The sequence below is a fragment of the Dreissena polymorpha genome, chromosome 8, assembly GCF_020536995.1.
Source record: "Dreissena polymorpha isolate Duluth1 chromosome 8, UMN_Dpol_1.0, whole genome shotgun sequence".
Lineage (NCBI taxonomy): Eukaryota > Metazoa > Mollusca > Bivalvia > Myida > Dreissenidae > Dreissena > Dreissena polymorpha.
In genome coordinates this window covers 62,016,270-62,118,485 of record NC_068362.1, presented here as the reverse complement: position 1 = coordinate 62,118,485, position 102,216 = coordinate 62,016,270, and the positions used below count along the sequence as shown (strand labels likewise).

At 35.1% G+C, this 102,216-nt stretch overlaps 3 protein-coding genes and 2 long non-coding RNA genes across 7 annotated transcripts; 3 read left to right on the top strand and 2 right to left on the bottom strand.

Moving 5' to 3' along the window:
- Positions 1 to 36,505: 36,505 nt before the first annotated feature.
- On the top strand, positions 36,506 to 56,427 carry LOC127842403 (nuclear transcription factor Y subunit alpha-like). Of its 3 annotated transcripts, none has more exons than XM_052371893.1 (7): positions 36,506 to 36,558; positions 46,005 to 46,164; positions 46,668 to 46,760; positions 47,859 to 47,994; positions 50,154 to 50,206; positions 53,989 to 54,108; positions 55,112 to 56,427. In XM_052371893.1, the coding sequence occupies exons 2-7, from the start codon at positions 46,009 to 46,011 to the stop codon at positions 55,304 to 55,306; spliced, it is 753 nt and encodes a 250-aa protein (XP_052227853.1). In that variant the 5' UTR covers positions 36,506 to 36,558; positions 46,005 to 46,008; the 3' UTR covers positions 55,307 to 56,427. The 3 variants fall into 3 exon arrangements, with proteins under 3 accessions (XP_052227853.1, XP_052227851.1, XP_052227854.1); XM_052371891.1 differs by having other exon boundaries at positions 36,514 to 36,558; positions 46,000 to 46,164; XM_052371894.1 differs by lacking the exons at positions 36,506 to 36,558; positions 46,668 to 46,760 and having other exon boundaries at positions 46,000 to 46,164.
- A 3,807-nt stretch (positions 56,428 to 60,234) lies between these two features.
- On the top strand, positions 60,235 to 70,442 carry LOC127840577 (dual specificity protein phosphatase 4-like). The gene is made up of 3 exons (XM_052368987.1): positions 60,235 to 60,501; positions 64,964 to 65,183; positions 66,480 to 70,442. Exons 1-3 carry the CDS (start codon positions 60,235 to 60,237, stop codon positions 66,806 to 66,808), a joined length of 816 nt encoding a protein of 271 aa, XP_052224947.1. The 3' UTR covers positions 66,809 to 70,442.
- Positions 70,443 to 80,096: 9,654 nt separating this feature from the next.
- LOC127840576 (uncharacterized) lies at positions 80,097 to 80,726 on the bottom strand. Its single transcript, XM_052368985.1, has 2 exons — positions 80,601 to 80,726; positions 80,097 to 80,426 (listed from the first exon to the last, which is right to left on the bottom strand). Exons 1-2 carry the CDS (start codon positions 80,724 to 80,726, stop codon positions 80,097 to 80,099), a joined length of 456 nt encoding a protein of 151 aa, XP_052224945.1.
- Positions 80,727 to 85,193: 4,467 nt separating this feature from the next.
- On the top strand, positions 85,194 to 90,894 carry LOC127841435 (uncharacterized). Its single transcript, XR_008030978.1, has 4 exons — positions 85,194 to 85,331; positions 85,908 to 86,017; positions 88,674 to 88,754; positions 90,317 to 90,894. It is a non-coding gene; the product is annotated as an uncharacterized LOC127841435 (long non-coding RNA).
- A 1,576-nt stretch (positions 90,895 to 92,470) lies between these two features.
- On the bottom strand, positions 92,471 to 95,328 carry LOC127841437 (uncharacterized). The gene is made up of 2 exons (XR_008030980.1): positions 94,865 to 95,328; positions 92,471 to 93,156 (listed from the first exon to the last, which is right to left on the bottom strand). It is a non-coding gene; the product is annotated as an uncharacterized LOC127841437 (long non-coding RNA).
- Positions 95,329 to 102,216: the final 6,888 nt, after the last annotated feature.

Below are 102,216 nucleotides of genomic sequence, written 5' to 3'. Positions count from 1 at the left end.
TTTACATTAATTTTAATATTGGATACGCATAATCAACATTTCACAATGAAACGCTAAAAGATGTATTGGTGGAGAATTCAATATGATAAAGATAATTTTTCAGCCAGTTAACGATATAATACATAATAATTACACTTGAATATTTGGGCAAAAAATGAATCAGCTTATTTGCATCGCCAGAATTACACTGTTGATAGAAAAACAACATGTGTATATCGTGTATTGAAGGGCGATTTAATAAGTTCACGGTGACCAAATGAATAAATAGATTAATGGCAGCATTCATACGACATATATCGATGTCACAGACAGGCATTCCCCCCCGAAAAGTGACCGCCGCGGTAACAGCCTAGATTCAGAACCTTTGTTCAATGCAAACACCGCACTTTGTAAGATTCCGATTAAGAGGAGATAATCTATGTAACATATAGTCTACTTCTTTTATGTTCTTCGTAATCATTATAATGTACTGTATTTTAACCACTAATTTTGTCAGATCAGACCACTACCCCTATTACTTTAGAATTAAATTTTAGCAAAATAGAACCTGTAAAAGTGCTGTTGAAATTCAATAATCCTTACTTTATGACCGAAAATATATTCAATGTATAAAACAAATAATTGACGAAATTAAGCACCAATATATCTAACCTGGCTATAATATTAAATATTTTAATTCCATAAAAAATGACTTCATGCAGGTTGCTATTAATGATCAATTATTCTTAGAAACTTATAAATGGAAATCAAAGTTAAAACCATATCGTATCCACGCTTCAAATCCACAAAGAACAAAGATAATATTTTGAAAGCAATAAAGAACTTCTAACATCTCGAACATGAAACTGAAAGGGGCGTCCACAAGGGCTAAGGCAAAATGGACTGAAAAAGGCGAAAACCCTTAAATGTGTTTGTAAATTTCATCCTTATGCCCCTAGTATAAATATACCTTTCATTTCAGCCGATGATGGTCAGCGGCTTTCTTGACAACTGCGGTGTTTAAAGAAGCTGTCCAAGTTTACACAATAAAATGTATGCAAAGTCTGTTTTCATTGCCACATGATGACTCTTGCTAACAAATTTAAAATTACTATGTATATCATTAAGTGAGAATACAAGACCTATTACATGACATTATGTAATATAAAAGATAGCAATCACACTGGACTCGAGTTTAAAAAGGCCTTAAATACCTTGATTTGTCTTTATATAAACAAAACGTTTTCCTGCCCAGTAACTGGACACCAATCCAAAACGATGGGTTTGTATTAGGGTTTATTTTAAAAGAAAGTGGTTGCCGTCAAGTAAACCCAATAAATTCCTATTTTTTATTCTCTGTGCTGAAATTATGAAGTTAATGATATAAAATTGAATAAAAATATTTTCTCAGTTTTGCTGTTTATACCTCTCGTACTCAAAGTTTCCCTCAACGGTAGTCTAAGCCTTTGTCTTTATAATAACTTTGCCTCATGTTCTGGGTTAAAATATAAATATGATTTATATTGATTTACTCAAAACATTCAGCACACAATCAATAACACCTAAGTATGAACTAGTCTGAGGCACAACAAAACTACGGTTTTATGATATATATAATTTAATGTTGATTTGAATAATATTATTTGCACAAACTTCTTCAATAAACTGGAAAAGCTGAACTATGTCATAAACGTTTAGAACAGAAAAACCTGAACATCCCTTTACTCATATGTTTGTAGCTCTTACCAATCCAGAAGACAGAGTATTTAAACATATTAACAGCCTGTTTTCTAATTGTGTAGTATGATATGGACCAGCAAATACTTTTCTATTAAAGCATATGATTATGGACCAATAACCATCACTATTATATATGCGTTTGAACTAACAATGAAAATTACATGGTTAAGGGAAAATGTATCTTTAATAAAAACTGTTTCCAAACGTTATGTTCTATGTTTGATGATATGAAAATGTTGAATTAAAAAATTGCACACATTTAAAAAACATATGAAAAATGTCAAAACTGGGTTTGCATAGATGTCCTTAGATTTTATATTGATTAAATTATTAAAAAATGTCAGTAAGATTGAAGATACCATTTATTTTATGACCACAATTTAAGATCGAATTATGTATGATATGGGGATTTGATATGAAAGAGGCTTTGTTTGCTTTTATGGAGGGTGTTTTTTTCAATTTATAGTCGACATTTTTATTGGTGTTAACATTATTTTCATGTTTTATGAAGGTTTAATCAGAACCGTACGGCATTAATCAGCTTGTCTGGAATCTCAGTTACGAAAATAAACAAAATATTAAATGCACATGATATAATTTTACTTGAGTAACATAGTATTGGGGTATCAAACCAAACTTGTTTATAATTGTTTAAATTATAATACCGATAAAAGCACTTGCTATTCAAAATGGAAAATACTTTTTGATAACACGGAATGGACAATAGTAGAAACACTTGATTTTAATATAACTAGAGATACATACACTAAGTGGCTCCAGAAAAGATTTTTTTACAGAATCTTAGGAACCAAATATGTGTTATATAAAATGAACATTGTTAATGAAAATTTATGTTCCATTTGTAATAAAAATCAAGAAACTATATTAATTGATTTTTTGTTTGCAAGATAATTGTAAACTTTGTGATTGAATATTGAAGATTACAAATAATGCGCTTATATTTGCCATTTCCTGTAAAACAATGTTATTATGGAAAAGCAGAATAAATAATATGAATCATATTAATATTCTTATTGTAGAAATTAAGTATATATGTGTATGCAAGTGAATGGATTTATTACGTTCAATAAGCGAGATGAAGAAAAGTATTTGCTTAGCAAGGAAAATGCATGTTAATACAAAATGTAAAATAATACTCAACTGTTCAATTGTAAAACTGTTTGTAGATCAATCTTATAATCTTATTGTAAATTGTGTTGTTTACTCTATTCAATATTATGATCATTTAAGCTGTCAATTATTGTTTTAAAGTTGCTGTTTTTTATCGGAAGTCGAAACTGTTGTTTCTATCATGACATTTCAATTGTTTTTAGATGGTCGCATAGCGACCGTCTTAGGTGGTTAGTCTAAAATTCAGGTCGATACGCCTAAGCTACTAGGAGCCCAATACCCGCTTTCTACGCGTATCCGCGCGAGAAAGAGTTGTATAATTTATGCAAGAGGTTTGAGTTCTCCAATTATATTCATTCACAAATGGAAACATGATATTAATATCGTGTTAAATGCAATAGTTTCGAACGGTTTTTTATAGAAAAGAATCAATAAACAATGATCGTATTGTACGTGTCGCGGAGGAGATTGTTTATGAATGAATAAAATAGTCCACTTTCTGCAGCATCTTCATGACGTAGTATTTTTGCTCAGTCCATTCATAATATTAGGCTATTAATAAATGCGTCTGCCGATAAACAAAGGAAAGTCCACGGGCGATAACAACGCAATAGGTTACGCTCTCACATACACCTCAATGACGTAGTACAGGTCGTAAATGGAGGCTAGTAATAGGGTCGGGAAAAAATTAATGCTTATTTATATTCTCAATGTATAAAACGTTGAATATAAGTTCAACAATTACTTCAGCGATACGATAGACAAAAACAAAAAAAAATGTTTTCATAATCGCTAAACCCGAATATAACAAACAATTTATAATAATAATACGAATTACCTGTTTCGTAACCTCGTTCATGCTACTACAGCGGGTATTTCTGGAAAACGTTCTTTGGTTTTCAACAAATAGCGGCGATATTTTGTATTTACGGGTGCGAGCAACGCAAAAGTAAAAGGTTAATAGAATGTTTAGCTTGTTTATATTCACAGTTCTCAATACATAGAAAGTTGGATATGAGTTCATCAATTACTACAGGCATACTTTAGGCAACCTCGAAAATGCTTTATAATCGCTAAAACCGAAAACAACTAAATATATTATATTAAATATATTTATAACAATAAATATCTTTTAAAAATGTAGTCGGCGTATACGTTGACTTTTAAATAAAGTTTGCAATTTACTTTCCTAAATAAATAAATACAATTAAACAAAATTTTAAGTATTGTGTTGTGTTTTTCACTTGTAAGTTGCATATTCACCGCATGAAATGTGTGTTAGCATTGTCTAAGTAGATAAAGAACTATACTACGGAAGAGCACTACATATGTGTCCTCATATGCCTTGTTATGAGTATCTTTCTCCACTATCGAAATATATCGTATGTTGATATTTGATTTATACGCAGTTTTCTTTCGACACATTTAAATCACACGTCAATAGCGCCGTCATGCGTAATGGGTCTTATGCGTTTCGGCAAGCGTTTGTTAAACCAAACATGTGCATTTGCGCAGTCATGCCATAGGCGATGCTGTTCGCTATAAAATCACTCCAATATGTTATGTTTCTCCTTACCAGAAGGAGAGATAGCTGAGTGGGCTATTTATATGATGGGCGCATATGGAATAAGACCCATTTTCGCATGACGAGGGTCATTACAAATCTCATTGCGAATGGAAAATGCCACATTTAAGAACAATGCTTTTTGATACAAAATTGAATTCAAAATAGCAAACTTGTTAATAATGGCAGCCTATCCACACATTAAGGAATGATTTCCAGACGTACTGACCAAGTACGGCAAACATTGTGGTATGATAATTAAACGATTTTCTCTTATCGTGAAACTATACTATTTCGCTAATGATTGTTTTCTCATCTTGGAGGCGAAAGTGAAATTCTGCGAGATGGATTGTAACGCGTAATTGTAACAGGGCCACAATTTGTGTCGTTCGAGCATCCAGAGAGTAGTCCGGAATTCCTTACACCGAACAGTGCTACCATCCTTTGAATTGAGCACATACGCAGTGATGTAGCAAAAATTCAGAGGTTGTATCTCGAATCAGCTTATTAAATATTCGAAAATATTCATGCGTGTCTGTTGGCATTAAAAGTCACTAAGATGAAAACTGAGTAAAACAGCTACGCCTAAAAGCGCATTAGTGCTCAATACCTATGTTTATGTCAACGTTGTTGACACCGTGTGAACTGCTCGGGTAACACGTAAAGCATAAACAGCAATGTTTATATACTTTTATTCCTCCATATACAAGATACGAAGATTATTGTATATATTGAATTTGTATATGGTGTCAAAAATCAAAAGTTTTGTACACGAAACTTTCATTATGAATTTATATTCTTGGTGAGATAGTTATTTGATATTAGAAAAAATATTCCTTTAATATGATGGTGACTGCAAATTTTCTTTATATTAAACTCTCATTACCATTTTCATCATACTGTCTATGCTTTCAGAACGTCCAAAAAGCATGTTGTTTTTATTTTGTCTAAGTTATTTCTATGAAATAATAAGGATGCTAAAAAGTGCACACAAAACTCGACCCGTGCGCTAGGACACACACTTTATAAAGTTGAATGGCGTGTGTTCATTTCAAACTTTCGATTGATTTTGAAAAATGAATTGCGTGTTAAATCATGCAAAAGCGAACATCTTCAGTGCCTTCAGTGCTTTGATTGTGTTTGTGTGTGTGTGTGTGTGTGTGTGTGTGTGTGTGTGTGTGTGTGTGTGTGTGTGTGTGTGTGTGTGGTGTGTGTGTGTGGTGTGTGTGTGTGTGTGTGTGTGTGTGTGTGTGTGTGTGTGTGTGTGTGTGTGGTGTGTGTGTGTGTGTGTGTGGTGTGTGGTGTGGTGTGATGTGTGTGTGTGTGTGTGTGTGTGTGTGTGTGTGTGTGTGTGTGTGTGGGTGGGTGGGTGGGTGGGTGGGTGGGTGTGGTGTGTGTGTGTGTGTGTGTGTGTGTGTGTGTGTGTGTGGTGTGTGTGTGTGTGTGTGTGTGTGTGTGTGTGTGTGTGTGTGTGTGTGTGTGTGTGGTGTGTGTGTGTGTGTGTGTCTGTGTGTGTGTGTGTGTGTGTGTGTGTGTGTGTGTGTGTGTGTGTGTGTGTGTGTGTGTGTGTGTGTGTGTGTGTGTGTGTGTGTGTGTTGTGTGTGTGTGTGTGTGTTTGAAATGTCTAATTGTGACGGTATTATGACATGCATAGATTTTATGTACCTCTTCGATAGCGAAACCTAAGCTGAACGATATGTTCAAGGGACTTTATTACATACTAGTCAATAAACATGTATACCATTTATAATATATGGATATGAAGCTACGTAACAAACAAATAAAAGGTAAATACAAAATACAAATTATCTACTGTTGTATGAATCAGTTACATATTGTTCACTGAGCTCATGTTAAACTCTGAAGTTCATTGGGACAAGTTCTGCAAAGTAGGATTATGTGGTGGTGGCAAAACGCGTTTTCTTCAGAACGTACCGCTCTATAGAGCTCCATAGAGCGATCCCTTTTTCCCTGACCACACCCCATGACTCCAATTCTTCTTGGATGGTTGGTTCAGGTTTATACCAAAGATCTATGATGATCTTAACAAGATGATACAGTTTGAAATAAAACGTTCATATTGAGTATGTAGACACAAGGTATGAAATACACTTAATGTCCATTGCTAAAAGATCACCTGTCTTTTTGTCTATTTTTCACACAAGCTCGTGGATATCACCATGAATACGTGACTTACCGAGAAAAACAACCTTAAAACAAAGATTCGGCACATGTTCCGCTTCATTTAATACACATAACGACAATATAATTTTGTTTTGTGTATATGTGTCGTCTACTGTGTTTATGTTTGAAACCCATTATCTGATTGCCACTGTATCTGTGGATTTGGTGTAGTACAGTGGCCTTCCCGATGATATTGCGTTTTATAAACAGTCAGTTCGAAATTAAAATGTTTGTTTACGAAAGTCTTTGTGCAATTCATAAGAGAAACATGACACGTGGAATTCGTCGGATTTTGTGTAGTTGCGATGTTCTTTTGTGAGATAAGTAACGTTTTATGACTTACACCCATGAGTTTGTTAGTTAAATCGAGAGAGAAAACAAACAAGTTATTTCGATGGTCTACATTCGTTCAGCAATAAGCATATGGTCCGTTTAATACTATGTGCATATATTATCAATTTTAACGGGTATTTCTTTTTAAAACAATGAGAAAGAGTCTTTAACAAGTCAATGAACTTTAAAAATAGTGACATTTGTGACTGTAAACTAGAAGATTAATAGTTTTCTGTATTTACATCTATATTATTATTCTATATCTTAAAGGGGCCTTTTCACAGATTTTGGCATGTTTTGAAGTCTGTCATAAAATGCTTTATTTTGATAAAAGTAAACATTTGATCTAAAAAGCTCCAGTAAAAAATCAAGAATACAATTTAACGAAGAAAATAAGGTAACCCTCAGCAGGGCTCGAACCACTGACCCCTGAGTCCTGGAGTAAAACGTCTCCCACTTAGAACACTCGACCATCCTTCCAGATACAATGTCAGTGGTATTTTATGCCTTATATAAGCAATCATCGTAGTTTCACAAAATATAACGACAACAGAACTCTCCAAATTATTAATTTGTTTTGCGTTGCAACGATTTATAATTTTCAGGTTTCTAAATCGTAAAAAAATGCATATAATTGCTTTTTAGAGCATGATTAATGTTCAGTATTACTATTTCCTCACAAATTTCATAACTAAAACGAAAATTTGAAACAACTTCTTTCAATTTTGTCAATTTACCCAACCGTGAAAAGGCCCCTTTAATTAGTTTTAAGATGTTGGGATATGAAATATTTTAGTTTTATATAATTCTTATTATAATTATTAAATTCTAGTAACTTTATTATTTTTTCATTTATATAGTTTTATTTATATAGATTATGTACAAAGCCATTGAATATGATTAAATGTAGAAATAGGCTTTTTAGCACATAAACAAGTTTCAGTTTCAAAACGGGTATTTCGTGCTTATAAATAATGTTTCTTTGTGAAGACTATCATAGAATATTCAGTTTGGTACCAACAATCAGAGGGCCAGATAAGATGCGTATTTTCGCAAAATACGCATAAAAAATAGAAAGTACGCATGAGTTAAAATTTTGTTGAGTAAAAAAACTCCTGGCTAAATTCGGATTACGCATCCAATCGAGAACCCTCGGACAATTCCGCCATAACGGCGATCGTCTCTCGGGTGTATTTGGTAGAAGGATATGTCTAACGCCTCTAGGCGGAAGAAATTACACCGAAAATATAGTTTGGGTTACACACCACTAAATTTGCACTAAATTAACGATAATATAGTTATAAAAGGACCAATATCTCTGAGGAGTAGTATAGTAGAATATTTATTTCTGTTATTATTAAACACTAGTTGTCATTACATACAAAATATTCAAATGTTAATTAAATCTTTTAGAAAGCTAAATAGTTGTTTCTTGAAGTGAAAACAACAACATTATTCAAACTTAGAAGAACCAGTATTTTTTTTAATTACATTAATTACAACATGGCGGATGTTCTGCGACAGTGTAACCATGTTCAGTTTGGTAATATTAATTTATTAAGGCATAACTTTGCCCTTGGAGATTCAGAATGGCCTCTCAAAATAAGACATACTGTATTGGAAATGTTAAAACTTAGCAGTGGTGTTGTTTAAATATATATTATTTTTCTTTTAAGAAAATTTAAGATACATATCACAGACATGCCCATGGTTTTGGGCCGGTACTCTTTAGCTGGAAAACCAAAACACTAAATATTGTCGACCGTGCAGGGAACAATTGTAAAAAGTAAGTTTGCCACCCTGACTGCCATTACTGATATGAAGTAATTTTACTGTAATATGTCTGGCAACATACTGTTCTTTAGAAACATAACTAAAAAAAAACACTAATATCTATGTCAGTGTTAAAGGCATTGCATAATGGATATGGTTGTGACAAGTAACAAGAACCATACACATTTACATCACAGAGCATCTGAGATCTACAATAACTGGATATATATGTTGAAAGTTAATATAAAGAGAGCAATACAAAAGAATATACAAATGTAGCAATAAAGACAAAACAAGAGCTTTCAGAGGACAGCGCGCTCGACTATTCGAGAGCTTGACAGTATAACGTAAGCCATCATGGAAAGAGGGGTATAATGTGTGTGTGTGGTCATTTAATAGATGATCTTTCAAATAAAAGAAAAAAAATGGGGGGGAGGGAGATTCTGGGGTGGGGCGTGGGGGATAGTTTGGGTGGAGTCCATTGTGGTATGTCAGGTATGTGTAGTTTTGTCAAAGTATGAATTAAATTTGATCTTAAATAAAGAAGTTATGGCAATTTAAGCAAAATTTTATTAATTTGACCTTGAGGGTCAAGGTCATTCAAAGGTCAAGGTCAAATTCAACTTTCCAGGTACAGTAACATCATGATAGTAAGAAAGTTTTTGAAGTTTGAAAGCAATAGCCTTAATACTTACGAAGTAAAGTGGATCTAAACATAAAATTTAACAAATATTCAAAGTTACAAAGACAAAAAAGGGCCATAATTCCTACAAAATGCTTGATATAGTTGTCTGCTCTTGTGAATAGGTTGCGGTCATGTTGGTAAAGAAGTATGCAAAATATAAAAGCAATATATGAAGGGACACAGAAATATTTGAGGTGGTACGTAAACTTAAACATAGAAAATCTAAGTGAAAAAAGTCCATAATTCTTACAAAATGCTTGATACAGTTGTCTGCTCTTGTTTATAGGTTGGGGTCATGTTGGTTAAGAAGTATGCATAATATAAAAGCAATATGTCAAGGGACATTGAAAATATTTAAGGTGGTACGCAAACTTTAACATAGAGTTATCAATAATATGCATATTGTAAGTCGAAAAAGGGTCATAATTCTTACAAAATGCTTGATGCAGTTGTCTGCTCTTGTTTATAGGTTGGAGTCATGTTGGTAAAGAAGTATGCAAAATATGAAAGCAATATGTCAAGGGACATAGAAAATATCTGGGGTGGTACGCAAACTTTAAAATTTGCACGCTCACGCTAACGCCGACGCCGGGTTGAGTAGGATAGCTCCACTATATATATATTTCATATATAATCGTCGAGCTAACAACCAGTTTACAATGTTAAGATCTATGCAGTTGTTGGCAATGAGAGAATTACCATTCTAAACTTTGATTTTTTAAAGTGTTAATACATGTATGTAAATCAGAACATAAGAAAAATGTTCCAGGTCACTTTGAGCTATATAGTTGCCCAAAGTTGACACTCAGTAAAATTTGTAAAACAAACTTATATGTGCTAACAAAAATGACATATCAAAAATCCTTTCAAGATCACATATCACCAGTAAGTATTTGAATGAACCTGTTGGTGGATATAATGGATCAGCCCTGTTTTAGCCTTACATGTAAATTGGTTATTCCAATACTGTGGAGACACCAATAACACCTATAAACAAATTACGAATACAGTTTTTTATGCTCCCGGTAGGGTGGCATATAGTTTTTAAACTGTCCGTCAGTCCGTCTCTCTGTCAGTCTGTCCTTCCGTCCGAAAACTTCAACCTTGCTGATAACTTTTGCAACATTAAAGATAGCAACTTGATATTTGGCATGCATGTGTATCTCATGGAGCTGCATATTTTGAGTGGTGAAAGGTCATCCTACAAGGTCAGTTTGGCATATTGACCGGTCCATTGAGTATTGAGTATTGAGCGGGCCGGCAGTCAATACCGAATAGGATGTGCCTTAAAAGAACTATGTTCTGCATTCAAGTTATGGGCAGAAGCAGGAAAACCAAGAGACCTTGAAAACAATCTATTTACAGAAATGAAGAAACTTAAAAGACAATATCGCAGTTCAATCAGACGTGAACATGCACGACGAATCACACAAGACCGAGAGAATATTATGAATGCACATAGCGGCGATAAATTACCACTTTTATAGGCTAATTAATAGACAACGCAAAACAAAATCATTTTACATTGATGATCTAAATGTCAATAGGGTGCAGCACACTGGTATAAATGAAATTCTGCGCGGTTTCAGACGCATTTTTCCTCTCTTGCAACAAAAACGGAGAATACACAGTTCGACAGCATATATCATGAACCTGTTCATAATAAACTATTACATATCAAGGACTTAGTGAAGGATCGAGATGTTATTATAATAACAGAAGAAGAACTTAAAAAAGCGATGAAAAGCATTAATAAGGGTAAATCTGCCGACTTCTAAGGGCTGACAATCGAAAGTATCGTAAAAGGGGGTAAAAACTACACAATGTACTGTTACACTTACTGAACTCTATTCTGAAACTAGGGGCAATCCCAACGTGCCTTATGATTGGATTATTAACACCTGCTTTCAAAAACAAGGAAGATTGCTCTGATGTATGTAATTTCCGGGGAATCACAGTCCTACCAGTTACACGGAAGATACTAGAACTGGTGATCAGAAACCGAATTGCACCTACTCTCAGCGAACAACAGAGCCCATACCAGCGAGGCTTCACACCGAACACCTCGCCGCTGCACGCCGCTCTGATGGTGGAGGAAGTAACAAGAGAAGGCAAGGATGGCGGTGAGCCTCTAAACCTAATCTTACTTGATGCAAAAGCCGCCTTCGATGTTGTTGATCATAGCCACCTACTTCGAAGGGTATATCATGCTGGAATAACTGATAGGCACTGGTCAATCATACAGAGTATCCATACAGATGCAAGAAGTGTAGTCAAATGGAACGGGGAGTTGTCAGAGCCTCCCAACATAAATCAAGGAGTGCGTCAGGGAAGGGTACTCAGTACAGAACTATATAAAGTCTATATAGACCCCCTTTTACAGCGCTTTGAATCCGCAGATCTCGGGTGCTCGAAAGGAACTATTAAGTGCAATGCAAGTGCGTGTGCAGATATGATATTACTATTACTGCCAAATCCCCATCAGATGTCGAAATTCTTATAAGCATGGCGGAGGACTTTTCAAAATGCGAATATATGTTCTGCAGCCAAAGAAACCTGAAGCTCTTTTAGCACTCCCATCTGGGAAAACAAAACATGAAGATAATGACTTTTCAATATATGACAATATAATCACAAAGTCTTCATGTAGTGCACATCTGGGACTGTTGCGAGCAACCATACTGAAAGAAACCGCCGAACATAATGTTAAAAATAACATCCAAAAGGCAAGACGGGCTGTTAATAGCTTCATGTCAAGTGGACCATGGCGTAGGAGGCCTAGATGCACGATCAGCACTGCACGCTATTTAAAATGTTTGTCAGTCCCATCTTGATGTATGGGTTGGAAATCGTACTGCCAAATCGAGGCATTCTGTACAAGTTAGAGATGGCGCAAAAACGGTTTATTAAGCAACTGTTTATGCTTCACATAAACACCCCTTATGTAGCCATTTACTTGTTGAGTGGACTTCTTCCAATTGGGGCTATGATCCATAAAAGTGCCATTGTTACCTTCAACTCAGTGTGTCTACAGAAAGATGATGCGGTTGAAAGGCGTTTAGCCCTACGCAAAGTTAGTGTAAAATCTGCAAAAAGTGCATGTTGGTTTAAAGAAGTACACAAACTGTTTGGAAAATATGATCTACGGAATCCAGAAGAAAAATTAGAAACCCCTGTGGAAAAACCAATCTTGAAAAAGAAAGTTAAAACTGCTATCTATAGACATTGGCAAGACCTGATACTTACCAAAGCATTGAACACGAGTAAACTACGACATCTAAATTTGCAACACGTAGCCATAGGAAGACCCAACCCTCTGCTACAGATACCTGCAAGATCATCTTGGGATGCCAATAGAGCCCTAGTAAAGCTAAACTTGATGACAGGAACATACGATCTTCAGAGCACCAGAGCGCGTTTCAACAAAACGTTCGGTTGACCCAACTTGTCGCATATGCAACTGTGCAGAGAAGACGATGTTACACTTCCTGCTCGAGTGCACTGTCCTAGATATAGTGCAAAAACCAATCCTGAGTGATATTAAATATGAATTTAACCTCCTTTCATGTAAAGCTACAAAGCTATATGATGATCACTCTTTAGAAGAACGGGTTAACATAATCATCGACTGTACTTCACTCTACAAATGTGATCGAATGTAGGCAGAGAGGCTAGAAGGTGTTGAGTTTCAATGTAAAAGACCCATATTCTCCCTACGTAATGGACGGTATAAACATTTAAAGTTGTCTGATAAAACCCCTAAAACTAAACCCCCATGTTAACAAAACTGCATCCAAGACCCTCCCTAACATAATAATAATAAGAAGAGTATGAAGAAAAGTGTTAAGAATATATGTGAAAACTGGTGGAGTTGGAAAAGATACACTTGACTTGACGAGCTATCGTGACGGTTCACCTATACTGGTGGAGAAAACAAAAAGATAACAGATAACAGTTCCAAATCCAATATGACGGCCGCCTTCGTACATCAGAGAGACGGTTTGGTGTAGCCCACTGTCCGAAGCGTTCAGATTGATAACGCATCGTGTGCTTTCAATGCGTATAAGCCGTTTATTTATACATGCATTTAAATTCGTGTAAACATTACTGGTTCCCGTCATTGTGTCCACACCGGAAAAAAACAGAATGACATCACCATCTATGTATTAAATGTGGTTCCCGACCTAGTTTACTCCTCAGTCAGAACGGTATCAATTCATTTTGGCCCACGATCAAGACCAATTGTGACACAACGGACTCCCTGCTGCATTGTTGAGAATAGATATACGCTTATGGTGAAAACATTTGACATCAAATTCGATAAAACCCAAATCGCCCTACTTCAAGCATATAATTTTTGCTATTAGTTCATCTCTTGTGAGGCACTATGGAAAAACTTTTTCCTTCAAGCACATTTTAAATGGCAGCCGAAATACACATATAATAAACAAGTTGCACGTATACCACCCGCTTACCATTCTGATAACATGACTAGGCACATGTTTAGTCTGTTAGATATATTGAAATCCGGTTTGCAATCAATGAATCCACTTGAATCATAATGTAATGCGAAAACTTGCTGCTTGCTTGTTTTTCATATGACCATCACAATCTGTGCCGTCCTGACCGGCAGTCTCTATCCCGAAAGCGCGTTTCTTTTTGTTACGTATGCCGCACAATCTGAACACTTCGGACAGTGGGCTACACCACACCGTCTCTCTGATGTACTAAGGCGGCCGTCATATTGGATTTCAATCTGAACACTTCGGATAGTGGGCTACACCACACCGTCTCTCTGATGTACGAAGGCGGCCGTCATATTGGATTTGGAACTACTTTAGAAAACAAGATGGCGGCCCCCTCGTAAAGAGGAAAAATTAAAATGTGTGTTTTTAGCTCGTCTTTTTCAAGATAACATTCTTTAAGTAATATTTTAATGTAGATCTGTGAATTTCCACAACGTACTTAAAAACTTGTTAAAATTTAAAGATTCCATTATTGACATAGAAGTACTTATAGTATTGACATCGAGTAAATTTAAAAATTAAATCGACTGTTTTCGTTATATTTTGAGACACTACGAGGATTGCGGGAAAACCGAGGATTGCTTACATACACTTGATAAAGTATAAAACACATCACTCATTGTATGAGCATGGATGGCCGAGTGATCTAAACGGTCGACTTTTATCAGGGGTCAATGGTTCCAGCCCATTTGAGGGTTACTTTTGTATTTTAGCTCACCTGAGCACAACGTGCTCATGGTGAGCTTTTGTGATCGCCTTTTGTCCGTCGTGCGTTGTCCGTTGTGCGACGTCAACATTTGCCTTGTTCACTCTCCAGAGGCCACATTTATTGTTCAATCTTCATGAAATTCGGTCAGAAGATTGGTTTCAATGATATCTTAGATGAGTTCGAAAATGGTTACGTTCGCTTGAAAAACATGGCTGCCAAGGGGAGGGGCATTTTTCCTTATATTGTTATATATGGCTATAGTAAAATCTTGTTAACACTCTAGAGGCCACATTTATTGTCTGATCTTCATGAAACTTGGTCAGAAAATTCATCCCAATAATATCTTGGACGAGTTTGGACCTGATGCCGGTTGGTTGAAAAACATGGCCGCCAGGGGGCGGGGCATTTTTCCTTATATGGCTATAGTAAATCTTGTTAACACTCTAGAGGCCACATTTATTTCCAGATTTTTATTAAATTTGGTCAGTAGGTTGGTTTTAATGATATCTTGAATGATTTCGAAAATGGTTACGTTTGCTTGTAAAACATTGCTGCCAAGGGGCGTGGCATTTTTCCTTATATGGCTATAGTAATATCTTGTTAACACTCTAGAGGCCACATTTATTTTTGATCTTCATGAAACTTGGTCAGAAGATTCATCCTAATAATATCTTGGACGAGTTCGAAAATGATGCCGGTTGGTTGAAAAACATGGCCGCCAGGGGGTGGGGCATTTTTCTTTTATGGCTATAGTAAAACCTTGTTAACACTCTAGAGGCCACATTTATTTTCCAATCTTGATGAAATATGGTCAGAAGATTTGTCTTAATGATATCTTGGATGACTTCGAAAATGGTTACGTTTGCTTGAATAACATGGCCGACAAGGGGCGGGGCATTTTTCCTGATATGGCTATTTAAGGCTATAGTAAAATATAGTTAACACTCTAGAGGCCACTTTTATAGTCCGGTCTTTATGAAACTCGGTCAGAAGATTCATCCCAATAATATCTTGGACGAGTTCAAAAATGATGCCAGTTGGTTGAAAACATGGCCACCATAGTGGCGGGGCTATTTTCCTAATATGGCTATAGTAAAACCTTGTTAACACTCTAGAGGTCACATTTATTTTCCGATCATCATGAAACTTGGTTAGAAGATTTGTCCCAATGATATCTTGGATGAGTTCGAAAATGGTTTTGGTTGCTTTAAAAACATGGCCATCAGGGGCGGGGCATTTTTCCTAATATGGCTTTAGTAAAACCTTGTTAACACTCTAGAGGCCACATGTATTGTCCAATCTTCATGAAATTTGGTCAGAAGATTGGTCTCAATAATATGTTGGATGAGTTTGAAAATAATTATGTTTGCTTACAAAAAAGGGCTTCCAAGGGGCGGGGCATTTTTCCTTATATGGCTATAGTAAAATCTCGTTAACACTCTAGAGGCCACATTTACTGTCATAAGATTTGTCCCAAAAATATCTTGTTATGAACATATCTCAGATAAGCGACTTTGGGCCTTTCAAGCCCTCTTGTTATTTAATTTTATTCTTGTATTTTTATTGCAGCTTTTTATATCCAATGTTTTCCTTTATCAATATAGCATAGAGTCTATAATGAAAAACATAATTTGGAGAGTTCTTATGTTATAGTTAGATTTTGTGACATTACAAGGATTGCTTATATAAAGTATAAAATAAACCACTGACTATATGGGAGCACTGATTGACCATTGGTTTAAGCACTTGGCTTTTACTCCAAGGGTCAGGGGATCGAGCCATGTTAAGGAAGACTTCCTTTCTTTTTTTTAATTTTATTGTTTTTTTTATTGAGGTATTTTGTTCAAATGTTTACTTATCAATTTAAAGTATTTAATAAAAAAACTTCAATACATGTATTACATGTGAAAACGTCCCTTTGAAATTGCTAGTTTTCCTCTTACATGCCCTTGTATTTTAAGATAGAATACTTTCCTCTCCAGAGGAAAGAGGTATGGGTTTGAATCCCATCAGGGGCTTCAGAGGATGATTCATTTTGAGACAAATGTTAATATTTGCTTTAGTGTATCCCAAAATTAACCTAATATTAAATAAATAACTGTGAAAGATAATTCCAAATAATGTTTGTTTCTATATACAATGTGATCCATGGACATGAACATTCAATTATGCAAGAAACATGTATGATTTGAGGGAAGAATACTACTGCAAACTTAGAATGGACATTCATTTTACCGGTAGATTGTTAAGTAACTAAAACTATAAATGTTGTAAAGCTTGTGTATGACGTTCTTGCTTCTGGACAGCAGAACAGTTAAGGCATAAATGGTTACTCTTTTTCTTTAGAATCAACATTGATGCATTATTACTTAAGCAAAGTTGAACTTTTTAAAAACTCGATGAATTGGGAACTGAATTTTTTATGTTTGTTGCTTGCAATTTACTGAACATAATGTTACTGGTGAACAAATGCCTTCTCTCTTTACAGGGAGATGGTGTTATTCATAAATATCCAGGTTAATTTGTATAAATACCGGGTAAGACCTCGTTACATATTTATATACATGTAAGCTATACATTTATGATGATGACATTATGTGTTCCGCTGTAAATTTACAGAGAAAATATACTACAGCCGCATGTCAACAGAGTTGTTAAAAGGACGTTTAGACAGTATTGTCCCTGACTTTTGCCCATTTTGACATATTCTTATAAACAAGAGGGCCACGATGGCCCTGTATCGCTCCAATTCTGAAAAAAAGGCTGAAACAAATATTCTGGGCATGTGCAAATACTTAAATATAGGCCCTATTTAAGCACATGTACACTTTTTGTGACGCCCTGGGCTGGGCCAAATTTAACCCCAGGGGCATAATTTGAGCAAACTTTGTAGAGGACTACTATACCTCACTACATACAAAATGTTATAGCCCTAGGCCCTAGAGTTAAGGACAAGAATATGTTAAAAGTTTTCACAAAATAAGCAAGATATAAGCATATATAATGTTCAATTTTGTGACCCGCGGGTCAGGGTCAAATTTGACCCAAAGGGCATAAGTTGAACAAACTTGGTAGAGGACAATAAGATGTTACAGCATACCAAATTTTGTAGCCATAGTCCGAATGGTTTTCGACAAGAAGATTTTTAAGGATTTCACAAAATAGGCACTTTATAAGCGTTTATTCAATTTTGTGACCCCCTGGGGCAGAGTCAAAGTTGACCCCAGAGGCATTATTTGAACAAATTTGGTAGAGGTTTATTAGATGTCACTACATACCAAATTTGGTATCCCTAGGCCCAATGGTTATGGACAGGAAGATTTTTAAAGTTTTCACAAAATAGGCCCCATATAAGCGTATGTTCAGTTTTGTGACCCCCGGGCAGGGTCAAATTTGAGCCAAGGGGCATAATTTGAACAAACTTGGTACAAATCTATTAGATGTCACTACATACCAAATTTGGTAGCTCTATGCCTTATGGTTAAGGACAAGAGATTTTTAAAGTGTTCACAAAATAGGCACTATATAAGTATAAAATCGATTTTGTGGTCCCCAGGGCAGGGTCAAATTTGACCCCTGAGGCATAATTTGAACAAACTAAGTAGAGGACTATACAATGTCACTACATACCAAATTGTGTAGCTTTAGGCCTAATGGTTATGGACAATAATTGTTTTTAAGTTTTCACAAAATGGGCATTATATAAGCATATGTTCAATTTTGTGACCCCCGGGGCAGGGTCAAATTTGACCCCAGGGAGAAAAGTTGAACAAATTTGGTAGAGGACTATAAGATGCCACTACATACCAAATTTGATAGCCCTAGGCCGGATGGTTATGGACAAGAAGATTTTTGAAGTTTTCACAAAATAGGCCTTATATAAGCATATGTTCAATTTTGTGACCCTCGGGGAAGGGGCATAATTTGAACAAACTTGGCAGAGGACTATAAGATGTCACTACATACCAAATTTGGTAGCCCTAGGCCCAATGGATATGGACAAGGAGATTTTTTAAGTTTTCACAAAATAAGCACTTTATAAGCATATATTCAATTTTGTGACCCTCGGGGCAGGGTCAAATTTAACGCCAGGAGCATAATTTGAACAAATTTGGTAGAAGATTATAAGATGTTTCTACATACCAAATTTGATAGTCCTTGGCCCAATGGTTATGGACGAGAAGATTTTTAAAGTTTTCACAAAATAGGCCTTATATAAGCAATTTTCAAGATTGTTACCCCCGGGGCAGGGTCAAATATGACCCCAAGGGCATAATTTGAACAAATTTGAAAGAGGTTCACCCCAGGAACATTCCTGAGAAATTTCATCAGAATTGGACCAGTAGTTTAGGAGAAGAAGATGTGTAAAGGATAAGTTAACGCACGGACGCACGCACGACTGACACAGGACCATAACATAAGCCCCGCTGGCCTTTGGCCAGTGGAGCTAAAAACTGATTATTTGTTTAGCGTGCAAAGGGGATGGAGGAACATTTGTTGGTGCCTTTTTAAAAAGTTGTTTCATTGTGTGGAAAATTGAGTTTAAAAATGTATTCACAATGCCTAATATGTGGCAAATTCCAACAATGTCTGTGGTTTTTTATGTAAAAACAAGAGATGTGTTTGTCAGAAACATAATGCTCCCTATTGCGCCGCGTTGGAGCCGTATATTTGACCTTTAAGGATACCCTTGACCTTTCAGTACTCAAAATGTGCAGCTCCATGAGATACACATGTATGCCAAATATCCAGTTGCTATCTTCAAAATTGCAAAAGTTATAGGAAATGTTAAAGTTTTCGGACAGACAGACTGACAGACAGACAGACTGACGGACAGTTAAAAAGCTATATGCCACCCTACCGGGGGCATAACAAAAACTGTATTCTTAATTGGTTTATGGGTGTTATGGGTGTCTCCACAGAATTGGAATAACCAATTTACACTTAAGGCTAAAACAGGGCTGATCCATTACCTTTCCACCACCAGGTTCATTAAATACTTACTGGTGATATGTGATCTTGAAAGGATTTTTAATACAGTATGTCATTTTTGTTAGCACATATAAGTTGGTTTTACAAATTCACTGAGTGTAAACATTGGGCACTTATATAGCTCAAAGTGACCGGGAAACAAATTATTGTGCTCTGATTTACATACATGTATTTACACTTGCAAAATTCAAAGTTTAGAATGGTAATTGTTCTCTTACTTCCAACAACTGCATAGATCTTAACATTGTAAACTGGTTGTTTTGTCTTTATTACTACTTTTGCACATTGTTTTGTATTGCCCTCTTTATATTAACTTTCAACATACATATTATATCCAGTAATTGTAGATACCAGATGTTCTGTGATGTAAATATGTAGGGTTCTTGTTACTTGTCACACCCATTTCCATTTCATAATGTCTTAACACTGATATAGGATATTAGTGATTTTTGATTATTGTATTTATGTAAACTTATTCTTTATGCTGATGAAAGTGTCATCCTTTATTCTCACAAAGATCCTTGTATCATCAGTAGTGTTTTTTGTAAAGAACTTGAAAATTGTATTAAATGGTTAGTGGATAACAAATTGTCTTTACACCTTGGAAAAACTGAATGTATAGTGTTTGGTTCCAAAAGGAAATTATCTAAACTTCATAATTTTAATCTAAAATGTAATGATCACACTATTGTTTCTCAATCATCTGTTGAACACCTTGGTTCAATATTCGACACTGATTTTTCTGCTACATCTATTGTTAATAATATTATTAAAAAGGTAAACTCAAGAATAAGATTCGTGTATAGACAAAGCCACTGTTTAAATATGGAATTAAGAAAATTGTTATGTAACTCATTGGTTCAATGCCATTTTGACTATGCTAGCTCTTCATGGTACAAGGGTATAAGTAAACAGTTAAAACATAGATTAAAAGTTGTACAGAATAAATTTAGCCATGGATATGACTCTAGAACATCTTTGAAAGTTCAAGATTTCAGTAGTATTGGTTGGTTAAATGTTCAAAAGAGAGATAAGCAATTAACACTCAACCATGTTTATAAAATTGTTAACAAGAAATGTCCTTCTTACATGACTTCTTTTGTATAATAATTTTAGTTTAGTATCTGATATACATAGTGATAACAGTAGACATAGTAAAGGTAACTTTAATTTACCTCAACGTCCTCAAGTGAATGGTTTTACCAGCACTACTTTTTATTATAAAGCGATCAAAGACTGGAACTGTCTACCTGTTAATGAATTCGAAAAGAAAGTGAAAACTTCTTGCACAGACATTGAAAGTAAATGCTGATTTTATTTTTTTTAACTAGTATTATTGTTTAAATTAATGTTTTATGTGATTGGTTTTTGCCTAGAGGCGTTAGACATATCCTTCCACCAAATACACCCGAGAGACGATCGCCCTAATGGCGATATTGGTCCTTATATATCTATATTATCGTTTATATATATATATATATATATATATATATATATATATATATATATATATATATATATATATATATATATATATATTACTGTTGTTCAAATAAGTCATCAATACAGTACTTGTACGTACATTTAAATGTGATGACAAGATAGTAGTATACATTGTGTAACTAGTGCTCTCTAATAATATATGCTTATTACTATTTGATCTCAAGACTATATAGTCTCAAGTTTAAATGAATGATATTTTTATGCATAGTAATGCCACCATGTTTGTACATTTTCCACCCATCTATAGGGCCCCATTGGAAATAAGTTGCAAAACTTTCATGGGACATCCTGTGGTATATATATCATGTCTTGATTTCAACATCTTGTAACTACTTGTTATTTCAGATCTCTGCCAAAAACACTGACTAGTTACTTGTGACTGAATTTAAATGATTAACTTTGACTGTGATATTCAAAATGTGATCTATCAATGCATTGTGATCCAAAACCTGTGATAATTGTTTTCCAATTGTTAAATGTTGTAAATTGACTGTATTGTATGATCTGTACTTGTATGGCATACATATATATATATATGCATGAATAAATCAATATTAAGAAAAGTGTGACTGACACTGTTTCCAGACATATTACAGTTAAATTACTTCATGTCAGTAATGGCAGTCAGGGATGGAAACTATCGTTTTACAATTGTTGCCTCCACTGTCGACCATATTTAGTGTTTTTGTTTTCCAGCTAAAGAGTACCGACCCAAAACCATGGGCATGTCTGTGAGATGTATCTTAAAGCTTCTTAAAAGATAAATGGTATAAATTTTAACAACACCACAGCTCAGTTTTAACATTTCAAATACACTGTATGTCTTATTTTGAGAGGCCATTCTGAATTGAGTTCATTTCCAAGGGCAAAGTTTTGCCTTAATATATGAATATTACCAAACTGAACATTGTTACACTGTTCCTAATTTTAATGGCACTGGATTGTTTAAGGCTTTAAAAAGCTAGTTGCCTGGCCGGGATAACAACATCTGGAATTAGAATGACTAGGATAAAATATAAACAATATCTGTCAGTAGTACTGTATGGTTGCCATCATCAAATGTACAGAAAAAATCGTTTTTCAAATTCAATCGAGCTCCCCACACATTCCATTCCATTAAACCTTTCAGGTGTCTCAATACTGATAATAGCCCCACTGAGGGCCGTATGGCTATGGTCCGTATATACTATAATGCCATTGGGACCAACGTGGAGTTTACTATTTCTTATATTACACTGAAGAGTTTCCTCTGTACCACTGTACAGTGTTGTACGATTGTTTATGGTATAAAGTATAAACATATTGATTAAATCTCAAAGATTGTCGCCCGCAGCCGAACATCAGCAATGTTGCAATGAATATAATTTAAGAAATACTGATTCTTTTAAGTTTGAATAATGTTGTTGTTTTCACTTCAATTAACAACTTATTGGCTTTCATAACATTTTATTAAAATGTGAATATTGTGCATGCAATAATATCTAATTTTAAATAATAACATGAATAAATATTCTATTATAGTACTCCTTAGAGATATTGGTCGTTATATATCTATATTATAGTTTAATTTAGTGCAAACATAGTGGTGTGTAACCCGAACTATATTTTCGGTGTAATATCTTCCGCATAGAGGCGTTAGACATATCCTTCCACCATTTACACCCGAGAGACGATCGCCCTTATGGCGGAATTGTCCGAGGATTCCCGATTTGTATGCCGCAGCGTCTTCATGTGTTTGTGTTTTATTGTCATGTAAATAAAACAAAAGTAATGGCGAGCCAGTTAAAAATGGTCGATTTTATAAAATCAGTGCAGAGAAAGAAACACGACGGAAGTAAGGTCACATACAAGACTATTTCTAACTGAAAAGTAAGTTTCTCGTGTCTCAAAACTGAGGCAGTGTGTGCTAAACAGTGGCTTGCAAACTTTCTTTTGCACCCTTATAAATAATTCTAAACAGATACGCCGTTTGCATCGTGTATGCATTTTCTGATTTTTTTCCAAAATAATGTACTATACCTTAACAAAGATTAATAATTAAAAGAAACAAAAAATAACACAAGAAAATATTATTTACTTTTATTGATCGATTAAAAATAAATGCCCTAGTATACGAGTTGCTGTTGTAAATTTTATTTACTGTAACAACATTTCATTTATGTAACCATTGAAAGATGGTTAGCTGATTTATTTGGGATAAAACACACATGATAAGAACAAAACGTTCGAAAAAAATGTCAATTCCGCTGATAAGCTATGTAACAGTGGAGTAATAGTATTATAACGTATGTATATATATATATATAATCTATATATATATATATATATACTATAGTGCCCTCACACTACTTTGGGGGAAGGGGTCCGCAGCCCTTAGGAGGGGGAATTTTCGCGGCGTTTCCCTTTTTGGGGAATTTTTTTACTTACTCTCTCATTGATTAAATTGAAATAGAATCGAGATATAATAATCATGAGACACATCTTTCTATTAAAAAAAAGTTTTTTAGGGGAAATTTATCTCCCCCCCCCCCCAGGGGAAAAAAGTATACTTTTCAAGTGGGGGACTGCCGCCGAATTTCGGCGGCAGATTCTCTCTCTCTCTCTCTCTCTCTCTCTCTCTCTCTCTCTCTCTCTCTCTCTCTCTCTCTCTCTCTCTCTCTCTCTCTCTCTCTCTCTCTATATATATATATATATATATATATATATATATATATATATATATATATATAACCAAATCTGCATAATACTCAGAACAGCTGCTCTCATAATATAGCAGCCGAGTGCAGAAGTGGTTGCGGTCCGTTGAAAAAAAACACATGGCCGCAAGTGGGGCGGTCCAGTCATTCCTATATGGCTTTAGTGAAAATTTGTTATATAAGTCACATTTTTGTGTAATCATTTCATTATCAAAATACCTAAGAAAATTTGTTCAAATGATATATGGGCAGAATTTAATAATAATTCCGGTCTGTTAAAAACCAAGGCCACAAGGGGGGGCGAGGACATTCTCTATGTATGGCTATTATGAAGCCTTGTGGACACTCTAAAAGGCTGTTATTGGTAAGTAACTAAGAGCATATATCCTGCATGTATTTGCACGGATGGTATATACATACAAGGCATATGCATGTTGCTTATTCTTTTGAATCAAGTAAAGTTTAATATATCAGACTTTACAAAAAGATCAGTTTTTGCATGATTGATGCATTGTATTTGTATGTCAGGGTTTTGAGTATTTGGTTGTGTAATACTTTATTTCACACTATTTTGAAGAAATATTACATTGTGAGAAGCCAGTTTTGGCATTTAAGGTAAATGTACAGAAGTTCCTTGAAAGGGGCTGGGATGGGTTTTTTCACGAGGCTTTATTGTAACGTTGTCAATAATTGCTGTCATTAAAAAAATACAATCTACATGAACTTAGCTCAGAATATTTGACCAATCAGCATTACACTTGATCAGAACATCTGTTCTTATAACATCTCAGAAAAGTAAAATGGTTTGGGGTACAATGCAAGGTCAGAAGCCACATTCATGAAACCTGCATCACAATTACTGACCAAACTGTTTAATACTTTCGAGTCTGAAGTGAGCGACTTTTGGCCCTCTTTTTCATTCATTTAAAATGATATGAGTGTTGCCAGCTTCATAATCGCGGTTTTGCTGCAATCGTGGCACAGCTTACAACTTAACTGCAAGTTGTTGATCTAGGCGCTTATCACCGTGAAGACCAACAATCGCTTCAGTAGGATGCGTGTTTTAGTCACAGAACTGTTTAAAATACCTTCTAATGTCCTTACTCCGTTTTCTCTGTAAACTTGTGGAAAGTAGCAATCAAATGACATTTATAATTTCCAACAAGCACAATCAATATTTTCATCAGTATTTATTTAATGCGTTTCTACTAAAAACTATATTTTGATATTCTGAAGCCACTGGGCAACGGCAAGGCGGTCAAGGATGGGGCCGTGACCTACAATTCAAGCCATAGTAATGGGTCGCTTAAATGCAAGAAATGGGTGGTTACGTCTTCGTATTTCTGTCCGTAGCGCCTGGATGTAGGCATGGATGAAATGAATCTTCGGGAAAGCCTCATATCTTGCTGACCTCATAATTTTCTCAGTCGACTTCTTGTCTTATCTTACGCGTCTAATGTTCTAATTAGAACGTATGTGAAAACGCAATATTAAAATAAAATCGTTGAAATGGGATTTTCTTTAAAATAATTCACACAAACCCATGTTCCTCTAGAAAAAGGTCATGGATTGTTTAGCCACTTTGGCCATTTCAAATGGGAAGTATCCGGATTAGGTCAGTTCAAAGTAAATCTACGATAATTTTAAAAAGAGATCTTGAAACTCGAAAAATCAACCCTTAGATGATTTTGCATTTTCGGGTTTAAATTACTCAAATCGCGTGCTTGCTGTTAAATTCAAGCATAGTCTTGTAAGTGACATATCAATAAAACTTTGACTTAAATCGTAATATCTGGTGACCAGTAATACGTAGTACTATTGCCTCTTGTTACTCACAAAGTATTGATTATTGCATTTTTGTTCTTCTTCGTTATCTTAACTACTATCAACACTACTCGATGTGATAAAATTTGTCATCATTATGAATAGTTTTTACAAAGATGAAACTTATCAACTACGTAAATTATCAATGTCAAATAGTGAGAGCGTCATACAACCGTCAATTTACTATGTTCACAACTTATCAAATGAACTTTTAAGACCACATTGCCAGTGGGATGTTAACATTACTGTTAAATTTATATATTTTCCTAACATAATGCTTGAAAAACCGTAGACATCTTATTTGAAGCTCAGAAATCTCCAAGTATCTAACTGGTAGAAGTTTGAAACAATTTTACCACTCCTCGGTGTTTTTTTTTAAGCCAATTGGGGCGAGTTGCTCACGGTAATACCAATTTCTTGCAAAATGGATATCTTGCCAATATAAGTCTCAATCATCGATTTTTTCGTCTTGATCATGAAGCAGAAACATAATGACTAGTAGATTGCATTATGAATAAATATTGCTCTATTCACTAGTTGGATGACCAAATAATTCAGTACACGAATGGCAGCCGACAATCTTGCCTGGTCGACCCAGGATTGAATGGGCTTTTTCTTGTGTTAACAAACAATTCATGTGTTTGATGAGCGAGTATATAGTCTACCTTATTTTTCAATATGACTAGCAGTTTCTGCATCACAACTGTGAGAACCAGACTTCTTGAATTCAAAACTTATTGTCTATGTGGACATAGACAATGCCCAGATCATATTTTGACAGTTGAAGTTGAATTTTAGTCCGCCCATGAGTTGTTCTTTTTTTCGAAAGATGTCTTAAAATAGATGTTATATCCTGAGTGTTAAATAAATGAATAACTATTAAAAGTATAGAAAATATTCCACTGGACGAAGATAAGTAAGTATACATTCCACAGGTTCAGCAACAATTGTGGCAATTAAGATATTTTCGGAGATTATCATTCTCTGGTATATCAATAGAAGGAATTCTAAGTGGAACTGTGTGTTTAATTAATTTAAGCCTGTATGTAAGTATTGTGAGAAATGCAGCATATAACTACCAATACAGCATATAGGATTAAAACAATTCGTTGTTTTTCTTATTTAAATGTACAAATTAAGTTCTGTTAAACACGAGTTGGAGTGCCGTTTTTGTCGTCATATATTTGCCTTGTAAATGATATGCCGAAAGATCCGAGTGAGATTGTGTACTTCTTGTATGTTTATCATGTACTGTAACTTAGTGAAATGTAGTAAGTAATGATCTTAGTCAGTAAGAAGGCGCTTGTCATATCAATCGCCAGTTGAGTATTGTCCGGGTATGATCCCGTGTATACGTGTCTGTCGTCACAGTTGTTGATAGTAATGGAACCTACTTTACTTCCAATGACAATTGTGTAGATTCGATCTAGAGGAGGTTATATATGTCTATTGCACCCGGTCTGACGCATCGCAGTTTTTCCAACATTTCACTTGGGTGGTTGTGTAGTAGCTTAACCACACTCACAGCAATATCATGAAATGATCAAATTAAATTCCAGATTTTATCCTTAATAAGTTGCTCGTGTGATAAAACGTCACGCGCATTATTATAATTAAAAAATATTCCAGATATAATTTATTTTTATTTTATATTTGTGTAAGTAAATAGTAAAAAATACTTGTTTAAAAAAAGACAAAAATCTGTAAACGATTCCCTATAAAATATGTGAACAGTCCTAAACATTCTAGATTTCCGCCACTGCGCGCCAAGACCCTTTCACGGTATAACGTTAAACTTTATGGTAATAAGACACTTCTGTCAGTTAAACAGGTATATAAAAGTTAAGGGTGTTTTTTCAGTTAGTTTACTACAAAACAACGTGAAGCGATACAAGTAATTTCAAAATATGTCCATGTTCGTATGTGCGAAAACGCATGCTCTACCGTCAATACACAACCGTATCATTATTTTATTCTCTTGGCTGAGCAGTTAAAAATGAATGCACGCTTGCAGTCAAACCAACATTTTCTAAGCTTACTACCCGTAGGCAACGTTGCATTCACCTATAATCAAGGTGATGCGGACTCGTGTAATTCTGTTATAGCAACTGTTAGATTAATGATTGACTAACTTGCTGTTCCTAATAAGGACCATCGTTCGGTATAATTATTGCTCGATTATTCTTGGGGGAAAAATGAAATAAGCGTATGCAATGTCACCGCAGAAATGTCCGTGTACCTCGCGGGTACGGATATCATCGTGTACCAAATCGTGTATGAAACACGAGGTTATGTTCTCAACATATATAGGTACGGATGTATTGCTCTCACTGCCACGAACAAATTGAATTTTGACATTACAGTTTTTGTCAGTTTTGTTCAGTATTGATCAAATTTGTAATTTCTGTGTAACCAATAATATTGTAATGTATAACTATTTTTCCCTGAATAGTCGAATCAATATATGAATAAAAACTATCACCCCCCCCCCAAAAAAAAATAATAATAAAATAATAAAATTGACACAAACAGTATTTTAACTGATCTTGGTAGGGTTGGAGGTCCTTTATATCAAAAGTGAACCAAAATGAGACCACCGGAATGTTGTTGTTTTTTCAAGATGGCGTCCAAAATGGCCCCAAAACCTATTGATGAAGATTACTATGTAAATATCACTCAAATTTGATGCTTTTGGTGTATAAACTTAGGTTTCTGGGGGGGGGGGAGAGAGAACACAATAAGATAATTCAACAATGCGTCCTATTGGTCGCTAACACAATAGCCTTAAATGCAAAACTACTGACTCAACGTGATGATTAAGAACGTTAGCCTTATTGAGACCAGCATTTCAAAGTAACTCTATAAAACCGAATGTTGCACTTATACAAAATCACATCTTTCCCTTGAATACTTTCTATCTATATATAGTAATATATACATATTAAATGAGACCCCATCCTCCTTCTATATTTTAAGCCAAAACATACTTCTTAAAGCAGACAAGCTTCAAATCGCTTCATCAATTTGCGATCATGCTGCAGACGCACCAAGTGAGGCTGTGATGAACTGTATTCCTGAAACAAAATGTTATGTGCTTGACGGTGGCTCTTGTTTCCATCGTTTGCCATGGAAAATGGGCAACATACATAACGCAATAGCCGAGTCTTATGCCGACTACACTGTAAGGAATTACGGAAAAGTGTTTGACGGTTGCGAGGGCGGTCCTTCTATCAAAGACAACATACAACATTGTGAGTTTTACCAAAGAAATATAATGCTCATGCAAAAATGATACCTCTCTGTCTTGTTGAAAAAAAACAAGGCATGCATGATTACTCTGATTAGCACAGCTCTGACTAAAAAGGGATGCAATGTCCGTCTATCACCACGGGATGCAGACGTTCATATTGTTAAAGCAACAGTGAAACGATCCCGTCATATCACAACAACCTTGGCGAGTGAGGATACATATTTGCTCATTTTACTTCTGCATTACCCCGAAGGGGACAATAAGATCATCTACTTCCTATCTGGCTTACATAAACAGTCAAAGAAACTCAAAGAGTATAATTTTAACCTTTGGCAATAACTTAAAAGTATGCAATGAGTTGCTGTTCATGTTTGCTCCGGCAATGATTCTGCTGTAAAAAATTTCGGCATAGAAAAAAATGTCTGTCTTTCGGAAATTAATAAAACATGTCCCTATCATGTGGTCATGTGCAGTTCATTCCTCTTTCAAAGCAAGTCTCTAGAGTAAATATTAAATCTCGACAACTGTTTGATGGTGGATCTGTTTGATGGCGTACCCAATTATTCCGTAGAATCACTGCGCCGTAACATCTTCACAAAGAAAGTTGCTACTGCCAAAAATTTCGTAACTCCTGAGCGACTGCCACAATCATCGCATGCAACAGTATTCCATAACCAACGCGTATATTATCAAATCATTGTATGGGTGGGGATGACACATAATATGAAACCGACAAAATGGGATAGAAACAGGACAACGACCAGTTAATTCCAATCATGACTCAAAACAACGCTGCACCTAAACATCATCCATTGTTACTGTTCTCGGTGCAGCTTCGTATGCTATGGACTCCCCTGCAATGCTGCATGTGGCCCATGCAAAACTGAAAATTTGGATTACTGAGGAGGAAGAGGGCGACATCGACAATTTAACGCTCTTAGGAATTGGCGATAGCGGAAAGTTGAATGTCATAAATTGTATTTCATGATTTTTAAATTCTTAGTTTTATCTAAATATTCAATTATCTCCGAAACTAATGTGTTTGACACAACAATCATTTCGTTTCAGTCAAATGTTATGGACTTATTGTCAGTCGTATTGTGTCGATGGCCATTGTGGGCAAAATGTTGGATTTCTTTGCAGTACAATAAAACTATACCATGTCTGTTGATCTTAAAGTGTTCTTTGTTCCCTAAAACCTAGGTATATACACCAAACTCATCAAATTTGAGTGCATACTCTACAAACTTATGATCATAAATAGGTTTTTGCGGTCATCTTAGCGGCCGTCTTGAAAAAAAAAACATCTTGATATCCGATTTCGGTAAACTTTTAATATGTTGTAAAGAACCCTCTACCCTGCCATGATCAGATAAAATACCTTGTGTAGCATTTATTAGAGTTTAAAGTGTATATTGACCCTTATATAAAATAACAAAGTATGAAAAATAAGCTTTGGATCACTTGTTCGGTAATAGACTGACTAATGTGATTTTTATACGGCATCAATCAGTTCTTTAATATATAAGAAATACATGTATGATAGGTCATTTAATTCTATGTATTATATCTATGTTCCTAAATAGCAAATACCTGTGTTTATGTCCCTTTTCATGTTTGTACCAAGTTATTTCTTTTGTGAGATTCAAGCCCTTGTTATGTGAGCGTCCACCCGTGTACTTTGATGTCATATATGTTTTGTCCAGTCATAATGAGAGATGTGCAATCAATAAAATTTCTATTGTTCAGCACTTAATAACCTGTGATCAAGGTTTTTAATTCCTGACCATGTTAGCCTTCGGACTGTCGTAACACATCTTCTTTAACTTAAAGTTTTATATTTTAATTGGTGCAATTATTGTCAGTTTTTGACGAGTATTATGAAATCATTATAATATTATTGCATAAACTATATCTATAATGCCCTCTGGCGGGGTGCAGAGACTTGGCAAAAGCAGGGCTTGAACGGGAGAAATCGTGTATTAACAAGACGATTCACGCGCTGTTCAAGCCCTGTTATGTGTTTTTCATATCCATAATCTGGTCCACGCGCAGTTACTTCCCTTCTCCAGCCTTCGACGACTTTCCAAGCATAAATGGGGAACTTAATAAGCACCAGTTTCCTCATGCATGAAGGGATAATGGCAATGACTATTTCAATCCACTTTTCAAATTATACCATCTGATGATCTGCACTCTCTTGACAACAGCTTTATTTTATTGGCAACATCAATGACGTTAAGGTTCATGTTAAATCCCAAAATGACCCCATATAGATGAAATTTTAAAATATAAAAATGATCAGTAATACCCAAAATAAGTTAATGAAATTTACATATGGTTGCAATAATCACATTTTTATTCCATATATGTATACAATTAAAAAAAAAACACTCACAAATGTTAGTAATAATGTAATTATTAGCAAAAATATTGCAATGTATGGCAAATTCTCAATTTCATAAAAAAAAACACAAATGCACCAAATAAAAAAACCAACAGTATATGCAAGTTATATGTAAGGTACTACGAGCATTGAATTGCGTCAATACAGCCCCACAAAGACACTATGCGTATTTCAAAATGAACATGTCAATGCCATGAGTCGCTATTTATAGATTTTGGAAAAATACTAACTTTCCGCGCGCATAGCATGCGATCAATAAGAGTTATAATCTTATAAAATAAAATTAATGAAAATATATCATTTTCATAATATCTCCATAACAATGACACTTACTTGAAACGCACTATTTGAATCTTGATATAATTGACTCTCCTCCCGATTTAATTTCATCGGTCGTCCATCTTGGTCAGAAATGTGTATTGATTCGTATTTGCGAATTTGTTAAATATTGCTTATATTAATATTTACTTTATAACATTACTTGAAATTACCTCATAAACAAATTATACAAATTTTAGAACAAACGGATCGTGAGTAATTTATAAATGATCGATTTTGAAACGAAATATTTTTCGAATATACTTCCGGCAAATAATGGCTACCTGAACAAGTAAACATGACAAGACAATAACAAATGCATTTTTTTATCGATGACAAGGTTTTTATAGAAATGTAAGTGTTCAGTTGGTTTAATATGTACGTGTGTCCAACATTTGTATAATTCATTTTTCCGATCCCACAAATATTATGCCTAGATCGTTAATTGAAATATTGTTATGTCGACTTCCTTGAAACCGGATGTTTTATGCCCCACATGTTTAACTAACGTGTATGGAGTTCGAGATGTGACATAAACATGTTGTAATTTGTTTTAAGGTAGCCAATTAGTCGTCTTTCCGAGTCCTATATATTTCAAATGAACAATCAAAGTGTTTGCCTTTTGGTAATATAGTTTATTTTTTGTAATTGTGTCATTTTGTGACTATAATGAGTACTGTATTGCGAGTAAATAAGTAATTTTGAAAATAAATGTTCACTGGTAAGTCCACCATACTTAAAGTAGTTCCCAATTGTTTTAACTTTTGACATTTTTTATGTTTTTCTTTTGCTTATTTTAGGATTGTTGGTGTGTGTTGAGTGGACTTTTCATTTGAAGTACCTAACATTAAGTGTATACAATAGTTTGACCAAAGGAATTTGTTCAATTTAACTCCGTTTGTTATTTTGATAATTTCATGCATGCGCTGTATATTTCTTCAAAAGCAACATTTTGCATCATATTTTTTATTAGCATTTTCTTATATGTTCTACAAGTGTTTACGAGGCTATTGACTTATAAATTGAATTTATTGCCATAATATTTATTGAAGTATTCCTATGTGAAGAATACGCCATTTTACACTTTACATGAACCTTAAGGTTATTTACTCAACACTTTCAAACTCAAAGACTATGCTGTAAATGTAAGTGTTTATGTACCATTAACGTTCCTGTTTTAAATTCCAAAATAATTCCTCATTTCTTACTTTGCGCGGCTGCATTTCAACTTTTCATTAATCCACTGGTAAAACACATTTTAAATCGAAAACTGCCTATCCGAAGCTAAAGCCTCGTCATTTCGGATGATGACTGAGTAAGGCATATGTAAAACACAACCTTGAACTGTATTGAAATAATCGAATTATTTTGTCGATGTCGAATGAACAAGAGATATTGTTTTCAATGTTATTTTAATTTATTTTGGTATGTGTGGTTTGTTTATGCAATAATAGCGAAAATACACATTATCTCGGACATGATCGTCTGCAGGCGCTCTCAAAATACGGATTTTTCGAGCGCCCGCAGATGATCATGCCCTCGAAAACTCGTATTATCCCTATATTAATTTCAAAGCTGTTTTTTGTTTAAGTTTGTACCTTTATATCAATAATGGTCTCTGAAATAGCGCTCGTTTTGTGCATTTTTCAGGAGTCGCGTTTTTCTGAACTACGTATTTAGTGGTATGCATTTGTTGTCCCATACCGGTGAAACGGAGGGGACTTATGGTTTGCGCTCTGTCCGTCAGTCCGTCAGTCCGTCACACTTTTATGGATCCTGCGATAATTTAAAAGTTCTTCATATTTTTTTCGTGAAACTTGAAACATGGATAGATGGCAATATGGTGATTATGCACGTCATTTCATTTTGTTCCTACGTCAAGAATTATGGTTGCTATGGCAACAATTTTTTTTTTTAATCTGATGGTGGAGATTCACCGGTTTGGGACCATATTGCTTGGCAATCTCTTGTTGCACTTGACTTTACAAACCTTTTAAGCATTATTTTTCTGCTGATTCACCAAAGATGTCACGTGATCGTCGCAATAACAGACCCTAGGGAAAAAATGCTGAATGTAATAAGAAGTACCGTTAATAACTTTGGGCGGAGTTGTTGAAGAATGTATTCAATGTCAGAGACCTATTTACAACGTTATTTACACGGAAAGAGATTCGTGTTAGTCAGACGTTGTTATTGCAAGAGCTAGGTATAACTTTGCTGTAAAAAAGTAAAACCTTCTCACCAACTATTGCAATGAGTTCGCTCGTCAGATTAAATATAAAACCTGTTAAACGTATATGACATTAACAGTCATGTATGAAAGCTTAACTGTTAATTAATAGATAATATACTTGTAGAAAAAATATTTTAAGAAATTAAATAAGTATTTTTATGCTTATTTGTATGCACATTTATATGTGTATCTGCATTAATAGTATTATTATCTATGTATATACCACCCTATATACTTTCGGGTTTACTCACTGAAACTCGAACCTCGGACAGTTGTTAGTTCAGTCCAAACCCCCATCCTCATTTGATACACATCTGATTCATTTAAATCACCAATCGAACGGTAAATACTGCAGAACATTATTTAAGATATTGAGCAAAATCCTATGTATACAAGCTATAATGCGCCACATGCCTTAGGCTTCAAGAGACGAGTGTGGGGACTTTTTCTGGGTGGAATCAAAACGTGCTTCCATATAGAGTGATCAACTTCAAGAATTGTGATGGAACAATGTAACTCTAGCGCTCAAAAATGACAACATTGTTATATATGTAGTAAAATTAAACTCCAGAGACACTATCGGGACAGTCATTCTTATTAATGTCAACGCATGTTGCCATTAAAATACATGACAATGCAGACATCACAGCGTCCACTTAAAAAATGGTTATAGGGGTCATCGCTCTGGATCGCACACGACAGTTTAGGACTAACAGTTATATGGTGATTACATTAAAACGGAATTTAGTTTAATGCACTTCGATTTCAATTGAGATGCTATGATGTTAAATGCTTTTTCCATGTACATGTTTTATGAGTATTTCTGAGCAAAGTGCGAGGGTGATGTACCCTTGGTTTTAAAACCCCAATGTTATGCTTTGCACTTACCATTCCAAGGCGGTGATCCATGTTTTATTCATTGGTATTTGTGTTCGTTATGTGGTTTTGTTCTGGGTCTAAATGTATTTCAATTGTTGACATTAACGCCGATTGTAGTTTTATCAGAATGATATCTAGCTTGCGCACTTAGAGTTTCACTTTGTTTATATTTTTATCGCATAACGCGCAAGTCTTAATTACCACCTTGTACCATAAAATACTAGCAGTCATTCAAATTTTAAATAAAATGCCGGAATAAACTTATAACGTGTTCCATAAGTATTACATTGAAATGCAAACTATGAACTATTATAACATTTAATATTCCGTGCATTACAAAATATACATTCATACAACTGCAGAAAACTCCAATTACGGTATTGTAGTAAATATTACTTAAATCACAATAAATATCTCATCACAAGAAGTTTATATTTAAAATAGTCACACGTTCATTAATTTATGATTACAAATACTGTTTTATTGCAATTTGTAGCTAATGTTTTACTGTTTTGTATTTTTCAAAGCATCTTGTAACATGTTTACGCGACTAAACAGTATCAGTTGTAAAAATAACAAAAAGTAATAAAAAACTGTAAACATGGTATGAATTCACAAAATAACTGCAATGAACTTTTATCCAATTTTCAATTTTACCAGGTACCTTTTAAAGCATTAAAATGTTCATATATTCTACAAAACAATGTATGCACAATGATTTTCTTTACTGTCTTTTATATAAATTCAGTATTAATACTTATATTGATGCACATTACAGTAAGCAAATACAAGTTATGAATATCTGGAATGCAAAAAAGAACTTTTTTCAAAATATGTGAGTTTTGAAAGTTGTATTACGGACATCATTATTCTGCGGCCACTGCGGCCACATCTGCGGCGCTAAATGCGGCCATTCTGCGGGCAAAATCGAGTGCAGTATCATTGATTTGATGATTGATAAGATGATAAGATCTACCAAAAGGAACAATATACACTGTCCCTGCTACCACTTTCCATGCTACCACATACTGTTTTTGTTTTTTAGTGATTTTTTTTTAATATTTTGTATAATGGCTGTATCAACTAACAAAGTATACGGTTTTGTTATTTCCCATACGGTAAAACGGATAAATGAGGACACATTTCTCAAATTTTGCCGTTATCATCTCGTTTTCTCCAGAATTATAATTATATTTGGGTTCACAGATTTTGGCATGTTTTGAAGTTTGTCATTAAATGCTTTCTATTGATAAATGTAAACATTTGCTCTAAAAAGCTCGTAGAAAAAAAATCAAGAATAGAATTTAAAAAGAAAAAGAAAAAAAGTAGCCCTCAACAGGGCTCGAAACACTGACCCCTGGAGTCCTGGAGTAAAAAGTCCTATAATTTGGAGAATGTCAATCTCATAACGTTTGGCTTTTTAAAAAAAAATAATAAAAAAATCAGCTTTTATATCATCCTTATTATTATAATCATCCCCATATTGCACTATAGCCTGGTTGCGCCGATGATAATCGTTGTTATGTTTAAATGATCAACAGTGTCACCTGATAAATGATGTACAAATTAAATAACATCTACTGGCCAAGTTCATAGAAAAGTTCAAATTAATCCGTATTTTATAGCTTGCCGTCCAGAAACTGTAATAATAAAAATAAAATAAAAATAAAAATAAAATAAATAATAATAATAATAATAATAATAATAATAATAATAACAATAATAATAATAATCACTAAAAAGTAAAAATATCACTGTTTAAGTGTAATGTAACCTTCTGGATTTACTGTAGGGTATACATTTCGAACAAGCGCCATTACGTGAAAATAAAGGTTAAGTTTTTCTCAGTTTTGTTGTCTTTTATGGATTATAAGTGGTCGTTTAATGGTTTTTGCAGTAAAAATATTTATGTATAGTGCGTGGAAAGTTTGAGTTAACTTATTTTACACATAAATAATTAAATTTAATTTATTCCAAAAGATTGAATATATTTCGATATATAATTTTCGGACACATCCTTGGCTTGCCTCCTTCCATTGGGATAAACATTTTGGGAATACAGGGTTCTCAATAACTTTTGAGCCAACATGCCCAAATGTGAAACCAACAGGCCTTCTAGGGGGGTCGGGGGGGGGGCATGCTCCCCCTTAGTCCTAGTCCAAATAATTAGACGTAAGCTACCCCGCTTACGTCTAAACGGCAACCGTCGTTTTCATATAGCAAATTGAGTTCAACTTAAACTTCAGTTTTTCTCGTTAAATCTTTGCTATGCATAAAATTATCATTAATTAGACATAAATGTGAGCGATTACCTCTTAAATGTGTAAAAATTGTGCTTTTAAACCACTTATGTACATTTTTAAAAATAAACATACACAACACACGAAGTGTGTTTGTCGTTTATAGAATTACATTGAATTATCTTGAACGAAATTATTTTTTTGAATAGGTTACACATAACCAATTGTTGTTGTACAACAAACCACATCACTTTTAGCTTTCTGTACTCTTTAATTAAATGAAACCTATGTGTGTGTGTTAAAACTACCAGTTGTATCACGGAGTGTATATTAATAGGAGATGAATCGAGTATTTGACCCTTACTGTAGTAAATTCAATCTTATGATAAAACTATTCATCCGATTTTATTGGTTTATACGTTATCTTGTTGCTTATTAATTCCTCTTTCAAAAAATATACGTTTTAGTATATTCCCGTTGTTATTAATGGATTTATAGCGAGATAAACACAAGAAATACACATTTTATGTTTTACCAACGCGCGTTTTACCGTGTTGTGGCTATCGATCTTGTACAATTAGCGTACAGCGAAGCGCCGAGGTTATACATTTTGATGTACCCACTCACGTTTTTTGTTGAATTATAGTTTCATTTCTCGGCCGATTTTGACAAATTATATATCATTAGAAAGCTAACGTTACGTAGTAAACAGATATATAAATATATATTAAGTTTTTCTTCTGATTTCGACAGCCGGGCGAGATATAACTTTAACTTTTGCAAATATCATACCGTTTTGGAGTTTTAGAATCTAGATTTACTTTTGACATGTTTGTACTTAATACCAATTTGTAGCGTTCTTCTGATTTCGACAGCCTGGCGAGTTATAACTTAAACTTTTGCAAATATTATACCGTTTTGGAGTTTTAGAATCTAGATTTACGGTTGACATGTTCGTACTTAATACCAATGTGTAGCGTTTATATTTGGAGTTCAGTTTTAAAAATTACATCTTGCTTAGGAGAATAGAATTATGTATACGATAGAAAAAAATTGTTTAAAAACGAAAGTAATTAAGGAATGAAGGCGGAAGAAAGTAGCGCGCGTTCCTAACGCACTGAACTGATGCTACGGTCTTGGCGATTATGCTTTTGTTTAGAAACCGGCCATTGAATTTCCTTTGCCATGATTATTATATTTTTTATGGAATATATTGTAGTATTTTGTTCACGAAACATATCAATAAAGCTTATTATAAATAAATCTTAATAATTTAACGATTTCAGCTCGTTTTTATAACACAGAAAGGGTGTTAAATTTATGATGAAACAGCGTATATAGCGGACCCTCTCGATTTTATTCGGCTTTGCATGCATACTTGAAATAAAAAGGGTGTCAAAAACATTCATCGTTTGCTGTTAATTATCAACGCGGGAATTATGTATAATTATATGAAATGTTATTTACCTTAAATTATCAATTTATTAAAGATTCTTGAAAATCACAGTTGCGCTGGTCATTTCGTATTTTGACATCAGGGCATCATGTCCAACTATTCAAAATCAGATTTTTTTTCACTGGGACGATGACGGCTTAGATTTAGAGAGGCAGACAGATAGTTTATTCAGACTTATACAACAGTACATCGTCTTCAACTCATATATATAAATTATTTTTAGACGAATTGTTAGGTGATTACACATATAGCAGTGATGATTCTGAGAATGTTGCCACGTTTCTTATCCGTGTAATCTGGAGTCCGTGGTTTGAGCATTTTTATCGCGGTGTTCAATAAAAGATATCTCAATAATCTTGTTTATTGATAGATCTGTGGTTTTATTGCCCCTGTGTTCAGCACAAACCAATTATCTCGTTATGATCAGATACTGTGCCGCCCAATACTAAATAACACTATGGTGTCATACGCCACAGCAGGGACCTATACTTGTGATCATGGAGTCTAAGTGCAAGACTTAAAAAAGTATGTTGTTTCGCTTGCGGTTGTTAAAGCCAAAACGGGGCTTCCCAGCTGGCACAGCTGCTGATATTCGGATCTGAATACCTAAACTTATTCAGACCTTATTCTTAACCGTTGCGCGCTTTACGATATCGGATTTTAGGCGGGAATACAACTCAGTGAAACTATTCAATTTCTTATACAGCATTAAGCATATTAACAGTTATTGAAATTACATGTAACAATATCAGCGACAACTTTTTAAAGACTAAACACCTTTTCAAGTATCGAATTTAACATGTCAATAAAATATATTAATACCAAAAAAGGTTTCATATAATATTGTTCACATTAAACCTTTAAATGAAAGTGTCGCTTTAACTATTTTCCGTGTCTTATTAAGCCGCGAATCGTTTGCTAAAAACAGTTAACAAAAAGGGCTACACGTTCTAATTCTTAATGAAATACAAAAATAAGTATAACATAATTAATAACGTCCATAAACACACACGGCAAGATCAAAGTTTTAATGGAAAACTAATATGCCATTCCACGTAAATTATTATTTTCGTCTAAATCGAATACTATATATAGAGAAACAATGTATTTATAACCGACCAATGAGGTAACATTATGCAACTTTCAATTTACACATTGCTATATGGCAACAATATGGAATTTGAACAGTGGTAGTGTTTAAAGGTCTGGACTATCATTACTTGTAAGTTTGTATAAACATTTTTCTAATGCAATTAGTAAAATAATGTTTATATTTTATGTTTAATAATTTATTGCATGATTATTCTGTGCTGTTGTATGAATTTGATGCCGTTAAAGCTTCCGACATGAATTCACGTCGGAACGATGCTATTGCAAAATAACGTTTAAACGATATGAGGTCGATGTAAATCGACCTCATATTTATAGGAGTACCTTAGTCCATATAAACGGACTCCAAGAGCCTTTGATAATTTTTGCTATGGCGGCTCTGGCAGTCCATACGCACCCCTTCATAAACATGGGTGCAGTTCAGCGCAGCGTGCGCTTCACTAAACAGACGTCGTTCAAGACAAATTGAGGAAAATAATGAATAAACTTCATAAACATGTAAAATTTACCTGAATGGCAACCTACGGATGTTATCCTTTGCATGCACCCTATAAAAACACGACGATGTTTCAACACACTTTTCTCGCTGATATGTTTATGTTAAAATTTGAAACAGTGTATTCTGTATCGAATACCACATCGTTATCGACTTTACAGGCTGAAGCACATAACCCGACGTGCAAAATATTGGTGTACTGCGACCTAACCAATATTGGGTCAATTTTCCAATATGGCGGATAAAGCGTACAAAACAAAACCTAAGTCAATAAAATCAATTATTTCTTGCTTTAATAATACCTTTGGATGAGTTTGTGGTTTAGATAGGTAAACTTTAATAAGTTCTTGCAGTTTCAGTGTTCCTTAACCCTTTCATTGTTGATAACATTTTGCACCCATGGACAAGAGAGAGCGCATTGCAACTATAAGCAGCCCATTGGACTATAAAGCTTAGAGTTGAATTATTGCAACTAGCTCCCCCTAAAAAAAAAAATTGAGCACTTGATTTCCTGCATTTTGGACCTGCAATTTGGACCATTTTATGGCTACCGTATTTTAGTGGTCAACCACGCACTTAAATTTGAGCATTTGACGGTTAAATTTGTGTGTGCATTTTTGAATTTTAGCTTTTTTAACTAACAAAAGATAAATGGAAAAAGCTCTTTATTACTTATGTTAAATTTTAACTCAACATGTGATGAACAGAACATCAAAATATTTTACTGCTTTTTTGACCGATTCCAATATAAGCCTTTTCATTGTTGTTGTTGTAATGCGTTAAGGGAGATAATGAAGCGACGTCTTTGCTAAATAGCAAATATTAGTCAAATTACCAAAAAGACACTCAAATTTCGAAAAGTCAATTGCCGATTTTCCAAATCTTAGCGATTTTCAACCAGGCCAAAATCTCATTTCAAACGGCCGATTTGGCCGGCAGCCGGCTCTTATTGAGAACCCTGGAATAAGACTTTATGCTGTGCACACGAACAAAACAAAATATCTTTTACTTTATAATTTATTCGCTTTTATCAAGTAAGTGTATTAACTATTTACAGGGCTCTTAGAAACAAAAGTGTATTTATACACACAAATTTGACATAGGACGCTTATAGCAAACCAATCCACAGTTCCAGTGATGCACGCTTTTATTTCATGACCGCATGGCACAAAAAGCATAGCTTAACCAATCTAAATTTAAATTCACATGTCCATTGGTTGTTATAATTTAATATTTATGCCCCCCTTCGAAGAAGAGCGGGTATATTGTTTTGCACATGTTGGTCGGTCTGTCGGTCCATCCACCAGATGGTTTTCGGATGATAACTCGATAACGCTTAGGCCTAGGATCATGAAACTTCATAGGTACATTGATTATTACTTTCAGATGACACCTATTGATTACTAGGTCAAAGGTCAAGGTCACAGTGACTCGAAACAGTACAGGTTTTTTTTTGGCCCGATTTTATAGCCGAAATTCGGCTATGTTTCCAATCCCAAAAAGTATACTGTTTTCCCAAAGTGTGTCTAATGCGTATTTTAACTCAATTTTAATTCAATTACATCTAACAAAGTATTATATGATTTTGTTCTTTTAATATGAATGATTATAAAGAGTTATAATATAATATATATCAAATTTGGTATTTCCCTAATCTGTGGACTTTTCGTGTGGAAAAAAAGGCTAATGAATTTATTTTCCCAATTTCGTGAAAATGCCGATACAATTCCCAATTCCAAAGCCATGGGCTATCTTCCCAAAAAGTGGGGAAAAAAACCTGCATTACATGTAAAATGGTTTCCGGATGATAACTCAAGAATCCTTACGCCTAGGATCATAAAACTTCGTAGGTACATTGATCATGACTGGCAGATGACCCCTATTGATTTTCAGGTCACTAGGTCAAGGTCACAGTGACTCAAAACACAGTGCTTTCCACAGGATTTTTGTCAGGCGCCCCGGGGCTGATAGGGGTGGTCCGGAAGGGGGGTCCCCTCCCGACGCTGACTTTTTTTAAATTTAACGTGTCAATTAACGCTCTGAGGTGCGTTTTAACTCAAAGAAAAACAGCGTCGAAAGACGTCATTTGGTGCGCTATGACTCTTCAAAAAAAAGCCTGTCATTTAAAAATATATATACTTTTTTATATTGTTTAATTGTTTTAAAACTTTCCCATACTGACAGTAAAATCCTGACTCGAACGATTCTCCAATACATCCGTTTCAACTCGACTCTATTACTGCATACAAGATACATACTACTATTCAAGTTTTTATTTATTATCCGATAATCCCGTTTATTCCGTTTTTATAAATCATTTTCTGGTAAATATTTACGATAAAAGCTCTCAATTATTTCTTGTAAACAAACCTTGCCATTTTTCAATAGTATCAAATAAATTTTAAATGACTATTTATAGATTTGATGAAATATTGCCTCTGAACATGCGTCAATCCTCTGACGTGTTGTAGGGTCCCCCCGTATTGTATGCTTGTTAAAACAATACACGCGACGTTGTACATGCTGCATAATTTTCGCGCTCTTATTAATTGAGAAAAAGATTCAACACAAAATAAATTTGCACTACTAATTTGAAGCAAGAATATTTTAACGTTGCGGTAACATTTACATTCGGAAGTGTGTTTCGGATTAAAAACGCGTTAACGTCGACATACGGGAAAGGGTATCGGATGACAAATTTAATTATTCCCATTTGAGATTTTAATAAATATTAACAGTTGCATTATGAATTTAACGATAATTTGTTTAAACACTTAAGTCAAATAAATGTTTTGACGGAATTATGCATGAAATTCACGAGGATTACGGCTGGTTGCCATCATCAGTCTTCTAAGTATTGATTATTGAAAATTTACCAGTGTGCGTAATTAATTCAACGAAAATTTGTTAACACATTAGGTGTCGAATAAATGCCAGCAAAACGTTATAAATGGACATGATGAAAAATACATGTACTGGAATTAAATTGTTATCGCATAGTTGTAACTGGGAGTTATTTGCACAACTTACTAGCTATAAGTAATTATTTCTTTACCTCTTTCAGTAAATTTCTTGTTTTAATTACAAGAGTCATAGGTAACACTTGTTTACAGTAAAAAGGTGTGATGATGATGCCCGAAACCGTCTTAAATGTACTTTTTTATTACGTAAATGGTACAAATTCTTGCTAATCAAGCTGCGATAAACTTTTACATCGTGCCTGACGTCAATCAAAAATAATGGTCGATAGTTAACCCCGCCCTCATAAGCATTCGCGTAACCGATTGGATGATGAACATAACAGTTTGACGACTGGAAAGTTACCTGATACATCCTTGTCAGCATTTAAATGACTGTGTAATTTGGCTAGAATAATCTATACGCGCGTCATGCTATTCTCTTATCAGTGGATTATCCATTACCCATGTGGTGTTTATGGCGATTACTTGTGAAAGTAGGTACCGTGTGCTCTTTTAAAACAGGGAATATTGATACACTGATAGACAAACCTTTGTTTTTTTTTTACAATCTCCACTTTCTTTCACTGAAAAACACACAGGTCGGAAAATTTCAAGTGCCCCGGGGACTGGGATTTCGAAATTCAAGGGCCCTGGCAAGGGGCGCTTAAATGGCCTGGGGAAAACCCTGAAACAGTAAAATGGTTTCCAGATGATAACTCAAGAATCCTTACGCCTAGGATCATGAAACTTCATAGGTACATTGATCATGACTGGCAGATGACCCCTATTGATTTTCAGGTCACTAGGTCAAAGGTCTAGGTCACAGTGACTCGAAATAGTAAAATGGTTTCCGGATGATAACTCAAGAACGCTTACACCTAGGATCATGAAACTTCATAGGTACATTGATCATGACTGGCAGATGACCCCTATTAATTTTCAGGTCACTATGTCGAAGGTCAAGGTCACAGTGACTCTAAACAGTAAAATGGTTTCCTGATGATTACTCAAGAATAATTAGGCCTAGGGTGATGAAACTTCATAGGTACATTGATCATGACTGGCAGATAACCCCCTATTGATTTTCAGGTCACTAGGTCAAAGGTCAAGGTCACAGTGACAAAAAACATATTCACACATTGGCTGCCACTACAACTGACAGCCCATATGGGGGGCATGCATGTTTTACAAACAGCCCTTGTTTAATTAAACAGTGCCGCATGCACGCACTTTGTGTTACCTGTTTTGCGCATGTTCAATTTAAAAACCCTTGTGCCATAATTCACTGCACACGTCACTTTGTTAAATATGGCGTATGTTTTCCATATTATCTATGAAATTCTTAAGCATATTCATCGTTGATATTGGCCAGAATTATCATTTTTTACATTGAATTCATTGTTATATTGAATTAATCAGAGATGTATGATAATGTATTTATTCTACAAAAGCAGTACAATGTATTTATCCAGGTTTTTATATGGTAGCAAGGCTTTTCATCAGGAAATTAGGAAAAGGCCCTAGCCTTTCATATTGGGAATTTCATGCGTGATAACTGCTCCTTTTGGGAAGGCCGTGTTTTTAAACATTTTTGAAACAAGGTCTTTTTCATTGTGCAGACGCATTAAAAGACACATTGTGGTGCATTCTTAATCATACATGTATTAGAGCTTATTGCTTTTCAATTTGGGAGATGCCCAACATGTCTAATTAAAAAAATAAATATATTTATGTTTACAATTTTGGAAATTCCTCTATCAATTGTGGGAAAAAATGATCTTTATTTTCAATTGGGAAGGGGCAGAATTTCGGCCCCTGTTTTATAAGGGTGAAAAGCCCTGGGTAGAGTTTATATGCATGTCCATGATTTAGCAAATGACATGGGTTTGTAGCTGATATTGAAGTTACAGTGTATGTTTATGGTATCATGACCACATATTTAAACTGGACATACCAGTATGGACTATTGAATTATGGGTTTATAATAATAATACAAAGAATGAAAGCATTGTATACTCATTAAATACTTTAATAAATTAATGGGTTTAAAATGGCTCTTATTTTAAGAAATTAGGGACAACATTTTTCAAATAGCAAATATGGATGTCAAAGAAAATTTTAACCCAGCCAGAGCCATTTTACATGTTTAACCAAATGTCTTAGAAGATTCCAATTCATCATTTTTTTTTGTTCAAAAGCACAAACATAAAAATGAAAACTTTCAATGCATTAATTTTCCTTGCCTGAGAAAAGTTCAACACAAAGTGTCACAAAATACAGGTCAAATTGTAAATAAATTATATTTGGTTATCACGTTCTTTTTTAGTGATTTTTATGAAGGTAATGCTCCCTTATTAGTAGAGTTTTTCTAACCTTGCTCCTTTCAAAAGTACAGTGTACATGTACTTTTGATTTCAGCATATCAGAACCACGAATCAGTGTCCCATGTTTAAATTGGATAGCTAGAGTTTTAATAAAAAACATTGCATTTTAGAAAAATGTAAACTTTTTAATCAGCTTTGTAAGTTACAAAATATGACATTGGTTTTCATACATGATCTTTTATATTTATGTAAACAGCCCCATTCCCAATATCAATAAGTATGTTTTTTCCTGTATGACTGCCTAAAACAAGTAAAAGTCCCAATTGAAGGTTTGCAAAAAAAAGTGTCTATTTAGTAAAATTCTCTTTCCATCGCTGTAAGTTGAACCTTAGTTAAAATATTATCGAAAACACTTTCAGGGCTCGAATTTCTTTTCTTGCCACTTGTAAAACTTATTGTAGTTTAAAGTTCTTACTTTCAACATTGTTTAAAAGCAAAATTAATAATAATGATTTTAAAACTGTTTTGTTTTATAAATATTTTTTTATTGCATACAGAAACCATGTTATGATTTATGATCATATGTGGCCTACATGTAAACGAATACAAGTTTCTACAGCAGCCACTAGTTAGGACAACCCAACAAAAAAATCACCGGTTAAAAAATTTGAATGTTTTTCTCTGTAGTACAGCACCATGAGTGATGGTCCAGAGTACGCCATCTACGACTCGGATGGGCATCAGTTGACCTTGAATGAGAATGGAGAGCCCATTCAGCAGATACAGTACGTCACGGCCGACGGACAGGTGGTGTCTGCAGAGCAGCTCATGGCTGGCAACAATGTTATACAGGTAGGCCTGGGAAATGTGAGTCATTATCAGGGAAAAATGGGCTTAATGCTTGTGCATAAAGTGTAATCCCAGATAAGCCTGTGCAGTCCGCTTGGCTTTCCGTTGAGACATCATGTCAACAAAAAATTCCATAAAAACTGAAAGTGTTCTTCCTGAGCCTGTGCAGACTTTGTTTTGGTCATTTGTGGAGACTGCTTGAAGAGGTGAACAAAAGCTCTGACCACAGTTCAGTATGGATACTTAACCGTTTCCCAGTCATATACACATAAGGACGTATTTGTAGTCCCTTAAATTAAGTAACACCAGTCCTCTTATGAGGATAAAGTTTAAAAGGCTTCATTTCCAAACCTATGACACTTATGAGCAGCATACAGCATAAAACCAGAACAGACTGCGAGTTACTCACAGGCTGTTTTGGTTATATGCTGGTTGCATATAACCATTTTCACTTTGCTTCTAAGCAGGAAGGGGTAAATACCATTTTGCTATCACAAATATTTCAGGTGAGTAACTCCCAGGCCAGTCTGCTGCAGCAGGCTGGTCAGCAAGTGCTTGTACAGAACACTCAGCCTCAGACTGCACAGCAGCAGCAAGCCGTAAGTAGACATGGGCAGGAGGAGGGCTTTAATTTCACTCTCATTTTGCCACTTGAAACTCAGATTTGAGGAAATATTGAATTGTAACCAGTTGACTGTCCGATTTTAAGAAATATTTCATTTTGACCGATTGACCATCAGATTTAAAGAATATTACATTTTTACTCTTCAATTTTCCTATGAAAAAGATAAAAATGTAAGCAATCAATAACAAATTACAACATTTGACTGACTCTCAGTCATGCTAGCCTAGAGACCAACCTACAGATCAGTTTTAAGTCTTGATTTTTCTACAGATCAGTTCTAATTCTTGACTTTTTGAATCTAAGGAAGGCAATAATGATTATTATTTTTTGAGGTATGAATGACAGAAGCATAATAGTTCTTGTACAACTGTGTTTGATTGCTAGAATAATTGCTGTTCTCTGGGAAATCCAGGGTTTTTGCATTTGCATAAATATCATCCAAGATTAGCCTGTGCAGTGTGTACAGTTCAATCAGGGGCAACACTTTTCGCTTTGATGGAATTTCTTGTCTTTAGTTAACAAAAATCCAGTTTAAGCGAAGAGTCATTTAAGATTAGCTTGTGTGGACTAAACACACATTAAGCCCTATTGTACACTTGTTAGTCAATATGTGCAGTTAATGAAAGTGTTAGTGTTATACGTCTTGTTAATCCTGATAAATGTTGTCTTTAGGGTTCTCTAAAATTTATTTTACATGTATTTGTTTACAAATTTAGAAAATTAAATAAGGTATTTAATAATTACACTGTACTTCCTCTGTTGCATTTACAAAATCTTGTACAAAATGCAAAAAAATGACTTTTTTCCTACAAATACAATTGTACTTGAAAATTGAGAATTAAAGTGTTTTCAATTCTGCATTTACTAAGGTTTACATTTCAGCTGGATAGGGAAATTAACTAAATATTAAATTGTATTTATTGTTTGTTTAGCCTTTAAGTTGGAATGCTAGGCAGTAATTTAGAAAATAGATGACCATGTACATTTGAGTTTAGGAATGCAGGGCTGAATTTTTACCACCCCAAAAAAAAAAAAAGATATAATAAAATAAAAGGCCTTTATTTCTTTTCAGACAATGTTGGGCGGGTCAGGAGTTCCCAACACGATGGGTATCCCCCAGATGCTGTTCCTCAATCAGATCACGGTGGGCGGACAGACCTCATTCGTCCTCGTGGATGCCAACAACAAGCCCGTCCAGTTACCACAAGGTTACCTGTGCTCATATTACCCAAAGTTACCTGTGTTAACCCTTTCCCCCATAAGAAGCAAAGTGAAAATGGCTTTTGCAACCAGCATAAAACAGGAACAGCCTGCGAGTAAACCACAGTCTGTTTAGGTCTTATGCTGTGTGCTGACATCAGTAACTAAGGGTTGGAAATGAGGCCTTTAAAACTTGAATTTAATAAGAAAGGTCTTTAATTAATTTAACTTTCGAAGGGACTACAAATGCATCAAAATATGTATTCAAGTGGTAAAGGGTTTACAATATCCTAAGTTTACCTGTGTTCACATAATCCCAAAGTTACTTGTGAATTTCCGGATTCGCTATCCAAACATTTACGAGCAAACGTGAGATTGGTTTTGGGCAGTTTGGAATCAGGACATAGTTCTCATGAATACATCATTCTTCTGGAGCTGCATGAAGCCAGTCTCGCGTTCACTCTTAAATGATCAGATATCGTGACGGCATATATTGTCGCACACAAAAAAGTCATTTTGTATCTAGATTAATCTATGTCACTATACAACATCTAGCGTTGAAATTCTGGCTTTTGCTATAAGGAACAATGATTTGTTATGGATTAACTTTATTTTAAGAAATACTTTACTTTAACTAAAAGTGTATAATTATACAAGAGTGTGACACCAACTGATTAAAAAATCAACATTGCACAGCTGACGACATTTCAGTTTGAATGTTATTACCTACATATTTACCACCATACATGATCAGTCATAGATACTCATGTTAGTTATACTGCGCATAAGTGCCCTTTTTAGAGCATTTTACCCTGCCCTATTTTGAAATCTTGGCTGGAGCACTGAAAAACAACGTACGTCAACATATTTAACCATTTTTACACGTTTGTTGTACATTAAAAAATCAAGTTTAATTTAAGAACTTTCTTAATAGATGCAAGTTTTAAAGGCTTCATTTCCAACCCTAAAATACTGAATGAGAAGCTAGCATGGCTTAATGCTGGTACTGAAATCCTCCCTATGATTTCAGTAGTATATGGCAATACATTTTTACCCTTACAATATAGCCATATTACATGTTTCATTTATTGGTATAAAATGTTTAAACAATTAAAATAAGATTATCCAAAATATTGGTCAGTCAAGAACAGTAATGCAGTTAGCTACTTTAATGTAATGTGATGTCTCAAAAGTTGCAACAACTTATTTTGTGTCATTACTCTGTGATGTTCATACGTTCACTAATCATATACTTTGTACTAAAAGATAACAGATTAGTCTTTGTTGCCTTAGTTTAAAGCCACACACCTTGAAATGAAATACATGGCTTAGTAAATTTAAGTATAAATAAGAAACATATTTTATCTATGCCAATGAGAATATATATGGTGGTAACAAGTTAGAAATCCATCTTTTTTGCGCTTTAAAACTTAAAAATAATCGCATTTGTTGAAATGGACGTATACGTCTAGAAATCCTACTTTCGGTTTTTAAAGCGCTACCGTTTGAAAAATAATAAATTACTTGCTAACAAGGCTATAGATTAAATTTTATCTATGCCACTAAGAATATATCTGGTGGTAATAAGGAAGAAATCCGTCATTTTTACGCTTTAAAACTTAAAAATAATCGCGTTTGTCAAAATGCACGTATACATATAGAAATCCCACTTTCGATTTTAAAATTAAAAAAATAATAAATAACTTGCTAACTAGGCTATAGATTTAATGACAATTTTGAACACTTTCAAATTGCATTTATATGTATAGATTAACATGTATTTCATTTCAAGGTGTGTGGCTTTAAGTAAATATATTTGTGCCTCACTTTAGGAAAACTGGACCTAATTTATTAAAAGTGTCCTCCGCACATGCAGATCTGGGACGACACTTACTGCTTATATGGTTATTTTTCCTTTATAGGAAGGAAAGGAACATGTCGTCTCTGAATAGTCGGTGGGGAATGCACAGGCTGATTTGGGACTTCATTTTAGGCACATGCATTAAGCCCAATTTTCCCAGAGCAAGGCTTATTTAATATATTGTTTTCAATATCATGTATGTTATAAGGTTTCCAAGTGTAAAAAGCGTTTCCATTCAATGTTGTATTGTGACATACATGTCATTGAAATATCAGCTAGATGAATGATATTGTTGCTCTTTTGCAGGTATACAGGTGATTAATCTTCCATCACAGCAGCAAGGGGCGCCGATAGCCATGGTAACTACTTTGGTAGCATATTTGAATAATTCAAGAGTATATATTACAGGTACTTTGTAAAAAAGTTTATTATATGTCCAGATAACTGGATAGATGGAAGCAAAAAACAATATGCACCTGTACCAAACGGTACACAATTGCAATTTGTCAGACAATAGTGAGAAACAGGGGTCTGCCCAGGGTTTAATTTTAGGGACAAGTCACTTCTCTCTTGACTGACGTTTAAGGAGAAGTGAGGAGAAATCAAGAAGTTTTTTGGGGGGTTTATCGTTTATTTCTTGAAATGAGTTGCATTATTTTACCATTTACTGAATACAAAATGTGTGAATCCTACTCCTGAAATTCTCTTTATTGTAAATTAAATCGATGATCAAGTAAAAAATAAAATAAATAAACAACTCACTAAAAGCATTAAATTTGCATAAAAGTGCTTATTATATAATTACGTACACATTCCACTAACCCCCCCCCCCCACACACACAATTTTTTTTGGGGGGGGGGTATATATTGATATTATACATTAAATATTTAAATTATTTTTTCTTCTAAAAAAACATTATAATTACTTTGCAATCATATTTCCTGTTGAAACAACAATAAAACCAGATACATAAACAAGTCTTTAACAGTCACAACAGTGTTACTGAATGACATCAATTAAACATATGGCTTAAAAAACTTCTGAAGTCATGAGTGAGTTGGGCCAGCTCAAGGCCTTACCTAAAGGTCAATGTTTGAGCCTTGTTTGTCATCTACCACTCTATTTCTCCTATACCCTTCGAAGCATTTTCATAAACCTTTTATCAAATGTTACGAGCATTGAGATGATGGGCAGTTCTTAATTTCTAACGCATGAGCCTGTCATGGTGAAGTAAGGTCAAGGTTTGAGCCTACATTGTCTTGTTGGCTTAATATCTCCAAAACCCTATGAAGGATCTTCATTATGCTTGCCTCAAATATTAAGTGCATTGAGATGATGTGTAGAAGGCTTTAATCCGTCATGCAGGGTCAAGGTTGTCCTAAACGGTCATGGTTAGGGCTTCAATTGTTGTGTTTGCTCCCTGCCTTCCATACACTTGGTCTTTCCCCCTGCATTTTGATAAGGCACAGGGTTAAAGACGTGCACGTAGGGATGGGTTTGATTTTTTTAAACTGCTATTACCAGAAAAAAAAACAGGTATTGTCATAGTCAGCTGGTTTGCGTTGTGCTAAACCTTAACATTGGCTCTAATTCAAAATGCTTCCACCTACAACATTGAAACTTCATATGTAGCTGCACCTTGACGAGTTCTACACGCCACACCCATTTTTGGGTCACTAGGTCACAGGTCAGGGTCACTGTGACCTCTAATATTCTTCTGACAAGCTTTCATTTATTCATAACTGCACCCACAGCCGAGCGTTTGTTGAAATTCTATTATGGTCTTCTTTTTATGCCCCCTTTCAAAGAAAAGGGGGCATATAGTGATCGGACTGTCCGTCTGTCAGTTATGCTCATAACTTCTATGTCCCTTGAGATATAACCTTCATATTTGGTATGCCTGTGTATATGGACAAGGCCTTTCCATATGCACACAAATTTTTACCCCTGTGACCTTGACCTTGAACTTAGGGTCCGCGTTTAGGTTTCAAATCTGCGTTTAGGTTTCAAAAAATGCTCATAACTTCTATGTCCCTTGAGATATAACCTTCATATTTGGTATGCATGTGTATTTGGACAAGGCCTTTCCATACGCTCAAACATATTGACCCCTGTGACCTTGACCTTGAATTTAGGGTCCGCGTTTAGGTTTTGAAATCTGCGTTTAGGTTTCGAAAAATGCTCATAACTTCTATGTCCCTTGAGATTTAACCTTCATATTTGGTATGCATGTGTATATGGACAAGGCCTTTCCATACGCACACAAATTTTGACCCCTGTGACCTTGACCTTGAACTTAGGGTCCGCGTTTAGGTTTCAAAATCTGCGTTTAGGTTTTGAAAAAAGCTCATAACTTCTATCAAGCGTTTATAGAGGGCATAAGTCATCCTATTGTGACAGCTCTTGTTTATTTTTGGCATTTACTGAATGCTAAAACAAGCACAAAAGATAAAAATTAGAATCCAGTCTCGGGGATAACCCTGATTTTTTAGCTCATCTATTTTTTGAAGAAAAAAAAAAGAGCTATTGTCATCACCTTGGCGTCTGCGTCGGCGTCCGGTTAAGTTTTGTGTTTAGGTCCACTTTTCTCATAAAGTATCAAAGCTATTGCATTCAAACTTGGTACACTTACTTACTATCATGTGGGGACTGGGCAGGCAAAGTTAGATAACTCTGGCGTGCATTTTGACAGAATTATGTGCCCTTTTTATACTTAGAAAATTGAAAATTTGGTTAAGTTTTGTGTTTAGGTAAACTTTATTCCCAAAGTATCAAAGCTATTGCTTTCATACTTGCGACACTTACTAACTATCATAAGGGGACTGTGCAGGCAAAGGTATGTAACTCTGACTGACATTTTGACAGAATTATGGCCTCTTTATACTTAGAAAAGTTTTGTGTTTTGTTCCACTTTACTCCTAAAGTATCATAGCTATTGCTTTCAGACTTGGAACACTCGCAAACTATCATAAGGGGGCTGTAAAGGACAAGTTGCATAACTCTGGTTGTCATTTTGACGGAATTATGGCCATTTTTTGACTTAATAACTTTGAATATATGGTTAAATTTTGTGTTTACATCCACTTTACTTCTAAAGTATCAAGGCTATTGCTTTCAAACTTCATGAGGGTACTGTACCTGGCAAGTTGAATTTTACCTTGACCTTTGAATGACCTTGACTCTCAAGGTCAAATAATTAACTTTTGCTAAAATTGCCATGACTTCGTTATTTATGATCATATTTGATTGATACTTTGACAACACAACTCTTACCTGACATACTACAATAGACTCCACCAAAACCATCCTCCATGCCCCCCCCTCCTCAGAATCCCCCTTTTTAAAGATCTTATAAATGACCACATCCTCACACTATACCCCCCCCCCCCCCGACCCCCCCCCAACAAGAAAAAAACATTTTTTTTTAAACATGGTTAAAAAACAAAAATATTTATTTTTATTATTTTATTTATGAAAGACCATCCAACTATCCCACCCAAGAATCCCCCCCCCCCCCCAATTTTTTTTTTATTTTAATTTTTTGTTTTGTATTTTTATTTCTTATTTTTGGAAGATAATGTAATAAATGACCAATACTATACACCCCTCTCCACCCCACCCCTCCATCTTTTTTGATTGAAGTATTGAGATAGGTCCCTTCACCTTTAAAAAGAAAAAGTAGATAGGCGGTCTGCACCCGCAAGGCGGTGCTCTTGTTTATTGGCACGGGGGCTCCCTATGCTTAATGGCCCTGGGAAACGCCTGTTCTTTGAAGGGTTTTGAAAGAAAATACTAAAAATTAATAGACATGAGTTCTTTGCCATCTTTTCTTTGAAAAATCCAATCAGAAGATTAAAGAAATATTCTTTACTGCACTGAATTCAAGTTTTGATGTATTAAACTAATCTTTTCATTATGTTTGTTTAATGAGTAATGTATATACCGGGTAATATAGATTAATATAACATTAGTAAGGTTCCATACATTCAAAACAAGTCTCCTCTTAGTGTCATCCAATTTAGGTTGACTGTCTGATTGTTACTCACTTTTGTGAATGCACAGGCTAACAATACCCACATGCATTATGCCCTATTTTCGCAGAGCCAGGCTCTATCTTAAATACTCCTTGTCCTATTTCAGCCCGGCGAGACTGGAGAAGAACCTCTCTATGTGAACGCTAAGCAATACAACCGTATACTGAAACGGCGCCAGGCGCGAGCTAAACTGGAGTCCCTTGGCAGAATACCCAAAGAAAGACAGGTAAATCTTACAATATCTAGGCCCAGTTTTAATATGGGTCACCTGCGTCCAATAAATAGTCAACAGGGTAAATCTTTAGAAACTTTGTTACTACCCTGGTCTCCACATGTAGGACTCAGTCTTGACAAAACTTGGTCAAAATCTTAATCTTTAATATCTAGGTGCTAGGTGGAGTTCAAATCTGGGTCACATGTGTTCAAAAGTTAGGTCACCAGATCAAATCTTTCAAGAATCTTGTTACTACTAGGAAGGCCACATTTAAGACTCAATCATGACAAAACTCGGTTTGTATTTTTATGTCCCCCTGTCTATACTATTGTTTTTGCCCCGTCTGTTTTTTGGTTTGTTTGCGTCAAACTTTACCATTTGCCATAACTTTTGCAATATTGAAGATAGCAAATTGATAATTGGCATGCATGTGTATCTAATGGAGCTGCACATTTTGAGTGGTGAAAGGTCAAGGTCATCCTTCAAGGTCAAAGATCAAATAATGGGGGGGGGGGACATAGTGTTTCACAAACACATCTTGTTTTTAATTATATCTAGGCCAAGTCTTGTGCGTCCAAAAACTTAGTCATCAGGTCAAGTTTAGACTATTGGTTCACATCAAACTAAGGTTGGGGCTTCAGGGCCATCATCGCCCTCTTGTTTAAGCAAATATGTATATCCCTTATTTTCCCTCTGCACCCAGTTGTTAAAACGAGTACCAGTGAGTAAAATTATGCAATAAACCTTAGCTTAACCCTTTCCCTTTAGAAGCAAAGTAAAAAATGGTTATATGCAACTACCATTAAGCCAGAACAGTCTGTGAGTATACTTTAATGCATCTAGTCTTGTTTTATGCTGTTTGCTTCTCATCAGTAACTTACGGTTGGCAATAAAGTGTTTAAAACTTAAATCTATTACGAAAGGTTTTTAACTTAAATTTATTTTCTTTGGGACTACAAATGCCTCAAAGTGTGTATCTGAGTGGAAGTGAAGGGTTAACTTGTTTATGTTTCAGCGTTATCTGTACGAGTCCAGACACAAGCATGCCTTAAAACGACAGAGAGGCTCGGGGGGAATATTTATCAATAACGCTAAGAAAGACGAACAAACAAACGGTTCAATGAAACAGGAACACAGTGATCTTGATGGAGATTTCCAACTCCCTGTTGTCACTCAGTCCTCGGATTTAGTCCTGGGACTGAATACATAGAGAGGGCGTAGTGGATATAAAACTGTGACAGTGTATATAAGTTGTGACGGCTAAAGGGCCCAGTCTTGACTATGTGAGCTTCGTTCAGGGAAAACATGTCTAAATGCTTATGAGTTAAGTGTCAACCCAGATTATTAGGGCTGACACTTTCTGCCTAGACTGGATTTAAGTTCTGAAGAGACTTCATTAACACGAAAAATTCCACGAAAGCTGAAGCTGTCATCTGATTTGTGGATTTCACGTGAAGATCTGGGACAATATTTGATGCCCATGCATTAAGCACCATTTTCTCAGAACGTGTCTTATTCAATGATCTGTCCACCTATATATGTTTTGCTACTAAGGAATGTAAAACAATGTAAAACAAATAGCCATATTGTTCTGTTCTCCCAGGGAAATATTGTGCCACTAAAACATGGAAACCTACTCTAGTAACTTAAGTCAGAATTTAGTCGCATCTTGCAAAAATGTGTCTTATGCCATATGTAACATAGTGTTGACTGGGGACAAATTTGAACCACGCAATTAAAAAATGTTGTCTGATGCCATATGTGGCCAGCGTAGCTCCAGACCAGCCTGCGCATTTGTTGATTTTGGTCGGTAAGCTACCATGTTGATTATTCACACAAGGTTTGGTAGACAGCCTAGCTACTGAGCAGTCTGCACTTGTGCCAGTTTTCACTTCAAACAGCTGAAAAAAAGCTATGAGCTGTTGAGGCTACTGACACTTCTACTGGTAGTAGTTCCATCACTTTATTTATGATTGTATTTAGTATGTAAGAATATATTCTGAACAGGGTCAGTATTCAACGTTTTAATGGTAATTTAAATGAAAGTAAATGAATGGAGCTTGTAATAAGTAATGTATTATGTATTATAAGCAATATATATTGGACAGTTGTTATGTAAAGTTAAAGTTGACTAAACTGTACAAATGCTTTTCATATCTAAGGTAAGTGCTTTAAAATTGATGTGATGTCTGTGTTGATCATGCCTTCATCCTTGTTACACTTCCTTGTACATTATTGACATTTCCATTTCATGTATCATTGTATGCATCCATACAGTTAATGTGTGTTATTTATGTCAGTAAGTCGATTAAAATAAATTTATAACAGTTACTGTGTTTGAGTTTGATCTGGTTCAACATAATGTAAAAGAACAGTTTTCGATTCTTTATTTAATTATGACCAAATTGGTTACTTAAACTGTTAGAAATTCTGATTTTATGGCATCAACGAGGATATTAGCCTAACCTCAGAAATGCAAACAAACAGTTGTTAATGGGCTTTTAAGCAGCAATAATTATTTTAATGTTTAACATGTCTACAACTCATGCTGATTATTAATCTATTCGGAATTTAATTTAAAAAACGATACATTTTAACTATTAACAGATTTAAAAGACAACTCGCCATAAGTCTGTAAATAGCATCCAGATACAGTATTAAAAATGCGCATACACCTGCCTGCAACTGTCACTTTGGTCATTTCCCTTGTTTTTTATGAACGCTGTTCTCTGATTTGATTGTATATCATGTCCTTACGATATCCATATGTTGCCGTAAAATGAAAGTGCATGAATACAAAATGTATGTATTTTCCTGTGATCGTAACAAAAGTGTTTGCAAATACTTTACTTTGCTTCACACATGCACGTATGGATTTGATTTTTCAAAGTACAAAGTTTGCAGCTCAAGTCGTTTTATAAAGAGGATGGCATGACTCCAAAACGGACAAAAACTGCACCAACGTAGGCAAGTAGACAAGTTCCCATGTTGATGAAAGTTGTACCATTAAGCAGAAACACTTTGAGCCTCGTTCTGGGAAACTGTACTCATGCCAGTTACGGACTACTGTCCTATTTGAACGAAAGGTAGTCGGACGATGACCGTAAAAAGGATTTTATGGCTAATTCCCACTCATGTTTTGTGGCCGGGCTTGGAACGAAACCTTTAAAAAGATTGCAGGTGGTAAGTTCATGGACTTGCTTGCAGGTGGTAAGTTCATGACGTGCTTGCAGGTGGTTAGTTCATGACGTGCAACCTCCGTGCAAAATTTTGACAAAGTCGGGTCATACCTCTTTAAAGGGATCTTTTCACGCTTTGGTAAATTGACAAAATTGAAAAAAGTTGTTTCAGATTCGCAAATTTTCGTTTTAGTTATGATATTTGTGAGGAAACAGTAATACTGAACATTTACCATGGTCTAATATAGCCATTATATGCATCTTTTAACGATTTTAAAACCTAAAAATTATAAAGCGTTGCAACGCGAAACGATTGAATAATTTGGAGAGTTCTGTTTTTGTCGTTAAATTTTGTGAAACTACGAAGATTGCTTATATAAGGTATAAAATACTTTGTGTATATGTACTCGGCGGAATAGCTCAGTAGGCTAAAGCGTTTTTACTTCAGGACTCTGGCAAAACTCCAGGGGTCAGTGGTTCGAAACCTGGTCCGGGCAATGTTCTTTTCCTTTTTTTAATTTTATTCTTGATTTTTTACTGGAGCTTTTACGATCCAATGTTTACATTTATCGATATAAAGCATTTAATGAATAAGTTAAAAAATGCCAAAATCTGTGAAAAGGCCCCTTTAAAATCCTCACCTTTGTAAAAAAACATTTTGATGAATACCGGTCATTCAAATATTCGTATTTTTATTATTTAATAATCTATCAGTTATTTTCTGTTAACTTGTAACATGTTGACAGCAAACCAGAAATACTGAAATAACACTTATATTTATTAAATCAGGTAACGCAATCGACTAGAAATTCCATTGAACGTAAACTTAACGAATTGTACCAGAAACGTCACTTGGAACTGGAGGGAGTTAACTTGTGACGGACAGAGGTGACCGTTAACCTATAGAAGAGGTTACTGCTGCTGGGAATGGGCATGATGTCGTTTGCACGTCGCCACGATTACATATCAGCCATGTCATGCGAAAATAGCTATTATGATATATGCTCATAAGCGCTGTCTGGTCAGGAGCTAACTTGTCCGCTATTGACCCCGAGACCACGACACCTTGCATGGCTTTTTGGTGGAGTTGTTTGCTTATGACCAGAATGCGTTATTGCACATGCTGATATGGAGCTACGCTGGTCGCATATGACATTAGACCCATTTTCGCGTAAGGCGGCTCATATCGCTTTACCGACTGTGAAAGTCAATAACAATAAAACTGGGCAAGCCTGTGAACCATTCTTCTAACTCTGGACACATTTGCCGACCCTTGTCATATGATTTGTCTCTCTTGATTCCTTTAATGGCGTCGGTATAATAAGTGTTTGGTTTCGCCACCTCAATATTTACTTCTATTTTTTGTTATAACACCTTCATTGACAATTTCCTAATAAACCAACATTTTGTAACCAAAATGTCGATCCTCTATTTGATTTATTAAAACAAACACTTATTGGTGTACGCCATTTTTGTATTCTGTTACGTACACAGCACACGATGTCTTTCGTTAATAGAACAAACTTTGTCAGTCGAATAAACGCTAAGAAACCAATAACCATGCACATTACACTATATATTATTTCGGGGACTATTTCAGTTATCACATTAGAATTAGCACTTAAGACGTACACAAAGAAGAATCGAGTAACTACATGATAATATAAAATATGCGGTGTTAAATACAAGAATATAACTAAATTACGTGAAGACTTAAAATACTATTATTCAATATTATGATGATTGACTTGTAAACGTCACGACGATAAAAGACGTTTTAAATGACCAATACAGCTTTGATTTGTTAGACCATTTGTGTCTTGTTCTGAGAAAACTGGGCTTAATTCATGTGCGTAAAGTGTCGTCCCAGATTAGCCTGTGCAGTCCGCACGGGCTGATCAGGGACGACACTTTCCGCTTTTATGGTAATTTTAGTTTCAAGGAAGTCCCTCCTTACCGAAAATCAAGTTTAGGCGGAAAGTGTCGTCCCTGATTAGCCTGTGCGGACTGCACAGGCTAATCTGGGACGACACTTTACGCACATGTATTATGCCCAGTTTTATCAGAACACGACATATTTAATGGTTTTGTATTTGCTGTTTTTCTGTCGAAAGCATACATTACCGCTTGGACATTACATGTACTGTTTATTTTTCTATATACCATTAAATGCCGCTATTGACATTTGATAATAATTTACTTATTCCCCGAAGGATCTCCCGGTACAGAACTAAACCCGGTGTGTAACACAAAATATTCATGTGCATTTAGTTTACTTATGTTAATATTGCAATATGGTTTAGTATGTAGATATGCATGCAAATGTTCCACTTGTTAATGCATGACTTATTTATTCATAATTAATATCCCCGATTCTCAAGAAACAATGAATTTCATTTGCATTTATAGCAGGGACCAAATCCTCCGCTAAGGCTTTCTTCGCTTTTCGTCGTTAAAACATCGTTGACCCCTCGTTCATCGCTCTAGAGCATTTCAGCGAGAAATACGGAGCCGACCAGCCTTTCAAGTCAAATCCTACTTTACTGTCATTCTTAAAGACAAACGAGAAGCCTGTGAATGAGCCGGTATTGATCTTCCTAACGCCCTCGCTTCTTTCTCCCATCATGCGATCGATTATATTAGCTGCTTACCAAAGAATGGCTAGCTCATGATCGTAACTTCTGTGAGAGAAAACTCATTCACATATCGAACGAGCGGGATCTCTGTGCGCATGCTCAAAGGGATGGTCAGCGTCGACTGGCTTTAACGTATGTGTTTATATTCCTTATTATGTCTGTCGGAAGACGTTTGAGATTTAGGTTTACTTACATATTGGTACACGGTCGTTCCCAATGGCTTTATTATGCATCGCAGAGTAGTAAAGTCGTGTAGAACGAAGTTGTATTTTAACTAAACAACAGTGCTTCATTAAAGATAGTGAAGGAGAAAATATTTTCAAATGGAAGTTGAGAGGATATCAGCATCTCGCTTTGTTCAATATGTCGAAGAATCGTCAACGAAAACACTCATTCTTGATTGTAGACCGTTTTTGGCCTTCAACAAGGGACATATAAGAGGTGCCGTCCACTCTTTTTGTCCATCCATCTTGAAACGACGTTTTGCCAAAAAAGGGCTCCTTATTTTGGAACACCTTCTTCCTCAGGAAGTTCGGAAGCGTTTAAAGTGCGGAGAATTCTCAAGGGCGGCCCTGTATGACAACGGGGAAGTCATGCACGAGTCCTCCTGATGTTGACTTAATAATTCAAGGGATCCGGAAACACCCATACGGATTGAAAAGCGTTGCAATTTTAAAAGGTATGTTGTTATTGACACAATATGTCATTTTTCTTGAAGGAGTTAGATGGGTTTATATTACTGATGGTTGTATATATGCTTTTTGCGTATCTAAAAATTAGATAAAATAAAAATACGTGTCAAAACTTTAAGGCAAATATAATCATATTATCTTTCTGGTATACGATTTCGCAAGCTACTCTCTAATTTTATTGTAGCCAAATGCCAAGTAAAATGCGCAATGCAAAAACTAGTCCTATATCCGAGCACAACGCAATAAATTTTGTTCCTTTCACTCAAGTACAGGGTTCCTTATCTTTGTGTAGCAACATTTTCGCTCAAGGTCTGTAGTCACAAAGCGTCAAAGGGAAATCCTTACTTAAGTCTCTTATAAATTAAAAATTAATAACACATTTCGCATTAAAAATCCACTGTTTTCTTTTCATAAAATGCAAAACTCATTTTAGAAATATTTACTCGTTTAAATATTAAATGTGAAAATGTATAAAAGCACACTTCCAGAAACGTCAGAACTATTATGAAGGAAAACAATTTCCGTAAGCCTTTCTTAAGTTTCTTTGTAAATACGGACCCTGATGCGTGGTTTTAACTACAAAGGGCTAACTCTAAACCGTTGTTTATTAGCAGACCAACAAAGTTTATTCGAAAATTATTTATTTATTCAAGAACACAATGAAATAGCTATTATTCTCTCGTATATGTTCCATAACACAATCCGTCCGTTTAATAGTTTCACAATTCTAAAAATATCTTAAAATAATGGTAGTGTGATACTTAAGCCGTCATTTTACTGAATTGTGCGCATTAAATGGGAAACTTCATCTGTATTTAGTTCGTTGTTTTACATTATTATTTTCCTGAAGCTAATAAAGTCGAATACTAAGATGAAATAATACAACACGGTTCAAACTTCCATTTGTGTTTAATACACGCGTAAATACTCCTACTTACAAAGAAAACCCTGATGTAGTTACACAACTACACACTGACTACGCAACACGATTATTAATAGTTTCGAGAACAACAAAGTTATTTAAATTTATGTGCGTTAAGTTCATATTTTACTATTGATTAAAGGGAGCTTTCAATCTAACTAATATTTCAACTCATGCACGTTAAAGATGTCGCTAATTCGTTATCATAAATTTCTTAACTGTTGTATCTTTAACGAGAAACAGTTATAGATCGATTATCGTCTCTTAATGTATGTATATAAAAATTAATAATATTAATAATGTTTTCAAAAATCTTTTAAAAAACAAGAATATATAATATAATATAATATAATGTAAGATAATATAATATAATATAATATAATATAATAATATAATATAATATAATATAATATAATATAATATAATATAATATAATATAATATAATATAACGTAATATAATATAATATAATCCTAGTAAGATACCTTTTTCTTACCAAATGGGTGACACTACATTGAATCTTTTCCCAGGTGGCTACACAGCGTTCAAGGCCATGTACCCGCGACTGTGCGAGGGCAAAATACACGAGCTACACATGCAAACCGCAGGAGCGTGCAACGTGTCGCCAATAAATATGCATCTTACAACATCATCCAGTGATGACCTTCAGGTGAGTCTTCTGATCAAAGTCATGGCATTGCATTCACATGTTTATTTCAATAAAGTTTATTCACTAATTATGTGCCAGGTTCAGGCACATGTTTTCAGTCAATGATTAGTATATCCTTTTTTATATCCTTCTTTCCTATTGTTTCATCCATTCCTATAGATTAATCCATCCCCTTATTTTGGTAATTATGACATATTTCTGATTCAAACTTAAGTTAGTTATGCTTAATTAAAAAAATCTATAACATAAGATGTTGTATTTTGGTTAAAAACATGTGATTTTTTAATGTTTTTAGGGAAAAATTAAATTTAGGTAAGTATTAAGTCAAATCGGCTACCCATGCCTGTGTAAATACCAATAATTCTGAAAAATATTCTCGTTTTAACAGTATTTTTGTGTTTATTAGTCTATAAGAATATTTATTTACTGTTTTATATCCAAATTACTTACAAGTTTCATGTTTTCCTATAAAAAATGTTGACTGAACAGATTGATAGGAAAGATACCAACAAATCAGGACTGCTAGGGTGCCCACCTAGAATTGGCCTGTTACTAAGGAAATATCTGCGTTGTTAATTATTTTGCCATACATTTTTGGGGAAGATATCAAATGTTTAATTAAATGTCTCACTTGTGCTGAAAATCTTTTCATTGAGTAGAAAACGTCAATTTCACTCTTAAGTGGCCGAATATACAGGAAAAGAGGCTAGTAACAAGAGGATGTTATTTTATGCAAATGTTTATGTTAAAGGCAATTATTTTCCTTTAAAAATGCCGTTTTAAGGTAATACTCTTTTAGGTCATTGATTTCCAGTCACACCTCATGCGCATTTAAAGTGTTGTTTTTATGTACTCACACTACGGTAATTTGACATATCGTTCAAATGTAACCAATTCAAAAAAAAAAGTATTTCAGTAGCATGTTGTATGAAATTCAAAGGTTATTATATTTAACATATATTTACAATGCATATTACATTTTAATACACTTCACGTGACTTGCCCATTTTACAATTTCATATTCCCATCGCGCAACAATTTTTAATGTCGCTATAATATCACCCTCTCGTCCAGCTACATATAGAACAACGGAAAACCATATTTGAACAAATATGCAAAAACTTAACATTTATTTTAAGTGTCTAAAGATGCTTACGTCCATCCACTGTTTTAATAAATTATATCCAGCACGAATTATTGCAATGCTATTTGCACTGTGTAATTAGCAGTATGTTGTGATTCTTGTTAATCGTGCAAACTGAAAATACGATTTGTTTTAGAAATCGCAGTTATTGTCAGAACGTATCTTTCGATATGTATTTGTTCTTCAAACATGTTTCTGAATATAAATATTTCTTAGTTATCATTATAAATAGTTATTGAAATACATTTGCAAAAAATATTTAGTATATAGAAAGCATCAATCTTTGAATACGTCTGAAATCGTTGACAAAATGTCACGTTCCGTGAAACATAACCGCGTAGTACAAATCGAATTTTGAACAAGAACATAGGCTAATTAAATAAAGTAATTCTGATGTATTTCACATTGCCATTTGCAGCATCAAAATCTGTTTTTATGCACTAGTTGAAATTCTTAAGAAAAATTGTTTAAAAAAGTTATTTAAAATAAAGCGACACTAGCCGTCGTGTTTAAATCCATTAAAGTTAAAAAGTGGAACCCCACAAAGTCACTTGATCCTGCACCCTGGTTTAGGTTAACATATTTATAACACCACATTGTGTTATCATGACACTTAAAAAAATAGCTGTAGACGTCATGTCAGTATTGAAAAGTGTATAAGGCTTGTTCTACCGTTTTACAATTATTGTTATAAGAAGTTCCAGTTTGTTTGTTGGTTCGGTATAAGAACATAAATATTAAATCCCATAGTCTAGAGGATGATACAACGTACAGTCAAACTTTGAAAATTTAATGTCGACCAAGGCATTATTAAGATCTTCGGGTAGACAATACATCATTTCGCCCTTTATAAGTTGTGGATATTTATCTATTATATAACTTTATCCGAATTATTTGTGTTCGTGCTCGTTTATCATTTCTCTGTAATGCATGGTCATATGGTTCTTTATTCTTAAAGATATACAACGTAATCAAAATAAATTGTAATTTTCGTCTTCTATTCTTGTATGTTTTACAAAGTATGTTTTTACAAAACTATTCACGTCCTGTAAAACTATTTATATTCACCGGCATGAAATGTCAAAGATGTTCAAAACATGGCTATTCGTGGACACGTATATTCGTGGATTTCTGATTTTGGAAAAATACTATCTTAGGATGACGCATCATTTCCCGATGTATTTATAAAATGTGTAAATCGCGATGTGAAGAGGGAGTCACTTGCAAGAGGTGTGCGCTGTTTATCACCTGCTTGTCCCATGCCAATTAACAACTGCATTGTCATGTGATGATAATAGCCGGTCCTGTTTATTGCAAGCAAAACTTGGGATATTGGGAATGTGCCTGAGTAATTTTTCGATGTGTGTTGTAAAACGTGACCACGATAACTTGCGGCGAGGAGAGGGAGTCAGTTGCGGGAGAATTTTTAGATTGCCTTTGTTGCCTTCAATCTGCCGTGTATAAGCTGTTAAAAATACAAAATACCTAATAAATACAGAGGCTTTTTCCTGATTAAAAAATATATGCAAAGCAATCTTAGGAAGGTTTTCACATCTGTATTTTTTAACAACATTGTTGGGTATTATTTCCATAACAACACTTTAATATCACTTTATTTTATTCAGGTTTTACCAACAGAACTTCTTTCACACCTCTATATCGGTGACGAGCGCCATTCAACGAATGCAGTCAGCTTGAATCGTGTCGGAATTACCGCAATCTTGAGCGTTTCCACTTCCGGTGCAGATAAACAATTTCCCGAATTCGTTTATAAATGGATTCCAATTCATGACAACGTGTCCGAAAACATATCAGCTTGGTTCCAGGAAGCATTATTATTTATCGGTGAGTTTTTATAACGCGTTTGTGTTTTGTTTGTATATTGAAGTTGAAATAAAAGACTTGAACAAGTCAGTCAATTTAAAATTCAATTAAGTAAAGTACATTTAGATTTTATACTTGAACCACTTTTTGTACAGTTTTTGTCTCGTTAGTGAAAACAACCGCCCATTCTGAGTTTTTGAAAAAAAGTGTGCATTTTTCTGACAGGAAGTTCTTTAGTTCCGATGACTGCCCATACAGTTATTAATTCTTAACACTGATGTTTTATAATTAAAGGGGCCTTTTTACAGATTTTAGCATATATTGAAGCTTGTATGAATGCTATATATTGATAAATTTAAACATTGGACCTATACATTTCCAGTAAAAAAATAACAATAATACAATTAAAAAAAGGAAACAAAAGTAACACGCAACTGGGCTCGAACCACTGATGCCTGGAGTCCTGGTGTAAAAAGTATTCCGCTTAGACCACTCGACCATCCATGCTCATGCTATCAGTGTGTGTATTTTTTACTTATATATGCAATCCTCGTAGTTTCCCAAAATATAACGACAACAACAGAACTTTCCAAATTATTCAATCGTTTCGCGTTGCAACGCTTTATAATTTTCAGGTTTTCAAATCGTCAAAAGTTGCATATAATGGATATTATAGAGCATGGAAAATGTTCAGCATTACTATTTCCTCACAAATATCATAACAAAAACGAAAATTTGCGAATCTGAAACATTTTTTATTAATTTTGTCAATTTACAAAAACGTCAAAAAGGCACCTTTAAATACGTGAATTCAGTTGTTGATTTCGAGAGGTTGCAAATCGATTGTGTTTAGTATAAAGAAGTATATTTAAAAACAACGCGTCGGCTTCGTCGTGCATCCAACGTTTATTCTGAACTGAGTAGAAATCTACGTGTGTTTTTTTTTTTAAACCTACGCTTTCATGCATCAGACAATTTTAATTTTACTTCTAAAATCCCGAAAGCACAGCTCTGATTGGCTGACTGCAATGTTGTCAAAAAGGTTGTCTACTTTAGGTCAGATATAAATGCATAGTAAATTTCAGGTTTTTATTTGTTTGTCAAACTGAAAACTTCCTTTCTAACAATATACGGATTTTTTTTAAATATGTACGAAATATAACTATGTGTTCAATTTTAATCAACCACATTGGATTAAAAAAAAGTTCAACCTCAAATTCTCCATCAGGCGGCGACTTACATTAGACCTAAAGAAAATAAATCATAAATGCTGACATGTGTACATTTATCCAAGTATGTTTACTTTTGTCATTACAGATTTTATTCGTGAAAACGGCGGCAAAACCCTCGTTCACTGCAAAGCGGGAGTAAGTAGGTCAGCCACCATTTGCATTGCGTACCTCATGGTCTACAAATCTTTCTCACTAGACCAAGCGTTCGATTTCGTCCAATCAAAACGTTCCATTGTCGCGCCGAATTTGAGCTTTATGCAACAACTCTCTGAGTTTGAGCGGCTATTGCTTGCCACGAATACGCGTTCATCGTACATGACGTCATCACCGTCTATGACGCCACTGTTGACATGCGCGAAGACGTCAGAGGTATCTGGGCAACAGGGAACGCTTGGCAACTGTTTTGTATTTTGAGTGTATGAACTGTGTCTCGGGTTTGCGTAAGACAGCGTGTTTAAGAGACATATTTTGTCTTTGCCGGACGGTCAAGTGTTATAGATTTGATTGAATTGTACTTCAAGAGTAGTATTTCTTGCAACCATTCCTGCGAAAGGCTTTTGGCTATGGAAACAATAAATTGTGTGCGTTATTTGGACTGTTTTATCGACATGTTAAACGTTAAAGATGTGATTCGCCCATTACCATGTATATTATATTATCAACAAGCGTCGAAAGGATTGATACTGATGTTATTATTCACCGTAAATGTCAAAAGGGATGATACCATAAACATTATGATCCAACGAATTCCTAAGAATGATTAAACATGTATTAAAGGTTGTCGATCAAGATTTTCCCTTACATCAATCGCTGACCTTCCTTTAACCTACGGCATGAGCGTGTTAAATAAAAGGCGGATTCAAAACTTTTGTGTGTGGGGTTGTTAAACAAAATATACCATCAACTATATTTTCCGTATAGTTTTACTAGCTATTTTCATTTTCCAAATATATTAACAGAAACCTTTAAATTATTTTATCGATATTTTAATTGTCACAAATAAGGGTGACTGAAGTCTAATTATGTTCCATATGAATTTCAATAAATACTTCCTTCGTAAGAATTCAAAATACAATTTTATATCAGACAGACGGACTTATAAAGATTCTTTAATCAGTGTTTTTACATGTGAATAAAATGAGAAAGCAAATGCATTTACTATGATAGTTATGACATGTCTTATTACCTAAATAAGTCATCTCAAATATGTGTGACATTGTTAATCAACAGAGGGATTTCCTTTCGTCTGTAAATATATATTGAAATGACAAATACATGTGCAGTTTAAAATAGTTAAATATACACTGTTTTTAATAATTATTTTGTTTGTTAGAAGGTAGCAATTAATACAAAGGTCCCCAATGAATGCAACTAATATATACTTACAATAGTTCTAGGTCCACAATATTTAAGTACTTAGTCAAAAGCAGAGCCTTTATATATGGGCCATGCTTTGTTGAAAGAGGGTTTAATGCATGTGCATAAAGTGTCGTCACAGATTAGCCTGTGCAGTCCACACAGGCTAATCAGGAACGACACTTAAAGCTCAAACTGGACTTTTTTTCTAAGAAGAGACTTTCTTTAAACGAAAAATATCATACAAGCGGAAAGTGTCGTCTCTGACTAGCCTGTGTGGACAGCACAGGCTAATCTGGGACGAAACTTTGCGCACATGCATTTGCACAATATTTTAGTACTTAGTCAGAAGCAGAGCGTTTATATATGGACCATGCTGTGTTGAAAGAGGGTTTAATGCATGTGCGAAAAATGTCGTCACAGATTAGCCTGTGCAGTCCGCACAGGCTAATCAGGGACGACACTTTAAGCTTAAACTGGACTTTTTTGTAAGAAGAGACTTTCTTTAAACGAAAAATATCATACAGGCGGAAAGTGTCGTCACTGATTAGCCTGTGCGGACAGCACATGCTAATCTGGGACGAAACTTTGCGCACATGCATTTTCCAGAGTGATGTAAGCCGAATTTGACTTCATGTACAGTTAAAGATCAATTGTTTATGTGAAAACTAAGGATTGGCGTGTACAGCTGAATAAAAATGCTTTTTTGTATTATTTCCTGTGAATAATCATATTGAATAGCATTTGTCTATATTCGCTGTAAACATTGTAAACTTACAGTGCACATTATCGATATACAAGGTTGTGGACGTTTGGACTTCGTTGTGTAGTGTTAGCTTTACTGTATATGAAACGTTATATTATTATACTAGTATGCATACATGTTGAATTCGTACTCCAAGTTATCGAATGTAATAGTTTAGTTGCATATTTATTACAATCGCTTTAATGCACCGACCCTGAATGTCAGGCCTTTATATGTAATTATGTAATATCATTTCCAGCTTAAACTTACTTTTATCTATGTAACACATGATGATAACGGTTTATTAAAGTGGTTAAATAGACGTCTAATTATTCGTTTTTAATTTTTATAGTGCTAGATACGCATATCTAATATATTTTAATATGATTGTACAGCTATTCTCTTATTTGAAGGTAACATGTCAAGTAAATCTGAAATCTTCGAAATGAACAAATGTCCGATGCATTTCATTTATACTAGTATGATTTTATATGGTGGTTCAACATAAGAAAAATAACAAATTCGGCATCGTCGTTTATGTTTTCTGTTATTGTTTTGCGTTGTTTATACAATATAAGACAAACCATAGATTTGCAACGCACGTGAAGAACGTAATCAAATGAAAAATGCATTATACTTTATTTTTGTAAATTTTCATTAAATAAAGTATACAATTTATAATATTTATTATTGCAAAATTCGATGGGCATCATAACTCAAACGTTGTTATTGTGCGTATTAACACTAATGTACAACTATGCTGGACAAAAGCTATCAAAGACCTTATTGACAAATTAGGCTTTAGTTATTTATTTCATGAACATGTTAACATAACAGACCATTATCCAAAACTTATACAACGTCTTCGAGATCAATACGTTCAATCATGGTATAATATGATAAATTCGCAAAGTAAATTATAATTATTATGTAAAATTTTAAAAGGATTAAACATTTGAAAAATATATTGAATGTGTTGATAATGATTGTCATAGAAAAGCTCTAACAAGATTTAACTAAGCGCTCATTATTTAGAAATTGAAACTGGTAGATACAATAACATTCCTAGAGAAAACAGGAAATGCAAACTGCGAAACAGTAACATGGTTGAAACAGAATATCACTTCTTATGTATATGTACACTTTATCAAGATTTAAGAATTAAGTATAATGTTAACCAGTCGTTTTATACTGTCAACAAGTTCACATCTATGATGTACAGTACTAACTGTAGAAAATTTAGAAATATTTCCCATTTTTTTTTACAATACTATGTTAAAACGAAATGATTACTTTACTAGCTACTCTGTTGCTTCTTGTTAACGTTGAAAACCAATGATGTATTCACGTATTCATTTAATTATCCATTTATGTGAAATGCTTTTTCTTTAGTATTTCATGTGTGTGGTCATCTTTATGTATATTTGTTTAGTATGTGACCAAAGGCATGTATTTGCTGATTTTGCCAATAAACTGAAACTGAAACTGTTATTGTGCAAACAAGCGAATGGGATTCGTTGTTCAAATGCGCTATTTATGATTTATAATACGCCCACACTCCAGCTATACAAAATATGTCAAGAATAAACTTGCAAAACGCCAAACAATTCTGATTTACGTTAACAAAGTTTTTTTTGCGAACTCTGGTCATATTGTATGTAGATATGTTTTATGCCATCATTAATATCTGATTTAACATGACATTTCGTAGATATAGTATTTTGTGATAGCGTTAGGTATATTGTGTAAGTTTGATATGTTAATGTATATGTAAATGTGTTCACTATGATAGCGTTCTAGGTATATTGTGTAAGTTTTATACGTAAATGTGTTCATGTTTGCTTTACGTACAGGAATCATTATATTATACTAGTATATGTTATACAATAACATAAAATGGCACGTTATGCATAATTTATATTGAATTCAATAAAACATGAACATTTATATTTATGCTTTTTCTTTTGTTCACGTTATAAAGAAAAAGTTGTCATCTTTAGCTATGGTGTATAAAAAAGGAAACATGCATTGCTATTGACAAAGGGTGAACGTTAACAATGTATCATTATTGATTACGCGAGATTTCCATTTATATGTAATTCAAAAAGTACATACATATACATACATTTTTCATTCATTTATACTAGTATAATGATTCATCTCGGCAAAACAATATGTTTGTTAACTGCGCCATCCGCTGATAATTATACGATAATGCTTATTGGTAACTGAAACTGGGAAAACCTGTTGGATTTCTATTTTGATATACACGTTATCAGAAAAACTCTCCCATCAACCAATGACAGTTTCATCCACTTCAGTCACCACTGATAACCAAATGAGTCGTGTTCTGAGAAAACTGGGCATAATGCATGTGCGTAAAGTGTCCTCCCAGATTAGCCTGTGCAGTCCGCACAGGCTTATCAGGGACGACACTTTCCGCTTGTATGACGTTTTTTGTTTAAATGAAGTCTCTTCTTAGCAAAAATCCAATTTAAGCTGAAAGTGTCGCCCCTGATTAGCCAGTGCGAACTGCACAGGCTAATCTGGGACGACACTTTACGCACATGCATTATGCCCAGTTTTCTCAGAACACGACTCAAATTATCTGAAAGATTTGTTGGTATCTACCACTTCGTCAGCAGTCCAGACATTGAATATAGAAAAAGGTGTAGATGTTTTATACGAGCACCGGAAGGCTCACATACGATACAGGAAACCACGACGGCGTTTGACTTGGACTAACGATTATGATTATTATTAGTATAAATAACAATATTTCTGAATGTTCCTATACTACTTATATAATACTGACTTTTGGTCATCAGTTTTGGGGTTCTCAATCAAATATCGAACTGACATGATTATTATTCGCATGCAGTATTAGGGAATAAAATAAAACAATATAAGTATGAAAGTCAATTGAACAAGATATGTTCGAACAAAAACAATATTTTGTCAGCTTGTTTGATTGCTTGCCATATTTTTACAACGTTATATTAGAATTTTCGTCTAGTTTTCGCTTTCAAAAACGGACATGATGTCCTGATTTTTTCCACACAAAAATACATTTAATGTGGATATTTTGTTATAAAATGAGAAGCAGCAAAGAATATGGTTACAATGTAATTATCAAACATACAAATTCATTTAACAGAATCTCCCTTATCCGTTTAGATATCAATTCAAGTTACAGAAAGCTCACACACCCCAGTCTAAATTGGTAATTATCGAAGGATAAGTATGTTTTCTTAAAGGTCACTCAACAACTTCCAATACAGTTTTCTTTTTGTATTGAAAGATTAAATTATGTTTCTGTCAGTATGAGCGTTGCATACAGAAACTTTGTACATGCTGTTGATATGGGAAAAGAAAAAAGGAGAACATAATTCGGAAAACGTGGAAACAGTAGATTGTATGGTACTAAAGCCATTCCATTAAACTCAGTTATAATGGCTTAACCGATACACGCGCACATAATTTGTTTTCAACCTAAGATAAAGCGTCTCTTACTTTCATGCTAAGCCTATGAAAGAACGTAATAATGTTTACTTTAAATGCCGTATCAAGTTTGAAGTTTATATAGATTTTATTGACAAATTCCGTTTCAGAAATTCGCAATATATATTTTTAAATATTTTTACCATTTCCAGAATGCCATACCTCAAATTACATACGTTTTGATGCGTGTGTGTGTGTGTGTTTCATTTTTTTGTGTAATGTAACAAATGTAACTGATTTGAAAGACAATTACACTGCAAGAATTAAATATGTCCCCAAATAAACCCCATTGCCTCCCTTTCGTGAATAAGCGAACCGACGCGCTATCGTTGGCAAAAGCTTTGTCCCGGTATTTTCACGACTCACGAATCCTTTTCGTTTTCGGATACCCGTTTGAGCGCTTTTTGTAACATATTTAATGCCGCGTTTGATCGTTTTATATATTTAAAAAGCGTGATAATGTTTTCGTACGTTAAACAATTGAGTAAATTCGCACACTGTATTGCAATCATGTGACTCCTTCGAAAATTAGCTTCGAAGAGGAAGGCGAAGAGGAAGCTTACAACTAAGAGTAATTGCCTCTGGCACTTAACTTCGGCTTCTCTAGGCGGAGTCTTTCGGTCTCCGCATTTTTTCCAGACGATGATTGCGTCATTCCCATTTAATATGTTGTGTTGCGTTTTCACAGACCTGAAGTAGTGGATACGCACTAAAAGTGTATGTTCTCGGTAGAAAGACATGTTTGGTTACCTTATGCATGCAATTATATTATGTTGTACAATCCCACAAACCATGCGTTAGCACACATGTTGTCTCCCAATATACTAATTATTTGCTGTACGTCAGTGCCCGGCAAAAGATAAGCATATTTACAAGCATTTGTGTTTAATTGTAATTCCTGTTGGAGTACATGTACTTTCAATTGAGTTCACAAATACCGGTAATGTGTTGTATCATACTTGTTTTCTTCATCCAACCATTACAAAAAAGTCATATTTTCCTACTGCACATTTTACACGTTGCTGCTTAGTACGTCGATGCAATCTGTCAACAGCGAATGCATATGAGCCGCGCTCTTGGACAACCATACTTAATGCATGCGCGTTAAGTGTCTTGCCAGATAAGTCTGTGCAGTCCGCAACCATACTTAATGCATGCGCGTTAAGTGTCTGGCCAGATAAGTCTGTGCAGTCCGCAACCATACTTAATGCATGCGCGTTAAGTGTCTTGCCAGATAAGTCTGTGCAGTCCGCAACCATACTTAATGCATGCGCGTTAAGTGTCTTGCCAGATAAGTCTGTGCAGTCCGCAACCATACTTAATGCATGCGCGTTAAGTGTCTTGCCAGATAAGTCTTTGCAGTCCGCAACCATACTTAATGCATGCGCGTTAAGTGTCTGGCCAGATAAGTCTGTGCAGTCCGCAACCATACTTAATGCATGCGCGTTAAGTGTCTGGCCAGATAAGTCTGTGCAGTCCGCAACCATACTTAATGCATGCGCGTTAAGTGTCTTGCCAGATAAGTCTGTGCAGTCCGCAACCATACTTAATGCATGCGCGTTAAGTGTCTGGCCAGATAAGTCTGTGCAGTCCGCAACCATACTTAATGCATGCGCGCTAAGTGGCTTGCCAGATAAGTCTGTGTAGTCCGCAACCATACTTAATGCATGCGCGTTAAGTGTCTGGCCAGATAAGTCTGTGCAGTCCGCAACCATACTTAATGCATGCGCGTTAAGTGTCTTGCCAGATAAGTCTGTGCAGTCCGCAACCATACTTAATGCATGCGCGTTAAGTGTCTGGCCAGATAAGTCTGTGCAGTCCGCAACCATACTTAATGCATGCGCGTTAAGTGTCTTGCCAGATAAGTCTGTGCAGTCCGCAGTCTGCAATCAGGGACGATACTTTCCGCTTAAACTGAATTTACGTTATAAAAAAAATAAACAGATAATACCATGAACCAGAGAATTTCGCCCCTGATTAGCATGTGCGGATAGCACAGTCTTATCAGGTACAATAGTTTTACGCACATGCAATAAGCCTGGTTTTACAGAGAGCGGCTTATATTTGAGTAAATAGGTTATACCCGAAACACCAGAAATATATTATCAGGAAAGAATTTCAATCATTTTATCTTTTATTAAGAGCATGTGACCGATTGACAGGCTTTGCATGCCGATAGTTAAAAGCTTACTTACCGATTTCAATTTTGCTGTTTATCGTTCATACACTTAATGATCAACGCTTCTATATTCCGCATATTTCTATCAAATGAATGAAATATTGATTGATTGATTGATTGATTTCGGCATGGAATACATGTACATGGACATTTAAAACAATATGTATAATCCAGAATCGTAGAACACATGAGAATAAATAACCCATGACATGCACATCAACACCAAGGATAACACAAAAAATAGCGACTCTTATTTCCATTGTGGTCCTTTGTGCTGGTGGCATGACATAGAGAGCTTTTAGCTAACAAATAGTAGTTTTTGAATATTAACCTTATAATAAAGTTCATATTTGTACAAATTTTTTAAAGGAATGATATCACAGATAAATGACCTAGTTTTATTATCACAAAACAAATCTATATTTGGCATTTAGTATTCACAGTAGGGAATGGATTACAAAGGAATATAAAGAGCTATAATTATGGATTTAAAAAAAACTGGAAAATACTTGAAATTAAGACACAAACTTACACATTACGCAATGTCCTTAAAACCTTATACAAATATTTTAATATCAACTAAAGGAATGCTGATAAAAACAATATCACAACTACAGCAAATATAAAAAATCATCAAATTACTAGATTTAGATGAACTGATTAAAATATTTCTATACCGAAACAATAATGATACCTAGATAAAAAGATATAAAAAATAGTAAAATTATAAACTGTCCATCAGGTACTTCTTAACTGCTATTTTGAATGAAGGTAACCTTCCAATACTGGATATGTCAGCTGGTTAGCTGTTCCACAAAGAACAACAAAGAGAGCAGAAGGACTTGGGACCAAAACCTTTGACCTTTGGAAAAGCAAAAGCATCCCTACTGCATGACCTTGTCTTATATGAATGGACAGAATCCTGGGGGATAAACGACTCTTCCATATTATCAGTAGCTTAACCATTTTTTACCTTGAAAACATGACAGGATATAATCTTGTCAACACGTTTGCTGACTGGTCAATAAAGAGAGCGGAAGTGTTTGTGGACCAATATACGAGTTACGGTCATGATATATTTCTCCTTGATTAATAATGGTGAATTGTGTGTGCTGTTTATCAGATTGTTCATGTGTACAAGCTCGTTCCTAGACAAACAACATTTCGCTTTTTGTGTGTGTATTGTTCGCGCGGATCTCGCATTTTATTTGTTTAGTACTACGGTCATGCAAATGTCATCAAATTTGAAGTAACAGCACATATACTGCAGAACTAATGGTGAAAAATAGACGGACATAACGAGTTTCCGAATCTGCGTAGGAAGGGATTTTCGCTTTAAGAGGCCTAATTGTTCATAATAGGACAACTGACATGTTGGCTGACCAATTTTTGGTTTTTAAAAGATAATATTTAGAGCCATATCTGTATCTCATCAGTTGGTCCGGAAGACATGAAATGAAACAAGTTATATATACAGAGCTCGCTTTATATTCCATAAACATGCATTGTAGACCACAAAACGTACAAACTTGAAAATGCTAGTACATTTTCTTTAACTCGACTTACAAAAAGGCGGAGCGATTTACTTTTTTTGGTTTTGCAACATTTAATTATATGTCTTTATGTTACATTGATTTTAACTTTAATCTTTATGTTATACTGTTTACGGAGTAATTCTTTCAGAATGGTCACAAAATCACCTTTCTTCAAGTGTCAATATTCGTTGATGTGAATGATGTGAATGGTTATTTCCAATCACAATCACAAATTGCGAATAAGTTTTTTTATACTTTCACTATTTTCACGACAAATGCTTATATATGTTTACCATTTGAAACGTTTACCAAATATCAAACGTTTAGGAGTCAACCGCGTTTCATAAGTCCTCAGACCCGAGTCATTTGCTGCGTTGATTAAGATTAGCGCATTGAATAATGTTCGGCATGCGTTTCAACTGTTTAAACCCCAAAAATTTTCTAATTTACAAATAATGTTCCAGCGCTTTTGTCAGTATTAAACATCTTATATTGTTAAATGTGTGTATACACTAAGAATACATACATTTGAGTCCATTCACCTCCTTGAAGTATATTTGAATCAATGTATTGATAGAACAAAATCTAAACTAGTGTAACTAAACATGTGTTTTTACTATTTACTTCCTTTCATAATGTTTCAAGCATCGCTCGATTCTTATTCTTTGACATTCCGTAGTCTTAATGCATGTTCTAAATACCGTCAAAATTATTGCTGATTACATAGGAATATCTTTTCATCGGACGCAAATATCTTTTTTTTAATTAATACTCCCTTACAGTAAACACAAAATATGCACAATTTAAAACGATAGGTAATACGATCATATTTTGATACGTGAAGCAGTTTTGATTTTTCATTTAACGAATGTTGATCTAGTCTAATGAAATAAAAACATCAATAGCGAAAAGCTTAACCCCAGCGTAAGTTACATGTACTTCTCCTGATCTGTCCTAATAATGGTTGTTTGTGTTGAACACGAGTTTTAGGACTGAAGTGATGGGCAAATGATAACCAATTAATGAATTTCCATCAATCATTTGGAAAGGAGTTACACTAATTAGTTCGGGGTGTTGTTTAATTAAGGCGCACGCAGTGGTTCGTTTGCTGCTGATTATCAGCGGTAATACTTCTCATCTCTCATAACACCCTCAAATAGGCGCGAACGGAACACAATTACGGTGCCGGATTGTCAGTGTTATGTTTATGGTTGTTTCACTCCGACGTGTCCGTAATAACATGCTGTTAGATAGTGTTCTTTGTCAATGCTTTTAAAGGTCGATGGTTAGTTTAAACGCATTTGCGATTTGATAAAAGAAGATACATGTGAATCAGTAGATATTCGCTGTCAACTGTTTTTTTTAAATTAGCGGCTGGAATTTAATTCAACATTGTATGTAGTGTTCTTATATGCTCATTATATCAGGTCGTTCAGGTTGACGGCTGTTGTTGTTTTTTCAAAAAGTAGATTAACTTCAATATTGTTTTATTTATGTTGTTATTCTTGTTTATGTTGCTCAGTATTACTCTTGCCCATGAAGCAAGTATTGAACACATCTATTTTATGTAAAATGCAATAGAGTAACATTGCTGAAGATGTTAAGCTTATCTACACAAAGTGTTTGTCACATACGTAAAAGAACATTGTCCATTCTGTGACAAAATATTTCATCCTTCTGAAAGGGAAGTTCTTCAGTTCTGATGTCTACCCATCCAGTTATTTATTTGTACGCTGATATTTTAAACAAATACATCAATGCAATTGCTGATCTTAAAACGTTACAGTCATTTGTAGATTTATTTATGTTGTAATCATAAAAATAGAGCGTCGAATAAAATAGTAGATTGAAACACAAAATTTCGGTTTGGACGTTCATCCACTGTTGACCACAAATTGATTAGAAATATATATAGTTTAAAAAAGCTTTTTATATCTCACACAATTTCACTTGTACTTAAAAAAACATGAAAGAAAACATTTAATTTGCTAACAGAAATGTTATCAAATGGTGAGATCCCTCAGTTAATTTCAGGATATTGTTTTTATCAAATCGAACATTTTCTTTCTAAGCATTTACGGAATACGTCGAGATGTGCAAGAAATATAACTATCGTAAACGATCAATCTTTTACAAGCCAATTTAAATAAAATAACTCGCATCAAAAAGCTTCAACTGGTGGGAATTTACATTAGACGTAATGAACATAAACCATAAACGCTGCCACATGTAAATTTATCCACGAACATGTATCTTTGCTTTTGAAATTTCAAATTCGTGAAAACGGCGGTAAAAACTCTCGTGCACTGCAACGCGGGATTAAGTAGGTCAGCCAACATTTGCATTGTGTACCTCATTGTCTACAAATCTTTTTTCACTAGACCAAGCTTCGATTTTGTCCAAGCAAGGCAGGTCAATGTTGAGCCGAACACAAGCCTTTTGCACCAAACCGAGTTATTAAACATGACGTCATCTCCCACGAACGTGTTCGTCCTAAATGACGTCATCTTTGTCGATGACTCCACTGTGACAAGCGTCTGGGCTACAGGGAACGCTTAGCAAATGTTTTAAATGTATGTACTGTATCTCAGGTGCGATTGAGGAAGTGTGTTTGCGAACCATATTTATTTCTTTACTGGACAGGTTAGTGGCATTCATTTGATTGAATAAGAATCCAAACGTAGTATTTCTGGCAAACAAACATATATAAGCGCTTTGTTTATGGACACAATAAATCATGTACGTTATTTTGACTGTTTTGTCGACATGTTATACTTTAAAAACGTGATTCGCCCATGTACGTTATTTCTTCGCAGGCGTCGAAAGGGTTGGTTCTCATGTTATCATTAACCGTTCCGCAAGTGTCAGATGGGATGGTAACGTAAATATGAAGATCCATCGTTTTCTCGGGATTTAAGAGTGAATAAGTTGTTGATAAAGATTTTCCCTAAGAAGAAAGCACACTTTGTCAATAAATATTTTCCCTGACATCAATCGCCGACCTTCCTTTTGCCTAAGACATGAACGTACTAAATACAAGGCGGAGTAATAGCTTTGTTGTGCGTAGTTGTTAAATAAAATATAAACGTCAAATGTATTTTCCGATACTGTAAGTAGCTCTTATCAAAATATGTTATCATAAACCTTTTATTTTTTACACTCAATGAGTTTATTGTCACACATGTGGGCGCCTTAAGTCTTATTATATTTCAATTAAATTTCATCAATCACTTCACTCGCAAGAATACAAATGCTTTATCAGACTGACTGGCTTTTAATTTAAACAATATTTGTGTAATGAGTAGCATTAAGGTTGTAAAATCTTATGTTATATGACTTAAATACGACTGTATATGACTGTACAGCTATTCATTTATTAGTCAAGTAATCAATAATCACGAGCAGCATCAAACCCTTGACCGGTTTGGCCGATTGGGCGAAATGATTGACGACGATACAGAAATTCTCATGAAGTCAGGTCTGTTGTGTGCAGCTGGGAATAATTCATCAATGGGAAGGGATGTCCACTCTCAACCATTGTCCATCCATCTTTTCTTCTGACGGCCTCGACGTCGTCCTCCCTTAAGCGTACCCTGGAGAACAGTCTTGCACGGAGAGTCGTGCCTGGTGACGTGTCCAAACCAAGCCAACTTTTGTCGTTTGACGGTCGCCTGTAGGGGCTATTGTGGACCAACATGTGTTGCAGTCATGTTTCGAATGTACTTGTTGGTCTCGTGCTCCGTGAAGGAGTAGTTTAGCAGTCATCGGAGACATTTAAGTTCAAATGCATGTATCGTGCGTTCTGTTTCCGTTTGAAGCGTCTGAATCTCGCAGCCGTCGAGTAGAATGGAGACTGCGAGTGACTTTTAGAGCCTGTTCTTGATGGGAAGCTTATGGAACGGCTTGTCTACAAAACCGGCTCAGTCTGACCATCGCTGCGGTTGCCATGGCTATTCTTATTCGGACGTCAGTGGTATTGTTACCCTCTTTGGACATGTTTGCGACCACGTAATTGAAGCTGGTCGCTTCTTCGAGCTTCTCGCCGTTCATAGGGATGTCTGCACTAGTGTTGGTCCTGCAGTTCACCATGACCTTCGACTTCTTTGTTCTTCTTACATCCATACCGTATGCACTTGCTCTTTCATAGAGTCTGTTAGATCTTGAAGTTCACTGCTGGTGCCACACATGAGGTCAGTGTCATCCGCTAAACTCAAGTTGGAGATGGGACGTCAATATTGAATCCTCTCATAACATGCAATAGCCCATCATACCACACGCGGTCGACAGCTTTCTTAAAGTTAATGAAGTTGTGAACGAGAAACGTTGGTATTTCATGTGTTTCTAAATGATGATTTTGCAGTTGAAGATCTGTTCAACTGTACCTTGCTAAGCTCTGAATCCAGCCTGCTCTTTGGCCAGCAGTTCCTCGGCCTTACTCTTCAATCGATTGAAGATGATGCGTTGCATGACCCTGGTGGGATGACTTATGAGGCTGATTGTGCGGTAATTCTCGCACAACTTGAGGTTGCCCTTTCTTCGGTAGGAATATGACCAGTTACTGGGTCCACTCCTTGAGCAACTTTTTATTTGTTTGCATAGTGTCATAATTGCTGCTGTCTTTGCCTCTCCTCCGTGCTCAATCAGCTCGGAAGGGTCGTTGGCCACTACCGGAGATGTTCCAGCTTTAAGACTACGCACTGCATCCTCCACCTCTGCCTTCAATATTGATGGACTTGTTGTCATCCGCTTCTTGTCTGGAATCTTTCTTAAGGAGACTGATGTCCGGTTAAACGGATAGTTGTAGAGGTCACTGCAGTATTCAGTTCATCTGTAAAGGACTGCGGCACATCCGGTAAGGAGATTCCCGTCAGTGTATGATATAACACTGGCCTTGGGCTGACTGGTCTTCGTGAGGGTATTGAGGGTGTTGTGGATCTTCTTACTGCTTCCTGCGATGATATCTTTGTCAATTAAGATACATTGTTCCTCAACCCATTCCTCCATGGCCTCTTTCATCTTCTAACTTACCTCCCTGTTCGCTGTCTGGTAATTTGCTAAAAAGTCCTGGCTGGTGTTCTAAAATCTTTTAATAAAAAAAAATCTGATGCATTAATTACCAGTAGATTGCTTTTGTGCGTGTGGTAAAACATAAGCAAAATCACAATTTTCGAAAACATAATTTATGCTGTTTGTTATTACGTGGTGCTGTGTAAACATGGACGCAAAATATATGACTATGTATATATGTTTCTTATAGTTTTGAAAAGCATGTGGCGAAACATAACTGTCTGTGAAGCGCATCAAGTATTAACTGTTTAAAGTTGATAAATTGGCCGTGCTCTGTGAAAAGAGGGTTTAATGCATATCCTTAAAAGGTCATCCCAGATTAGCCTTTACAGTCCGCACAGGCTAATCTGGAATGACACCCTCCGCCTTAAGTATTGTTACCGTTAATATGTTCAATTATAAATGCGATCATAAATGTCAGATTGCTTGTGTCAGTTTTTAGTTTCAATGAAATGTTTAGGTATACTTAGTTAGTATGATATGCAGATGTGTTCATTATGATAGCATTACGAATATTTTGTAAGTTTGATATGTACATGTGTTCATGTTTCACGTACAGAAATGACCTGATTATATTATTATTTATTTTGTTTTTCTGAAAAGGGGTTTTCTGTGCATTAGAAAAAGTACACATAAACAAAAATCTTATAAAGAGGGTGATGTGATGGCATTTTCTATCATGATAAATACAACCTGACGAACATGGTGTTTTAACTTTATCAGCCAATCCGTGAAAGTTTCGCTCACTTCTGAATCGGTCATCGCCGTGTGAATAAAACGTTTGTGTAAGCTACCACTGCAACAGCAGTCCAATGATTGAATAAAGAACAAGGTCTTGATATTTTAGGATAACGTTGGATAAAGAAAACCTCGAAAGCGTTTGTCTTTCAATTACAATTGAATAGATTATGGTGATATTCATTATAAGTGTTACTGTTTCTAGATTTCTAAACTACGTGTATAACACTGACTTTCTGTCGTCAGTTTTGCAGGTGGTCAACTAAATGTCGAACTGAAGTATAGTATTCGCTTGCTGAAGTAAGAACGATTACAACGACATAAGAACGAACACAATATGTCCATAAACATTGTAATTAGTGTGTCAGCGTGATCGATTGATTAGCATACTCTTAAAATGATCATATAACAATTCTCGTCTAATTTTCGCTCTCCAAAACGGATATAATGTTTTTCCAACAGCAATGCATTATCTGTGGATATATGTTCGGTAAAATGAGGGGAAGCAAAGAAAGTAATTACAATTCAATCATCCAGCATGCCCATTCATTTAACAGGAACTCCCTCTGCCGTTTACATATCGATTCAAGCTTCGCTCCGCTTTCTCAGTCCTCTCTAAACTGGTAATAATCATGGAATTGGTATTTTTTCAGAAAGTTGTCCGTCGCACATGTCTTCGAAAGTATTACATTGCAAGAGAATATGTGATATATTTATTATATTTGTTATATGGATTGTAATATTTAATAAACAAGCATGATAATTGTTGCGTAATTCAAACAATTCATTAAACACGTATATTGTATCCTGTGAGGTTTTCTGGTCCATGCTCTTATATATTCACAAGTGTTTTTGAACATTACCCCGCCAAAACCCAATGGTGCGAAGCCAAAAGCACCTGTGAATGGTTCCCATATTGCTAGGTCACCAAAACGTTGCAGTCAAGGTCAACGTCGGAACTAGTCGTCTTCGTCGCAGAGAAACCTCAGTTCACAGTCAACAGCATCCCAGTCACCAATAAGCCAAAATGACATTGGTTAGCGGTCGCAGGAGAAGGTGCACAAAAGATTTGCACTTTTGAATGTACAACGTCTAGTATCTTAAACTGTAATTAGTTGAACTGTTCAGAAATTGTATCAATTTTAAATGAAAATGATATTCTTATGTTTACTGAGTCTTGGTCGAACGAATTACAAGATTTAAGTGTAGACGCTTTTGACCATTTTGTTTTACATAGAACCAGTCATGCTAATTCTAAACGTGATTCAGGAGGCATAGTTATTTATAACAGAAGTACTTTTGTTAACGATTACATTTTATTTTTTGAGAGTGAAGATGATATTATATGGCTACGGCTTGATGGTAAACCATTTAACTTAGCAGATTATATTTTTGTTGGTCTTTGCAATGTGATGCCGGAGGGCAGTAGTCGTTATAATGCTGAAGAACGGAACGTATTTGACCGCTTGCTTGACCACGGTCGTTAATCACGCGCGCCACCTCTTCTTGAGATGCATTAAGAAATGAGCCAACGCTACTTCCGAGGTGGCGCTCAGGATGTTTTAAAATTTAACGGATAATTTTACAGGGCGATTAGGTTGAATATGTTTTTTTCAACATATTTCGCATTATTTTAAAAAATCGGCCAATGTAGTGCGATTCAGCGATTATAATACATCCAACGATGTACAGAAACATACAATCACAGCCCGTTTGGAAACGTAAAGACCTTTATAAGTTGTGTCGTGGTTGAATTCGTAACAGCAAATCGATGTATTTTGCCTGTTTGAGGAGCAAATTCCCAGTCAATTAAATCGCTCATTACATAAAACGATTGCTTTGAACCTGTACAAGTTAATGCGTGCACAAAAAACATCGGCTTTTAACCGATCTAATAGATAAATTTGCATTTTTCAAATAGGGGTGGAGCAAATGTCAGGGAGGTGGCGCTCAGAATAGGAGGTGGCGCCAATGCACATTTATAGCTGTTTTAAAGCGAAATATATTATGTAGTGGTTTCTATTATGTTTACAGGACTTACATTATATTTTGTAAGTTGACTTCTTCAGCACATTTGAGTCGAATGCGTTTTTAATTGGAATAAGTAGTTTTCTAATAATGCCTCGATGGATTTAAACGTTCGTCTTTGTAAGATAAGAACATTTAACATGTATTATACAAAAAAGTTAACGAAAAAGACCGAGCCATTTTCATATTTTTGGAGTTGATAGTGGGAAAAACAACATGTATGAGCCTAATTAAGATTCGTTGACCTTGGCCTTTTAGCATTTGTATTAAGGGACACAAATCATCGTTTCAAGAAGAAGTATTATCTTATATTTATTTCGTGAATTATCATAATGCATACAAATATATTGCTGTCGATGAACTATTTTGATAATGTTGAACATTAAGTTATTATTGGTTTTATTGAGTATTACAAATTTTTGGTAAATATCGTACAATATATTTTATTCATGTTGGTGACAACTTAATTGAGTTGATCAATTCAATATTAACAAAAAATACATCCTATTTATTATAGAATGTGTTTATGTTCTGTAAAGATTTGGGCCTTCGTATGTACGTTGAAAAATCAAGTAAATAATAATCTTATCTATAACAAGGGACAAAATTGTCACAAAACCAGGTTTTTATTGTGAAAAAAAAATCTGATAAAGGGAGACAACTGAAACTGAACTTTTGAAATGAACAAACAAAATTAACCCCCTTTGTAAGTTTGTTTTAAAATAAATCTATTTTTAGTCGTGGCGACCTTGACATTGGAGATATTGACGTGATTCTTTCGTGCGACACACCGTACCATGATGGTGAACAAATGTGCCAAATGATTTTAAAATCTCATAATGAATGACATAGTTATAGCCCAGACAAGCTCATTTATGGCTATTTTTTACCTTTGAACTCAAAGTGTGACCTTGACCTTGGAGATATTGACGTAATTTTTTCGCGCGACACACCGTCTAATGATGGTTAACAAATGTGCCAAATGATTTTAAAATCTCACAATGAACGACAAAGTTATGGCCCGGACAAGCTTGTTCCGCCAGCCCGCCAGCCCGCCAGCCAGCCCGCCAGCCAGCCAGCCAGCCAGCCCGCCCGCATTCGCCAATCTAATAACCAGTTTTTTCCTTCGGAAAACCTGGTTAAAAATGTACGTCATATGATAATTATGGAAAGCCAAAGGGGACCCCCGCTAAAATACATATACTTATATAGTAAATATCGGGATTGACATTTTTCGCGGAACTTTCACTTTCCGCGAAAAACCAATGCCAGCATGGCCATAAAACACTACATACAAATCGAAATCTAAAAAGCGCGGAACTTTCATATATTTTCCGTCGGAGCAATTATTTTTCAACCCTGTAGAAAAAGCGGGCTCAATTAATCGCGCGGAACGTTATTTATCTACTCTGTACAAATAGTAGTGTTTAAAATCGCGCGGAGATTGTAGAATGCTATTTTAAGAAGTCTATTAAAGAGAGAAAATCCAGTAAATACCAGATCCAAAAAGCGCGGAACACAAATATCGTCCGCGAAAATTAAGCATTGAATTACTGTACAAATCTCGGGTTGTTAGGTGTTAGAATCCCTAGTTACCCGAAAAATTTGATTGGATCCGATACTTTGTAACAAATGCAACACAATCAGTGCAGTAAGTATAACGTTTCAAGATGGCGGAGCGAATTGCATGGTTATTGTTTCTACTCGATGGATTCGCAGATAATTCGGAAATAGATCAGATTGGGATCAATAACTGTATTGCATACGATCATTTACATGTATAACCAGGTTTGTATTTGTACTTTTTTAATATTGTGTAAAACTATCCGATAATATGCATAATGTTGACAATTGTTATTTAAATGAGCCGCGTTCTGAGAAAACTGGGCTTAATGCATGTGCGTAAAGTGTCATCGCAGATTAGCCTGTGCAGTCCGCACATGCTAATCAGGGATTACACTTTCCGCTTTTATGGTATTTTTAATTTCAAGGAAGTCCCTCCTTACCGAAAATGAAGTTTATGCGGAAAGTGTCGTCCCTGATTAGCCTGTGCGGACTGCACAGGCTTACGCTAATCTGGGATGACACTTTACGCACATGCACTAAGCCCAGTTTTCTCCGAATGCGACTGAAATAATAACTTAATGTAATGTAATGTACTTGTGTCTTGTATTCGTTATGTTGAACGTCAATATATTAATACATTTATTTTTGTTTTCAACCTTTTAATTAAAATAAGGTATTGTTTTTAATCCGTTTTTAGTTTCATATAGCTGACCTAGATTTAAACATTTCGTCATAAATTAATAAATAAAATTATTAATAAATTTATGTTTTAATATAATTTATATATAAATTTTGTAGGTGTGTGTTGCCAGTAATGGTTGAAGATATGCCAAACAAATTGTGCCTCTCTACAGACAGATTTCAGGTCTCAATTTCGACTTCAAAGGTCAACATATCACTGATATCAGGTTTGTCAGCTATTGGTTTGTATTATTCTTATCCACATTGCAGCAAGAATAACTGGATAACTTAACTTTTCAATAGCTATTACATGTAGATCTAATTTAAATTAATCATGTTTCTAAATCATCCACTAAATGCGGCTAATTCTCCACTTGTTGGAAGTTTTTTGTGATAAAAACTTGGAGTAGATTTATTTTACTCCCAAACTTCCTTTAAGAAAGCCCAACAGCTGTAGAGTGATGGAAAATCTACTTCTTTAAAGTATTTATAAGTAATAGACCCTTTTCACAATAAGCCAATATAGCAGGTAGTCAAATGATTGCAGAATTCCAGAATGAGGCTGAACGTGTAGAGATTTCTAATAGTGCATCGCAATATCGCTCTGCTTTTGATCATTCAGCTAGATCTACTTAATGATATTGCCAACACAAGTTGACTTCGTCAGAAATAGCCATTAATTACTTAATATATACTTTCCATTTTAAGTGCCAATATATGAAATACATTTTCTTGATTAAAGTACTTGTTTGTATTCTTGTTTGTATTCTTTTTTTTTGCACAAACTCTGACACTCCAAGTATGGCTTTCAATTCTTAGTGTGTGTAAATTGACAGTCTTAAACTTATTGGATTATCTGACACTCTTTGTTTTCGCATTATTTGGGCGATTAATCAATTATTTTATTTATTGATAGATCTTGCGTTTAAATTCCCCTGTATTCAGCACAAACCCATAACCTCTTTATGATCAGATACTGTGCAGACAAATACTAAATAACAACGTGATGTCATAAACCACATTTTGTAGATATCTGGTCATTTAACACAATTAATGACACCTCCATGTGACCATGGCGTCTCATGGTTGTAGCATTGCGTAGCCGTTTCTTGGAATAATTTAACGCCAAATACTCAATTGTTGCTTTTACTGAACATAAAAGATATTGTCAACATTGAAAGTCATCTGTCCAAAAAGATTGTCAGAAACTAAATACTGTATACATATTAGCCAGTTTTATCATAATTATAAAGTGCTTTATACCTATATATTTTTAATATTTCAAAAATTTAATGCTAAACATTTGTGTCATTTTCTTCTATTTGATAGGACTTTGTCTGATGCTTGATTCAACTCTTACACGTTCTATAATTCATGAAATTGTACACATCCTACCTTTGAAAATTGTAGTCTTACAATACTTAGTATTGTATACTGCTAATTTATGACTTCGATTTGTGCAAAAATCGATGTTTAGTCTTCAGACCACATTTACTCTGATGCTTATGGGTAACTGGAAATTGTATGCCCCTGGAAGGGTGGCATATAGCAGTTGAACTGTCCGTCAGTCAGTCAGGATGTCAGTCTGTCCGTCTGTCTGGAAAAAAAATAACGTTGGCCATTACTTTTGCAACATTGAAGATAGCAACTTGATATTTGGCATGCATGTGTATCTCATGAAGCTGCACATTTTGAGTGGTGGAAGTTCAAGGTCAAGGTCGTCCTTCAAGGTCAAAGGTTAAAAAAATATATGTATAATTAAAAGCGGCGCAGTAGTGGGCATTGTGTTTCTGATGAACACATCTATTGTTATATATAAAGATTAAATATAATTCATTAATATACACTAATAGTACATAACTTATGTCCTTGAATCATTATTTAGGTGTTATAATTTTTATATTTGAATTACTTATCAATTTTTTTACTTAACACAGCATGACATGTGATGGTTGTCTGTATTCATATGTTTGACTTAATTGTAACTAGTGTCAAGTGCGCATTATAATCTTGATATTCAACGCAATTTGCATAGCAAAAGAAAATGCAGTTCCACGTTCAGCCTTGTTCTGCAATTCAACGCGTCAGGTGATATGATTGATATCTAAAAATAGTATCGGTGTTCATATTGTGAAACTGGTCTATTATTCGATACTGATTAATTTGATGAATCAAGTTAATTTTTGTTAAATATCTGTTAAATATTTATGCCCCCCTCCGAAGAAGAGCAGGTTTATTGTTTTGCACATGTCGGTCCGAATGTCCATATGTCTGTCCACCAGATGGTTTCCGGATGATAACCCAAGAACGATTTTGCCTAGGATCATGAAACTTCATAGGTACATTGATCATGACTCGAAGATGACCCCTATTGATTTTCAGGTCACTAGGTCAAGGTCACAGTGACCCTAAATAGTAAAATGGTTTCCCGATGATAACTCAAGAACGCTTATGCCTAGGATCATGAAACTTCATAGGTACATTGATCCTGACTCGCAGATGACCCCTATTGATTTTGAGGTCACTAAGTCGAAGGTCAAGGTCACGGTGACCCAAAATAGTAAAATGGTTTCCGGATGATAACTCAAGAACTTATGCCTAGGATCATGAAACTTCATAGGTACATAGATAATGACTCGCAGATGACCCCTATTGACTTTCAGGTCACTAGGTCAAAGGTCAAGGTCACAGTGCCAAAAAACGTATTCACACAATGGCTGCCACAACAATTGACAATCCATATGGGGGGCATGCATGTTTTACAAACAGCCCTTGTTTGAAATTTATTTTATGACATTAAAGTAATGTATAGGGAATTTAGTTACCTACACATTCTTTGAAAAGAAATTTGAATTGTAAATGTATACTTCATTTATTTTGTAGGAATTCTGTACAACTGTGGAACCATGTATGGTACGTGACCGCACAATGTTGGTTGGCAAAAGGATATTGGAATAAGCAAAGGTAAATTGTATGTGAAGGAGTCTTGACAATTGAAAATATAGTTAGTTTATTTGTAAGGCTCGCAGAAAGTGACCCTAGCCTTCATATATAAATAAAAAGCTGAAAGAGTATTTATGAAAAATCGTGTAATCAAGTTTGCAATATGTTACATTTTATTTATAAGCTCATCTTTTTTTTTTGAAAAAAAAAGAGATATTGTCATCATCTTGGCGTCGGCGTCTGCGTCGGTGTCGGCGTCCAGTTAAGTTTTGTGTTTAGGTCCACTTTTCTCATAAAGTATCAAGTATAAAACTTATTTACTTACTACCATGAGGGGACTGGGCAGGCAAAGTTAGATAACTCTGGCGTGCATTTTGACAGAATTATGTGCCCTTCTTATACTTAGAAAATTTAAAATTTGGTTAAGTTTTGTGTATAGGTCCACTTTATTCCTACAGTATCAAAGCTATTGCTTTCATACTTGCAACACTTACTATCATAAAGGGACTGTGCAGACAAAGTTATGTAACTCTGACTGGCATTTTTAAAGTATTATGTGCCCTTTTTATTCTTAGAAAATTGAAAATTTTGTTAAGTTTTGTGTTTTGGTCCACTTTACTCCTAAAGTATCATAGATACATGTATTGCTTTCATACTGGGAACACTCGCAAATTATCATAAGGGGACAGTACAGGACAAGTTGAATAACTCTGGTTGTCATTTTGACAGAATTATGGTCCTTTTCTTACTTAGTAACTTTGAATATATGGTTAAATTTTGTGTTTTGATCTACTTTACTTCTCAAGTATCAAGGCTATTGCTTTCAAACTTCAAATACTGTCATGCTATCATAAGTTACTGTAGCTGGCAAGTTGAATTTTACCTTGACCTTTGAATGACCATGACTCAAGGTGAAATTATTAAATTTTGCTAAAATTTCCATAACTTCTTTACAAGCGTTACAAAGCAACTCTTATCTGACATACCACAATAGACTCCACCCAAACCATCCCCCACGCCCCCCCCCCCAAAAAAAAGAAAAAAGTACTTTTTTTTTCATTTTTAAAGATCATCTAATAAATGACCACACCCTCACACTATACCCCCTGCCCATTTTTTTTAAACATGGCTAAAAAACACAAATATTTATTTTTATCATTTTTTCATTTTTGGAAGATAGTGTAATAAATGACCACACCACCACACTATACACCCTTCTCCACCCCACCTCTCCCTCCTTTGTGATTGAAGTATTGAGATAGGTCCCTTCAACTTTGAAAAAAATAGATGAGAGGTCTGAACCTGCAGGGCGTGCTCTTGTTAACAATCAAATGAGACATAACTTAGAAGCTTCACTTCATTTACTTTCAGGCTGGCGTAGTGGATATGGTGTTCACCTAGTGATGGGAACATTTTGGGTTCAACCCTGTTTATTAGCGGTCTCTTTATCTTCATATATACAAAGTACTGATTACTCCCAGAAAACGGACTCTAGAATGTCTTAATAAGCATAAAGCTTTCAATGCAATCAAGCATAATTAATATGGCTAAACTCTAGCATGAATTTTACTTTTGTATTTCAGGGACTCAACATTACACAGTCATTTCAACATGTAGTCTTGTCAGCAATGATGGAGCAGTACTTCAGATTTCCAGAATCTCGTCATGAGCTGAAGATCATTGCCTATGAATTTCATGAATGATGTAGAATGATTGGACTGTTGATGGAACCCACAGTGCATGTCCTGCTTCAACATCTGAGCATAGGTCCTTGTTTATCAGCAGTTTAGTTCTTCAAGCAGTCTGTGACAGTAACTTGAAATGTTTGGACATATGACCTGGATGGCCAAGTTCTGTGCATGAAGCCCATTTAAATAGGAACGGCCCAGTGGCGCATTAAATGGACATTTTTCGAATGTTCTCGAGGATTCAGCTTACCGCCTGACAAGAAATCTTGCTTTTTGTTCAGTATTGAGGCCATGGACATTTGTATCATTTGCAAAAGATACTGCGATATTTGTGCCTTTGTTCATGCTTTATAGTTGATTAACAATTGGAAGCCATAACCTGTTTTATAGGATGGTGTTAGTGAGACAATGAATTTTGTAAAGATTTAAAGACTGGAAAAGATAATTAAAAGTCAAAAGAGTTGTGCTATTGTTAAGCATGCTTTATTGATTTGTAATGTTAGAAAGATAGCATTATTAACATAATAAAATGTCCATATTTTGAATATTCTACTGTTTTCAGCAACATTTAATTTAATATAGTACAAAATGCTGCATCATGTTATATCATGATCTGTTTTGTGAACAATGACCTTTCAATGTACCGGTATATTTAATAATTTGTCAATGGGTGTTACACGCATAAGCCCTACCATTAGCCCAAAAAGGAATTGCTTAGGAGTTTTGCCACCTTCTAGAGAAAAATACTTCTCAGAAACAATTGCATTTTGGAATGTCTATGGCTAGTAAAATTTGGATTCCTTTTGGATACCCAAGGTTACCAATTTATGTTTAATAAATTTGCAATAAAAAGCTTTGACAGAACATAATGTCACAGAGTCGAACACGTGTATGGAATAAAGTGGAAGTTGATTAAATGAGTAATACACATTATATGCTTCTTTGATTAAAAGTTTGTGTTTTCACTAAAACTGCAAACATAGTAAGCTTTAAAGTATTGCAACTAAATAAAAGATTTAGATTTAAATTGTATTATTTGAATGCACTGTCTAATACATATGAGCCTCGCTCTGTGAAAAAGGGGTTTAATGCATGTGCACTCCAGATTAGCCTGGGCAGACCGCACAGGCTAATCAGGGAGGATACTAAACGCACATGCATTAAACCCCTATTTCACAGAGCAAGGCTCATATATGTTCAATAAACCAAAGATAATCAAAAACAAAATGAGACATTTAACCCTGTACCACTCAAAAACGCACTAAGACACATTCGAGAATAAATTTAATTTAAGACCTTTCTTACTACATTAAAGTTTTAAAGGCTTTGTTTCCAACCCATGGATACTGATGAGCAGCAAACAGCATAAAACCTGAACAGATTGTGAGTTACTTGCAGGCTGTTCTGGTTTTATGATGTTTGCATGTAGAAAATTTAAAATTTCCTCAGAGCAGGAAAAGGTTAATAATAACACAACAGCAATTATACTTAAGTTATTTTAAGACTTCATACTAATGCAAGTAACTTGCAACTGTCTAACCAAAATCGGAGATGGTGGAGGGCAAAATTAATGGCTGTGCACCTTGAATTATCTATTCATACTCAAACAATATAATGTTGATCTACAGTATCTTGTACAGCATGCATCTAATACTACAGCCAAATTTGCTTACAAATAATACTACAAGAAACACAAGTCATTAAAGACTTAACTTTATTGCATCAACCATTTAGCAGGAATAAAATATAAAGAGAAAAATTATGGCAATTTTTTCATCTGAACATGCAAGTCTTCATATACAATCCCATTGCATATAAAAACGACAGTTTACTATTTTTCGGTTCTATATGTCAGCATAAAGACAAGATGGTATTCACTGTGCAATAAAACACAAGCAATCATATTAAAATTGCTTTTAATTATATGAACTGTACCTTCACTAACATTCAAGAATTTTAATATAAATACATGATGAAAGATGAGCTTTTTCTTGTCTCAAAATAACTTGATACTTTGCAATGACCAAACAATACAACTCAACATACAAATTATCCAACAAAATATATTTTAATGACACAATATTTTTATTCAACAATAGGAATAGCTTAAGGTTGTAACATATTACACTAAAGTCACAGTGTCAATCTAAGCAAAGAGTAGAATCATAAAGAGATGTCCACAACGGATGATGTGCAAGCTGGCTCTGACTCAGATTTCCACATCAGTTGATGTGCAAGCTGGTTATTACAAGGATGTGAACAACCGATGACGTGCAAGCTCTAAGACAGATATCCACAACAGAGATTGTCCTTGCTGGCTCTGACTAATGTCCACAAGTATATAACATGCAATCTATCTCTGACTGATGTCCTAAACATATGACGTGCAAGCTGGCTCTAACACAGATGTCCACAACAGATTACGTGCAAGCTAGCACTTACACGGATGTCCACAACAGAGGATGTGTAAGCTGGCTCTAACACTGATGTCCAAAAGAGATGACGTGCAAGCTGGCTCTTACACGGATGTTCACAACAGATGACATGCAAGCTAGCACTAACACTGATGTCCACAATAGAGGACGTGCAAGCTGGCTCTAACACGGATGTCCACAACAAATGACATGCAAGCTGGCTCTTACTCGGTTGTCCACAACAGAGGTCAGATGGGCAAGCTGGCTCTGCCTCAGATATGTACACAGAAGATGATGTTCAAGTTGGGAACACTGCTACAGCTATAAAATACAAAAACCATGTTTCATACTATCATATTATTTTACTACATGTATTTCTTCCACAATACAGAACATTATACTCATTATTAGCATTCTGCTATTGCTATCTGAAGGTTTACCAGATGCTATGTGTGAAGATAGTTCATACCAGAAATTAGCCGAAAAACACTTTTTAGACATAATGTGCATTCTGCTTTAAGATATATAGCTCAGAATTCACTGGTTAAATCAAATTTTTTGGACTAAATTGGCGTGGCATGCAGACAAAATGTCGAGTTTTGAAACTGTGTCGTATCTGGTGTGAATCTTGAGTTATTTAATTTGGTCAGTATATCAGATGTGTACACCTGTTATATGTTAACTGTAAGAGTTTAGAATGTCTTGACAGTCATTGTGTTTGTAATACATTGTGTTATCTTTCAGATTTGTGTGACAGTTAAATATAATAATCAATAATCTTGTTCTGCATGCCGGTCAAATTGTTCCGTGGTAAACACCTACCCATTGTGGTCAACTCGTACCTGTTTTTTAGTCAACTTGTACCTACCCAAACTAAACCCGTACCCGATATACAGAAATAGGTGTAGGATGGTTAGCTTATAAGTCAAACTCATAGAGACAATTTTTATTTTCCTCTTGATGTTTCCACTTAAATTATCTAAGCATTGCTCACGCAAGTTGTCTGTTGCAGATATGTATAAGCAGCGAAAGTGTTGATGAAAATTGACACTTGTGGTTGATGTCTTTCAAGAATTTTACAATTGTGACAAAATAAGACAAATGAAACAAGTTGAATAGTTTGAATGAGGTACGAGTTGACAACAAGAGCACCGCATAACGGGTGCCACGCTCTGCTACAGGTGCTTGTCAGATTATTTTTTTTTAGAGGTCACAATGACCTTGACCTAGTGACCCAAAAATGGGTGTGGCGTGTAGAACAAATCAACATGCATCTACATATGAAGTTTCAAAGTTGTAGTTGGAAGCACTTTATTTTAGAGCCAATGTTAAAGTTTTATAGAAGAGGTCACAGTGACCTTGGCCTTTGACCTAATGACCCAAAAATGGGTGTGGCGTGTAGAACTCATCAAGGTGCATCTACATATGAAGTTTCAAAGTTGTAGGTGGAAGCACTTTGATTTTAGAGCCTATGTTAAAGTTTTATATTAGAGGTCACAGTGACTTTGACCTAGTGACCCAAAAATGGGTGTGGCGTGTAGAACTCATCAAGGTGCATCTACATATGAAATTTCAAAGTTGTAGGTGGAGCACTTTGATTTTAGAGCCAATGCTAAGGTTTTAGCACGACGCCTACGGCGGACGACGAGCTGGCTATGACAATACCTCGGGTTTTCTCCGAAAACGCCGAGCTAAAAATGGGTACGAGTTGACCAAGGTACGAGTTGCCTTTGGGATGAATTGCCTGTAAAGCCTTGTTCTTGTTCTTTTTAATTGAAGATGTATACGGTGCTGGACTAGAGCATACGACTGCCATAACAATAACTTGGCTCTCTACTAACTGAGCTTAAGGGAAGATGTTTCTTACACACAAACACTATATTTCATTATTTGACGACATATGATTATGACGTGTTTTTGCGGGTGTTTATGTTTTAACAGAGACGTTTGCATATAGACAAACCGTGAAAACAACACTCGATGTTTTAATTGCATTAAAATTCATAATTCATGTATGTTAAATACTAACCTCATCGCTAATGTCATCAAAATTGATCACTCTTTCGCCCTTAAAAGGTTTTGTGTTAATGTGAAACAACCGTCATCATGATGACTGCATGAATGCTGGATAAGACGCGAGTTTTGATTGGTTCTTTCTAGGTGTCGGAACCAATCAAATTTTATCGCGTAACCACATAGCAACCCGAATTTCGTGCAGTAATTCAATGCTATTGAAAATCGCGCGGAGTAATGAATCTTCCGCGCGATTTTACATTAGCAACCCGCAATTTACATAGCAACCCGAGATTTGAACAGTAATTCAATGCTTAATTTTCGCGGAAGATATTTGTGTTCCGCGCTTTGTGGATTAGGTCCGCGCGATTTTATACACTACTATTTGTACAGAGTAGATAATATTAAGGTTCCGCGCGATTATTTGAGCCCGCATTCTCTACAGGGTTGAAAGATAATTGTTCCGACGGAAAATTATGGAAAGCCAAAGGGGACCCCCGCTAAAATACATATACTTATATAGTAAATATCGGGATTTTCATTTTTCGCGGAACTTTCACTTTCCGCGAAAAACCAAGGCCAGCATAGCCATAAAATACTACATACAAATCGAAATCTAAAAAGCGCGAAACTTTCATATATTTTCCGTCGGAACAATTCTCTTTCAACCCTGGAGAGAATGCGGGCTCAAATAATCGCGCGGAACCTAAATATTATCTACTCTGTACAAAAAGTAGTGTATAAAATCGCGCGGACCTTATCCACAAAGCGCGGAACACAAATATCTTCCGCGAAAATTAAGCATTGAATTACTGTACAAATCTCGGGTTGCTATGTAAATTGCGGGTTGCTAATGAAAAATCGCGCGGAAGATTCATTACTCCGCGCGATTTTCAATAGCATTGAATTACTGCACGAAATTCGGGTTGCTATGTGGTTACGCGATAAAATTTGATTGGTTCCGACACCTAGAAAGAACCTATCAAAACTCGCGTCTTATCCAGCATTCATGCAGTCATCATGATGACTGTTTCACATTAACACAAAAAATTTTAAGGGCGAAAGCGTGATCAATTTTGATGACATTAGCAATGAGGTTAGTATTTAACATACATGAATTTTAATGCAATTAAAACAGCTCAAGAGTATCGAGTGTTGTTTTCACGGTTTGTCTATATGCAAACGTCTCTGATTAAACATAAACACCCGCAAAAACACGTCATAATCATATGTCGGCAAATAATGAAATATATCTAGTGTTTGTGTGTAAGAAACATCTTCCCTTAAGCTCAGTTAGTAGAGAGCCAAGTTATTGTTATGGCAGTCGTATGCTCTAGTCCAGCGCCGTATACATCTTCAATTAAAAAGAAAAAGAACAAGGCTTTACAGGCAATTCATCCCAAAGGCAACTCGTACCTTGGTCAACTCGTACCCATTTTTAGCTCGGCGTTTTCGGAGAAAACCCGAGGTATTGTCATAGCCAGCTCGTCGTCCGCCGTAGGCGTCGTGCTAAAACCTTAGCATTGGCTCTAAAATCAAAGTGCTCCACCTACAACTTTGAAATTTCATATGTAGATGCACCTTGATGAGTTCTACACGCCACACCCATTTTTGGATCACTAGGTCAAAGTCACTGTGACCTCTAATATAAAACTTTAACATAGGCTCTAAAATCAAAGTGCTTCCACCTACAACTTTGAAACTTCATATGTAGATGCACCTTGATGAGTTCTACACGCCACACCCATTTTTGGGTCATTAGGTCAAAGGTCAAGGTCACTGTGACCTCTACTATAAAACTTTAACATAGGCTCTAAAATAAAGTGCTTCCACCTACAACTTTGAAACTTCATATGTAGATGCATGTTGATTTGTTCTACACGCCACACCCATTTTGGGGTCACTAGGTCAAGGTCATTGTGACCTCTAAAAAAATAAATCTGACAAGCACCTGTAGCAGAGCGTGGCATCCGTTATGCGGTGCTCTTGTTGTCAACTCGTTCTTCATTCAAACTATTCAACTTGTTTCATTTGTCTTATTTTGTCACAATTGTAAAATTCTTGAAAGACATCAACCACAAGTGTCAATTTTCATCAACACTTTCGCTGCTTATACATATCTGCAGCAGACAACTTGCGTGAGCAATGCTTAGATAATTTAAGTTGAAACATCAAGAGGAAAATAAAAATTGTTTGGGTAGGTACAAGTTGACTAAAAAACAGGTACGAGTTGACCACAATGGGTAGGTGTTTACCACGGAACAATTTGACCGGCATGCAGAACAAGATTATTGATTATTATATTTAACTGTCACACAAATCTGAAAGATAACACAATGTATTACAAACACAATGACTGTCAAGACATTCTAAACTCTTACAGTTAACATATAACAGGTGCACACATCTGATATACTGACCAAATTAAATAACTCAAGATTCACACCAGATACGACACAGTTTCAAAACTCGACATTTTGTCTGCATGCCACGCCAATTTAGTCCAAAAAATTTGATTTAACCAGTGAATTCTGAGCTATATATCTTAAAGCAGAATGCACATTATGTCTAAAAAGTGTTTTTCGGCTAATTTCTGGTATGAACTATCTTCACACATAGCATCTGGTAAACCTTCAGATAGCAATAGCAGAATGCTAATAATGAGTATAATGTTCTGTATTGTGGAAGAAATACATGTAGTAAAATAATATGATAGTATGAAACATGGTTTTTGTATTTTATAGCTGTAGCAGTGTTCCCAACTTGAACATCATCTTCTGTGTACATATCTGAGGCAGAGCCAGCTTGCCCATCTGACCTCTGTTGTGGACAACCGAGTAAGAGCCAGCTTGCATGTCATCTGTTGTGGACATCCGTGTTAGAGCCAGCTTGCACGTCCTCTATTGTGGACATCAGTGTTAGTGCTAGCTTTCATGTCATCTGTTGTGAACATCCGTGTAAGAGCCAGCTTGCACGTCATCTCTTTTGGACATCAGTGTTAGAGCCAGCTACACATCCTCTGTTTGTGGACATCCGTGTAAGTGCTAGCTTGCACGTAATCTGTTGTGGACATCTGTGTTAGAGCCAGCTTGCACGTCATATGGTTAGGACATCAGTCAGAGATAGCTTGCATGTTATATACTTGTGGACATTAGTCAGAGCCAGCAAGGACAATCTCTGTTGTTGGATATCTGTCTTAGAGCTTGCACGTCATCGGTTGTTCACATCCTTGTAATAACCAGCTTGCACATCAACTGATGTGGAATCTGAGTCAGAGCCAGCTTGCACATCATCCGTTGTGGACACATCTTTATGATTCTACTCTTTGCTTAGATTGACACTGTGACTTTAGTGTAATATGTTACAACCTTAAGCTATTCCTATTGTTTGAATAAAAATATTGTGTCATTAAAATATAATTTGTTGATAATTTGTATGTGAGTTGTATTGTTTGTGTCATTGCAAAGTATCAAGTTATTTTAAGACAAGAAAAAGCTCATCTTTTCATCATGTATTTATATTAAAATTCTTGAATGTTAGTGAAGGTACAGTTCATATAATTAAAAGCAATTTTAATATGATTGCTTGTGTTTATTGCACAGTGAATACCATCTTGTCTTTATGCTGACATATAGAACGGAAAAATAGTAAACTGTCGTTTTATATGCCAATGGATTGTATATGAAGACTTGCATGTTCAGATGAAAAAATTGCCATAATTTTTCTCTTTATATTTTATTCCTGCTAATGGGTGATGCAATAAGTTAAGTCTTTAATGACTTGTTGTTTCTTGTAATATTATTGTAAGCAAATTTGGCTGTAGTATTAGATGCATGCTGTACAAGATACTGTAGATCAACATTATATGTATGAGTATGAATAGATAATTCAAGGTGCACAGCCATTAATTTTGCCCTCCACCATCTCCGATTTGGTTAGACAGTGCCAAGTTACTTGCATAGTATGAAGTCTTAAAAAAACTTAAGTATAATTGCTGTTGTGTTATTATTAACCTTTTCCTGCTCTGAGGAAATTTTTAAATTTTCACATGCAAACATCATAAACCAGAAACAGCTGCAAGTAACTCACAATCTGATTCAGGTTTTATGCTGTTGCTGCGCTCATCAGTATCCATGGGTTGGGAACAAAGCCTTTAAAACTTTAATATAGTAAGAAAGGTCTTAAAAAAATTTATTCTCGAATGTGTCTTAGTGCGTTTTGAGTGGTACAGGGTTAAATGTCTCATTTGTTTTGATTATCTTTGGTTATTGAACATATATGAGCCTTGCTCTGTGAAATAGGGGTTTATGCATGTGCGTTTAGTATCCCTCCCTGATAGCCTGTGCGGTCTGCCCAGGCTAATCTGGAGTGCACATGCATTATTAACCCCTTTTTTCCCAGAGCGAGGCTTCATATGTATTAGGACAGGGCATCTCAAATAATACAATTTAAATCTGACATATTTTTATTTAGTTGCAATACTCAAAGACCTATCAATATGATAGGTCTTTGCAATACTTTAAGTACTATGTTTGCAGTTTTAGTGAAAACACACAAACTTTTAATCAAAGAAGCATATAATGTGTATTACTCATTTAATCAACTTCCACTTTATTCCATACACGTGTCGACTCTGTGACATTATGTTCTGTCAAAGCTTTTTTATTGCAATTTATTAAACATTAAATTGGTAACCTTGGGTATCCAAAAGGAATCCAAATTTTACTAGCCATAGACTTTCCAAAATGCAATTGTTTCTGAGAAGTATTTTTCTCTAGAAGGTGGCCAAAACTCCTAAGCCAATTCCTTTTGGGCTAATGGTAGGGCTTATGCGTGTATACACCCATTGACAAATTATTAAATATACATGGAAAGGTCATTGTTCACAAAACAGATCATGATATAACATGAGCGCAGCATTTTGTACTATATCAATTTAAATGTTGCTGAAAACAGTAGATATTCAAATTATGGACATTTATTCTGAATAATGCTATCTTTCTAACATACAAATCAATAAAGCATGCTAACAATAGCAGCAGAACTCTTTTGACTTTTAATTATTTTTTCCAGTCTTTAAATCTTTACAAAATTCATTGTCCCACTAACACCATCTTAAAAACAGGTTATGGCTTCCAATTGTTAATCAACTATAAAGCATGAACAAAGGCACAAATATCGCAGTATCTTTTGCAAATGATACAAATGTCCATGGCCTCGATACTGAACAAAAAGCAAGATTTCTTGTCAGGCGGTAAGCTGAATCTTGAGAACATTCGAAAAATGTCCATTTAATGCGCCACTGGGCCGTTCCTATTTAAATGGGCATCATGCACAGAACTTGGCCATCCAGGTCATATGTCCAAACATTTCAAGTAACTGTCACAGACTGCTTGAAGAACTAAACTGCTGATAAACAAGGACCTATGCTCAGATGTGAAGCAGGAAAGCAGGACATGCACTGTGGGTTCCATCAAAAGTCCATCATTCTACATCATTCAGGAAATTCATAGGCAATGATCTTCAGCTCATGACGAGATTCTGGAAATCTGAAGTACTGCTCCATCATTGCTGACAAGACTCTACATGTTGAAATGACTGTGTAATGTTGAGTCCCTGAAATACACAAAGTAAAATTCATGCTAGAGTTTAGCCATATTAATTATGCTGATTGCATTGAAAGCTTTATGCTTATTAAGACATTCTAGAGTCCGTTTTCTGGAGTAATCAGTACTTTGTATATATGAAGATAAAGAGACCGCTAATAAAACAGGGTTGAACCCAAAATGTTCCCATCACTAGGTGAACACCATATCCACTACGCCAGCCTGACAAAGTAAATGAAGTGAAGCTTCTAAGTTATGTCTCATTTGATTGTTAACAAGAGAGCCCGCCCTGCAGGCAGACCTCTCATCTATTTTTTTAAAGTTGAAGGGACCTATCTCATACTTCAATCACAAAGGAGGGAGGGTGGGGGGGAGAAGGGTGATAGTGTGGTGGTGTGGTCATTTATTACACTATCTTCCAAAAATAAAAAATGATAAAAATAAATATTGTGTTTTTTAGCCATGTTTAAAAAAATGGGCAGGGGGTGTATAGTGTGAGGGTGTGGTCATTTATTAGATGATCTTTCAAAATGAAAAAAAAGTACTTTTTTCTTTTTTTTGGGGGGGGGCGTGGGGGATGGTTTGGGTGGAGTCTATTGTGGTATGTCAGATAAGAGTTGCTTTGTAACGCTTGTAAAGAGAAGTTATGGAATTTTAGCAAAATTTAATAATTTCACCTTGAGAGTCATGGTCATTCAAAGGTCAAGGTAAAATTCAACTTGCCAGCTACAGTAACTTATGATAGCATGACACAGTATTTGAAGTTGGAAAGCAATAGCCTTGATACTTGAGAAGTAAAGTAGATCAAAACACAAAAATTTAACCATATATTCAAAGTTACTAAGTAAGAAAAGGACCATAATTCTGTCAAAATGACAACCAGAGTTATTCAACTTGTCCTGTACTGTCCCCTTATGATAATTTGCGAGGTTTCCCAGTATGAAAGCAATATCATGATACTTTAGGAGTAAAGTGGACGAAAACACAAAAACTTAACTAAAATTTTCAATTTTCTAAGAATAAAAAGGGCACATAATACTTTCAAATGCCAGTCAGAGTTACATAACTTTGTCTGACAGTCCCTTTATGATAGTAAGTGTTGCAAGTATGAAAGCAATAGCTTTGATACTGTAGGAATAAAGTGGACCTAAACACAAAATTAACAAATTTTCAATTTCTAAGTATAAGAAGGGCACATAATTCTGTCAAAATGCACGCCAGAGTTATCTAACTTTGCCTGCCCAGTCCCCTCATGGTAGTAAGTAATAAGTTTTATACTTGATACTTTATGAGAAAAGTGGACCTAAACACAAAAACTTAACCGGACGCCGAGCCCAGACGCCGACGCCAAGATGATGAAATATCTCTTTTTTTTTCAAAAAAAAAAGATGAGCTTATAAATAAAAGTAACATATTGCAAACTTGATTACACGATTTTTCATAAATACTCTTTCAGCTTTTATTTATATATGAAGGCTAGGGTCACTTTCTGCGAGCCTTACAAAAAAACTAACTATATTTGCAATTGTCAAGAATCCTTCACATACAATTTACCTTTGCTTATTCCAATATCCTTTTGCCAACCAACATTGTGCGGTCACGTACCATACATGGTTCCACAGTTGTACAGAATCCTACAAAATAAATGAAGTATACATTTACTTCAAATTTTTTCAAAGAATGTGTAGGTAACTAAATTCCCTATACATTACTTAATGTCCTTAAAATAAATTTCAAACAAGGGCTGTTTGTAAAAACATGG

Coding starts and splice junctions, on each gene's coding strand:
- LOC127842403 (XM_052371893.1), top strand. CDS start 46,009: ATGAGTGATGGTCCAGAGTACGCCATCTACGACTCGGATGGGCATCAG. Junction 47,995..50,153: donor GCCCGTCCAGTTACCACAAG/GTTACCTGTGCT, acceptor GCTCTTTTGCAG/GTATACAGGTGATTAATCTT. Junction 50,207..53,988: donor AAGGGGCGCCGATAGCCATG/GTAACTACTTTG, acceptor GTCCTATTTCAG/CCCGGCGAGACTGGAGAAGA.
- LOC127840577 (XM_052368987.1), top strand. CDS start 60,235: ATGGAAGTTGAGAGGATATCAGCATCTCGCTTTGTTCAATATGTCGAA. Junction 60,502..64,963: donor CCCTGTATGACAACGGGGAA/GTCATGCACGAG, acceptor TATTTTATTCAG/GTTTTACCAACAGAACTTCT. Junction 65,184..66,479: donor GGAAGCATTATTATTTATCG/GTGAGTTTTTAT, acceptor TTGTCATTACAG/ATTTTATTCGTGAAAACGGC.
- LOC127840576 (XM_052368985.1), bottom strand. CDS start 80,726: ATGAAAGAGGCCATGGAGGAATGGGTTGAGGAACAATGTATCTTAATT. Junction 80,427..80,600: donor CGAAGACCAGTCAGCCCAAG/GCCAGTGTTATA, acceptor TCAATATTGAAG/GCAGAGGTGGAGGATGCAGT.